Source organism: Gastrolobium bilobum, unplaced genomic scaffold, assembly GCF_033153095.1.
Source record: "Gastrolobium bilobum isolate Gb01-03AN ecotype WA unplaced genomic scaffold, APGP_CSIRO_Gbil_v1 utg17158, whole genome shotgun sequence".
NCBI classification, from domain to species: domain Eukaryota; kingdom Viridiplantae; phylum Streptophyta; class Magnoliopsida; order Fabales; family Fabaceae; genus Gastrolobium; species Gastrolobium bilobum.
This window is the reverse complement of record NW_026896740.1, coordinates 18,512-127,965: the sequence shown is the minus strand read 5'-3', so window position 1 is coordinate 127,965 and position 109,454 is coordinate 18,512. Positions and strand designations below refer to the sequence as shown.

Genomic DNA, 109,454 nt, shown 5'->3' with positions numbered 1-109,454 from the left:
AACGTGCACTAAGCTTAACATAATTTTGAAAGCATTAAGGTCCTGAAATCCGGTCACTTTACGTCAGCGTGTGCTCCAAACAATCATGATACACGAATGTTGTATGCAGCGTGTGTTATTCCATGACCATTTCAGAAAAACCCACAAATTACTCGCAAAATAAAAGAATTCTCTGAGGAAATTTTCTCTAATTATTTTTCTAGATTTAAATCATCCAAATAGCTGACTTAATTATTAATCTAGATTGCAACAATCATAATAATTATCAATTATGAGGATAATTTGAAATCAAAATAATTTCCATAACGATTATTTGTCTTGATGTTAATTATCCAAAATTAATTAATTCAATTATTAATCTAGATTTTTAATAAAAATCATAATAATTATTAATTAATTTCTTAGGATGATTTAAATTCAAAATAATCCCATAATAACTATCATACCAGTTGCTGAAGACATAATAGCTATTATGCTCATGCAATCATACAAGTTATGCAACAATATGGCACCACCTATTCTATATGGCATGTTATCGCAATAAAGCATGTTATCAATCATATAATTTATACCAATCAATAAAAGCATTAAATAATAAATCATAATTACTTTAATCCATGGCCTTCCTATTTTAAAGAAAATAAAATTAAATTAAATTAAATAATACAACTTTGGAATTCGACTTTCGCCTAGCCCATAGTATCTGTCTCAAGCCCCTTTAGGGTTTCATAGGCCCAAAAGCCCAAAGACCCAATCCTTTGGCGAGAAACCCTAGGACGCGAAAGAGGAACCCTAGCCGTCAGGTCTGCCGCGCCGTCACCCAAAGTCAAATCAGGCTGAAACTCCAGGGGAAGGACCGCCACGTAGAGACGAGTACACCGCCGCCGGAACCACCCAAAAAGGTGGCCGGACGCTCTCTCACTCTCCCATTCTTTGCCGGAGAGTGGCGGCCACTCTCAGACTCTTGTAGAGGCGCGTGGTGGAGCGTGTAGTCTCCGATGGCGGTGATCCACCCACCGTTGCGTTCGTCTTTCCATCCTCTTTCCAACCATATATAGGTCGCCCCATTCCGAGATCGGTAAGTCCTCGAAAAGTCTCCGACAGTGCTGACTGCGCATCTTCCTCGCGATTTCTCGATCTTGAACTTTTACAAAATATTAAAAAAATACACAGAAATTCCAAAAATAAACAAAAACAGCAAGGAGGAAACCTAATCATATGGGATTAGCCTCTTTGTTACAAATCGAGAAATACACGAGAGACCCTAACCATGGATTAAAGCATTTTTACCGATTAAAACTTAAACTTTTATGAAAATGAATTATAAAATACACATGCTAGATTCATACCATAATCCTAGAACCCTAGGTGCCACATTTCAAGAAGCAAAACTAATTACATGAATAGTGAAACTAGATTCGCATACCAATGTACAGCCAAGGCTCTGATACCAATTGTAGGAAATCTTAGATTTATGCGGAAGCGGTTTAGGACCTAGTACATTGGTATGCTTACCGAATCATCCTTGTTTCACAATTACCTCTCGGTGCGCAGGTCTCGTGTAGAATCTTCCCTTGTAGGATTCCTCTTCACGAACAGCTCATCTCAGCGCCGCAGCACGAACAACCTCCTTGAAGCTGGACTGTGGCAGATCTTCCAAACTATCTCTCGAGGAGGAAGGGGAAGTGTGTGGGCACTGATTAGATTCAGAGCTTGCCTCTTTCTCACAAAAAGACCTTTTTTTTGGCTGATGACTTAAGAGGTACTATTTATATGGGTTCCAAGAAATCCTAACTCATTGGGCTCTAGGTTCCTTGGGCTCTTCTCATACTAATAACCCATTTGGGCTTTAGTAAAAGAGCAAACCCAACAGTTCCAACGTGTCGAAATATGATATTTTTTAAAATTAATGTGTCGACGTGGCGTGTCGTGTCTTGTGTCCCGTGTCTGTGCATTGTTTGTAACTCACCTTTTAAAAGGGTCGCTCATGTCAACCTTTTCTCCCTCCCAGTTGCAAGTTACAACTTTATGTCAAAGTGACCAAACCCTGAAAAGTAAGTGCACCCATTTCTCCATCGCAGGCCCAAACCAAGCTTTAAGTAAACTTGTTGGCCCGTAATAAATATCTAGCTATCCCAGTCCCTGGGATAATTAAGCGTGAGTGTTTCGGCCAGGGTTTTAAAACTTGGACAAGTTATCATTCGGTTGAGCTATTAGGATATTGGGTGAGTAGTTCAATCGAGTTTAATCAGATTTTAAAATAATAGATAATAAATATTAAATTATTGACATTATGTCCAAAAAAGAAAAGTGGTCTAATGGTAAGTCTTTTTCCCCTCAAACAAAGGGACTAAAGTTTGAATCATATTGCTTGTAAAATGAATATATTTTACACAATTTAACATAAAATCGGTTGAACCCGATCCGAGCTGGGTTTTAGAAATTGGTTCCAGGCATGTGAGTACATGACCAAATATATATATAAGAAAAAAATTTCTCAAACAGCTTGAGATATATTTATCTATGTTCATCCAAAAATTGATTCCCTTTTTCTGTCTATGCTTTTGTTACCATTAATCCATCTTTTGTACGGTTATGATTTAGTAGTCAAAGATAAAGTTATCTCAAACAACTTGAGAAACAATAAGCTCATATATATATATATATGGTTAAAACTAATATTATGTTGTAGGAAAGTTCTTAGGTCATGTCATAGAGACAAGAGATTGTGGGGTCCACTATTTTTAAAAATAAAAGAAAAGTTAAAGAAATGATGGGCCCACTTTTATGTTTGTGTAGGAAGATTGCTTGTGTCATGTAAAAGGAGGAAAACATTACCCTATATATATATTATAAATAAGAACTGAACACATAACCTAATATAAATCACTCAAGCACCTTACTATCAGACGAAATTAGTGGCTTAACCAAATCTATATTTTAAAAAAGGAGAAAGGCTAGCACTACATTTTTAGGTATTTATCATTAAATGAAAACCCAAAATTGCTACATCAAGTAACTTAATGTTATTTTTTATTAGTGGAATCAATGTGAAATCTCACCTACTAATAAAAAATTATTATAAATATTTTTTTTTTAAATATTGCCTGCATTTCTATCTTAAATAAATATACATAAGCATCATATTCATAACTAGGCACGTCTATATCCATAACGTTTATTGAAAAGGTGGAAGGAAACAAGTGGGCTTCTAAAGAATTGCGAGCTATGATTCACATGGACGAATGCTGAGGTAGCCAGCTATCATTTTTAGATTCAGTGAATTTTTTATGGGAAAAACACTTATTTAGGAAAAGTGCTTTCTCATGCGCCTGATTAAAAAAAAAAATTTGTTTTTTTTTTAAAAAAAAAAAAAGTCATGGTCAGTCCCATTATGTTTTTGCGTACGAGGGAGATGGAAAAATCGTCCAGTCACATCAGAGATTCAAAACCTATTTTTTATTTTATTTTTTTATTATCTGTTATTCGAATTGGAATTGAGTAGGATTATATAGTCTGCAAAACTCTTTCTACTAAATTTTAACACAATTATGTTTTTAATGACTCAAACTCGAAATCATTGATTAAATTAAAATAGCCTCTTATCAATTCATTTACATGATTGGTGGTAATTCACTTAATAACATAGCTTGAAGTAATGCGTCTAACCTATGTCTTGACTTGGAGCAAATATATAGTGGTCTCGGCTCATGTGAGCCGTCCATGGAGAAAAGGGAGGAGAGAGGAGAGAAAGAAAGAGAGAGAAAAGGATCAGGGAATTAATTTCCCTTGACTTGACATGAACACAACACCCTACATTACACACACTCTTAACACACACACCCCACACCACTAAGTTAACCCTAGTGGTGCTACTTGACAACTCTAAGGACTTGTTTGGAGCACTTGATAAAGAAGAAAGAATGAGATAACTTATCATATTCTACTTTTATCTCTTGTTTGGTAGGTCAATAGGATATGATTAGCTTATCCTATTGTCTCATTTTATCCTATCCAATACATGATTTCTTATCCGATGGGGGGAGCTGGGTTAAGATTCAACATGATAGGATACCAATATTGAATACTCAATATATCTCCAAACTATCCAATATATCTCCACGCTACTCAATATATTTGTATTTATTGAATACCCTTGACTTCACCAAAAAGAAAGAGAGAGAAAAGGATCAAGGGAATTAATTTCCCTTGACTTGACATCCTCATTTGACTTGACAACTCTAAAAGCAATTAGGAGTGAAAGGAAAAGAAATTAAAAAAAAAAAATGGAAGATAAATGTGCTTTGACATTTTATTCATGTGTTTATGGATCATATCATACTAGGCAAATTGGAAAGCAAAACTTTTCAAAAGAAGGAGAAAAATGAATATGATCATTGTGCTTACCTTTCATCAACAGCGTTCTCTAGGAATCGGTTTATATCGGATCAAATTGGTTGTTCTTTTCACAATTGTGCCATTATTTGAGCATGAAGAATGAATTGAATTGCAGCTCTCACCACTGAATAGGAAAGATGAAAGAAAATTAAATAAAATTTATGCAACGTGATAATGACTTTGCATATTTGATTATTGAGAAAATCACATGCAGAAAAGTTTTTAATTCTTAGAAGAGCAATTGATGGGAGAGAAGATATTTTTTTATTTTTAGTAAACGATCTTTTTAATGGTTGATATATGCTTAATATAATCATTATTATCCAAAATACTTACGACAATATAACTACATCAAGCCATCAACCCTATGGATGTATGGCTCAAAAAGTGAAATCACTCATTATAATTCCAAAAATCAAAAATAAATTACTTTAAAAAATCAATAATCTTAATATATATTATATAATAAAAAAATGTAATTAGTTATAGTTGAATATAGGATAAAATCCTCATAATTAAAGAGCCACATGTATGAAAATCAATCATTTTAATATAGTAGAACATAAATATAATTAATGTGTTACGTGTATGAAAAAAAATACAAAAAAGGGAAATAAAAAATTAGTTAAAAGAAATAATTGATTTTCCCAATGAGAAGAAAAACAACAATCGTAAACATTGCGTTAATCATTTTAAAGTTGGCTTATAGGTGCTTTCTTCTCTTCTACCAAAAATAATTAATATATTATTCTGAAAAATCCTACACTGTGATTTTTTTCCATTCCAAATACAGTTGTTACAATTGAGCATTTGCCACAAAATTGTTATAGCTTTTGCCTCCAAAATCACAAATTGTAACATTGTTTTTCCTTTTCAATATTAACAAAATGATTTGTTTTGTTTTCTACAAGGAATTCATTAACTCAAAAGTTCGTGCTTCTCACGATTGTTGTTCTTTGTTATTTTAATGTTACTTTACAAAAGTTGTTGAATAACACTTAATAGTATCTATAAAAAAAGGCTGAAGGTTTTATCTTAAGACTTATCACATGACCTTCTCTTATAATTAAATTCAAACTAAAAACTTAACTGAATCATGATTCAATTAGTTTAAGTGAACAAAATAGTTGGATTTTTAAAACATTACTAATAATGGAGCTCCGTTGTCAAAAGAAAAATGAAAATAGAAGGCTGCCAAAAGAATAATAAGGATAAAAAATAATAAGGGTGTGCATGACAACTTCCAATTTTTTTTAAAAAAAAACCGATTTATTTTTAAAAAAATCAATTTATTTTCCTTATCTAGAGAATGAACCCACTAAAAAGAATTGGTTTAACTGATACATGTTTTATTCGACTTAAGCAAGGTCTTAAGTTCAAGTCATTGTGAATGCAAAAAATTCTCTTTGGGAGAGCTAGCCCCATCATGAACCTGCCTCAAAACAGAATTGTCTTCCGTAAAGAATACGATTTATAAAAAATAAAATAAACAAACCCGTAACTTAAGAACACAAATTAAAAAAAGTTAAAAATACATATTCTCTTATGTGAGGATTGAAATCTCTCAATGGAAATAAAAATATATTAAAAAAAATGAAATAAAAATAAATATATTATGTTTTTTTTCCCAAAAATTCTTCTATAAAATAAAATAAAATTATTTTTCTCCTTAAAAGAAGCAATATAACATAACGGTGCTAGAGAATATAATAATTGTCATATGCATACACCAAGTCAAAAACTTCATCAAGGATAGTTCAAAGGCATTGTTTAAGTCACAAAAACTTCATCATGGAAATATATACCTTTTTGTAAGCTTCAAGGAAAACTTAGCACATGTGTTTATGTGACGTTACTACGCCAAAACCACATGCCAGTGATGTCACCGCCAGTTGCGGTAGTTTATTATATATAATTTAACAAAGAGAATGAAGGAACATGTCGATTGGATTTCCAGAAAACGTTTTACTTCTTCAACGTAAGAAAATACATGTGTTACAACATTCATATACAACGTTTATTTGTTTTTGCCTTCATGTCTGGTAGTGTTTTTCTCTTTCTTTCTCTCTTGTCAACTAACTATCTCATCATCCACTATCTCTAAAGCAAAGGTACTTACCCTTATGATCACAATCATTTCTGCTACTAACCAACTTGTTTTTCAATTTGATTTCGATATTTCATGGCGATGCTTTTGCTTTTGGTCAATAGTTACACAGAACAAAGACATATATAGCGTTGTGTTTTGCTCTGCTTCTTAATGCAGAAAATGAAGCCACCTGGTCGTGTAAGCTACTCTTTCCTTCATTCATATATTATATGATATACATTTTTATTTGTGTTATTACCATTGATTCAATTCTCGTTTATCTATAATGTTTATGTGAGACACTAGTTGAAGCTGAAGCCTTTATCTAAAAGGGTCTTTTTTTTCTTAAGTAACCATGCTGTTTCTTTTCGTTTTCCTTTTAATTTTTTTCAGGACTATAAATTGTTATGTGGCCATGAAAATGGCAGGGTTGGAGAGATTTGAAATATTGCAATGTTTCCGTATGTTTTACTTCTTCATCTAATCTTACCCTCTTTATCTTGTGTTACCAGGAATTTCTGGCTGCTGATCCAAGGTGCAAAAAATCTTGCCTTTGTGGCATCTTGGCTGTAGCTTCTTTACTTTGTGCTATTTTGCTTTTCACGAGTTCATTCTTTGCAGAACGCTACAACCAGGTATATAAATAAATCCTTACCTCAGGATAAACAAGTGAAATGGTTTTCTCTGCTTGGTGTTGTTTTAAGGTTACTATTCATATGCCAACTGGGGTTGACCCTAATGGTTGATTTTCCGCTCATTAAAAATGCATAACTTGTACAGCTGGTTCGAATTCTTGTCGAGATTGGTGGTTTTACTTTGACTTGGACTTTAAATGTTGGGATTGGCCACTCCTAGTATTGAAATATTAGGATGTCTATTTGTAGATCAAATAATCAATTGGATTTGACTTTGATGAAGTAGGGATAGGATAACGTAAAAGAACCAATTCAATCCAAAAAATTTAAGCTTTTGGATGAGGCTACGTTAATGGTTTTATATATATCAACATGCCCCCTCACATGAGAGCCCATTTGACTTGAAGGGTAGACGATGCACAGGCCCACCTACCTGTGCATAGAAAGAAATTCCACTAGAAAGAATGTGAGAGCGGTGAGGATCGAACCCGGTACACCAGACCATGTAAAAAAATCAATTCAACCCAAAAGTTTAAGCTTTTGGGTGAGGCTACATTAATGGTTTTATATATCTCAAGAGATACATATTCTTCCAAATTCTGATCATGTGGAATAACCCTTTTGGTTTCATGCTACAGAAACTATCAAGATGGAGAGTGAACTTCCAGAATTTGGGAATTGATAAATGCAAGGTTCATTCTCTTGCTGTGTATGCCTTCCTGCACCAGACTAGATGCATGTACATTACATAATATTTTAGATGAGTCATTCATTATCTACTATTTCAGATGTTCAACTTTGACGCTTATATTTGTTTGTCTTGTTTAATAGAATCAGTGCAGGCCTACTGGAAGTCAGGCATTACCGGAAGGTATAGTCTCAAATACTTCCAATTTGGAAATGCGACCTTTGTGGGGTCCTCCCATTACTACGAAAGGTCATTCCACAATAGATGTGAGTTTCATTTAGTCTGTTATGTGACCTATCAAGATCATATTATTAGGGTCATTCATTTTCTCCTCAGTGAAAGGAAATTTTGTTAGTACTTAGTAGTTGGCTTATTAAAATCGATTCAGATACCCCTCTACTTTCACAAGTCGGGGAATCTTGTGCACCAGGATTTGCCCTTTATTTATATTGTGTTGTGTTTAATGCGGGGAAAGATTACATATTTACATGTTCAGATTTAGTGAGCCTTGAAATAACTTTTTACAATTTTCTACTCTCCTTGTAGATTTTTTAGTGTGAAGTTATTGATTTAGGAAAAGTAGTCTCTTTAACAGAGTTCAGCTTCATTTGCATGCTTTTGATGCTATTCTTCTCCTAGTTATTTTTCTTTGCTTCTGAGTACGTATTGACTTGGAGACATTTGAACAGATTAAGGCAAATGCATCAGCCAATTTGTTTGCAATGGCAGTGGGGATAACACAGAAAGATCTTGTGAACAAGATGGTCAAAAAGGTCCTTCAATTGAATTTTGTACAGATTGCTCATTGCTACTATTCTATTTTGAAGTTTATTGACTCTTTCTACACCAAATTGCAGTTTCTAGCAAGTGATTTCGTTGTGATGCTCTTCCACTATGATGGTATTGTTGATGGATGGAAGGATTTTGAATGGAGTAATCATGTCATTCATGTGTCTGCAATCAATCAAAGTAAATGGTATGTGACCATACGCTTCATTACCATCAATAATTTAAAGAATTTCAGTTATCCTTTAAGTGGTTTTTTCTTGGACATGTTTTCAATGACTAGGTGGTTTGCCAAGCGTTTCTTACACCCTGACATAGTTGCAGAATATGACTATATTTTCCTTTGGGATGAGGATCTTGGAGTTGAAAATTTCCACCCTGATAAGTATGTTCAATTTATTCTGTAAACAGTGGACCATAATCTTAAGGATTAGTGGTTGATATTTTCTGGTTCAATGATTTTAGGTATGTTTCTATTATAAAAAGTGAAGGGTTGGAGATATCTCAACCAGCACTTGATCGTGACAAATCGGAGATGCATCATCAGATTACCGTACGTCAGAGGAGATCACAAGTGCACAGGTTGTCAATAATGATTTTGTTTTTATTGTAAGAAACATTTTTATCTTTAATTTTTTGTCTCAGCGCACAGCATCTACAATTAACTATAAAAACCACTAAAAATCACTCCTCGTTAAATCTGACTAGCGAGTGTGGGGTGGAGGAAATCCTCGTACGCAGTCTTATCCTTGCATAATTACAAAAAGATTGTTTACTGGATTCGAACTCATGACTTTTCAGTCATTTACCTTTCAGTCATAGAGTAACAGTTCTACAATTAACTATATAGAACACAAATAGTTTCAACTTTATGAGGGATGGCTGGTTCCTATTATCTCATTGGTTAGACAATGGGTTACCAATTACCATCAACACAACAAACAGAATGCAATATGTATTTGTAGGCTATAGCTTTTTATTTTTGTTCTTGTAGTTAAGGCATTTAGTAGTTTGGTTACTTAATAACCAAATTTCTGAGTTCAAATTTCCCCAACCTGTGGTAATGAACTTTCATTGACAAACCATATGAATAAGCTTAAAAGTGGATACTTACTCGTGTCTATGTATATTGTGTATGTTTTTTGGTCATTGTGGGATCAGAAGGATTTACAAACCCCGTGGTAGTGGTAAAGGCTGTGATGAAAGTAGCACTGCTCCTCCTTGCACAGGGTAAAAGTTTCTTGTGGTAACTGCTAATTTAATGTGTATTCACTTTATATATTACTTTAAAGAAAGTTAACTATTTGTTTTAGATGGGTAGAAATGATGGCTCCTGTTTTCTCGAGAGATTCCTGGCGTTGCGTTTGGTATTTGATCCAGGTGCACCATTCTGTTATGTTAATGCTGGTGCCGCTTCTTCTTTAGCAAAAGGTTACATATTCATTCATCATTTATGGTTTATTTTACAGAATGACTTGATCCATGCATGGGGTCTAGATATGCAGCTTGGCTACTGTGCTCAGGCAAGTTAAGCTTGTTATTTTTTGGTTCAATTTGATGATTCCCTATTCTCTATATGTTGAATATTCCCCCTCTGACATTCTCTTATTTCTTTTACTTTTACCTTTACTTGATGGAAATTAAAATGTAAGTAATGCATGTCATGTTCCTTAAGAATAAATTAAGTGGAACTATATGAAAAAAAAATTCATTGTTATTATTACTTTTCCTGCTTAGTTTATAATAGAAGTCCTTTTTGCTTTTGGGCTTCCATAACAAGTGACCTTGTTTAGGGTGATCGAACAAAAAATGTTGGTGTGGTGGATGCTGAATACATAGTCCACTACGGTCATCCTACTCTTGGAGGCATAGATGAGACTGAGGTAAAAAATATGGGATGACATCTTTATACTTCGCACAAATGATTGTCCTCTTTAGTTTGCAAAGTTATAATTCGTAGTATGATTCATATCTGGACTATGTGCCTCTAATTCTCTCTGCCCTGAAACTGAAATTATCTTTGACTTGCAGGGATCATCTCACGCAAAGGATCATAGAGTTGATGTAAGTTACAGTCTTAGTCTTTCAACCGAAACCATTGGCACACTGTTTAAATTTTATAAGGACTTCAAAAGAGTAATCAGAAAAATATTATTATAATTGTGTATTAATCTGATACAAAGAGGTCTCTATTTATAAAGACTAAAAAACTTAATTCTTGACCTAATGGGCTTGGCCCAATACAACAAATACTAATAATAATAAAAGACCTAATATTTACAACACTCTCCCTCAAACTGAGGAATAAATATTTATCATTCACAGCTTGTTAGTAAGTTCTTGAAATCTGTCTGAAGGAAGTCTCTTTGTCAATAGATCAGCTAATTGACGCCCAGTGAGAATGTATGGAGTGGTAATCAACCCGCTACAAGTTTCTCTTTGATGAAATGATGGTCGACCTCAGTATGTTTAGTCCGATCATGTTGAACCGGATTATAAGCTATACAAATAGCGGACTTACTGTCACATAGCAGCTTCATAGGTCCCTCACATTTGATTTTGAGATCATCAAGTATAATTTTCAGCCACAGTAACTCACAAATGCCTTGAGTCATAGCTCGAAATTCAGCTTCTGCACTTGACCTGACAACCACATCTTGTTTCGTACTTCTCCATGTCACTAAGTTACCGCAAAGAAACATGCAATAACCAGTGGTAGATGATACCAACTTGAAAAGAGTAATCAGAAAAATATTATTATAATTGTGTATTAATCTGATACAAAGAGGTCTCTATTTATAGAGACTAAAAAACCTAATTCTTGATCTAATGGGCTTGGCCCAATACAACAAATACTAATAATAATAAAAGACCTAATATTTACAACATAAGGGAATGGTTATATTTACTATTATTTTAGTTTTACTACTCTTACTACCTGATTAGTTACAATTGAATCAATTTGAAATCAATGGTAATTAATTCTTTCCATTTTTCAACTGATAATTTCAAATTAATCTAACGGTAACTAATCAGTTAGTAAAACTAATAAAACTAAAATAATAGTAAGTATAATCTTTTCCGTAGCACTTTTTTTTTTTCTGTCCAAAATTACTCATCCACTTGGATTCAGAATCCATTTTCTTTGAATAATGCTTATGGAGTAGCTTGTGCTAGGTTGTTTGATAGGAAAGAAAAACATATTTTAATTTAGTTGTTTTGTTCTTTAGCCCCATGCAAATCTCTAGAGAGATGGAAAACGATGGGTTTGGTACATTGAATTGAAATCTTTTATATAGGTACTTGTCACCTTCAATGACAGTCACCTCTTATCTTCTTTTGCAAATTGCTTTTCCATTTAGCTCAGATGATCATTTGTTCACCTCCATAAGTAAATTTCTATTTATCACGTATATATCAGATTTCCTTAATGAGGAAACTTTTATGCCAAACAAATAATATGTAGTCCATATCTAAATGATGCTGTTGTTGTCACTAATATAATATTTTGGATATGGTGCAGGTGAGAAGACGTTCTTACCACGAGTTAGAAGTTTTTAGAAAACGATGGCAAAAAGCAGTTGAGGAGGATGAATGTTGGGTTGATCCATTTCAATAGCCAGTGCAAGAATTCAACTGATAGTTCAAGTTTTGTGTAGTTTTCCTAAAAATACACATCATTTATGTAAAGAGAAGCAAACCCAATTAGCAGCTAGAGCAAGTGTTGATCGTGGGAAGTGATTGAAAAAAGCTTACTACATTTTTTTTTTTGCATCTCAAAGGGCAACATGAGTTCCCGGGGAAAAGTTTTTTCTTAATTAAGCTTTGTGCATCTTGTTTAACCTTTCCTTTTTCACCTTTTCCTAAGGGAATGGTTTATTCTGTCCTTTAGTAAAATGTAAAGTGTTCTCCCATACCTTAATTGAATTTCCTATTACTTTTGTTTCACATTCAACATTAAGTCTATGGACGGATCCTAAACCATGTATGCATTGACATTCAGTGAAAGTTAATTATCCCTCAATTTGTGGTTCCAAGAAATGAATATCTAAATGATCAATATGCGAGGATAGTAAATGTAGACGGTATGGTCGTAGTCCTAACGATAGAATAGTAAATGTAGATAGTATGGTCCTATTTAAACTAGGACTGGGTGAAGGAGGCACACTTGAGTCACATGGTAAGAAGGATATTCGTAAGAATCTCTGTAGCTTTTTGTGCTGTTTTGTCTCTTACCACTTCGTCGACCCTTGAGACATTCATAAGTTTTGGGACACAACGTACAAAACCACAACAGCAAGGTGATATATGCATTTTATGCACTATATAATATATCAATTTAAATGAACCAACCAATAGTGGTAATGGATTTATGTATATGACTACATGGTGATCCAAATAGTTGCAGTTTTTAAAGTTTCCACAAGCTAAAGAAAATATGTCTGCAGCAAAATAGAAATACCAATATGGTGACATATTGACTTACCAATCAGAATACATGGATGGAACAAACAATCTAGCTCATTAAAAATAAATAAATAAATAAAATTAAGGCAGAATAATGAAACAGCCACTACCCTTCACATTTTATCCTTAAAATATGCTTTGAACAGCACATGGGTTGTAGCCAAGATGAGGTCAGAAAGATTCCCAAACAATGTTTTCAAGACACCAGATTCAGATGCAAGTCCAAAGCTTACAGCCGTACTACTCATCCTTACAACTTTAACAATGCTGATAAATATTCATGCTTTATAAGCATAACAGAAGTATTAGTATTAGTATTAGTATTATACAACACTTTAGAAAAGAAAGAATGAACCAACAACTTTGTGTTGACAAATGGGAGTCAATTTTGTAGCAAAGAGCAATGAACCAACAACTTACAAATACAGCAGGTTTGTAGCTAAGGCTTAATTGCCTTACTCCCACCCAACTACCACCCACTTTTAACTTTTATATATATATATATATATATATATATATATATACACGGTTGGGTACACCAATATGCATTAATATCATCACATCTATCTTCTCCATCAACAATTAAAACCCATCAACACAGAAGCTTTTAGCCAAAAATAGCGCTCTTCAGTCCCCTCTATCAAAGGTAAGTAAAAAGCTAACCATCTGCCCCTCTTTTGTTTCCCTCTAAGGGTTGCCCATTTATCAATTCTGGGACCACCCAAATCAATATGCATGACACAGATCCCTTTTCATATAGTGTGGGGGCTAAATGACACCATTTTACTTTGATTACAAGTTTGGTTAAAAACTTCCATTTGTTGCATCAAACTAGAGTAGTAAAGATACAAATTCACAGACCAGTAATATGCGTTTATGATTATCAAGATAATAACTTTTTATTTATCAGGTAACAAGCATTTCTAATCTAAGCCAAAGAAACCATGAATGCTAGTTTATGCCACAAGAGAAAACAGATGCTTGGGGAAAGTGAAGGTAATTGCAGGATGAAGAGTGGATTTAGTGGAAGCAGCAAAATATTAGTACATAGGAGAAATCACCATATAATATTCAATTAAAAAATCCACAAGTAGAACAGCTCATTGTTAAAATAAACAAATTAAATAATTAAAGGAAGAAACCCACAAGTCCTCTTAACAAAATGAGCATAAGTTGTAAAGTTTCATCTTAGTCTTAGCCAAACGACAGCCTCACTGAGCACTAGCATTACTATATTCATTCAAAAAAGTTAAAAATTATCATCAACCCCAATATCTCCACTTAAAGGGACAAACTTTCTTGATTCCTGATGTACTCCATATACTATATCATATATTGATATTCTCACAATCAGACAATGTGCTATCTCCAGGCACCCCTAACAAATCCCAGTAAGAACTGCATAAAGAAAAAAAAAATTCCTGGAAATAACAATCCCTGGATAATAATAATGATGATAATGATAATTAATAAACAAACAAATCTAAGAACAGATATTCTTCACTTCTCATTCACACTTGGAACGGAACTAATTAAAGATAACCCTAAATTTCAATTATTCTTATAAAATTATAATAAGGGAGCAAGGAAGAGGGAATCAAAGATGGCATCCAAAGCAATTACAGGTCTTGGGGGTGAATGAACAGAAACCGAAAGGTCTATTGGGAATGTTGCAATTGATGGCATAGCAACATGGAGAGGGCAAGCAGACCCCTTTTGCTCCACCACAGCAAGTGCACAGAGCACATATCTGGAAGCTTCCAAGCTTCCTTCTGCTCTCATTCATCACCATCATCATCTCCATCTTCCCATCCTCCATCACAGGCACCATTGGAACTGACCCATTTGCCTCCTACCTCATAAAAGAACATTCTTTTTTAAATTCACAGTACTACCCATGAGAAAAATTCACAAGAAACTTTACTAGGGAAAAAAAAAAAAAAAGTAGCTAGATCAATTAATTGAATTCAAAAAGGTAGACTTAGATTTTGTGTGTGTGAGAGAGAGAGAAGAAAGAATACTCACATGGAACAAGCTCGCCTCATTGGCTAAAATGGACAAAAGAATGAGAGAGATGATGAGGCCATGAGCAGGCATCATGGTTAGTTTGGTCACTGACAAAGTACTGTTTACTCTTAGGTTTGTGTTTGGAAAGGGGCTGTTAATCTAGCTTCAAATTGGTGTATCATAAATGTGTTGTTTGGTGCCTATTTATGCAACAATATTTGAGCTTTGGCTTGGTAAGGTTGTAGATGGAGTTATAGTAAACCAAACTAACAGAAGAAGAACTAGATTTGCAGATTGCACAAGTAAAGGAAGGAGTAGAAACTAAGAAGACAAGGCAAAATGAATTATGAGTTGGAAGAGAGTGTTATAACAAAGAAGAACAAGTACAACAAGAACAAGGGTTTCCCTTTATCTCTAGAGGTAAAGAGAAAAAGGAGAAGAGAGAGAAAACTAAGACATTTGATTGAGAAAATCAAACTCTTTCTCTCTCTCTCTTTGTCCATCAAAGTCAAGTATAAAAAGTAATTAGTGCTGTGTTCAACCCAAATGTGTGAATGTCTGTCAACCAAATAAATGCACAAAATTAACAAACAAACAAAAAAATGTAGTAAAAATACAACTATACAAGTACTGTAAGAAAGAAAGAAAATTAGTGTGGACCTCATTATTGTGTGTTCATGTGAACACAAGCACTACATGTAGCAGATGAGTCTTCACATTTTCTCTCATAATAGATGCAAGTTGGCACTCACATACAAGCTTATGTTTTGGAAAAGACACGATTATAAGATATTTATTATTGGACGGGTATAAAACGCGTGAAGCAAGATAGATTTTCTGCTTCTATTCTTTCTTTCTTTTCTTTTTTTTTAAATAAATACTCTTTTTGGTATACGACAAAAAAGAAATTTATTTTAATTTCTTAAAAACAAAAATACTCATATTAGTTCTTTTTAAAAGACTAACATAAATATTATTTGAATTTTAAAAAAATCACAATTTTAAAGCACTGAAATTTTATAAGAACCACAAATCAATTTTTTTTTTCTCAAAAATTAATTTGGACCCCGTATTTTTTCTTGAGTATAAAAAAAAAAAGTATTTACGCTTTTTGTTACTAGGATAAAATAAAGATAGATTATATGCTGGATACTTGGTATACAAATTTCGAAATCGACTTGCATAAGATAATATTATTCGGGGAAAAATCATATTACAAATTTTTTGTTTATAAATTTAATTATGTATTTTAGAGAATATAATTATACAAACACTTAAGTGTGTATTTTTAGAAATAAATATTTGAGTTTGTAAGAGTTTATAAATAAAAAATTTATAAATATAACTCTTCTTATATTATTTATCATTATAATAGAGAATATAGTCTTCGTTTCTTACAAACAAAAAAGATTATGATCTAAATTCTTAAAAAAAAAAAAAAGATCATGCTCTAACAGCATGAATAAATAATTTAGAATCATTTTTAAGTTGAAATTAGCTTTAGAATAATGGATTTTATATTTATGAATATGTATTTATTTTTTTGAAAAAATAGTAATATAAAATTACTTTTAAAATATAAAACAAATCAGAAAATATAAAAATTAATTAATAGTTCTATTCAAATACTAATATTTAAGACTAATTTTGTAGATCAATCTCTTGGTCCTAAGAATGCTTAATTTGTTTCGTTTTGTACTTATTTTTCAAGTTTTTTACTTTGTGTACGATTTTCTTTTATAAATCTCTGGTTAAAATAAATGATCGATCCATATAAATTCTATTCTTCTGTATTTTGAATTTTATAATTTTTTTTTTTTGCAAATTAGTCGTCATTATAGATACAATTATTTACAAAATGATCTGTGTCATAAGTCCCTTTATAGCTCTTAGTATAAGAAGAAAATTAATAAAAAAAAAATGAAAGAGGAACTAATTTAAGAGCATAGGAAAACATTTACCCCAAAAAAAAAAGAGCATAGTAAAACTAAGGACATAAAATAACATCAAAGCGCCCACCCATATCATACAGGGTTGTTTACTTGTTTTTGGTCCGTTGTAGGTTGAGCCAAAATGTTAAGTATAATTTAAGTTGATAAATTCCAACCCGTCTCTATATAAGTAATAAATTATTCGAATTAGTCTGTATATATATATATTTTTTTATACATGTATGTATTTTTTATTTTATTTGTATAAATACAGTTTAAAAATTTTAATTTTAAAAATTTATTTAATTAATATATATATTAAAAAACTTAAATTAATCTATCTAAAAGAATCAAAATTAACTATTATTTAAATAAATTACTTTATTTAACGAAAAAAATAAAATAAATTATTTTATACTAATTTTTATTTTAAAATAACAATTAAATAAATTCTAAAAAACTAATAGTTATGGTCATTAATTCTAAAATTTTCGGCTGGTAAGTTAATCAGCTTAAGCCATACCGACTTAAGCAAAAACAAGAGTAACCAAAAAAAAAATTTGCTTTATTTGTTTCCAATCAGTTCTTTTGGCAATCCAATTAATCCAATTTGAATACTGTCAAATTATATAAAGAGTAGCTCTCTCAAAATTATTTTTTTCATTTTCAAAATTTGAACTCGAATTCTCTAATTATAAGAACCAAACTCTACAGTTAGTTTTTTATGGAGTTATTAAGCTTACTTGTTGAACTCAACTCAATTTATATCTTTTTTGTTATATAAGTTCAACATAAAATTCCATTTAACACTCCCTTCAACAAAAAATTCCATTTAACCCTCCCAAAAAAGTAATATTAAGTCGAAGCTAGGTGATGGTATGAAGTACTTTAGTAACAATAAGAAAGTGTAGGGACTCGAAGGGGAAAAAAAGAAGAACAACAAAACAAAATATAATTTTTTTTAAAAAAAAAAAAACTAAAACAAATCTTCTTTTAAGTTTTCTGATACCCATTAGGCGTGAGAGTAATTCTTATTAAAAAAAACTGCCTCTCCATATTAGTGCTTTTACATTAATTTGAATTCTTACTTAAATTGTCAATAGCTACGTTTGAAAATTAGTTCTTTCATATTTAGTTTACTGTTGTGTGTGCTTTTGCATAATTTTATTGGAAATGATAGATACAAAGACAAAAAAAATCTAAAAGATCCTCACAAAACACTTTAATGTAATGCAATGATTTTTAAAATTTCTCAACTACTCTTTGATGTATTGTAAAATTATTAATTGCGCATTTATTGTTTATCTAATTTTATATCTTCGAGGTTCAGGTAGATATTGATCACTAACTGTGCCATTCGTTTTTTGCTTTTTAAGTCTTTGTAGTTTGTAGTTCTGGGGCAGTTAAGTGTTAATCAATGAAGCACTCCTAACAAGTCCAATAAATTGTTCTTTTCAGATGTTCAGAAAACTAGCACAGTAAAACACAGATTTGGCTGGCAACACAAGAATGCAAAATACATTATTAGCCCAAGATCGTGACAAATCTCATTACACCGTTCTCTGTGAATAACAACATAAATGAAAGAAGAAAGAATCGACAGAATACCTGCATAAGCTTATTGATAGCAAGTACTAGAATCAGTGAGCAACACATAAAATACATGTATCTTCAGCCACAGAAATCCTGAATCTTATAAGGGGCAGGTTATAATTACAAATTTTTTGTTTATAAATTACATTATGTACTACGAATAGTACATACTCAAGTAGTATGTACTACTCTTACAAACTATACTATGTATTACAAGTAGTATATACTAATATACTATCCGTAGTACATAGTATAGTTTATAAACAAAAAGTTAAGTTTATAAATATAACCCTGCTCATCCTATAAAGCCTCCACAAAAGATTTAAATTCCCAACTATGATTTAGTTGCATGTGAACTGTTAACCAAACTCCAAGTCAAAAAGGACCATCCACCCACCTTTAAGTGAAGCATGTAATTGAGTAATTTGTAGCCTGAACCCTACAAGAACAAGTCACTTTTGCTTTGAGGCTTGAAATCTGCATAACAGCATATAATTAACATGTTGTGCTTCTGCTGCCACTAAAATTCACAGTTTAAACTCTTTACCCTTCAACTTCTGCAAAATGAACTCTATCCAGGACAATCAATCTCTACAAAAAGAATAAATATATCATGGGAAAGTAGAACTAGGAATAAAATTCTAGAACAGTAGCTTTTATTTTGACTTGAAAAAAATATACACGCATAAATAACCAAGACTTCCATGGACTGCTGCTAAATTCTGATAAGAATGTGCAAAAATATGAAAAATAAAAGGATATTGAATCCTAGTGATGGCTTGACGTTGAAATAGACAGCATAAACCCAACTGTTTGAGAAAGAAAAGGCTTTGCAATGAATTTCAAACCTGCACCAAACAAAGATTCACACAGGAGCCAAATATTGATCATTATAAATTTCCAGAAAGATATATTTTACATATTGGGAAAACTTTAAATAGAGTGACTGGCTTAAGGACTGAAAAAGAAACGTTCACATTGGATTTTGACCAAATGTGACAAATATTTGTGAAATTTATACAATTTGGCAGCATGAAAATCCAGACCAACTGAATCTGTCAACTGCATTCAATAGCAGGTTGACTCAATCAAATTGACATGAACTCTGTAGTGTCTGCACATCTCCAGCAATGGGAAAATCAATTTACAGATTGCCCTTTTCTCCCTTTAAAAAAAATTGTAAAAAGAAGATGACCCTTTCCAAGAGATATCATTATCCCTCATCATCAATGTTATCATCACCAGAAGGAATCTGTCTAGTCTCTGATAATGAAAGCCTCCTTGGCTTCGCTGAGGATGTCTCAACAAGTCCTTCTGATGATAAATTTAATGCAGCAGTTCCCGATGAAGAACCCAACAGACGCCGTCCTGGGTCATCAGCTGAAGGTGATACAGATATATTATAGGTGAAGATTCCCATTGGGTGATCAAACTTGCAACTTGGGCCAAATTTGCATATGCCATAACGTGAATAAAAGACACACAAAGGCTCTCCCTGTAGGAAACGGGACACTACCTCTATCAGCTTGTACCAAAACAATTGCATGTTACTTTACAGCATTTCACACATATTTGAAAGAAGGAAATAATAACGAAGTTATACTAGGCACATATTTCGGAAATGATATGCTACATCAAAAAGGATAGGAATCAACTTCAATAACATCAGATATCACAATTTGATTTAGACAATGTAACAAGGAAGAGCATACTTCTAACAACTCAGACTGATTAACATTGTTCTCATCATATCTAATGTCTTCAATTTTACAAAATGCTTCAAACCATTAAGTTTGCTCGGTTACTACTACAATTCTTGTGTGTCCCAATTCAAACATCTGTTAACGCTCATGCATAGTTCAATGATAGGTTTTCCCATGTATTGTGATTTAAACCATTTATGGGATGTTATGCATAGAACTAGGACATGTAAATTAAAAATATTAAAAAATAAAAATAATCTAAAATAAGAATGATTTGGGTCCTTTCATGTTATGAAAACGTTTATTGCACACTGATAGAAACCTGATATTTATGGAACAATGGAGACTAGCTCCTTACAACAGAGGACAATGAATTCCTCTCTAATTCCTCAAAATAGAAAAAGTAAAGATAATCAAGACTTTCAAGAGGTCTGGTTCTCTCCTCCCAATTCCTTCACTCACTAACCTCCTGCCTACTCTTTCCCTCCGTTGCCATATATCTCATGCTGCCACGTAGGATATTAGTTACTCCCCTTGCAAGTCATGCTTAATTGGAAGGAGCTGATCCGTTGCTTCTCATGTAACTTCTTCCAAACATACACCTTCTTAAGTGGGTATCTATCACACACCCAAGTAAAAGTGATAATTTTAAATCATTATAAACAACCTCTTTGCAAAATATGCAAGGGTAAGACTACGACCCTCACAAGCCAGGTTTCGTGGGAAATGGCCTTTTCTTTTTTCTTTTTCTTTTTATGCTTGTTAGTAACTTGTCCTTCTCTTGGAGAAAAACTTCAATACACCGAGACCACCGAACTCGGTGCTCCCTTTTACTAAAAAAGGAAAATAATTCCCTTTTTATCCATGTTTTTTTTTATTTTAGTAAAAGGGAGCACCGAGTTCGGTAGTCCCAGTGCATTGAAGTTTTTCTCCTTCTCTTGATAGTAACTTGTTATTCTGTGTTGATAACTTTCGAAATGTGTTAGTAGCCTAACTTTTAAAACAAGTGATAAAATGTTATCAAAGCACAAAATAAGTTATCAACATAGAACACAAAGAAAAGTTATCACCACTGTCTTCAGTAAAGTGGTGTTAAATATACAACACTACTTTGGCTTACAAATTTCATTGTTGCTCATTTTAGCTCCTAGATTGAGTTTATCATTTTAGGAAATAGATAGTTACAAAACCCAAAATCAGAAGACATACAAGATCCTAAGATTCCTACATAGAGTCCCACAATTGTGTTTTGTCTATCTCTCTACTAAATTCATAGCATCCTGTTAGGAGCTAAATTTTGAGGATAGAAATCTAGATAATAGACAAATGTAAAGTCTAAAGAATAATACAGCAACAAATCAAATAATCCGATAAGAAAAATTAAGAAAACTAATTCTTTTTCCAGGCCGTACTAAACTCAAAAGTCAAAACCTATGAGAACTATAAAGAAGTATAAATTCAGAAACAAAATAATCTAAAAGAAAAATAAACTTGGCATATAGAACTCAATAGCAAGAATTCAACTCACATGACGTAAAGGAAGGCCTATGGGACTCAAAACACAGTCAGGAGCAGGAATCAGCCTCTCACGTGGATGATGGAAACGACAGACTGCACCAAACTTACAATCTCCAGTCTTCATGTAGAATTGGCATTCAGGTTGATCAGGTCTCTCAGGAAATATGTTCTCCCTCTGCAATGCATAGAATCCTACAGGAACAGAGTCAGAACGGAATTGAGAATATGCCCCTTGGGATCCTGCATTTGTTGGTTCACCTTGGCGAGAAGTTCCATAGGTTTGACCACTTCCTGCTACTTGCTGTGAACTGTCTGATCCCATTTGACCCTGGAAAAATGAATATTGTATTAGGATGTTGACACATCTCAGCAATGGCTGAGTTCTAGTAAAATAGTTGAGGACATATCTGCATGTTGCGTTATATTAATAGTTAAAAGGATTGTTCACCATAATGTCATAGAGGCTCTGATACCATACTATAAAACAGCTATTCCGAAAACTTAAGACATTAGGTGAAAGCACGTGAACATGAATAGTTTTATATCAAACAAATGTTTAACTTAAGAAGCACTCTCCACACAAAAGTGTGCCTTATAATCAGCCACAAGCATAGAATATCACATCATTTTATTTCTTCCTTATAACCTTCTCTAAGAAAGAATGGATGAGCTTACATCGTATGTACTCCATCCAGGGACTGAAACCACTCCCTGAGGTAGAATTAAAGGTGCATAACTTGAAGGGCCTTGCCAGCGTGGACTAGGAATATAGGAAGAACTAGACCAATTTGTAATTCCTGCCGCATATGACTGCTGACCGGGTGTAGTTGGAGAATGTATGGTAGGATAAACAGGCGAACCCCGCATTGAAAGCACCATGTTACTTGGTTGAGGATGGTGGAATTTGCAAGTGTTACCAAATTTGCATTGTCCAGTTCTTAAATAATAAGCGCATTCAGGCTCATTCTGCATCAACAAGAAACAAAGAAAATATAGAATTAGACTATTAATATCAACAATCCCACAAAACGTTCAGGTGTCAAATATTAAATAGAAGTATGCAAGGCCACAAAATTTTATAAAACATAAACAGGACAGGAAGAAGCATTATCTGAATTAAAGCTTTTCAGTCTAAAAGTGTTGCGGGCAAGTTAATGATGTTAAAATATTCAATACTAACTTGGCGGAGTGGATAGCCTAAAATATTTAAGGCAACTCTTCCAGCAATCCCAGCCTTGTCTCTAGGATGATGAAACCTGCATGTGGCTCCAAATTTGCAAGTTCCAGTCTTCAGATAATACTGGAAAGTACAAAAAAGGGGGTCAATATTTGTAATATGGTGAATATTTAAATACACAAGTACATATATATACTATGTCATGACCAAAACTAGTTCTTAACACTATAAGGTTGATGTAAACGTCGATATTAACTATAAAGATAATCAACTATATACTCAAATACGCAAATCAAACCAAAACAAACACTTTATAGTTTGATATGAGGTCATTTTCCAGCTCTTTTTCTTCAAAAAAAGAAAAGAAATAAAATAAAATTTAATGCACTTCGATTAATAAAATGCTTAACTGGATTTTAGTCAGATGAAAGCCAAACTGAACTAATTTTAGATAACATAAACTAGTTACCTCAAAATTTAGGTGAAGTCGTGCATACAGAAAGCAAATTCAAATTCTATTAACTTTCCACTCAAGGCCAAAATATACCACATAATCTAAATAAACAATTCAAGAGACGAGTACAGAAAATGGATGGTATGCCTCACACAACTTGGTCATGAGGACCCAAAAAAGTATTAAATCCAAATCCAACTACCCTACACAGATTGCTAAGCCACTACAACGCTTAGCAATCATCCACATGTGTAGCCACATGCCACCTTATGCACGTCTATCCTACTAAGGTAGTTTATGTGGATAATATCTTATTACAAGGAACTATTAAGAAGGCATCATAGGCCTAAAAATAGTATTTATCTAAACACTTTCAAACTAAAGACTTGGTAGACTTCAGTACTTTATTGGGATTGAAGTTATGTAGTCAAATATAGGTATAGTCATTTTTCAAAGGACATATGCTCTCGATATTTTGAAAGAAACTAGATTGCTAGATTGTAAACCCATTATTACTCCTATATATCTGATTGTTAAGCTTCAACCAAATCAAGAAAGAGCTTTATTGAAACCCAGGAAGATATCTTAGATTAGTGGGAAAACTGTTTTATCTCACCATGACCAGGTTGGTGTGTGTCAATTCCTTAACTCTCCATGTGATAGCCACTGGGATACAGTAATTCAGATGTTGAGATAGATCAAGAGCTCTCCAAGAAAGGGATTGATTTATGAAAATAGAGGACATGCAGATATTGTTGAGTATGCAGATGTAGATTGCGTAAGTTCTCCTTGTGACAGAAAATCAACTTCTGGGTATTGACTCCTTATTGGGGGCAACCTCATCTCATGGAAAAACAAGTACCATTATTTAGTTGCGAGGCCAAGCACAGAAGCAAAGTATCTCTTTCAACTAGTGAACTTATATGGTTAAAACAATTACTTTAAAACTTAGGTTTTGTAAGACAAGTCCTATAAAACTTATTTGTTATAACTAAGCTATATTGCACATTGCCTCTAATCCAATCTTCCATGAGGGAACCAGACACATGGAGGTTGGTAGCCATCTTATATGTAAGAAGATTCTTTCTAGGGACATCGCTATTGAATTTGTGAACTCCAATGATCAAATAGCATACATCTTCACCAAATCTCTTTGAGCTCCAAGAATAACTTACATATATAACAAGCTTGATGCATATGACATATATCCACCAGCTTGAGGAGTGTTAGTTATTATAAATAATATCCTTATCTCATATCCCCACAATTTAGGAGTTTCATTTTTCTTTTGGTGGGGTAGGAGTTTCATTTTATTAGGGATTTGAATTGTAATCAGATTTAAACATAAATTCATAAGAGCTGAGAGGAATTCTCTTGGGCATTTCCAAGTATTCTAAAGATTTCAAGTGTCACAATTTTGAAAAATTATAAAATTCCACCATAAAAAGATAAAATTCACAGAGGATGCACATAAACAAGCAATATGCACCTTATGCACTCATTGAGAAACAAGTACATGCCTGACATTCTGGCTGCCCTATCCTTTCTGGGAACTCGCCTTTCATTCGTGCAGTGGCAATAGCCTGATAGTATCCAAAGAAAAGCTTATCAGGTATCTGTTATTTAATTAATAATGTGTGACCAAAAATTAAAAGTACCAACAGTACAGCAAGATAGTTTCAACATTATGCAGCGCAGCAACATGATTTATTTATTTTAATGAGTCAAAACAGGTCAAAGAAATTTACTTGTGAAAAATGCATGTATGGTTACAGGGAAAAAGAAAATTCTAAACACAAATGCAAAATTATATCCTCCCAAGTGTGTGTGCTCATCTTGGTTTGTCTGCTAATTTATGACAGGATCCAGTTGAATATATGGAAAATGAAAGCATTTTTTATGTAAATAAACCAAGCAAAAAGCACATGTTGAAAGAAGAATATAAAAGGACAACGGCAAATAATTTTCAACTGTCTATTGCTTCCATCACCTTGGGAGATTCTATGGTGATAATAGGAGTGCTTTGGAATGAATGAATATAAAAACCTAAGAACCATGTATCAACAATATCTAATACATATATAATAAATTTATAATTACAATATGTCCAAATGTATTGCAGTTCATACCAGCTTCCTGTTAGGGGGATGATTAAATCGACATGTTGCTCCAAATCTACAAAGACCAGTTCTGATGTAATATGAACAATCTGGTTCTCCAGGATGCTCGGGATAAGGTCCTGATTCCATTGTTTCACTTGACCTCAAGTTCATTTGCCACATTGCATCTGAAATAACATGATATGAACAAGTCAGTTTCTCAATAGAGGCATCATCTTAATCCAATTTAATCCTATAAAACAGTGAATGAAGTAATATAGCTATAAAAAATCATCAATTTCACCACATTCTAAATTTAATTAAACAAAGTCTGTGATTCTTCTATTTGTCAATTTAATTATCTTACAGTAATACAAACTTGGATTTACTTTCAAGGACATTCCCTTCTTCAGGTTGATATTTCTGTCCAAACCACACTAAAGCCCAAGGCTTTTCAAAAGCTGCCATACTCTATACTGTACGTTCTTTTTTAAAAAAAAAAAAATAGGGAAAAAGGTTCAAACTTTAAAATATTCATGGATAAAAAAGTTGAAAAAGTTTCCATAAATTGCACCTTGATCAATGATTATTAAAGTGTTAAATAAAAACAATTTATCATGAGACTACTAGACAGTATCTAAACCTAAAATTAATTTTAAAAAAAAAAAATACAAAACGAAACAGATTACTAGTTTGAATCAGGAAAGTATATTCAATATTAATTTGAATTTAAGAGAACTATAAGAAGGTTTTTATTAGGGTGATTGTCCAAAAGCAAGCACAAAAAGTAGCTTTGACTGAGATTATTTTATTTCATTTTTTTTTTCCCAGTGAAAAAGCAGTAGAACCAAGTGGCATGGCACGAGCATGAACATTCTCAAGTTTGTATAGTGTGATGGTTGGACTACATAGCAGAGACAGAAACAAGGTGTGAAGTATCTCAGATCTCACAATCACTCGCAGAGGAGCATTTGACAAATCTAGAATTGACCAAAAAATTAAAAATGAAACAGCAGCATCATGAAAACGCACATGATCAGAAAGACATGCTGTGATGAAAAAAGATAATCAAATAGAATTTAGTTATATATATGTGTGTGTGTGTGTGTGTAATATCATCAAGCATAGAAAGAAACGAAGAACAAGAGAAAGGACCTTGAGGAAGGATGGAATCGAATTCCATATAGGCATATCATCACCGTGCTGTCACTCTACACACTCACCACCACCACTCACTTACTTAAGCTATGTCTGTCTCCTCCTATGACTGTGTCTGTGTTCTGTGTTCTGTGTCTGTGTCTCCACACGATCAAACTTCCACACACCCAACAATAAATAACAACAATAATAATGATAACAATTAAATAATAATAATAATAATAATCAAATAAAACAAAAAGACAACTAAAGAGAGTTAGAGAGAGAGAGAGAGTTTGTGGAAGGAAAGAGAGGTGGCTTTGTATTGTCCACTCCACAAGTGAGAGAACAAGGAATAAAAACCAACCAACCAGAACACACCAATCATCCTGTTACTGTAACTAAAATACTATTTGCTTTATTTTTTTTTCACCCGCGTTTTCCACAACATACGTTCATCCCCCAACGTCATCTCTGCTCGAGTGCTCGCCCTCCTTTTTCCTTTTTTCTTTTCTTTTCTTTTGTTTAATCCATAAATTTTGACTTCTCTCTTTTTTTTTTACTTCAACTTGGCAATATTGTCAATTAAAATAAGCTTTTACGCTCACGTGGTCCAGCACCAGCTGCCTCAACACTTTTCTCAGATTTTTCTAATTAGTTTAAAATTATTTTAATTATAAAATAAAATATTTTCAACGGTTGAGATCATATATAGAAATTAAAAAAAAAAATCACTAACAAAACATAATTGGTAGATATATGGATTCCCTGAGCGTACTAATAGGAATTCGATACATGGTCCTATGTATAAAAAAAACTTTCTTGACCAAGGCAAAATCCACTTCGATAATCTTTGGGTATGGATGACAATCTTTATGGAATCAGTTTTTTTTTTCTCAATTTTTGTTCCTAAGAACAGAAACAGACGGAAATAGTGTTTGACAAAATCTGTTTATTTTTGTTCCCGCCATCACTAGGGGTATAAATGGGCCAGGCTGGCCAAGCCCGGCCTACATTGAGCTCGGTCTAGGTCCGATCTTTCAGAAAAGTAGAGTAGACTTAGGCTTATAAAAAAACTTTTTTAACAAATAGGCCATAGGCCAATTTTGTCAAGCCCGGCCTACAGCCTTGTAGGCTGTCCTATTTAATTTATTAAAATAAAATAATAAAATAATATTTATTTTATGTGACAAAGACGCAAAGTACCAAATACCAATATCTTTTACTTTTTGTGCTATTTTATTTTATGAAAGGAAAACTTGTCTAATGTCTCCAAATTTTATATGCTGTTGCAGCTTAAAACCATGGAGCAATGGGTACCTTGCTGGATTATGATGTTACTGATGAAGATCTTTCAATAATACTCTTTTTTTCCTTGTCTTGATGGTGGTTTAAAGATTTTTAGATAAATGATATTCTCTTGTAGACTTTATTTCAGCATCCAGTAATTGTATTTTTCTTATTTTTCTCATTTTTCTCATTTCTTTGACTCTATTCCTCTATGATATATATTCTAAAGCTGGGGTATTATGTTGACTCTTTCTTGTTTTTCATTTTTTCTTCTTATGAGAACTACTAGTGTATGCATGAATGAAACTTTCTTTGCTCTATACAATTACTTTTTTTGCTTAGTATCTACAATGGGAGGCCTACAAAGCCTGTAGGTCATGTCAGGCTTTCTTATTTTTTAAAATGGGTCTGACTTGGCCTACAAATAAAGTCTTTAATAGGCCAGTAGGCCAAATAAGCTGAATTTTTTTGACGTAGGCTTGGGCCAGGAAGGCCAAAGCCCAGCCCAACCCAGCCCATTTACACCCCTAGTCACCACTATCGCCGCAACCACTGCCGTCATTACCACCACCATTATGTCATCATCACCACGCTACCGCAACCACCACCATATCACCGGCCACCGCTACTATTGTCACCATCACCACTATCACTACCACCGTGTCACTAACATCATCTCCACCACTACTATCTCCATCACCGCTACCGTCACCACTATCACTACCACCATGCCATCATCATCACCACTATCATCGTTGTCACCACTACCACCACACCATATGAGAAGGAAAATGATGATCCGGAAAAAAAATTATGTTTAATAACAATGATTTTTTATTCAATTATTTGTTCTGTTATTAAACGCAATTTTTATTCTCGGAATAAAAATAAAACATGTTATCAAATACATTTTTACTCTCTTTGAAATTATTCCAAGTCACAAAAATAAAAAAATAATTTTTCTTTTTTCAGAAACAATGCCAAAGTACAAAATGCTTGTCATGCATATTCTCTATGTCTTGGGGGAATTAGTCTTCAACTATGAGTCGAGAAATACTTTGACCTATACTAAGAAAAATCAATTTATGACCCGTGAGGCGATAATCACTTAATTATAAAAATTACTAATAAAATATTTATTGATTTTTTAAAAAGATTTTATTATTAGATAAAATCTGACTATCCGTTTATTTGAGTTGATATGGATAATCATGGCCGGTATAATTACTTACTTATAAAGGTTAATAATTAAATATGTATTGAATTTAAAAAAAAATATTACTAGATAAAATCTTATGTTAATTCTACTAATTAATATGAACTAATTTTTTATTAGTGCAATCAGTATAAAATTTTGATTTAATCAATGTACTACGTACCCAGGTTTTATATATGTTCTTCTCTATTCCCCTCTACTCCCATTTTTGTTTTTATATTATCATTTTATTTTATTTTATTGGTGTGGGTATGGTTGAAATTGTTTCCTTTTTAATATTGAATTTTTTTAATAAGAAAATAGGGCATTGGTTGATTAGGGTTGATATTGATAATCATGTGGTGATTGGACATTGGCGCACAAAGGAAAAAAAAAAATACAGGACGAATGGATAATCAAATTGGGAAACATTGGGAAGGAAAAACAAAAACAAAAGAAGTTCATGGAAAACGGCCTGGCCTGCTGCTTTTGCGTGTAGTTGATACGCAAGAAAAAACGCCGATATTATTAATACACAAAATAACAAAATAAAAGGAAATAAAAACAATTAAAGCTATGTAAAAAAAAAAAATTGAACAAAAGGGAAAAACTAATCTCATATTGTGGGAGAGTAACTCACTTTTCTATACATTATCGATTTTAATGTAATATATTGATTATTTTTTATAAGTGAGTGGGCCTTAGTTATGATTGTATTTGTATCTATGAGCCTCACTCATGTTACATAAGATAAACAAACTTGGTACACACACAAAATGAAAGTGAGTCACACATTTTTTTTTTTTTCTCCTTTTACATGTAGGTCTCACTTATAATTTTATTTTTACAATATAAAATAATAATTTTCCTACAAAATAAGATAAATATAACCCATTAATAAAAGGAAAAAATGTTTCTACAGTTAATGCAGATAAGTTATCTGCATTTATTCCCAAAACGACGTCGTTTTGATATTGAAATCTTAAAAAAAATAAATATAAATACTATTATAATTCTGAAATGAATTAAAATTACAAAAATACCATGATTTTTGCCCCAAAACGACGTCGTATTAGACTTACTGCAGATAACTTATTTGCAGTAACTACAAAAAAATGACCCTTAATAAAATCCATAAACATATAATTTTTCCTTGTTTGATGAAATCAACTACTTGTAATAACTTTGGCAGAATAGTTTCTCCAACTGCAGGAGATTATTCTCCTGTTTTGCACAGACATCAAAAACTTCTCCTCCCTTTTTTTTCTTTTTTTTTTAAGTGGCCCCCACTCTATTCACCTCCTATAACGGGGAGTTTGGTTCAAGTTATTAAAAAAAAAAATTCTATGCATCTGATTGTGGTCTTTTGGGATCACTATGTTTGGTTCAAGATGTTGTATAATTTTGCCCATCGAATATATTTCCCTAGCTTTTGAAAAATAGGAAGCAAATGAGATAGAGAGCACTATTTAGAAGACCATTTCTAAGATAGTATTTTGTAGTTAGATGGGTAAATGTAAAGATACATTTCATTGAAAAGACAAAAAAGACACTCTTAGAAATTTTTTAATATTATTAACCAATTTTTATAAAGTATGATAAAGGGTTATTTTAGTATTTTTAACTCATTTTTCTATCAATATTTTACCTTCAACCAAATATATACTCAGAAAATTTAACCCAAATTCCCCAATAATATTTTGACGTACCAAACAACTTTTTTTAAACTTTCCTAAAAAAATAATTTTCCCACCATATTTCTATTAATTATATTTTTCTGGTAAAAATTTTTTTCTCTTGAACCAAACGCCCCCTAATAGGAGAATTTGATTTCCGAATAACTTTGAATTGAACCCATTATATTTGAAAATATCAAATTTTGAGATCTAACTGAATCATTATTGAGCAACAATTCTTAAGTATTACCTTTAAGTGTCTATTTGACATCTCTTATTTTAGCTTCTTCTTTTCCTCACGAGGAGAAGCTTAAAGCCTCTTTGACACTTCTTCTTTTAAATTAAAAGTTACTTTTAAGTTAAGGCTAAAAAAACAGGAAATCTGAGTTCGATTCTTATTAAATACATGAGGAGTTTTAATTGTGATTAAGCCCCAACTTAGATTAGTTTCATACCCGGCTCAAAAAATTGAAACTTGTGAGATATTCGAGAGCTAACTCGCCTCAAAAAGGTAATTAGGGTTGATATACAAAAAAAAAGCAAAAAAATGTTTCATGATTACACAAAATTTTAGTTTAAAAGCTCAAATTAAAAAAAAAATTGATACAATTTAAAAAAACTTCCTCTTAGGAATTTTTAACTTTTTCTTTATTATTTAAATTATATATTTTATTATAAGAATTTTGTAAAAACTTATTTGACATAACTTTTGTTTATATGGAGATGAGAAACTAAAAAAAAAAAAAAAAACCACTAAAATAGGCACAAATTATTGAGTGGTGTGTATCTAAGGAGTATGGAGCAGTGATAAAAAAATTCAAACCGAACTGGCCGGTTCGGTTAAGTTTGGCTTGGATTTGGTCTAAATGCTAATGTCTAGTTCAGGATTGGTTTAAGTGTGCAGGTCTAATTAGGGTTGTGCATAGGTCAGGTCGGGTTAGGTTTTGAGTCGACTCGACCCAACTTAGTTTTTGTAGGTCAGGTATTTTGACCTGATCCGCTTTAATTTGATTCTAGTCAGGTCAGACTTGGTTTGGATTTTTTTGAACTAGTTCAGAACCGGGTCGGATCTGACTTGACTTAGTTTCTGAAGTGGGTCTGACTTGGTTTCTGAAGTAGGTCAAATCTGACCTGACTCGTTTTTGACTTGGTTTCGTCACAAAATTTCGTCAAAATTTCTACGTTGCAAACAACAAAAATTTCCTCACAAAATTATTTTTCGTCGGAATACTTTTTGTCGAAAAGCGACGAAATTATTTCTCTTATTAAAATTTTTACAAAAAAAAATTTTCTATCGAAATTTAGTTTCCGTCAAAAGTTTTGACGAAAATGATTTCCTCCATCAAATGTTTTAAACGAAAAAAGTATTCAATCAAAAATTTTGACGAAAAATTTTTCGTTCAAAATTTCGATGGGAATGTGTTCTGACGAAAATTTCGACGAAATTTAGATTCTCTAAAGAATTTTTGACAGAATATTTTTTCCGTCCAAATTTTTTATCGAAATATTTTTTGTCAAAAAATTTTACGAAATTTTTTGACAGATATGTGTTCCGTTGAAAATTTTGAAGGAAATATTTTTTATCAAAAAACGACGAAAATATTTAGTCAAAAATTTTCGATGGAAATATTTTTCGCTAAAAATTTCAACGAAATTTTTTTTTTTTGTCAAAAAAATTAACGAAAATGTTTCCGTCGAAAACTTTCGCCGAAATTTGAATTCGATAAAGAATTTTGATGAAATTTTTTTTGTCAAAAAATCTATGGAAATGTGTTTCGTCGAAATTTTTGATGAATATGTTTTTTTGTGAAATATTTTGACAAAATTTAGATTCGGTAAAAAAATTTGACACACAAATTTTTCTGTCAAATTTTTTTACAAAAATGTTTTTAGTCACAAATTTTGATGAAAATCTTTTTCGTCAAAACGTTTTGCAAAAAATTTTGATGGAAATATTTTTCGTAAAAAAATTTGACGTAATTGTTTTACGTTCAAACTTTTCTTTTAATGTAATTGTGATTTTCTTTTTCTTTTTTTTCACATAATGGGTATGGGTCAAGTTTTGGGTCAATGAGTTATTATTAAAACAAGTCAAGTTTAAAATTGACCCAAATAAAAGTGAGTCAGTATTTAAACCAGTTCAAAAAAATAAGTATTTATGAGTCAGGTCAAGGTCAGATCAAGGACAGGGCAAGTGAATCAGTTTTTTTTCACACCTCTAGGTCTAATCATGATCTTCAAGTTTAGCATGTGCATAGGTCTGTTATAGGTGTGAAGGTCTGTTGCAAGTCTAATATCGATCTAAATCTAGTTTGTGCATAGCTTGCTAGGACCTAAATCTGGTTTTTGCACTCCTACTTGGCTACTTCAATACATTTGTTTCTGGCTTTTACACATTTTTTAGGGAAAAAAATTTAATTTATTGTAATTTAAATAAAAAAATATAAATTTATTGTTATTTTCAAAATATCTACATATGTATTGCAGTGTGTCATATTCTCACTGGGCGTCACAGATCACGCCCTATGGAGGCATCACTTCCATGTGGGTTACGTCTAAATGGAGCGTGATCAGTGATACCCAATTTGAGCATGATACATGCAATATTGATGCCCGCTTGGGGCATGAATGATGCACATATATTTATTTAAATTCTTATCATCTACACACTCTTCACAACTCTTCTCCACCATCAATTCTTACTTTTACATACACAATTATTAGTTTATTCATAGCCTTTTTTTTGTTGTTATTCCATTTAAAAATGAATTCACATTCTGATTCTGTTCGTATTGTGTTATATTACAATGGTAGAAAGGTGAGAGGCCAACGAGGAGTATTTTTTGAAGGTGAAAAAAGGCCAACACATATTAAGCACAACTCAACAATTATGAATTGCATGTGGGGTGATGTCGAAGCATGGGTCTTAGGTGGAGTGTCACTTGTCTCCTTACTGTCAAGGCTATCTGAGTCTAGGCCCAACTCCGAGCATAGTGCGTGAACATGCTCCTACGTCCATTGCGACATGTCCGGACTAAGACACTCCCCTTGCGTATACGACACGTCCCCCTGCCATTGCCATCGAATGAAACACCGGCTCTTGTGACTCCATATACGAATGTTGGGACTCCGACTGGCTAGGCCCACCTGGCTGCTGAGATGGCTCATAAGTCACTACAAAATTCCTAAATCACTATAAAAATTTTACGTCACTTGATATTTCTAGGTCACTAACAGTTTTCTAAGTTACTAATAAATTGGTAAATCACTAACATTTTCCTAATCTATTATTGTAATTTAAACTTTTAGAAAGCAGGTATTAAAAACTTACTTTTCGGACAGAGTTTCGCTTACCAATTTTCCACGGAAGGGAGAGCAATAACCTATTAGGGAGAAGTTAGAGTGAAGTTAGAGAGAGTAAAATGGTAAAAGTGAAAATATTTGAGATATTCATAGATTGAGTGGATCACGCCTGGTTTGGTCATGACCCACCAGGACGCCTCATTTGGGCGTGACACACTGCAATACACACATAAATATTTTGAAAACAGTAATAAATTCATATTTTTTATTTAAATTACAATAAAAAAAATTTTCTTCAATTTTTCGGTCTAACTTGGGTTTACATATGTCATTATGTTCAAAATCGATTATAAACGATAAACCGATTTTGAAATATGAATCAATTTCGAAAATTAATTCAGATTAAATAAAGGAGTTCTATTTTCTTATATTATTGGAAATAAGTATTTTTTATTATAGATACAAAATATAGTGGAACCCATTATCCATTAAAAAATGGTGATACAATTTTTGACGTAAGAAAAGCATGAGATAAATAAAATGAGAGAATGATTTCTCTAAAATAAAACAGTTCAATTTTTAAATTCAATTAGTTTAAGAGAAAAACTATTCTCATACGCTACATGAGATAAGTTTTTTCTCGTATGATAATAGTTTTTCCTCTTACATACCATTTGATAATTGTGTTATCTTTTTTTTATTTTTTCAGGTGATGAAACTTACAAGTTTATCTCTATAATATGAAATAATTTATCTTCTTTCACATGAGATTAATAAAACCCTTAATTTAAACCTAAACAATTCGGTTCAGAAAAAGAAAAAAATAATCAATTTTAGTCGAATCATGTCTAAGCCTACAATTGATGAGGATTGTTTTACCACCACCCACCACCCATCATCAATCAATCTCTTTCTAATTGTGATTTAATCTGACCGACAGATGATATTTTAAAAAACTTAGGAGGCAATTTTTTCTTTTAAAAACTAATATAACCAATCTCTGATTTAATCTGACCGACAGATGATATTTTAGAAAACTTAGGAGGCAATTTTTTCTTTTAAAAACTAATATAACCAATCTCATCTTTTTTTCTTATTGTATAAAAGATAAAATTATATTATATATATATATATATATATATATAAAAGTATACAGGTCTTTATTTTTTTTTTCTCTTTACACGATCTTACATATTTTTATATAGAAAATATATTTCTGTAATTACTGCAGATAAATTATCTATATTTACTTTCAAAATGACTGATTGAAAAATTAAAAATATAAAAACTATAATAACTCAGAAATAAATCAAAATTACAAAAATATCATAATTTTCTTCCCAAAACAAAGTTGTATTAAACTTATTGCAGATAATTTTATATGTAGGAGATAATTTTATTCGGTATAACGTTGAAAAACACCAAACCCTTTAATTATTTACTTTATCAAAATTTCAAAGACTGACCAAACGATGGTAGCTTCAGTTAGTGCTAGCTTCAGTTAGTGCAGAAAAGATATGAGCGTTGAGAGTATATATTTGATCCCAAGGGTTGTTAAAATATAATAATTAAAAACCAGCCTGACCTATAAGCATGGACGCGCATTGAATTTTTAGGTGCATTGTTTGAAGGTGGGGTTCATCAGAACCTGAGACAGAGATAGCGCGATATGAGGCTCTTGTATCGTTAGCTGCAAAAACTCGCAATGCCAGAATCAAAAGAGATAAAATGCGTAACGGAGTGAAAGCAGCGTATCGAGATCTTGCATCACAGGAAGATCTCTTCATCATACGCAATCATAATTCAGATCCCAATCAAAGCGTGTCCAGATCTCCCTAACTGAGATCTTTATTTTCTTCCACTTTCCCGAGAAATTTGTTTTTTTTTTTTTTCATTTTCTCTCCATTACTTCTTCTTCCCTCGCAATTGTAACTGCCGCTGATTCACAATGGCTCTGCGCTTCAACAATCGAAGAACCGTTTTCGCTTTTCGCATATTCCTTCTCCTCTCCTTGTTCTTCAACTTGTCGTCGACCTTTGCTCAGGTTAGTTCCCTCTCCTTCGCTCTCTTTGTTTACATGCATGAATCGCGGCCATAAATTGTTTGATTTATATGTTTAGGATTCTCTGGTTCAGAACTTGAAGGAAGATTCCGATGGATCTGTGGATCTCGGTCGCCGCGGGAAAGTGAGCATCGTTCGCTACTCTTTCTTTCTGTTATAATTCTTTTTCGTTTTGTTTTATTCGGTTGGATTCGATTGGATTGTTGAGAAAACTGAATCAAATGCGAAGGAAGATCTCGTAGAAACTGGAAATGAATGTTTGTGAGTCACTTTCTGTGAACAGATTGCATTGAATGATTTAGAAAATGATTCGTTCCTTTCTCTTGGCTTGGACTCCCCTGGTCTTGGACTCTTTGATGCTCTTTTTGCTAGTCTATCAATGATCATGGTCAGTGAGGTTAGTTTCACAACACTTCCCTGCGCTCACATTCATCGCTAAATTTTAACTATCTATTTATAGCTAGTGTGTTGTCAAGCATTTTCACTTGATCCAAGTAATGAGAGAGGAAACTGAAATTGATTGAATGAGCAAACGTGCTTGATACAAAGCTAATGTGTGGCTTATATAGACTACAGAAAGCAACCAATTAGTAACTAACTGTTAACCCTTGCAAACTAATCCAACTAATACTAACCAAACTAACTATACTGTAAATAGTAGGAGCAATCGAGTTGTTAAGAATGCTTTTGTTGCTTTATTATGTTACCTCTCTTCTATTTTTTGTTATGCCTTTTAACTGGAAATTTTTTTATGCTAGATTGGGGATGAAACATTTATAATAGCAGCTCTTATGGCTATGCGTCACCCTAAGTCAACTGTCTTGTCCGGTGCACTCGCTGCCTTGGTTGTAATGACAGTAAGTGCAACATTATTTGTGCTTTAGCCTTAACGTTCCTGCTTTGTTGTTTTCATTGTGGAATGTTTTTTGCATGGTGTTGTGCTAGACTGGTTTCAGCAACTATAGAGCACAACTTCTTTGTGCTAAAACTCTTATTATCAATGTTATCAGGATTAAAGTTAATGTGCGTTTCAATTAGGTACTTTCTACGGGACTAGGCAGGATTGTGCCAAATTTGATTTCAAGGAAGCATACAAATAGTGCTGCTACAGGTAAATTTTCTGGCTTTGATACTTATCACTTTGCAGATTTGATATTATAATTTGTGAAATTCACAGTAAAAGGAGGGTGTAAAAAATAGTTATTTTTTTGTTTTGAGTTGAAATGATCTGAGTCCACACCCTGCACCTGTTATAGAAGCTACTATAATCAGTATTGTTCAGATGTTTTATGGATGTGACAATGTGCGCTTGGCAGATGCTGTTTAATTCCATTTACTCTTCCATGTTTCCATATTAGTTGATTGTGTCTGTTTCATTCCATTTGTGCCTAGCCTTTGGTGTTCGATCTGATTCTTGATTGTGTCAACTATAAAGAATTATTATTGGTTTAGCTTCATTTGCTGTCTATTTGGGTTAAGTCACCTAGTATGGTTGTGTCTTTGCTTGGATAAAGTTCATGAGAATTCTTGTTAGCAATACAAAGCCAGAAGCTATAAATGTTATTAGCATGCACATTAAAATTTGTTTGTGGTTTTATAGTCAGAATTATGTGCTACTCAACCAATTATGAGCAATTTGTTTTTGGATTGGCATTTATGCCTCAGTGTTTTGCTTGTCACCAAATTTCCATTTATTTACTTGTGTTCATGGATGGGTTTTACACTTTTACTTTCGTTAAGCTCAATTTTGGTGTAAGATGAAGCTAAGCCTATCCCTTTTTTGTCATATACAGTTCTTTATGCTTTCTTTGGATTACGATTGCTGTACATTGCTTGGAGATCAGATTCCAAAACTTCACAGAAGAAAGAAATGGAAGAAGTATGTTTCTATTGACTCTTTATAGCATAATACTTATCACAATTCAATTATGTGCATCTGTAGCTTTGTACTTATACAAGGATGCAGATGTATTGCTTAAAGTGCCTGTATTCTGGATGGCACACTTTATTCATTAGAAATAATCATTGTAATTACTGTATTATTTTATCGTAGTTTGAAATTGAATATACTGATGAGTGATGATGACCTCTATGAATGTTAAAATATGCTAAGAGCTAGAACCTTGACATAGCTGCAAGTTTCTATGCTGCTGCTTTTTTTTTTTTTTTTTTTTTTGTAGTTCCCCTCCCCCATTATTCCACCTGGTCACTTTGCCATGTGGAGGGGAGCTCTTACCTGTAAATATGCTGCAGCTTGCATGGGTCCATTGTTGATGTAGTTCAGTTGAATAAATAAATAAAAACCAATGGGGTCAAATTTGTTGCTAAGAATTTGCTCTTGTTAACTAGGTTGAAGAAAAACTTGAAGGTGGACAAGGGAAAACTTCATATCGGCGCTTCTTTTCAAGATTTTGTACGCCAATATTTTTGGAGGCAAGTACAACTTTTGCATTGTATATGACTGAAAGATAATAACCACATCTGTAATAATATCTTCTTTTTATGCAGTCTTTTATTTTAACATTTCTTGCTGAGTGGGGTGATCGTAGCCAGATTGCGACAATTGCAGTAAGAAACTTGATTCCCCCCTCCCCCAAGATCTGTGTATTTTCTGCTTTCATGATTGATATTATGTCTTCAATGATTGATTTTTGTCGGCAGCATTTTTTTCTGTATTTGTCATATACCTTCGATTTTTCATGGTCTCTAATTTCATTCTGCAGCTGGCGACACACAAGAATGCACTGGGAGTAGCGGTTGGGGCCACTATAGGACACACCATCTGTACTTCACTGGCAGTGGTGGGAGGAAGCATGCTGGCATCTAGGATTTCCCAACGCACAGTAGCCACAGTTGGTGGCTTGCTCTTCCTCGGCTTTTCCTTGTCTTCATACTTCTACCCTCCTCTATGATTAATATAAGCGCGAATCAATCTGATTCGTAATGGCTCGTGGTCTTTCTACCTTTCTTTTTTCACTTGATTGTCCGTCCTTATTATAGAATTTGTTGTACTTACTCCCTAGGAAAGCTCGATACTAACTGAAAAATGAGATTTTGAATCCCATTCTTTTTTGTAAAATATTTTGCGTTTTCCTCTCTTCCTATTTGCACGTAGACACCCTTTGTTATTTATCATTATTTTCGAAAGGCAAAAGTATAATCCTCCTTTTCATGGCTCATTGTCAATTTGCCCATTTGTGTGTTGATAAACTTTAAGCTTGAGTTTTATGCCACCCTCCAAATTTTGTATTTTGTATTTTGATTATCGGGTTCGGCTAATGGTGTATTGCTTGTATTTGTGGTGCTGTCAATGATTGGTAACCCACTAGTATATAGGAAATAAAGTGCTAACGGTATCTCTGGGTACATTTTCAAGTGTAAAAAGTTATCCATATGCTAGCTTGACGCCTTGACCTATTGTCAAGTAGAATAAGTGACGGCATACTTTCAATTTAGATTAAAAGAAAGAGAGAGAGAAAAAAAGAACGCTAGCATGAAATTCACGCAATTGTACATTCAACTTTATTCTTTGTAAAAAGGGTGAAAATTATTTTAAAATTCATCAGCTTGTATATTCAACTGTGTATAAGTTTTATGAAAAGTATTTCATACAATTTTCCGTGTTTTGTGTTTGATCTTTTCCGAAGTTTTACTCAAATTAAAATTTACTCATATAAAATCGACAACTTCATTAAACAAGTCGAGTTTAAACACGGATAAAATTATTTATATGAGGAATGCTCACGCATGTTCGTATAAATCAAATTTTCGTGATATATACTTAAAGTCATCTCATAATATAGCTATTAATAACTTAAAAAATTATTTCATACATTTTTTAAATATTAAATACTTTTATTTTGATTTAATAATTCTTTTTTTTCTTTAATGCATGTAGGGCATGTATCAGCAAAATTCATTAAAAAAATACATTGAACAAATAATGCGCATAAGTATATACTTGAAATTTATTCTTAATTGAATTATTTGTGAGGTAAACAATTATAGTTTTAATAATTAATGCTACATAATCAGAGAAAAAAGTTCAAATTGTGACAAAATACGAGAATAAATTTTGACAAAATGCTAGGGTGCTTGCTGAAAGAACAGAGTGATAGAAGTCGTCAACAAGCATACGACGTCGCTGCGGCATAAAATTCTGATTGCTAAATATTTCAGAGTTTTGAATTCTCAAACTGAAGTCATCATATAAACCAGCCTAATATTATGTGGAAACTTAAATGTATTTATGAATTCGCTTCACAAAACGAAGGTTGGGTGTTCCATTTGGCGCCATTCATGTTCCCTCCTTCACTCCATAGTATCCAATGGGCCACCACCACCACCACCATTGAATGTTCTTCATGCCCACTCCCTCAAGAATGGTTCTCTTCAAACTTTGAATTTGGCTAACTATCTTTTGACTCTGTATGTTAAATCCGGCAACATGGACCATGCCCAGAAGCTATTTGATGAAATTCTCCACAAAAACACTCAGACGTGGACCATTCTTATTTCGGGTTATGCTAGAACTGGCTCTTCAGACGTGGTCTTTAGCCTTTTTAGAGAAATGCAGACAAAGGGTGCTTGTCCAAATCAGTATACTTTGTCTAGTGTCTTCAAGTGTTGTTCAGCTGAAAACAATCTTCAATTGGGTAAGGGTATCCATGCGTGGATGCTGAGAAATGGGATTCATGGAGATGTTGTGCTGGAGAACTCTATTCTTGATCTTTACTTGAAATGCAAGGCTTTTGAATATGCAGAAAGGCTGTTTGAGTTGATGAATGAGGGAGACATTGTGTCATGGAATATAATGATCGGCGCGTATCTGCGTGCTGGAGATGCAGATAAGTCTCTTGACATGTTCCGGAACTTGCCTTACAAGGATGTTGTGAGTTGGAATACAATCATAGACGGGCTGATGCAATGTGGTTGTGATAGATGTGCATTGCAACAACTCTATTGTATGGTGGAATGTGGGACTCTGTTCTCTGCTGTCACGTTCTCCATAGCTCTTATTTTGGCTTCCTCTTTATCACTTATGGAGCTCGGGAGACAGCTTCATGGGCAGGTCTTAAAACTTGGTTTTAATGGTGATGGTTTTATAAGAAGTTCACTCATAGAAATGTATTGCAAGTGTGGGAGAATGGATAAGGCATCTACAATTCTCAAAGATGTACCTCTGGATATTCTGAGAACAGGGAATACTGGAGTTACTTGCAAAGAATCAAAAGCAGGAATAGTTTCATGGAGTTCAATGGTTTCTGGTTATGTTTGGAATGGCAAGTATGAAGATGGTTTGAAATCTTTCAGGTTAATGGTTCGCACACTGGTTGTAGTGGATATTCGAACTGTCGCAACCGTTATATCTGCTTGTGCTAATGCTGGAATTTTGGAATTTGGTAAGCAGATGCATGCCTACATTCAGAAAATTGGGCATAGAATAAATGCTTATGTTGGCTCCTCCTTAATTGATATGTATTCTAAATCTGGTAGCTTGGATGAGGCCTGTCTGATTTTCAGACAAATTAATGAACCAAATGTTGTTTTGTGGAGCTCAATGATATCTGGCTATGCGCTACATGGTCAAGGAAGGCATGCCATTGGTCTTTTTGAAGGAATGTTGAATCAGGGTATTATACCAAATGAGGTTACCTTTTTAGGGGTTTTAAATGCATGCAGCCATGTAGGGCTGCTTGAAGAAGGCAGAAGATATTTTAGGATGATGAAAGATGCTTATTGCATCAATCCCGGAGTTGAACACTACACTTCTATGGTTGATCTTTATGGTCGAGCGGGTCACTTAATTGAGACAAAGAAATTTATCTTGGAAAATGGTATCTCTCCCTTGACTTCTGTATGGAAATCATTTTTATCGTCTTGTCGACTTCATAAAAATATTGAGATGGGAAAGTGGGTTTCTGAAATGCTACTTCAAGTTGCACCATCTGATCCAGGAGCCTATATTCTGCTATCAAATATGTATGCTTCTAATCATAGCTGGAACGAGGCTGCCAGGGTAAGGAGTTTAATGCATCAAAGAGGTGTCAAGAAGCAGCCTGGTCAATCTTGGATTCAGCTAAAGGATCAAATCCACACTTTTGTCATGGGAGATAGGTGTCACCCACAAGACAAGGAAATATATTCATATTTGGACACTTTAATTGGAAGGTTGAAGGAAATTGGATATTCCCTTGATGCGAAACTGGTCATGCAGGATGTAGAAGAAGAACAAGGGGAAGTTCTTATTAGTCATCACAGTGAAAAGCTAGCAGTTGTCTTTGGCATCATAAACACCGCCCATAGGACACCGATTCGAATAATGAAGAACCTCCGCATTTGTATGGATTGCCATAACTTCATCAAGTATGCTTCTCAACTTCTAGAACGTGAAATAATTGTGAGAGATATTCATAGGTTCCATCATTTTAAGCATGGTAGTTGCTCTTGTGGAGATTATTGGTGACAAAAGGTTAAACATATTATTACCAAGTCTAAAATATAGTCATGATGTTCAGAAGCCAATCATCATAACTTCAAAGTGTGGCATGCACATCTCAACTTATCAGTCCAGCTGAGCCTTGTAGCAATGAAGTAAAAATGATAGCAGCTATTCTTCAAGTTATTAGTTCCAGGTTTTTTCAAATCTATGGTTCATATTTTTTACATTTTTTCAAATCTAAGGTTCCAATTCTTATATCCATTATGTTATCAGATGATTCAGATGCTAGATTGACCAATCATTTCAATCTCGGTAACATCTATGATGCATTTCCTTCTGTATGCTATACAAAGTGTCGAGGAAGCAGAGTATTAGATCAGTTGGAAAGTTCTATTCTGAAACTCAATCAGCTAAGTTCTGCTGAAAACTTGGAAAGGTATGCTTTATAAAAAAAAAAAAAACCACTCCCCGTTAAACCCTACTAGCGAGCGTGAGGTGGAGGAAATCCTTGTACGCAGCCTTGCCCTTGCATAATTGCAAAGAGGCTGTTTCCTGGATTCGAACCCACGACCTTTTAGTCATGAAAGAACAATTTTACCACTCCTCCGGTTCGCCCCTTTAAAGGTATGCTTTATAAATACATCATTTTTTATTGTGATAAAAAAATGAGTATTTAGCACTCAAAATGGCATGGCTCACCCTGGGCCAAGGCAAATTAGGACTGGGCTGGGTTGGCCTGTTTTTACAAGGGCCTAGAAATTGGAGTTCATAATTCAGACTTTAGTGTTGAGCTAAAAACAAGTTAGCTTGTTTAGTCCTCCTAAAGTTGAAAAAAAAAAAATAGGTGAGAAAATTGAAAAATTAGAAAGAATGGAAGAATGGGAAAAAGTAATTGGAAAATCGGGGGGGATTTTATAACAAGTTTCAAAAAAGTACAGAGTAAAAGTATTTAATTCACAATACTCGAGAGCATAAAAACTGTTAGAACATGAAAGAATTGTAAATATAAAAAATAAAAGTAAAAATATGTTGAAGCAACTTTTGACGGTTCTGGTCATCTTTGTGAGATGAAATTTTTTTGAACTTCCTCAATGACTCCGATTTGTATATCACAAACTTACAAAAGATAAAGCATTGGTATTGGAATGGCTTCAATGTCCAAAGGTTATCTTGATGTACTTTTACTTCAAATGAATATGATGCTCTTGTATTTTCTACCTTTGTCCAGCTCGATAATCAACTTTGGGTTGACAGGAATTTGATTATAAGTTTTTTTGGTTGAACAAATTTTGGGTGGAGGGTAGGTTGCATGCTACGAGCCTAAGCCAGAAATTACAGCGATACTTAAAAATGACCTATCAATGAAAGTCTACGAACAGGAACCAAACTTAAGACCTTATTGTCTATACACTGTTTGATCCAACCAGTTAAGTAACCCTCATTGCGTACTAGATTGAAAGTTTAAACCTTTGGATTTGCCTATCCTGTCTTATGTTTGTATATTCTTAACAAAACTTGCCTAACTTTTGAATCTTTGTGCTCAAGGTCGTGTACACAAAGGAAGCTCTAGCACAAGTTCTCTGCCATCTGGGCTTTGGTTCACAATGCAGTTTTTGTTAAGATTGATGGAACTTCAGATTGGAATTGCTCTAGTGCTCTATGGCTTAACAATTTCCCATGTATTAGTAATACACTTCCTAGTTTTAACAACGGAAAATCTGAAAGACTCTTGCTCCTAAAAATTGTAATATCAGGCATAACAGACGTAAACAGTTATTCAATTCGGAATGATTGAATTGAAACAATTGAAAGATGTAGTTGTATCCTTACAATTAATAATTTTGAACAGAAGAAAATGCATCAATATTTTTTTCCTCGTGTTTTGGATGGCAATGAAATATATGTTACGTGCAATTCTTAACGTTACAATTTACACACTTGGTTGGTCACAACTAGAAAAGGACAACTTGATCTTGTATTATTAATTAAGTTGTCGTGGTCGTTATGGGCAAGAAAGAGTTTAAAAATTACTTGATACTTGTAGCCTCGTATAGGCTAAGTTAATTCTCATAGTTTTATGAACGCGTCATTAGTTCTTTACTGCTTTGCAATAATGATAATCTTAGTGAGCTTGGTTAAGTAAGATAACAACATTTGCATTATTTTGAGTGCTTAATTTACATTAAAGGAACAGTTTGGTCTTTGCAAATTATATGTGATAGATAATATCATGAATGTGGATTGGTTGGACATGTAGTTTATAAAAAAAGGAAAAAGAGTAAGAACTCATTTAAGCTTTATTAACTTGCTAAGGTTCCGTTAATCAACACACATCACATTTAGTAAGTAATGTACTATAAGGCAGGCAACTCAACCAGCCTTCAACAAACACATTTTCTATTCTTGCAATCAATGATGCATTGCTTCTTTGTATACAAGAAATATCAGATCTGGTCTCCATCGCCAGGAGGTGGATATGAAGTTCGCTTGGGATGCACTACTTCTAGTTCGAGTCCAAAACAAGTAAACAAAAAGGAACATAGATAAGAGCTTTTATGTTACCCAAAAAAAAAAAAAAAAGTGTAATATAAACTAACTGAAACAAAGATTAAGGGAGGAAAAAAAAAACAAAAAGAAATTGATGATGACTTATTGTAGAAGAGAGGCAAGTGAAGGAAATGAGAGTAAAGTAGATATGGGGAGCACTCTAAGGGGAAAATTATGATGTGATCTGATTTCAAGGTTGTGGAGTTTGGTTTTGCTTTATTCACTCACTACTCAACCTACTTTTTCAAGGTGATGTTCGTTAGATACACATAAAGTGAATTGATGGATGGAATTGACAGTGTTATATACATTGCATTATAATTAGTTTAAACAAGTCCAGACATACATACCCTGATCATGCCTATGGTTATGTCCCTTTCATATACCAAACGGATTTATTAACCATATGTAGCTTGACTTTCTATACGTAATAATAATAACATGCTCCACAACAAATTGAATTTTAAGGGAAAGGAAGTGAGTGCCACTTGTGTTGTGTCTCATTATTATATTATAACTACAACAACTACTCGGCTATAGCCTATAGCTATTATATATTGTACTTGTCAAATCTCAACTCAAGGTTGCATTTTTGCTTGCTCAAGCTCCAATACCAATTGATCTTCATTCACCCTTAAGAAAGAATGAGACAAAGAATGGAAAGGCTTGTCATTCTTCCTTTCTCTACTGGTTGTATCTCTGAGGCCAGTGTTGCTGTAGGTCTTCCACAGCCAAGAAGATCAAAATCAGACACCAGCATACCAAGAAGTCTCTCTCTATCTCTCTATCTATCTCAATTTTATATCAACAAAGATATTTATACACTATTTCTATTACATCATTCTTATATTACTTTTTGTAATTAGGTAGAGAAACTGAGAAACACACTTCTTTCTCTCTTTCTTTTTTCCCCAAACGAGTAAATATGTGAAAAAGAAAATGGGGTATAAAAATATTTTCCCATTTTATATCATCTTCTTTCCAATTTCTTTTGAAACACACACACACACACACACACACACACACACTTAATTATGATATATTTAAATATCTTGATTTCCATCTAATCTTTTATTATATGATAAGTTTAGAAGGATCTAAAGGCGTTGATGATCCAGAGAATTTGTCTGGTGAAAGCATGAAGAACTCGTTGAGGTTGCTTGACATTGTTCCAAAGCCTAACCTATCCACTAGCTTCAATAGGCTATTCAAGGGTTTCAAGAACTTCTCTCAATTGTTTTGTGAGTATGCATGTGGTACTTAACATGATGATTTAATTTTATGGTCCCTTTGTTTTGCATGTGGATTTAATTTTGTTTGTTTGTTTGTAGTGGAAAAAGAAGAGGAGTTAGAAGAACTTGAAATTGACATGGAAATAGGGTGCCCAACAAATGTGCAGCATGTGACACACATTGGTTTGGATGGTATTGCAACTTCTGCTGACCCCATGAGAGGATTGGAAAATCTCATACCTCCTGAGCTGCTCTCTTTATCTTCTCAATCTAGACAGCACCATTCTCCAAGTTAATTGAAGTTTTTATTTTATATATGATGTATTAGAAACTAGAAACATGCAAGCACGATTTGAATGTTGAAGTTATATATATATATATACATATATTATGGTGAGCAACGTTTACAATAATGTTAGTCATGATTAAATTTCTATGTAAATGTGTATAATTAAACCAAGATAAGTATCTCTCAGTTTGTAATTATTCCTAGTACATAATATACTTTCTCATTTGTTCAGTGTCAACATGATAAGCTATTTGAAGAAGTTGAATGCCATGTAATTTGGACATATTAATTTGTAATTCACTAATTCTATTAAAAGATGATCCAAACATGAGAGAGGATTTAACATTGTAACAAAGTGAGAGTCATAAAACACAAAATGTACATCAATCTCAATAGCACACATAAGCATAAGCATTCATTGAGAATGAGTAATAGAAAGAAAGAAAGAAAGTTGTTCACTTGAAGTAGTATGGAAGGTCCAACACATAAAGAAGGAAGTAAGCCCAAGTAACACCAGAAATGCCTCCAAAGAAGAACCCACCAGTGAACTTGGCCCAACCTTCAGCTGTTTGAAGCTGATCAGGCTCCTTCTTGCGGCCCGTCAAAGTAAGGGATGGTGCAGTGGATGGTGCCCCTTCATTGAAGGATGAAATCCCATAGATTGTAAGGCACATGCTGAGAATCACCACAAGCCCACCAGCTGCCAGAGAGCCAGCACCTCCAGCATAAGGTGTGTTCCTCAGAGGCCCGGCCTTCACAAATGGGCCCACAAGCAGGAACCCGTGGGCCAAACCCACCTCAATCCCCCTCAATAATGGGCTCACTGCAGTTCTATATGCTGGCAGGTTGGACAGGTACCATGCTATCAAGGGGCTTGATGTAACTGGAGTTTCAAGGCTTCCAATGAATGGGTCACCATTGATTGGCTGAATCACTTGATAGGTTGGCTGCCCCAGCAATTGCAATCACCACAAAACACCAATCATTTGTGAAAAAAAAGCACTTTATTATATTTTTGAAGTAGTTTAAATACTGGACAAAGAAAAAGTTTAAGGGATAAAACAAAATTTTGAATTTTTGTCACCCATTTTCACAAATTTTTATCACATCATGAAAAAAATATAAAAAATTCTCAGCAATCGAACAAGGTTACAAGCATAGTAAATTTTGTTTGACTCTGTAAGGTAATTGTGCATATCAAACACTTAATTGTGTTAGGTAATTGCACAAAAAATTAAAAGTACAACCAACATGTTATGTTTGTATTATCTTTAATTATGTACCAAACACATCCTATATATATAAATGGGGTTTTAGTTTGTCCTTTAACATGACCAGAAAAATTTTTCTACACACACAACATTTTGTGGGACTCACACTTAAAAAAAAAAAAACTATGGCACGCAAAACGAATCTCTATAACATTACACAATCACTTTTCCTACAATATAACTCTTATAAAACCCTATATAAATAGGGGGTTCGCTTTTTCTGCAGTTTACTGCAAATAAGTTATCTGCAGTAAGTCCAATACGACGTCGTTTTGGATGAAAATTAAGGTGTTTTTGTAATTTTAATTTATTTCAGGATTATAATAGTCTTTATATTTATAATTTTTAAGATTTCAATACCAAAACGACGTCGTTTTGAGAATAAATGCAGATAACTTATCTGGATTAACTGCAGAAATATTTTTCCAAAACCATATGTTAAAAGTAAAATATACTGCCATCATCAATCCGAATCTATATCATCATTGCTTCTATAATAAAAGCAATTCATCAATTAAGGCATGTAAGAAAAGATGAGGCAGAAAAAATAAAAGGGTCATTCGTACTTGCTCTCATACATAATACATTGGTTAGATTAGATAGATAAACTATAATAGGTTAGAATTAAGTAAGAAAGAAGTGTAAGACACACATATAGGAAGAAGTAGCTTAGTAGCTTACCTTCTCAGATTGGATGGCCTTAACAGTGAAGCTAAATTGTCTTTTAGAAGGTAAGAGGTGAAGTGGAGAAGAGCCAGAGAGACCCTTAGGTGTGACCAGAGGCCTAGTGAAGGTGGACTTGAGTTGGCTCGCCATTGGAGAAGAAGCTGCCATGGTCTTAATTTGTTAGTTCCACAAGTGAAACAACACTAATAGTTGCTACACATAGTGGCTGAAATGAGGGACCATAGTGGCTAAGTACTTTCATGCTTCTATGCAAGTTTAAGGTTGTGGCTATTGAAGCCCCTCTTATCTCATTGGCTGATACGTATATCAAAACCTTATCCCTTATCCAAAACCCAACCTTTCTATTTTTCATTGATATTTTGGTGTCTTCATGGGCTCTTTTGGGTCGGGTTAAGCCCATGCATCCAGGCCCACTTGATCCTTCCATTCATCAACACTTGACAAGGCAACTAAGTTTACGAAAAAAGCTTGGGGTGTTCAAGTTTATACGTATATCAAAACCTTATCCCTTATCCAAAACCCAACCTTTCCATTTTCATTGATATTTTGGTGTCTTCATGGGCTTTTTTGGGTCAGGCTAAGCCCATGCATGCAGGCCCACTTGATCCTTCCCCACATCAACAATTGACAAGGCAACTACGTTTATGAAAAAAGTTTGGGGGTGTTCAAGTTTATTATTGGAAGAAAGATTCATTTACAATTTTTTTTTACAAATTATACTAAGTATGACCAGTCATTCACTCTTGATAGAAGTATGACCGGTCATACTTAATGTAGTTTGTAAACAAAAAGTTTGTAAATATAACATTCCCTTATTATTGTTTTTTTGTTAAATAAATTTCATATAAATCTATATATACATTTTGATTTTTTAATTCATTTAGGGAACTTAGACTCTTCGTTATTGAGAGCTATTCAAATTATATTATTCTTTTCTTTATTTTAAATTTTTTCAGTCTTTTCCATTAAAAGATAAAAATGTTTTACAGTTTAATTTTTTTTTTGTAAACAAATCAACAAATCTCTTAACAAAAAATGTGTTAGTTGCAATTAATTTTGACTATCTTCCTATCAACTTTGAATCTTTAAAAATGAATTGAAGTTTGAGCATCCCTATTATCAATATTAAGATTTCATTCAAAATATTTATTTCATTTTATAAAATCTCAAAGTTTGTTGTAAGAATTCAACGATTAGTGATGTTTAGAGTTACAAAAAAGGAAAGAAAAATTTAAAAACCCATTGATGTTAAAATAGACTAAAATGTAACATATATTAAATTATGAGAATAACATATGTCATTTTAAAGGATAGAAGTTTATATCATTTTAGATCCTAACCGTTGATTTCTGTCCATAACGGTTATAATTTATTGGATCAAAATTATTAATTAATTAATAATAAATTTGGCCCATTAAGTTTGACCCAATAGATTATAACTGTTGATGGACGGAAATCAACGGTTAGGATCTAAAATGATATAAGGTTATATCCTTTAAAAGGATAAGTGTTTTTCCCATAAATTATTTATAGAAAAAAATGTAACTTTTAAAAATAAAAAGGAGAACGGTATAACTTAAACATCGTTAAAGAAGGAAAATATAATTTACTCGCATGATTATGATTATTTCTACTTTCTAATTTTAAGTTCATCGTAACATAAATTTTCTTTTCCATTCTTTTATATTATTTATCGGTTCATGTATTACTCAATTAATCTTATTCTAACAGGATCACATGAACTGCAATGTTTTTCCTACCAGATTTTATGATTTTCAGAAACTCAACTCCTTTGGTAGTCGCGTCTCACATTTTTAATTCACGCTCTTTTAATGAGAGGTGTAAAAAAATAAAAAATAAAAAAATATTTTGACAAAATTATAAGAAATAGTCGGCATCTAGTGGCTGCTGGGGGGGTCAAAAAAGGAGGAGCAAAGTGGAAAGTGTTGATGACATGGGTCATATAATTCTAATAATCTTTTGATGACATGGGTCATATAATTCTAATACTTGGTCCATATTCCATAGTTTACCCTATACAAAAAAAACTTTTTAAGTTTTGGAATTCTTTTAAATACTTAATAATTTTGTGGTCCATATTCCATAGTTTTTGTTTTTTATGGATCTTTCTTTCCATTTTTCCTTTGGCTGCTTTCTTGGGATAAAGAGGACAAATTTAATGACAACAGAGTGATTGTCACAGTGTCTGGACCTCCAAAATAATTCATTTGACTCTTTAACACTTTATCAGCAATTTGATCATCCAAAAGGACCACAACTGTCCACAATCTTCCGTGCAAGAAACGGCTGCTTATGGAAAATACATGCACTTAGATACGAGGAAGACAAGTTAAATTAATATTCGTTTCAATGTTTCTACAATAAATATTGATAAATTATCTATATTTATTCTCAAAATAACATCATTTTATTAAAAATTAAAAAATTATAATGAGAAAGACAATTATAACTTTAAAATAAATTATAATTATAAAAATATCTTAATATTTGTTCCAAAACGATATCATTTTGAACTCAATATAGATAACTTATTTACATTGACTGCAGAAAAAATAAACCCATTAATATTTACCAAAAAAATTAAATTAGGATACAAACCAAATATATATTTGAAAAAACACAAAGAATTTTAACTGTGATTATGTTTTTATTTTATCTGAGTGACAGAAGTATCTAACTAAAGGTTAGTAGATCGATATAAGATCAAATATTCTCTCTAGATATCTATAAATTAGATAGTTTGAGGTAGCATATCATTGTATATAATTACTAGACTTTTAGGTATATAGGCCTTATATAAGTCCAGAATAGTCCCGACTCAATATTAATTTTATAGCCGACTCCAATAATTGAAACTTGTAGGGATATTGAAAAGCCAACTCGCCTTAAAATAGAAATATAGAAACAAAATATTTGTCACTTTAAAGGACATTTAATGGGTTTTTATCGTTTCTTTCCTCCATAAAATCAGGACGAGAGAAAAAAATTATTTGTGTACAAGATAGGAGGGAAAAACTCACAAAACGCAATAATTTCACTTAAAATAACACACAATTATATTTTTTGAATGACAAATATTTTTTCCTAAAAATATTTAAATAAGAAAAAGTATATCCTGTAATTCAAATCTCATTTTGAAGTTCTTTAAAAAAAATAAAAAATACAAGCATGTTAAAATTTTCATTTCTCTTTTACCACATGAAATTTTTTAAAATGTTATATTTTCTCCAACCTCAAAATGATATTATTTTGTAATAAATAATTTTATTTTCAGGATAAATATTGAATCCTTTAAATAAAGTTTAATTATTAAGATGAAAACATATAGAAATTCAGCAAGCTAAGGATTAAAATGAAAAAAAAAATATTACTCAAAAAATTCCAGTGGAACAGAAGGTCCGAAGCTTCCGAGTTTCAACCTTAAAAGATTGAAGACCGAGGGTACAATGTCACCGACTTTAGAAGACAAGTTCAATTTCCTTTTCTTAAAATATTGAAAGGTGTTAATTCAACGCACTAGAGACTAACCAAAAAAAAAAACTTACATTCTTGGATACCACGTACTTTTTTTTTTAATTGAAATTAACTTTAGTGATTTGATTTTGATGGATCATAAAAATAAAATTACGATGTGATCAATCATGCATCCTTCGTGACTTTAACAACTCGCCTTACGAATTTTATTAAAGGCTAAGTTATTAAATTCATTCAATGATGCGAATATACTTATATACATTAGGGATATTCATCAACCGATCCAAACCGATTTAAATCACGGTGACTGAACCGAAAAATTGATAATCGAATAAACCAAAAACTGAAAAATCAAAAACAAAACAAAAAACCGCAATTTTTAATTGGATTGGATCGGTTTTCGGATTGATTGAAGAAAGCCGATCCAATCTAAACCGATCTAATATATTAATTCTCCTCTACCTACTTTGGGTCTTTCCTTAATCATAGCCCAAAAATTTCTAAACTCAAGATTCATTAACCCATCAACTAAATCCAAGAAAAAACCTAGTTACATCTCATCAACAAAATTTTATCTGTGTAGAGAGTTTCATATCTCATTTTCCCAAAAAAAATTATATTATCTTTTACTGATGTTTTTGTATTTCAATTTTTTTTTTACAAAGCCAATATATACAAAAGATGTTATTTGCACAATAATCATAAAACAAATTTTAGGATTTTCAAAAAACCGAAAATCGATCCAATCCAAACCAAGAGGAATACTAAGAGAACACTTTCTCTTGAATTTTGGGATGCTTGAAAATATAGAGGAATCCTTCTATTTATAGGCTGAAGCTTCACGTGTAAACGTATCACTCCTTCTTCTTTTTCTCCTTCCGTGTTAGCTTATGCAATTTGAATAGATATTGCACTCTTGCTCTTTCGACTATCGTCCAATGAAAAGTTGGATAAATTCAAAAGTACTAAAATGTTGCATCATAGATTTAATCAATCTCCCACTTAATGTCACTTTTGGTGAGCTTTCGAAATCTTTCTTCTCTTGCCAATTCCATGCTGCTTACGTTTCTGACAGACCATAGAACGATCGACACCATATAAACTTGTGAGCATTGTTTGGTCTTATCATAACATATGCTATGTTTTCTTTGGTGTGTATGTTCTGCATATCCATACTCCATTCCTCTACTACTTCTCTACCAAAGTGATACTGAGTTCCTATGTGTTTTGTCCTCGAATGAAAAGTTTGATTCTTTGTAATGTGCAAGACTCTCTACAATACACAGTAATTGATTGTTGTTTGTGCAAGAGCTCTTCCATTAATCTTTGAATCCAAATTGCTTCCTTGCATGCTTGAGTAGCTGCCATATATTCAGCTTATGTAGTAGAGAGAGCTACAACAATATGTAATTTAGATAACCAGCGTACAACTCCTCATGTAAGTGTAAACATATAACCTGTGGTAGATTTTCTTTTGTCATGATCATCTGCAAAGTCTGAATCAACATATCCTCTGACAATAAACTTTAACCCTCCATAACATAATGTAGCATTTGAGGTTTCTTTCATGTATCTCATGATTATCTTAACAACATTCCAATGCTATTTACCAGGATTTGTCATGAATCAGCTGACCATACCAATTACTTGAGCAATATTTGATCTTGTACAAATCATTGCATACATAAGGCTTCCCATCACTGATGCATACGGTACTCGAGACATTTTCATCACCTTTGCTTCATTTCTAGGAGACATAATTGATGATAATTTGTAATTGATATGAAATGAAGTAGAAATTGGCTTACAATCTTGCGTGTTGAAGCGCTGCAAGATTTTCTCCAAGATAATTCTTTTGAAAAAGCCAAATCTTCCTATCTTTTATTTCTCACTGAATTTGTATCCCCAAAATCTTGTTTGCCAGTTCCAAATCTTTCATATCGAACTCCCTAGCCAACTGTGCCTTTAATTCTTTGATCTAATCTTTGTTGGGGCCTACCACCAACATGTCATCCACATATAATAGCATGATAATGTAACCATTAGCATCAACCCTCTTATAATATGTACAATGATTTGAACGGAGTCTATTATATCCAAGATAAACTATAAAGGAATCACACATCTTGTACCAACATCTTGGCACATGATTTAGACCGTATAGAGATTTGGTTGACTAGCAAACCAAGTTTTCTTTTACTTTTTCTTCAAATCCTTCTAGTCAGAGCATGTAGATCTCTTCTTCGAGTTCTCCATGAAAAAAAGCAACTTTTTACATCTAGATGCTCAAGATACAGACTAAATGCAGAACATATAGCGAGAACTACTCTGATAGTGGTAAGTCTAACAAGTGAAAAAAATATCTCATTAAAATTAATATCTTCCTTTTAAGCAAATCCTTTAACCATCAATCTTGGATGATATTGTTCCACCTAATCATTTCCATCTCGTTTGATCTTATTGACCCATTTGTTACCAATGGATTTTTGACCTTCTGGAAGTGCAACAAGTTTCCAAGTTTTATTTTTATGTAAGGCTTCTATTTCTTCTTGCATTGCTTCCATCCATAGAGAAGCATTTGGATTACTCACGGTTTCGTGAAAAGTTGATTGCTCTCCTTCTTCTACAAGAAGATAGTATGCATCATGGCTTGTCATAACATAGTCTGAGTGTCATGATGATGCTTTTATTTGGCGCACTGATTGTCGAACTTCTATATTATCAGCCTCAATTAATTTTTGTTCCTTGTACTTTGGTTCAGTTTCATAGAAATCATCTTCTCCATTATTCTCAACTATCTTAACAGTAGTAATCTCCTTATAAATGCTATCATTTTCTTATTCTTTTTGCAGTTCATTTTTTTGCAAATAGTACATCTCTGCTGACTACACGGGAAGTGAGATCTCTCAACCGATACCCCTTAACACTTTCACCATAACCCAAGAATATACATTTCCTGAATTTTAGATTCAGTTTGGTTCTTTCTTGGGAGTTGTACATCACATATGTAGGATATTCGAACATATATAGCGAAGAATAATTTGGTGGTTTACCATGCCACATTTCTATTGGCGTCTTTAACTCAATTACTATTGATGGGAACCAATTTATCACGTAACAAGTGATCTTGACTATTTCTACCTAGAAAAACTTGGCTAGACCTGCAGTTCTCAACATAGCTCTTTTTTTTTTATGAAAAGTTTTGTTATTCCAATTTGCTGAGGGGTATGAACAATTATGAATTGCCTTTTAATACCTTCTTGCTTACAAAATGAAAGAAATTCACCACCTGTATATTCTCCTCCATTGTCTGTCCTCAAACACGTTATCTTTTTTCCAAATTCAAGTTTTATTTCTACTTTGAAGGTTTGGAATACATCTGACTTTCTTCTTGATTGGGTACACCTATAATCTCCTATAGTAGTCATCAATGAATAATAGAAAATACTATGCTCTTCCTAGGGACATTTTTTGTGACTCCCACACATCAGAATGAATCAAGTCTAATATGTGTTTGCTCCTAGCATTTGACGTAGCAAATTTCAATTTATTTTGCTTGCTTATAACACAGTGCTCACTGAAAGGTAAGTTTATCCACTCGAACTTATGACGAAGATTACATTTAGCAAAAATCTCCAAGCCTCGTTCTTATATGTGGCCTAGTTTGAGATGCCACATTCTTGTTAATTCTTCTTGAGTGTTGAAACTACTAATGTGTCTACTTCTAGCAATGTATCTGTCATCAGGTTTGATGTGATCTTCCCTTCTTTCATCACCACAAGAGCGCTTTTCATAACCTTCAAAATCTCTCCTTCAATATATGTCTTGCATTCGAGGTCATCTAATTATCCAATAGACATTAGATTCTTCTTTAAGCCATTCATACCTTGAATTTTATGAACAGTGCCATCATACATTTTTATCTTAACAGTACCAAGGGTCCGTTTGGATGAGCTTTTTTTCTTCAAAAGCTTCTTTTTTTCAAGAAAAAAAGCACTTCTCATTTTTAGTTCGTTTGGATGTCTGCTTTTTCTTGACAGTAGATTCTCGTTTAAAAAAAAGCAGAAGTCACAAAAAAAGCCAAAAATCTACTTTTTCCAAAAGCTAAAAATTTTAACTTCTAAGAAAAGCAAAACTCAAAAGTAAAATATTTTTTTCAAAAACTAAATATTTTTATAAAAATATAAATAGCTTTAACTTATATAAAAAGTACTTCTAAAATACGGAAGAGATAAAAGTTATTTTTTTGAGAAGCCCAAACAAACGAGCTCCAATTCTAGCAATCTCTAAAGCATGATCATTTTCCATGAACACAGATCCTTCTGAGACAGCTTCGTAAGTGCAAAACCAATCTCGTCATGGAGTCACGTGCCATATTGCTCCTGAATCCACTATCCAAACATATGTGAACTATTTTTCACCTTTAAAATTGATTGTTGCTTTGTTGTATTAGATTTCTCCTTCACCAGAGGTATTAGCTACACATCCTTAAGAAGTACTTGCTTCACGAGGTTTCTCTATATTCTTCTTATTATTCCAATAATCTTTTTTCGCATTAGTAACATTTTACATTTTTTCTTTTTCTTGACTTTGATCTACTTTGATTTTGACTCCCACTTGAGTCACGTTCAATTTATCTTCCTCTCATCTTCGACAAAGCCTCTGCTTGCTTTGAATTTTTCAATCTATCCTCCTCATTCTTCTGTCTGGATTCTTCTTCAAGAATTGTAATAATGGTATCATTGAAAGATAGGTTATTTGATAACCCTTTATTTGTTATGTTGATGATGAGTTGATTATATAAATCAGGCAGACTTTGAAGTAGAAACTCAGCACGTTCACTTTTTGCTATGTTGTAATCCAATTTGTAAGTTGAGAAAACAATGTACTCAGATTGTTGATGTGGTCAGCTATCATTGTGGACTCACTCGTTCGAAAAGTATAGAGCCTCCTCTTAAAGAATATCTTATTGTGAAGAAGAGATTTGACCTCGTATAATTTGGTGAGCATATCTCAAATTTCCTTTGTCGTCTTCTTTTGAACAAAGCTTGACAAGATCGAACCCGTCATTGCTATGTGCAAATTGGCAACAACATTGTTATCCATTTCTTTCCACTTTTCTTCTGTCAATCTAAGCAATTGCATCCAAGCAATTGTCCTTCCTTAGGATTGGCTTCATCTTCATCTTTCATAGGGAGAAACTACTCTCATTGAACTTCTTAATCTCAAATTTTGTCGTCATAGTGTTGATAATACTCTGATTATTAACTGTATCTGGTTACACTATTTTACCGTGAATAGTACCATATACGTGAACAATATCTTACGTACAAATAGTATTGTATAATAGAACAAATCCATTATATGTTAATAATATTGTAAAAGTATACAAGTTACAACCACACGTGTGAATAGTAACCATAAACAACACCGTAATGTGAATAGTAACTAATAACCAATCAGCTCTAATACACTGTTAGGTAACAAAGTATCATGCAACAAAAATAGAGTTGAGAAAAATAAAAAATTTCAAGATACTATTAATCACACCAACTGGTCGGGCAAGTGTAAACCAGTGGAAGTCTCTTCGTGCTATGCAACAATGACTGATTAAATAACCACATTTACAAAAAAAAAAAATAACCACTCATTTTTCCGTATACCAACAATGTAGTAGTTAACTTATCTTAATTTTACCATTAAAAAGATCAATAAATATACCAATTGAAGTGACATGTAAGATTTACGTGAAAAATTTAATTGAAAAAAATCACAAACAAGATTAGAAAAAAATTTCACTAAATAAAAGAAATTATAACATTTCTATAAAATATAAGAAGAAAACAATATTACTCTATGTTATATTAGAAAAATATATCTCATTCTAAATAACACTTAAAAAGACACTCTCTTGAATTTTGGGATCCTTGAAAATATAGTGGGATCTCTCAATATATAGGCCGAAACTTCACGCGTAAACGCGTTTTTATATTTTTTATATTTTTTATCTTCTTCCATGTTAATTTGTGCAATTTGAATAGATACTGCACTATTGTTCTTTTGATCACCGTCCAACAAAAAAGTTGCATAAATCCAAAAGCACCGAAATGTGACATTATCGATTTCATCACTTACTTTAATTATTATATAACAAAAAATGGCTATCACCACCAGAATCAACAACTTATCATGCACCATTTCAAATTTCAACCTAAAGTAAGAAATAGTTATTTGTCTCCAAAGACAACTACAGCTATCTTTTATCGTTTCCGTATGTCATGAATTACCAGCACACCATTCTAGAATCAAAGCCAAAAAAAAAAGCCAGTTCCATGCAGGACCTATTGGTTCCCCTTCCAATAAGTGGATTTTACTTAAAATAATAATAAGAGAAATATTGTTTCCAAAAAATAATAATAAGAGGAATATAACTTTTACGTAACATAAAAGCTCTTACACACTCATGAAAAAATATCCCAATTTTTTTTAAAAAAAATAATGGGCTCATCTTGAACTTGTGTTTATAGAAAATTAAATTTATCTACAATGACATGAGAAAAATTGAGCCCTAATAATAATCTGAGAAATCAGTTCTATAAATTTGATGACATAATTGAAAGAGATGTATCATAAATTATGATTATATAATTGCATTGTCATCTATCAATACCCACGAAGCATTAGTTAATACTTTAACAAATAAGTTAGGTTAGTGTCAAACTTGGATGTGCCCAATAGTTTATATCACACAATTTAAATTTTATAAGATCAATGAAGGAAAAAAATCAGACTTCTTATCGCTTTTAAAAAAATAATACTATTCCACACAAAATAATACTAAAATCCAATTCGTACGACTCCAAATAATAATCTATGAAGCACGACACTTCAAAAATCCTGACGTGTCGTGTCCAACACTTCCCGACACTCCCCTACACTCCAACACGAGTTATAGAAATTTAAAAAAAGTTCAAAGGTTGTGTTGCGTTGAGTTTTTAGTTCCAACTATTAGATTCGTTAGATTACGATTACTATTACTATTTTATTGAGTTTAATATAAATATTTGGGACATCTTATGTTTTTTTTGTAAAGATTATGAATATTATAAGTTTAGATTCATTTTTTGTCAAATTATTGAATATTAAATATAATATACACTCCATAAATTAAAAATATTATTTAACATCAAAACGTGTCCAAACGTGTCAAAATCTAACATTTTTTAGAATTAACGTATCGGAGTGTCGTGTCGTATCGTGTCACGTGTCCCGTGTTGGTATCGGTGCTACATAGATAATAACAATAACAATTTGTACCCAAGTAAAAAGACTTTTACATTATTATACAATAATATACCGACACATTATTTTAACAGTTAAAAAGTTAAGAAATGAATTACCAAAAAAAAAAAAAATTCATGAAATCGTTAAGTAGTTTTTTTTTTTTTTTTTGGTAAATATCGTTAATTGGTTTTACTATATATCTTTAAATAACAGTGTAAAACATTTTTACACATACAATCAATCAAAATTAAATTCATAATATTATAATATCAATATAAACTTTGTTGTTAATACTATCTAATAATATATTACCAGGTCATTTAAAAAAATTACTTTCACAACTATTACGTAAAAATTACAATCACTAAAATAATAATATATAATGTACTGAATCTAAATTCAAAACTTTTTTTTTTTGTAAAAGTAATCAATGGTGTGGCACTAATTTCCTTTAAGTAACAATTAATCTAAACTTCTCTTACAACACATCAATGATAACCAGCATCTCCATGTCGCAATTGTTTCATATTAATCCTATGATGTTGAGAAATATATGACATCATATTTGGTGAAAAAATATTTATTATCTTGATGAGATAAAATGTTATATTTATTTTAAATAATAATTATTTATTAAATATGAAATGTTGATATTTTAATTATAATTTTTTGTGATTTAATCATTTTTTTCATATCGAACGATAAAACTGTAATTGTTTCTGAAATAAAGAAACACATTTGTATTTTACCAAAAAGAAGAAGAAAAAAAGAAACACATTTGTATGGTATTATGAAATGCAATTTTGATTTTAGCAATAAAAATAAATTGTATTTCAAAAATAATTTTTGTCCAGAAACCATTTCTTAACATAGAAATAAAAACAAAAAAAATCTGTCCAAAAAAAATGCCATAGAACACAAGTGTAGGCTTTTATATATATATATATATATATATATATATATATATATATATATATGGGTTTAGTGTTTGTCATTTTTTTTTTAAATGACATAACTTTGTGTCATTTTTAATGAAACTTCGTTGTTTTGGTGTGTTTTGTTATTTTTTCTAATTTATAAAATTAGAAATAAAAAGAAAATGGAGGAGAGAGAATGTTAAAACACACCAAAACGACGTAGTTTCATTAAAAATGACATAACTTTGTGTCATTTAAAATGACAAACAATTTTTCCATATATATATATATATATATATATATATATATATATATATATATATATATATAGGGTTTATATTTTTGTAGCTGCTGTACGTGCATCAATCAAATCCTTGTCATAAATATACTTGAAAGCATTAAATGCGGAAAATCATAATCATACAAAAGATGAAAGCATTAAATGTGGGAAATCATAACCATACAAAAGATGAAAGCATTAAATGTGGGGAATCATAATCATACACCTGTCGTTGTTGTACGTAAAGCGGTTGGAGAATGATTTCACCTATATAAGATATGATCATTTGACATTAGTGTCAAATTTGAAATTTGACACCTCATCTGAGAGCTGTTAGATCAAAAAAGATCAACGGTATTACATGCTTACAAATCAGAATCATTGATTTTTTTTATCTAATGAATCTTAGATGAAGTGTCAAATTTTAAATTTGACACTAGTGTCAAAATATCCTATCTTTATGTATATATATATATATATTCTTATTAAGATAAAAATATGATGTTATAAAAAATGAATTATATTCTTTATATATTTTAGATTTTTTATGAGATAAAATTTATATTTTTTGAATAATTTTTATTGATTAAATATAAAATGTTAATGTTGTGATTATAATGTTTTGGTTATTTTTATACAAATTGAATGACAATTATGTTACTTATAAGTATTTCAAAAATAAAGAAACTGATTAATATGGTGTTATCGGATGTAATTTTATTTTTAAGAAGTTATTAGATGTAATAGTATCTTTAAGAATAAAAATAAATTGTGTCATGAAATAATATAATTTTTTTTATCGAGAAGCTTTTTCTATAAAAATATTTCTCTTAAAAATTAGAGTGTTGGAAAAAGGTTATTAATTATTATCATGCACAATCCGTAAAGAGAAACAAAAATCCCAACGAATTATGAATGAATGGAAGAATGGTAGTGAATAGTAATTTAACATGAGCAAATCAAGCAGGAAAATCTTAATTATTTATTAAGAAATCTAGAAGAATACATTCATGAGACTGTAGCTCAGTTGGCAATTTGTGATTAAACTTTAATTTGGAATTAATTTTATAATTGACTTAAAAGAGTTAAAACTTATATCGATCGATCGACCGACTCGTCTTAAAAAAATAATTAGAATTCATATATTAAAAAATAAAAACAATAATAATAATACGGGATAGGAGAGATAAAAAACAATTGTTAATTTATGTATGGATAATTAAGAATTCGGTTAAATGAAATATCATTTCCATAGAAAATTAGGTCTAAAGAGTTTGGTAAATAAATAAAAAAAGGATGTGGCGAGGTGCGCCATCCCCGGAGAAAGCCAACAGAAATCTAGTTGGAATGAGAGAAACAGTATTCTCAATACAAACGGCCCTATATATCCTATCTTTTTCTTTGTTCATTCTTTCATTCATTCTCTTTCATTATAACACAACAATTTCAAGAAAAAGAAAAAGAAACCCTCTCATTCTCATTCTCATTCTGAATCTCAATTCGAATTCACTCTCCTTTTTTTGTTTTTTTTTGTTCCACTATATATACACACACACATTCGATTCACACCTCTCTCTCTCTCTCTTTCCATAGAGAGAAAGAAAGAAAGAAAGTTGAAAGCGAAGGACCGTTCTAGTTGAATGGGAATCATAGTGGAAGTTGAAAACTTAGACGGAAACGACGACGTTCTGGTTCCGCCACCTAACTTCTCCATGGTGGAGGACTGCATTTTCCGATCAAGCCTCCCTAACCCTTCCAATTTCCCTTTCCTCCAATCCCTAAACCTTCGCTCCGTCATGTCAGTTCCCTTTTCCTTCCTTTCACAATGTGCTCTAATTTTCTTCAACGATTCTTTAAAAACTCCAACTTTTTTTTTTTAATTTAATTAATTTTACACAATAAATTAAAGAATCATGTAATGCACACCCTTTTTTTTTGTTAACTGCAAGGAAGATGTGATTTTTCCAGGGTTTATGTTATATGATGATTTTGTTGTTGTTGTTGTTGTTGTTATGGTTGGTGTGAAACTTAATGTGTAATTGCTGCAGATACTTGTGTCCTGAGCCCTATCCACAAGAAAATCTAGAGTTTCTTCGCTCACAGAATATTCGGCTCTTTCAATTTGGAATTGAGGGGAAGACGGTAATTATTTTAATTTCCCTTTTTTGTTCTGTGATGTTGACTTTCATATTCATCAGTTATGCTGAAACGTGTGTTCTTGTGTTTTAATGTTTAAAATACGTAATCTTTTGAACTGCTTGTTGATGGTTGTAAAAGGTAGTAGTACTTGTTTGAAATCTGGGTTATGAAAATTTTGGTTCTCTTAGTTTTTCAAATTTTGAAGACAAATTTTTATTGAAATGTCAAGACATTCAGTTCGAGGTTTAAATTTGTTATGCAGTTCTTTTGCCACTCATCTATTTGGGAAAAAGGGGAATATTTTCTTGAAAATAAGGTTTGGTGTCAAGTACTTCAATGTATAAAAAAAAAAAAAATTGGTGTCAAGTGAATTTTTTTACACGTGGCTGTGCATTATGGAAGACTGGCTTTACTGTTATGATTGCATTCAACAAGGGAACTAATGATCATGTTCATGAAATTTGATGCATATGGATTAAGGGCTCAAATTTTGGTCTCCCTGTCAGATTTTTCTGATTCCAGAGCTAATGAGTCTTCGTGTTATTCGCAGGAAGTTTCTTTGCCTATTCTCAAGGATTCTATCATGGAGGCTCTGAAAGTTTTAATTGGTACTGAATTGTAACAATCTCCTTCAACTTTGTGATGCAGTTTTTTGTGCTTATCCCGAGCTTCTCTTATTTATTAGATATTTAAAATTCCTTCAATTTTTGTGGTTTCAGATGTGAGAAATCACCCAGTTTTGATCCATTGCAAGCGAGGAAAGGTATAGATTGACTTACAGATTTATCTCCTCATTAGTTTCCTTTAAATAAAAAATAAAATAAAAAAGATTCTAAGTGATCTTCTCTTCTTTTATGCAGCATAGAACAGGTTGCCTTGTTGGTTGCTTTCGAAAATTTCAGAATTGGTGCTTGTCTTCTGTGTTTGAGGAGTACCAACGATTTGCTGGTGTTAAATCCAGGACAACGGATTTAACATTTATAGAAATGTTTGACATCTTAAGCCTGAGGCAGTGTCTTTACAGCATCATCTACCAGTACCAAGGATATGGTTCAAAGAAGCGTCGCTTGTTGTATAAAGATGAGAATTTACAGAAGCCCCGACTGACATCATTTTAACTGCGGCGGGATTTAACTCCTTTTTTTGTGTTTGTTTTTTATTTGGTAGGATTTACACTTCATATTAATGCTCAGAGTCATTGATCATTATATCCTTACAAGTTAGGATTTCCAAAGATTTTGAGGAACACATATATCTCTCTCCCCCCCTCCAAACCACAATGCCAATTCCAATTTAATTGTCATACGCGGCTACAGAAATACAGTGGTACAAACAATTCTTTTCAGTGCCTATGAGATTAATCGTGAGTTAGGCTTCTGAAGCCACATATTTTGAAGCAAATAAAAGCTTTTCTTCGTATATAAGAAATTTTGATCTTTTTTTGAATACAAAGGTGGGAATTAAATACATAATATAATACAAATTACTCAAATCTTTCGTCACTAGACCAATTTTAGTGGCTTAAATTTTGATCTTTTATTTCCAAGGATTGGATCTGTATGCTTTTCTTTATAATGCTGCTTTAGTAAGAAGGAGGAGAAGGAAAGAAGTGTGAGCATTTGGTAACTCAGCAGAATGGAGGAAGAAACGTAAGATTGGTTTAGAGGTGGCGATTTAAATGTTCGAGTTAGAGGTCACCATTGTCAATGAAAGAAAAAGTCAATAGTGGTTCTGGTTCAAGTGTCGATGGGACAAACTTGTATGATGGGTTATAAGAAGCTTGTGAAGAAAATATTAGAAGGGATTTGCATCTATCATGTAACATGACACAAAAATTTTTTCTACACACACAACATTTTGTGGAGCCCGCATTTTTAAAGCAAAAAAAAAAAAAACTAAGGCACGCAAAACGAATTTCTATAACATTACACAATCATTTTTCTTACAACATAACTCTTATAAAATCCATATTAGAAATTGTGTATTTCATTTTCTGAATTGTTGAATTTACAAATTGTCCTATATAATCTAAGTTTACAAGATGATTTGTTACAAAATATAAGAGAAGTGTGCAACATAATAGGATAAAAAGCCATAGCAGCACCATTCAAGATACATCTATCTAATATTAAGATCAAAGCTATCATGTTGAAATTGAATATTTGAATTTGCCAAAACGATCATTTGCTGTGGTCTGATATCGGGTGATAGAAAATGTTTCATTTTTTCCTTAGATTATAGATTAATAAGCTTGACCTTGAAGATGGCAATGAAGAGGACTGAAGCACTTCAAATTAAAGGGTATATTAGCTTTGTAACTCGCTCAATGCTAAGGTTTGTTACATGCCTATAATGTTGGGATTGTTGATTGTTTGACATGAAATAATTAATTATTATTAAAAAAAATTCAGTTTTTTTCTTCTGTCTCTTTTAAGGCCTGATATAAATAAATTATTCATATCTTGAGTTTAGTAGCTACTAGTGTGTGTTTTTTGCAATTACAAGTTTTACGTCTTTGTTGATTTTTAATTAGGATTTCGTTTTCTCTTTTTATTAGGTTTTTTTTTTTTCATCAGTTCCCTTCTAGTTGATTTTGTATTAATCATTAATGGTTTTCCAGGTAGAGGAGAGTTTAGGTTTGTCATCAGACAAAGAGAGCTACAATTTTTTTTTTTAATTTACAATATAGATTTTATTTATTTATTTTTCTATCCAGATATAATGTATCCTTTTCAATTGTAAAATACCAAATGCTACATGTACCCAAAAAAAAATACCAAATGATACAAATATTGAATAAACAAAAGTAAAAAATAAAATCCAAAGATAAATTGAAGAATTATTGAAAAAATAAAATAAAGAAAAGTAAAACCACTTAAGAATGAAGAAAAGTAAAAAAAAAAAATCAAATTTGAAATATTGTTAAAATAATTATTGAAGAATTTATTGTCAAAATGATTAATAATAAATCAAATTTTGACTGTCACTTAAATACTAAGATAAATTGAAATCCTGAAACATGACAATTTTCATTTAGAGCCTGTTTGGATGGTCTTTTGTTTTTTAAAAAAGTTGCTTTCTTTTTTTCAAAAAGTCATTTTGAGAAATTTTAGATGTTTGGATAATAATTTTTTTTTTAAAAAAAAAAGTTAAAATGATGCTCTCTTTTTTTAGCGAACAATTGGTTGCTTTTGCAAAAGCAGAATTTATTAAATAATATTTATTTTTAAAATACAAATTTAACTTTATTCAATCAATCCATTATCTCTCCCTATCTCAGGATTATGTTGTTTTTTGTTAGCTACAACAACTTATTACTTTACAATCAAACATCTCCCTCTTTTTTATTTTCATTCTTACATTTTCTTTCTGAAGGTACCGTTTTCTTTTATCTCACCTTATCCTACAATTGCTATTTTTGATTTTTTTTTTTTTTCAAGCCACAGTCACGGAAGCAAGAAAATAAACACAAAATCAAGCCACACAACAAATAAGAAAGTGAATAAAATATTAATGCTCCTCCCATTAATGTCCTTTTTGTAATTTTGCATATAAAAAGTTGGAAAAAGTGTTTGTCATCTTAAATGACAAAAAGTTATGTCATTTTAAGAGAGATATAGACACAGAAAATTTGAATTTTAAATTAAAAAAAACCAATCACTTTCTCTCTCTCATGATTTTCATTTTTCTGTGTCTATCTCTCTCCTAAAATGACATAACTTATGTCATTTAAAATAACAAACACCAAACCCTAAAAAGTTTTTTTTTATTTTAACATCTAAATGATTTTTTATGTAAAACCAATTTTTAGATCATGCATCCAAACGTAAAATAATTTTATCTTTTTAAAAAAGTTATTTTGAAAAAAGCAATGCATAAAAAAAAAACAAAAAAAATCCTTTTTTCGTAAGCAATTTGAAGCGACCAGAAGATGGGGGTCATTATCTTAGACCAAAGAGATGAAAAAAGTTCGAAGAAGTCAAATTTCAAATAATGTCAAGATAAGTTCAAATCTTAAAACAGAACTATATCATTTAATCTTCAATACCATAACCATACGCTATGGAAGTAACGATAAGTATGGTCATTGAATTTTGGAACGAATTGAATAGAAAATAAACAAAATCATCAAACGTTAAATGATTTTTATTTAACTGTTAAAATAAATTCAAATCTTATCTACTTGGATAAAAAAATTAAAAAAAATTTGTAACGAAACGTCAACAAAATTAAAATTAAAATAAATTATTCACCAAAGCTTATTGAAATTTAGTAAACGTATGAACAAAAAATTATTTCGAAAAGAAATTACTTGTGCAAATTTTATATCTTTTTAAAAATATTTTTCTTACCCACGTTTGCAAAAAGGTAAAAGGAAAGATATTTTTTGAAAAAATAAATCCTTTATTTCATAGGATTCAGGACCAAATAAATTCTTATAACTCTCATGACATTTAAGGGTGACATAATTATACAATCAAAGGAGTAGGTACATTTTCTTTCAAAAAGTTTTTATTTTTAAAAACAAATTCACTTAACAATTAGGAAATGTAAACGAATTTTGTATTTTAATTATCACCAAAAGTAAAAAATGTGTATGCATAAATAAAAAAAATATTTCTAAAATTAACATTTCATGCCATTGACTAATTGAGCGAAGTAAGCATATTGTAACAATAACTAATTCTAAATAACTCAAACAAGATAGTTTAAAATTCTTTTTCATTTTAACATGAAATCATGCCATTGAGTAATAACTAGTAAGCATATTCAAGAAAGAATTAATTCTAAATAACTCAAACAAGTAATTCGAATATCTTTTTCATTTTTTTATTTTCTTAGTGATTTTAATTATTTTAATTAAAGAATGATAACTTTATTTTCTTATTTTTGCCTCATTCTTCCTAACTCTAATGTCTTGACTAAATTTGTTATAGTAATTTTATAAATATTTAATTCAAGTTTTTTATTTAATATTTTAAAAAATTTATTAGTTTCTTATTCATTTAAATTTTGAAGAAAATAAGATTTGCAATATAAATAAGAGATTATTGTTTCTTATGTTGTTGGAGATAATGCACACACATAATATAAAAGTGTGTGGAGTTCATATTACTTTTCACATAGTTTCACATGGATCATATACACTTTTATATGTATAGAAAATAATTTTATCTTCTGTAAAATAATTTTATGTGTATAGAAAGATTAATCCCTATAAATAAATTCAACCAACTAAACCCAACTCAACAAAAAATTCTTTCAACCCAATACAGCTCTGTCTCAAAAGCTTCTTAACCCAAAAAACTGGAAGAGAGAGAGAGAGATCTACTGTTGAGTAGGTGTGACACGAGTTTGAAAAACCCATAAGTCTAATGGGTTGGGCTAAAATATACAGTAGAAGAAATTACAATCCAATTCATTACGACTAACTTCTTCTTCTTCTTTTTTGTAATAACATTACGACCAACTTCACTATCATTATCAGAGACCACGATTATTGATAAATAAACAGCACCTTGATTACTATTTCCTTGCATTTTATCTATTTTGTATGCTATTTCAGGAAAAAAATTATTTGATTTATAATTTTAAAAAATCAATAAATGTTAATTTTTTAAAACTTCACTCTTGATGTTAATAAGTTTAAAAATATCAAAAAAGTAATGATAATATTGTATTTTAATAAATACTTCAATTTAATGTAATTATTTTTCTTAGCAAGAAAAACAATTTAATATTTTTCTTTATTCTTGTGTAACTCTTTATCGACAGAAAATAATAATAATAATAACTACTCCGAACTTCGTGGCACACATATCGATGCTATCATACATGAAAGTAATAGAGTAAATTAAAATATATACAGATAGATAACATCCGGGTTTAATTCCAATTGATGGAAGAATTAGATGGAAATAACTTTTTTTTCCATGTGAAATATTGACGTGATTTTATTATGTGATATAATTATATAATTTTATCAACATCAACATCAACGTCAACATCAGCAACATTTTTATCCCAATTAATTGGAGTCGATGGTAGATGAACTCAAATAAAAGATACAAAAAAATTGAAAAAAATAAAAATAAAAATAAATAAATAGAATAGTAAATATATATATATATAGGTTTTGTTTTTTCTGATGTTACTTTAGATAACTTTATCTAATGTTCATCAAAATGACGTCGATTTGAGACGAAAATCATGGTATTTTTGTAATTTTAATTTATTTCAGGGTTATAATAGTCTTTATCACTCTAATTTTTTAATTTTTCAACCCAAAACGACGTCGTTTCGATGAACATTAGATAAAGTTATCTAAAGTAACATCAGAAACTTTTTCCCCATATATATATATATATAAGTAAAAAAGAAAGGGAAAAGAAGAAGAGGGGGAAATGAAGGGGAAAAGGACCAAAAAGGGACCATCTAGAACATAGGAATAACAACGGGTCTAACCCTCCACCATGTTTATAGCTTTTATCCATTCCGTTTTAAGGCATATCGTCCGCCAATCTATATCTCTCTCCATTAAATCTTGTTTTACTACCTTCTCCCAAATAAGTTTCGGTCTACCTCTACCTTTTTTTTTGTTGAGCTCTTGGTAACCAACTTCTGTTCTTACGGGAGCATCCAGAGGCCTTCTCATTACGTGCCCAAACCACCTCAATCTATGTTCTCTCATCTTCTCAGCCACCGGTAGTACTCCTATCTTTCGTCGAATATCTTCATTTCTTATCTTATCCATCCTCGTATAACCACACATCCACCTTAACATCTTCATCTTTGCTACTCCCATTTTATGCTCATGTTGCCTATGTGTTGCCAACATTCAGCTCCATATAGCATTGTAGGTCTTACTGCTTTTCTAGAGAATTTTCCTTTTAACTTAAGGGGGATTTTGCGGTCACACAAAAATCCAGATGCATTACGCCATTTCATCCACCCTGCTATGATTCTATGATTTACATCCTCATCATTCTCTCCACCTTTTTGCAAAATGGAGCCCAAGTATTTAAAAGCATCTTTCTTGGGTACCTCTTGACCACTTAGATGCACGGGATCTTGGTCTACCTCTCTTACCAAAGAAAAATCACTCTTCAGATACTCAGTCTTGCTCTGACTTAAAGTGAATCATTTAGATTTCAACGTGCTTCTCCACAATTCAAGTTTTCTATTAACACTGTCTTTGCTCTCATCGATAAGCACAATATCGTCTGCAAAAAGCATACACCATGGCACTTCCTCTTGAATATCTTTTGTTAGTTCATCCATAACTAAGACAAAGAGATAAGGACTTAGAGCCGACCCTTGGTGTACACTTACTGTGATAGGAAAATAACTTGATGTTCTGTTACAAGCTTTCACACAGGTAGTAGCCCCATCATACATACCCTTGATTGCCTTTGCATACTTTGATGGTACCTTTTTCTTCTCCAGAACCCACTATAAAACTTTCCTTGGAACCCTATCGTATGTTTTCTCAAGATCTAAGAACATCATATGTAAGTCCTTCTTCTTTTCTCGATATCTTTCCATTAATTGTCGCATCAAGAAAATGGCTTCCATGGTACATCTTCCTTGCATAAATCCAAATGGATTTACAGAAACCTTGATTATGTAATTTTATCATGTGAGAATTTTTTATTTATTTCTCGTTTTATAAATATTAATTAGGTAGGAGGTCCTGTACACAAAATTTTCACACATAAACTTAACAGATGCAAATTTAGCATGAAAATATTTATTCCCAGCTTTTGAAGCATTTTCTAAGTACAAGATCTTATTCTCTAAGCTTTTCCAAATGCATTTTACGCCCAAGTTTACCTGCAATTACAGGTTACCATGCCGGAAGTACAACATCATAACATACATATATAAAGGAGTTTATAAAAATTAGAGAAAAACATGTACAGGAAATAACTGCATATTTTGTTTGAGAAAAATGCTGTTAAAAAGCATAATTTTATAAGATGGAAACATAGGAAGACAGACCGAAAGGAGTGAGGGAGAGAATTCCAGCAGAAGAAGACTTAACGCAGCAAAATATTAAGAAACCCAAATGAGATGTTGTGGAATATTCTAACATGGATGACGAGATGCATGAGAAAGGTGAGATGGAGGAGGACCCAGCCCTAAAATTACCCCTGCAACCAGAAGAGAAAACAATAGAGCCTGCTAGTGGTGCTCATAGGAAAGTGGTGTCTTATAAAGATAAGCTTTTGCGATTAAACGAGGAAGATAGTAACTTCGACAGTGAGGAGGAAGACTGGTTGACCAGGCAGAGGAAGAGGAGGAGGTGCTTGAGGATATACCTCAGGACCCCTTGGAAGACCCCTTTTTCCCGTCATACTAGTTCTCCAAAAGTCAACATAAAGAGGATTGCAGGCAATAGCATAAAACCCTGATTATCAAAATGCTAGGAAAGCGTATTGGCACAAGATTCCTAGTGGCACGATTGTAGAGAAGGTGGAATCTGGTTGGTACTTTTGAACTCATCGACCTAGACAATGGGTGCTTCCTTATAATATTCCAAGATGATAGTGACTACCGGGATGTTCTGGAAGAAGGGCCATGGATTGTAGCTGAACACTATGTGGTGGTCCAAAGATGGAGACCATTCTTTGACCCATACGATGAAGAATTCAAGAAGCTAGCTGTGTGGATTAAGGTTCCTGGTCAGCCTATAGAGTTCTACACGACACACCACCTTTGGATAATTAGGTTCATTTTTTGAAGAACTCTCAAGGTTTATAGGAACTTCCTGCGATCTCAGAAAGATCTTCCTATCAAAATTCAAGATAGGTGAAAAGGTTTTTCATGTGGGGTACGAAGATCTCCACCTAATATGCTTCATGTGTAGTCTATATGGCCATAGGAAAAGACCAATGTGCAGAAGGACAAACCCAGAGTATCTAGAATGAGGTGGAAGGAAAATCCTAAATGGATGCAAGCAACAACATTTGTGAGCAAGCTAAAATAGAGAAAAAAACAGGAAGAGGGATTTGGGAACTGGATGGTTGTCCAGAGGCAACCGAGAGGACTAAAGCTGAAGGCAACTCCAGCAAAGATCATGAACGGAGGAAACAGAGGTGAAATCCAAGTGGAGAAGATGGGCACAAATATCGAAGAAGTGACTGAAAAGCCTGGCATCAAAAATATTGTGTCTTAGATGGAGATAGAGCATATCCTCATTGCTAATCCTAAGTCAACGCCTATGAATACCCTCAAGCTAAGAAGGTTGATAAGACTCAAACCCCTATTGTTGAAGAATGAGCTACTAGTGGTTTGAGTGCTTAGAAAAAGACAAAGCTGGCATAAGCAAAATCAGGAAAAATCCAGCCAAGGAAGAAAAAGGAAGAGGGAAGGCTGCTACCATGCTTGTGCAGCGGAAAACTGGAAATAAAAACAAGTCTCCAAATACTATTCTGGATGGTTCGTATAAAGCAACTAACAAAAACAAAGAGAAGGGAAAACCAAGCTCAGAGACAAAAGACAAATCTGATGGGCAGACTAATCAAGTGGATAAAAAGGAAAAAGGTGAAGATACACTTGATTTACTAAGGACAATAACTCAGACTCTGAATGAGCAGTCTTTTGACAAAGCCCTTTCACAATTTTAAATATGTAAATCCAGTCTTCACGACCTGGGTCAAAAGCTACTGTTCGTTTACCACCCGTAGTCGAAAGATATTTAATATTTGTCCCCTTCAAAATCTACATAAATTTTTTAGTTATGAATATCATTTATATTTTTTTATCATATAAGTATTAATAATTTCAAATAAAAATTTCACATTATAATTTATTCCCTTAAAAAAAATTCATGGCTATGTTATTGTTCCGGTAGTGAATCTTTATTATATAGAGGCTAGAGAAGATGATTGATTGGTTTACCTGCATAGACTTCAATATAGTCCATGTATATAATTAAAATTGCAATATATGACTGAGAGAGATGTATATGTGAGAGTTTAAACTATATATTTATAAAGGGAAAAACTATTATCATGCTATATGAGATAAGTTTTTTCTCATATACACTATGAGTTCGCTTTTTCTGCAGTTACTGCAGATAAATTATCTGCAGTAAGTCAATACGACGTCGTTTTGGGACGGAAATCATGATATTTTTGTAATTTTAATTTATTTCAGGGTTATAATAGTCTTTATATTTATAATTTTTTAAGATTTCAATACCAAAATGACGTTGTTTTGGGAATAACTGCAGATAACTTATCTGCATTAACTGCAGAAACATTTTTCCCATACACTATTCGATAACTATGTCACATTTTTCTTTTCATTTCTTTTTATTTTTTCAGGTGGTGGAGCCCACAAGTTTGTCTCTATGAGATGAGATAACTTATCTCCTTTAATATGAGATTAATAAAACCCATTTATAAAAAAAACAAATGGATCCATGTTTATAAGAAGTACACAACATTGTTGTTAAAATCTTGATTTATCACTACGATTTTACGATTTTTTTAATCAAAACGATTTTACTAATATTCCAAACGCTTTTACGTTTTTACGATTTTTTACGATTTTTTTACATAACGATTTTATGTTTTACGATTTTTTAATTCCCTTCCGATTTACTTAAGATCTCAATTTTAACAACACTGGTACACAGTTTAATTGGGATGGTGAGATATATTCTTATATTTTGAGGGTGATCTAAGTGTGAGGTGATGGGAGATAATCCAAAAATATATTTGTTATGCCCATCTTAAAGCTCATATTTATTTACAAAAAAAAAAAGAAAAAAAAAAGCTCATATTCTAAAAAGTTCAAGAATGGCAACAATAAAGAGAAAATTAAGAAAAATAAAAAAAAGAATCATTGATTAATGCTAATCATAGTGGGACAACAATGAATAAAATGTTGGGCCCCATAAAGTCACTAAAAGTCCAAAATTCCAGTATGTATAGGTAAATTCTACAAATAAAAAGTAAAATCTATATGATATTTATTCTCTCATTACTTGTTGTTATTGTACAAACACCTTATCCATTTGACAATGCTGGTATTTTTTGTGCATTTATCTTAGAGATATTTTTTTCATAAATATATGATAGAGTCCTAAATCCAAAATCAATACATAGTATGTGACTATCATCTCTATCATTAAGATAGAACAACATTGTGGGTAGCAAATATTCTCATCTGACATAAAATCTAATGAAATGTTGTTAACCATTGAGAAATATTAAATAACCATCGTTGATTTGTATTTCAATAATTAAAATCTTCTCACAACACATGACATGATATCACGTAAATCTATTCCACGTATCGTCTTAGAGAGTGCGCCACGTTATTAGTTAATTAGCTTAGTAAACTTCTTAATCAATGAACTTCGCTTAAATTTTTTTGTTTTAGAGATGTCTTAACTAATGCACCCAATAAATAAAAATTGAGGTAATAAAAGAATGTTGGAATCTAATACACTGCGTTAAGTCCAAGTCGATTGGAATGACATGTCCAAACATCATTGGTTGAAAGAAAAAGCACAACTAGTGACCAATGAAAAGGTAACATTTGTCCCAGGTTCAGACATGATTAAAGTACTGAAACAATTGGGTTACAGATAAGTCTCTATCTCTATGCCTATTAATAAACAAATTTGATGGTACCCCAAATACGCAAGCCCAATCCTTTCGTCGAAGCGATTAGGGTTTTCTCAACCCTAGGGTTTTCCTTCCCTTTTCCCCAATTCAATTCGAAATCAAAACTTTTTTTTTCCAATTTCTCTCTGATCCCATCATCAATTTAACGATAATCGTTGCAAAGAGGGGAAAATAATAAGAAGAAGCATCGATTCGCAAAAAAAATGACGGGGAAAGCGAAGCCCAAGAAGCACACCGCGAAGGAGATCGCGGCGAAGGTGGACGCCGCCACCACCAACAGAGGCGGCGGAAAAGCCGGCCTGGCCGATCGGTCCGGCGTGGAGAAGGGTGGGCATGCGAAGTACGAGTGCCCCCACTGCAAAACGACGGCACCGGACCTGAAATCGATGCAGATTCACCACGATGCTCGTCACCCAAAGATCCCTTATGAGGAGGAGAAGCTCGTGAACCGCCACGCCACCACCACCACCACCACCACCACCACCCCCACCGCCGTTCCCGAATCATCGTCGAAGCCTCGCCCCGGCGTTCGCGGTAGCCTCAAGAAGTGATGAATGATCGTCATCACTTTATGGACCCTTGATGATTCATGGATTTCACTCTCTGTTTTTCTTCGTTTTGTTTCTCTCCAAGTTGTCGTTTTAGCGGGTTATCAAGTAATTTGGAACCTGGGTATGTTTTTTTTTTTTTGGGTTATGCTTCGTATTAGATAATGAATGTGATGCTGTGTATGAAGTGTCAGAGAAGGGTCTTTAATGGGAATGGGATTGAATCAGTGGAATGTATATTGTTCCCGTAATGGCAGTTAATGTGATTCTGTTGAGCTACTACCTTGTTGTGTGCTAATAAAATCTGCTGAATAATTAGTTCCTCTCTTTTTTTCTTTCTATCATTTTCATTTTTATAATGAATCCGTGGAAATGAGGTTTGCTAAAATTTCTGCGATGCCATATGTTGTATTTAGGTTTGGGGTTGGTTTCAAGTGATTGGGTGATGTGACTTTTGTCCTGCATTTGGTTAGACTTGTATTAGTTCATTAGAATGACTAATTTTGGGTCACTTGAACATATGTAAGATTAGAAGCTACTGAGCAATAATCCTTCAATGAACACATTCTGCTTGAATCTTGAAACATGGAGCTGTTAATAAGACTATCTTTTACCTGCTGGAAACTGCTAATGTGAGCTCTAATAAGACTTTCTCTTGTGCAAACATTTTAAGTGATTCCCAGTTCCTTTCTCTCGTTATTATGCATGGGTATACTGGCAGACCGATTTCATATCAGTAGAAGTAAAGGATTGTTGCTTTTTAAAATAGTATTGGTCCAATGGAAATGAAAATACCCGTTTTATGATAATTGGAAAAAGCTATATTTACATTAGATATGTTGGATCTGGCATTTTTATTTTTTTTGGTTCAGAAATTATAATTCTTTGCTTTTTGAGTAATGCTAGACTGTTTGGATGATAGAACTTAGGTTAGGCTGTTGAATAAGTTATCTGTAGCAATATTCATCGTATTATGTTAATCTTTTGTCTTTGGTGGTATTGATATTGGGAACTGTATGTGTAGATTTATATGACACCTACCTATCTTGATCAATCTGTTTGCTGCTGCCAATGGATTGAAATTATGATAAGTGCTATTGTTTGGTTGGAATTGGATTAATGTTTTATATATTTGTCTAGATCATATAACCTCTCTTTCTATCAATATTTGTTTGGGCAAAAATAGATTGGAGTTTTGCTTTGGTGATTGCTTTTGTTTTGTTTGGTCTTTTCTTATAGGTTCAGTATCTCACCTGGTTTCAAATGACATGAAAAGACACCTTTTTTTTTTTAGTAATTCAAAGGGGCAAATGCCCAGAAAGAAAACAATTACACGATAGGGATATCTGAGTCCAGAAGGGGACCCAGCATGGTTGTTAAATCGGGATACGAATCGTGAATCGTTTTGGTGATTTTTTGAATCGTGAATCGAATCGAATCGTAGGATACAGGAATATAAGAAAAATAACATAAAATATATAATATTATAGAAATCCAAAACATATAATATAGAAATCTAAAATATAATGTATTAAAAAAGAAAAGAAATCTAAAATATAAAAATAACAAAACTGAAAACAAGTTACTCAACTTATTTTTCCAAGTCTTAACCCTACTAATTAATCATCAATAGGACTAATATTATCACTATCACTATCACTATCAGCATCTAACATAACTACTGCTTCATTTTCTTCATTAACATCTTCATCAGAGTCATCTCCCATATCTTGCTCAACAATCGACATGTCTTTTCCTTTATCCTTATTATTGATTGTGCTTGTATCCTTTTGCGAGTCAATCCTACTAGCATTCTCATGTATGACGATGCCTTTGCTTTTATCATTCCTGTCGGCTTGAAGATTTCGAGGACCTAAGTTTTTTTATATAAGATAATAGTTAGTTAACGTATACGTAAATAAACATATTGAAAAATATTTATTAATGTACCTCTCTTTCTCTTTTTGTTTTGGTCGCCTTCTTCAATGTTGAAGGAGTCTTGGATATCCATCCAAGAGTCCCCATCCATTAGACAAGGTTCCTCTTGTTCTGCAATCCACTCATCGTCGGATTCTAAATCTGACAAACAAATAGGATCATATGTGTCTCCTTTTTTCTCCCTTTCCTTTTGTCTCATTTCAAGTTGAAGGTTGTATTTAACAAATACAAGATCATTCAACCTTTGTTGCTCTAGTCGGTTTCTTCTCTTAGAGTGAACTTGATCAAACACACTCCAATTTCTCTCACACCCTGTAGCACTGCAAGTGAGGCTTAAGATACGAATAGCTAAGGTTTGTAGTTCTTTGTATTCGGCTCCAAAACTATTCCACCATAAAGCTAGCAAAAAAAAAATCATTACAAATATTTGGTTAATTATGAAAATAATGTAATTGATAAATTATTTGAAATATAAAATCAAATTAATTTTTAATTACCAGGTTGCTTTTTATCTCTTGTTGCAATTGCTAAAGTATTTCCAAAGAGCCCTTCAGCCTTGGAAAATTTCTCAAGTTGGGCATCAATTTTGATCCTTGTTATAATATCAGGACACATATTCTCCAATGTAGTGTACCAACCAACTTGAACTTCGGTATCTGGGTTAAAGTTTGATTCATAATGGAATCTGTATAATTAATATAAATTTAGAAATAGATTTAATAATAATCAAAATATAAAAACATTTAATTAGAGCTAATTAATAATTTCATAAACAAATACTTACTTAGGATTAAGATAATATCCTGCTGCATGAAGAGGCCTATGAAGTTGTAAATCCCAACGCTTATCAATAATTTCCCATATATCCTTATATCTACTCTCCACACGATTGAATTTCTTTGCAATTTGTTCCTTTGCTCGATCCATAGCCTCATAAATGTATCCCATTGCCGGCTTTGAATCACCATCCACAAGCCTCAGAATATTCACAAGAGGAGTCACACATTTCAAGCAATACTTTATGGACTTCCAAAACCTTGAATCAGTCAAAAGAATATCTCTTACAACTTTGGCTTCCGGCCTAGTGGCATAGGGACTTTTTTCCCATTTTTCAGATGCAAACATAGACCGAAGTGGAATCTTTTGTTCGAAAATAGATTTCAAGGTCAAATAAGATGTTGCAAACCTTGTTATTGCTGGCCTCGCTAACTCTCTATTCTTTGAAAAGCTTCTAAACAAATTCAATACCCATGTGTGCCTGTAAATGAAAGTTGTAATTCTCTTTGCTTTTCCAATAGTATTATGAAATACTATAATGCCACCGATGTCTTCTAGCATTAAATCAAGACAATGAGCTGCACAAGGTGACCAAAAGAGTTTCTTTCTTTTATCCATTAGCTTTTGACCAGCTGATACGAGGGCTGATGCACTGTCTGTCACCACTTGAACAACATTTTCTTCCCCAATTTCCATCACCATTTCATCAAGTAATTCAAACATTTTTTCAGCATCTTTAATTAAATTGCTCGTATCAACAGACTTTATAAATACAGTCCCTTTAGGACTATTAACCAGAAAGTTAGTAAGAGATCTATCCTTTCCATCAGTCCATCCATCTGACATCAATGTACAACCAAATCTCTCCCATTCTAATTTATATTTCTCCAAATTAGCATTGACAAGATCAATTTATTTTTTCAAAAAAGAGACTTTCACTTCATGATAAGATGGTGGTTTTAAACCTCTACCATATTCACCAACAGATTTCAACATCTTTATAAATAGTGGACTCTTAACTAGATTAAATGGCAAAGCAGTTCCATATATACATCTACAAATATCTTGAATCACCAAATCTCTATCCTTCACCATGGAATTTATTGTTGGTTGTTTCATGGTAGTTGAGCTACTTCCTCCTCTTCCCTTTCCTAGAAGATTTTCTATTATTCCCTTATTTGAATCTTTATCATTCGAGCACTCAAGATCATTATCATTCAACAATTTTATAAACATCTCTCTGACCTCATCTGACACTTTTGTACACGCAGCAACTTGATTGTGTGTTCCAGCAAGATGATTCTTCATTCTAGTTGCTCCTCCCCACATTATTTTAGAATAATAATTACATTGAACATTTAATCTCGATTCCAAAGCCCTACAATGCTTCCAAGCTATATCAACTTCCTTAGTTACTTTTTTGTTTGGAGCCATCACTAAGTAAATTAGTGCCTGCCCAATTTAATTACAATAATACAATTTAGGTACAAGTACAATAACAGTAAATAATCACTAGACTATTCAATACTTTACTGTTCTTAAAGCAGAACAGAGAACAATACGTAAAGCAGATTTTTATATCAATTAAATATGCATTCACTATTCATTATTTTTATTTACAATAATAGTGAAACTGAAAAGCAGAACAGTGAACAATACGTGTTAGTAACTTTGTAACAGCCAGCGAAGTGAAGTCTAATAAAAATCGTGAACAGTACTATCTACTTTACCAATTAGATACTTTGTTACTTTATCTACAATACGACAAAAATCGTGAACAGTACTATCTACTTTACCAATTAGATACTTTGTTTTTGTTACTTTATCTACAATACGTGTTACAATGTCTATTACAATAATAATAAAAATCCGATTCGAAACCTTTCCACCACAGATAACGCAAAAATAACGTACGAATGAATCTAATAAGAAAAAGGAAGCAAGCGTACGTTATAGAAGAAGAACGAAGACTGCACGATGAAGCTCCAGGAGACGAGCTGCCAGATCAGAGCGAAGTTTCTATGCGTTTCTTTCTTCTCATCTTCATTCTTCTACTTTTATAATTTTTAAGTTTTGGTTCTGCTGAGTCGCTGACAGTTGAAATTTCCTGACTTTCTGCCTTCCTATTTCCTGACGGTTGAAGTTTCCTTTTTTTTTTGGAATCGCATGTATCGAGCGATTCACGATTCGCTCCCTGTATCGCACGATTCGTACGATACATGAAGCGATTCAGGGACAAAACGATTCGATCATGGGATTCAAATCGTTTTGGGTGAAAAATGTATCGTATCGTACGATACGAATCGTGTATCGTACGATACTAACAACACTGGGACCCAGCACATCTGGTGCATCAACCAGTAAAACAAAATCCTCCCTAGAGGAGAAGGCCAACTTGGCTAAACTATCAGCATTCCCATTTCTCCCAATATGCTGAAAAACAACTTGCCAATTGTTGCTACTTAAAGATCTGAATCTATGAATAATTTGGGGAAGAGGCCCCTCATCTGAATTACTGGAGATGGCCTGGATGGCCAACAAACAATCACTTTCGACTATCAAGTGACTAGCTTCCCTTTCCTAAGCCACACACAACCCTATATAGATTGCCCACAATTCTGCTATGAAGGGAGAGCACCTGCCAATTTTGTATGTAAACCCAGTAATCCAGCTCCCCTTGTCGTGAAAAGACACTTTTGTGAAGACATTTGTTGCTGGGGTCTCATTTTATGCAATTTATCACTGGGTGAAGCATTGGAATTACCAAATATCAAGCTTAGAAATGTATTATGTAGTGATTAGGCATTCCTTCCATATTAGATTTTGGGAGACTTATATTTATGACTCAGAAAACTCTGAAAAGCATTATTATGATTTTTTTCCACATACAAGAGGTGTGCTTTCTATAGAGAGAAATTCTATGATAAAATACAAAGATTCTACAGTAATTTTGTGAATTTACAATTATTGGGATTCTAAACGAAAGAGAAATACAAAGAATATGAACAAGCTCTGCAGCTTCTCTATTTCAAGATTTAAAGATTTTCAATGAGGAGATAAATATTTGGGATTAGTACACGTCTGAACTTGTGTAGGACGTTCATTGGGATCCAACGGTTGATAAACTAGTAAGGGAATAGAGGTGGATGTTGAAGTTGTTTCCCTCTCTTGCATACCTTTGGAACTCCTCCCCATATTTAATAGAGGGGCGTAGAGAGTTTATTTTAAATTCTCGGAAACTTATATTATTATTTTAAATTTTCAAAAAATTGATATTTTGAATCTTATTTACTTATATTTGATATAAGGTTTATGAATTTTTTTGATTTTTTCAGGATTTTAATTTGTGAACAATTTATAAAACAAAATGCCATCCAAAAATATCACCTTGGATTCCCGGGAGGTGGGAAAGTTTTTCATATTTTTTGGGACAAAAACATCCATGCGATGTTAGTTTTGTAAAATTATCTCACATTTTCAAATAATATTTGACAATCAACTAAACATAGAATCAGAAAATTTAAACCAACATTCTTAGTAATATTTTGGCTTACCAAATAATTTTTTTGTCATATTCTTGGAAAATTCACTTTCTCATTATATTTCTGGTAATCGTGATTTTCAGGCACACAAAAAATCTCCTCTACCAAACGTCCAACTCACCTAGAGGTGGTAATTTTCAACATGACTCGCTGACATGACACGAACACGATACACAAAATTCATGTCGCGTTGACTCGTTTTTCAAATTCGTGTCGTGTTTGGATTGGTAAAAAATGACCTGAAAAAATTTGTGTCGTGTCACGTGTTAACGTGCGAACCCAAAATTGACCCCGCATTAATTTTTCTATAGGTTATTCGTGTCGTGTCATAAATAGGTTATTCGTGTCTTATTGTGTCGTGTCAACCCACATAATAAGTAACAATTTGTGGTTGACATATTATTCGTGTCATGTCAACAGCATAATAATTGATACACTATGAGTTTACAGGTTATTTATGTCATGTTCATATTAAGGGTATTCATATTCGTGTCGACCCGAATTATCACATTTACTCACCAAACTCTTGTCAACATGAAACTATCGCGAATTTAAAAACGGATGAACTTGAATACATAGTAAGTCATGTTGAAAATTGTCACAAGTAAATTTCATCTCAAATTAATCACTTTATTTACTGAAATGTGCTAGACCTTTTTCGGTTGAAGTATTATGGATATGACTCATTGTGAAGCTAAGTGTATGCAACTACAATTATAGTCAATTACAAGGTTGATTGACTGGTTTGGGTTGAATTTTTTTTTTATCAATATAATATATTTATAAACATATTCACTTTGTTGGACTAGAATGACATGTGATGCACCCAAGGAGAGACACTATGTTTGATAACTCCTCTCCCTTAAAGAAAACACATACATACACATACACACATGAATGCCACATGACAACACCGGGACAGAGATTTTACGTTGCTTAACGCCTTACAAGATGCTAGGTGGCCCAAATCCTCTCCTTAATGCTTCCACATGGCAGCACCATTCCACCTGCTTCCTAATTGACTCGTTGTCACATGTTAGGGATCATCTTGTTTTGCAAACAATGGAACAAACAACCAAAACTTCAAATTGTGAAAATTACGTAAACATTAGTATATTAAATGATGAATTAATTGTGACTTTGGAATCAATTAATTGTGAGAGTCATAAGAAAGTAATTACATTACAGGAAATGAAGTAAGAGATACAAGAAGATAAATTGATAACAACTTCTCTTGGTCAATTGTCCTTAATTAACTAACATTTTCAGCTTCTCTTCTCATTTTTTTGATGATTAATTTCCCATTAATTAAAATTTTTTGTTTACAATTTGAAATGGTTGTTGTTTGTTCCATTATCTGTTGAACAATATGGTCACTAACACATGGATAAATGCTACCTAGACGCAATGCATCAATTAGAAAAGGGGTGGGATGATGATGCCATGTGTTGCATTAGAGAGATGTTACCAAATGATGGTAGCCCATTTGCGTATGCGAACTGAGTAGGTGAGGGTAAGAACATATGTTTGATTTTCTCCAATACTATTTTTAGGAGGGATTTAAAATTTTAATCATAGATTCGTCCCGAACAAAATTATCTCCTGTGCAGAATACCTATAATTTATCAACAACAACAAACAAGAGAAGAGATGTTAGGTCGCTAATGTTTTGGAAAGCGCAAGGTAGGCTAACGCCTCTCTTTTCAAAAAAAGAAAAGAAAAGAAAAAAATACACAAATTATAAATCAACATTGAAAATGCTAGTGCACCTACAAATCTTTAGTTATTTTTCAATCAATTAATGGGAATAATTGTAAGAAAATGAATCAATTATAAGTAATAAGTCAAAAGTTACAAGAAGGTGAATTAATTATAATTTCTTCCCCTCAATTGTTATTAATGCACTTATAATTTCAACATCTCTTCTCCTTCCAGAGGAGTGAATATTCAGTGGTCCTGGCACATATGGGCCGGAAAAAGAGAGAAATAGAGAAGAGAGAAGAGAGAGAGAGAGAGGGAGAAATAGGGAAGGACCATGGAATATTTTTCCCTTCTAGAGATGATAAATTTTTATAAAATATTTTTTATAATGTAATTCAATTGTTGTCCATTTCATTGTCTACCAAGCAAAAGGTTGGTAACACACACATTAATGTTGAGTTGGGCATAATGCCTCAATTGTGAAGGGGTTGGATTGTGATGTCACGCGCATCACTAAGGAGGCGTTTGGTACGCATCATTTTTCAAGATTTCCGGGAAACTGAATTTTTTTAAATTTTAAATTTTTGAATATTATCGTAAATTGAATGTAAAAATCATGTTTTTGAAAATCGAGATTCCCGGACAAAAATTTCTCCTCTACCAAAGAAGATATGCTAGATCACCTAGCGTTTTAGAAGGCGCTAGGTTCCTTAAGCCTATCTCTTCAAAAGTGTTAGAAATATATATAAAATTATTAATATAGTCTCACTCAATAGCTTAAGTGTTTTGGTTCTTTACATGATATCAAAGTCTCGTGTCTTGCGTTCGATTCTAGTCGTCCCCCATTGTGTTTTTGAAATTTCTTAGTACAGTGTATTCTCTTGTGAAGGAGTGTGTTAGAGATATATAAAAATCTCACCCAACAACTTAAACTTTTGGGTTGAATTGGTTCTTTAAAAAAAAAACACAAAATGCATGTAGCAACTCCAAGGCAAAAATGTTTTAATTGTTAAAAAAATGCTTTAATTTATTATAGAATAAATATCTTTTTTGGTCCTCAGAAAATTTCACGATGTCCATTTTAGTCCCTAATGAATAAAAAGGCTATTCGTGGTCCCTAAGAAATTCAAAATGGACCAATTTAGTTGAAATCGTTGTCCCTCATAAATTCAAAAAAGACCCACATTAGTCCCTCAAAAACACTAAAATGGATCCACTTTGAATTTCTTAGGGACCACAAATAGTCTTTTTATTTGCTAGGGACTAAAGCGCATATCATAAAATTTGATAAGAATCGAAAAGGTATTTACTCTTTATTATAACCTTTGGTAACGTTGGAAACAAATTGTAAACCAATGTTGGAAACCTTAATGCATTAATGACAAATCAATAGTGACTTTGAATCAATTCATGGTCAAATTAAGTTACAAGAACATAAATTATTTAAAAGGATTGGGGTGAGAGTTACAAGAAGGTGAATTAATAACTTCTCCCAGTCAATCTTCATGAATGCACTAACGTTTCTGACTTCTCCCTTCCTTATCTAGATTATTATGTTCCATTGAATATAAAAAAAGATAGTCAGCAACAAACATACAAATATTTCCCTTGACGCAACATGTCAACTGGGAAGGTGTAGGATGTAGTTGCCCCATGGCATCACCAGAGAAAAACACTAGGTTATCTAGCATCTTGTGAGGCGTTAGGTGACCTAGTGATTTTGTATTAGTGTTGCCATGTGGAGAGCATTTTTGGTGGGACGGTCACACACTATCTTTGGTGTGATAGTAGTATTATAATTATATACTCTTGTGGAGTATATAATTATAATATTAAAATTTTTTTTTCTCTCCGGTACACACCAACCAATGTGTCATCATTCAATTGGTGGGACATTATTTTTAATATGTTACATTGATAGTTATTTTAATCCAAATTGGTGAATCAACCTAAGTATAATAAACAAAAAATAAATAAAAATGCTATGTAAATCTTAAAGTGACATTGTCTAACCAAATATTACAGCCTTCAATCAGTTGTATTCATACAAGAACACCCACAAAAAGTGGCACCGGCATCATCTTCCAGTTCCGTATGAATGTGGATGAGCACATGAAATTTGCCCCATCAATAATTAGACTTGAAGTTTATACCGAAGATTATATCATTAATTCTCCATTTGATTATAATTTAATTATCATAAAGGGAATAGGGCACTAGTTCACATGTTACCATATAAGGTGTCATATAGACTAGTGCCTCTCTAGTGTGTTACCACTTATCTTGGTTTAACTTTCTTAATAGGGGATAAATCTTTGGTGCATAAGATGTATCTAATTCAGTACTTTTTTTTTCACATTTAAAAAAAAAAAATCATCACTTTTGAAAAAAAAATTCCATCACATTGAAAAAGTTTCTTATTTTGAAAAAAAGATATATCCAGTTGAGTACATCTAATGCACCAAAAATTTATTCCTTAATAAGGAAATAACACTGGTCTCGATGCTACGGATGACATGCCACATAGTGTTCGCATGCAAAACAGTCCCAATATGATAAATAAGTTTTTTTAAAATTATTATTATAGTAATTTTTTTTTAAACCCTCGAGTTGATAGTCGTCGCTTAGGGGCCGTTTGGTTCAGGTTTTCTTATGATAATCCCAGCTATACAAATTGGAATTTTATGAAGCCAACGGTTGGTCCAACATTTTTAAAAACTTCCCCAGCAAAGTGAGTTGGCCAGCTTTCACAATTCTTTGTAAAAAGTAACGAGAAACATATAGCAATATTTCCACTTTCAATATAGTACTGTATGATAATTAGGCAAATGAGATACATAGAACTCCATATCTGACTGAACTATCCTTCTGATAAAACAGAGTAAGAATGTTGAAGGTTGCATAAAGTGATTTTATAATTATTAAGGGGTTAGTTTTGTAATTTTATATTATTTATTCATTAATATTTTATTCTCAATCAAACATAGACTTCAATAACTTTAATCAATTTACCTGCTAATAATTTGTCTAACTAAACAATTTTTTTTTAACTTTTCTATCTAACTCAATTTCCTTACTGATCCCTAGTAATTCCTTTTTTCTGGTAAAAAAAATTTTCACCCGAACTAAACACCCAAGTGAGTACTAATCAAAACCGAGATAATGCTAGACACCAAGTGTAAAAAAGTGAGTCAACAAAAAAAAGAATAGTGTCATGTAGTGGTGGGCATGGTTTGAAAAATCAAAGCAAATCTAGTCGAACCAGTACTATGATTTGATTTTTTTGAACTAAATCGATTTATTTTTTGCGGAATTGATTTGGTTTTGGATGGACCGGTTCAGACCATTTGTGGATGTTCTGAGAATAACGAGAAGGAAGGAAAGGGGGGGAGTTCATACTAGTAAGCATATTATATTCTCATAAAAGGGTAAATGTTTGAACCCTAGAGAAGAAGCATGAATCTCCCACATAGCTAAAAACTATATATTTTCTTATTGATAAAATTACTTACGAAGAACTAGTTACAAATATTGAAATGCAAAGAATACCATGGTTTCTTTCAGTCAAAATATATATGAAAAGTTTAAACATCAACAATGATATGGGTGTGCATAAACCCTTTTTGAAAAAACAATGTGAACCAAATCAAACTAAACCAAATAAATTAAAAATCAAAAAATCAAACCTTGAAAAGTAATTTATTTATTTTTAGATAAACCACAGGTATCCTTTCATATGAGACAATCCTATTATTATAGTGGAGCTAGCTTTTTCATAAAGAACGACTTATCTTAAACGTGTATCACTTGAACCAACCCCGTGAAATGCAATTTAATAATTGAACTAGTTATTTTTAAGGGGAATTGTTTTCTTATGTTACATAAGATAAAAACATTTTGCTATACTTACATATAAAAAAATGAGACCTATTTATACATTTTCTCTCTCACATATTCTCTCTCATCTCTTCTTTATATGTGTTTAGGAATTTTTTGTTATCTTATGTAACATAAGAAAACAATTTTCCTATTTTTAAAACGTTTCATCCACATCCGTTGCTAAATTTAATTCGGTTGACCGGTTATATCAAATATTAAAGTTTAAACAAACAAAATCAACATCCACTACTTTTTCACAATTTATGATCCTATCTCCAACTCACCTCTAGCCCTCTAAGAACCCTAATTCCCAAATATTTCCTAAATTACAATATCATCTTTTCATTTCTAGACACATTGTCTCTTCGTAATCTTATTCGGATTAATCAGTTATACCAAGTATTAAAGTTCAAACGAATAAAATTAACATTCACTACTTCTTCACAATTTACGAACTCGTCTTAATCTCATCTTCGACCCTCTAAGAAATATAATCCCTAAATCTTTCTTAAATCATAGCATCATCTCTTCTCAAGCAATTACTTATTTGATTTTCCTTTTCATTTGAGTTCCTTTTTCCTTATTCAATTTTAGCAATCACCTATTCAAGTTTCTCCTGATCGAGATTCCTCGGCCGAAAAAATCTTTTTTGTTTTTCATTTTTTATGTGAGTTTGACTTTTTTTGTTGAGAGGTTATACTTGTAATCTATGAAGCACTGATACTCCTTAATTTTTTTTGTCAACGTACCGGATACGCGCATCGGACACGTATCCTTTGATAATTGACATCCTGTATCATCGAAAACGTGTCGAAAACGCGTATCGGTGCTTCATAGCTTGTAATCTCTTATCACCATTTTCATTATCGTTGGATTAAAATCAAATCAACGATTATCAGGATATTATTTTATAAACGTTGATTTGATTTTGATTTATGTACATTTTTTTTCTATTATCACAATTTTTGTTATCATGGTTCCTTATTAGCGCTTTTTTTTTTTTTTTTAAGGACGACGCGCATTGATAGGCTACATAAGTACCATTGAAGCTAATTTTGCAAGTAACACTTTTTTTGGCTTTTAATTTTGCTTGCTTGAGTATTTATGGATGAATACTGATATTTTTTATGGGTTTTTTTTTTTCAGAAAATCTGAAGTGTGGTGCCAGAAGGGAAAACCATCAAGCTACAAAATGTGCGTTTGAACTATCCATTCATTAAAAGGAATTTCTTTTACTGACTTCACTTTTGCGTTATAATCCTAGTTTCTGTGGTTACAAGTAAAATCATCTTATGCTTTATTATGATTTCTATCCTAGTTTCTGTGGTTATAAGTAACATGCTGAATCTTATGCTTTATTGTGATTTTGTGTATAGGAAATATTTTATTGATTAGAACATTATCTAGGATAGATATAGACTATATGAGGTAAGAGTTGTTTTCATGCAATGATAACATATAAGTTGTCGTTAGGATTGAACCCGAATGGATTAGAAAACCTTTGATAGAGAGAAAAAAAAATTCCACAGAACCCAGAACTATATATTTTCTGAATAGTAAAATTACCTACCAATAACTAGTTACAAATATTGGTATGCAAGGAATACCATAGTTTGTTTTGATAAATATATAAAGAAAAGTGAAACAACAACAATGATAGGACAAAAGAAATTTACCTATTAAGAACTAGTTACAAATATTGGTATGCAATTTGTATAAGGACACCATAGTTTGTTCTGATAAACATTTAGGAAAAATGAAATAGTAATGATAGAAGAAAAGACCTTCGAATACTAAATAAAAGCCATCAGAATCTGCTGTAGCTAACATCTGTGAAAATGAGACATTATGAAGGGAAATTTTGCATGACACGTTGATAAATGGATGGTGTTGCTGAGGATGAAGTGAGTGAAGCATTTGCATGATCAAGAGAGGGTATGCATGAGCCATACATAGTGTCATCCTTCTGCTCCTGTTTAGGCCTCAGGAACCCTGCATCAATATCCTTCACCTGCTGCCCTGAAAGGAAAGACTGGACAGGACCCATTGGTTTCACACAGTTAAAGTTAATTCCAGCAAGAGAAAAATTTCCAGATGAGGGAAGATTCAATGGTAGTGGCATTGGAAAATCAGGGAACATAGCAATAGATCCAGCTTGAGGGGCAGCACAACGGTCAGGATTCAGTCCATAGGAACCATAAGGCATGGTGTTATTCAAGGAAGGATACTTCATTTGGCATATGGAGGAAGGACCAAACTTCATATCATTACTGAAACTTCCAACCAAACTAGGCCTGAGAAACTCGTTGCTGAATTCATGTTTTCTATCAAAATGGGGTGCAAGAGTTTGATGAGTTCCATGCTTTGGGATACTGGCACTCCCTTGTAATGTAAGAGCCACTTGCCCATTAGCACCAGTGGGAGGTAAGCCACCATCACTTGAGCTTATCTGGTTGTTGGTTCTAGCAGTAGGCACTTCATGATTATGTTTTCCCTCATAAGTAGTGACCACAAATTTTAGATTGTGTGAAGCCCTTTCGACGTGCTTCCTTACAGAACATCCAGCACTTGTGCATTTGTAGTAGCTCCTAGAAGAGATACATGAGAAAATTTGATAAAATATAGAAAGTGAATTAACATAATCTTAGAATAAATCATTGAGCTACTTAGAACATGAACCAGTTCAGATAAAGAAAGTCAAGATCACTACCTAGGATTTGGATTTCCTTTGACAACCTTCTGTCCATACTTACGCCAGCGATAACCATCATCAAGTATGTCCACTTCACTCTCAATTTGGACTACCACTCTTGGCTCACGGACAGCCCTGGAAGGCAAATTTGATTCAACTGGGTAGCTCTCTTTCTTCCTGCAACAGAAAAATAAAGCAGAAACATAAAGGTTGTCTTTATATTTGTTACTGACATCATGAAGACACAATCAGATAAAGAGTATAAAAACCTTCTTTTCGACTCTGATTCATCATCTTCACCATCATCTTCAGGTGATATGAGTGCTTCAGTGGCTCCATCTTCATCACCATCATGACTGGCAAGTGTAGAAGAAAGCTCTGGAGTGTCCTCCGATTCAAACATACATAGAGATTTAGCTTTCTTAGTTGATGTAGGGTCTGAAAGATCAGTCACAACAGAAGTTGGGGGTGTCCTTTCCTGACCATCAGCTTTCCAATCCAAACTGTGTTTTGCATCTTTAAATCCTGACTGAATATTTCTCCAAACTGACCCACCTTCAACTCTAGCAAAGGTTTCACTGGCTTCAACCATGTCTGACATCTCATCAGTAGAAAGTGCTGATGCTCGACGACTAAGATGTGGTTTTGAATGGTTATGAGCACCCTTGTAAATAATTTCTGTTATTTGGCCATCATGGGATCGTTCCACCTTTTTCTTGACCTGACAATTAGGCTGAGTACATTTATAGTAGCTCCTGGGATACTCACTACCTTTCACCTGTTTCTGTCCATATTTCCTCCAATTATAACCATCCTCAGAGGTCCTTACTGCTCCTGATGCATGGGTTGCCTCTTTCTGCTCTCCATCTAAAACAGGTTGCTGTTCAACATCCTCACCATGGAGAGCATTTTTAGGCAGCGCGTTTTCGTCGCTAGCTTCCTCAGAATGAGACATTGGCATCTCAACATTATTAGCATTAACAATCACATCATCTACCATTTTCACATCAATGTATGCATGGACTTCGCTATATTTTGCAGAATGTCCTTTTGGAAAATCAGCTGGGAGTGAAAAATCTAATGGTGATTGAACTGGAACAAGTTGTTGGCCGTCTCTATTTCCTCCTTTTACCATGTTACTAGAAACCTATTCAATTCAAGGTTACCAAATTATACATGTATTGTTAGAAAAATATAACTCAGTTACAAATCATTTCACATATCAGGTACTATCTGAGAAAAAGATAGCTCAAAGGCTGAGTTAAAAAAATAGAGGTTAAGACAGAATGCCCAATTAGATATTTGTTATGACCATCGTGTTTAAATGATTCAAGTTGATTGTAAGCTATGATGCTTAAATGAGACAAACTTCTGCTCTCTATTCTCCACATCAACCATATCCAACCGAGAAAAGAGTGGTTTTCATTCTTCAAATCAACTATCGAAAAGGGGAGGAATAGAAGTAATGTATTAGCAGCAAGCATCAACAATTAAGTAAAAACCAAAGTTATCAAATGCGGATTGCGGCATATTGCGCCCAACCTCAAAAAATGCTATAGCGGGTTGCAGTTGCGGAAATAGCGAAATAGATATATGACAGAACTAATGACAAAAAGAAACATTTTTTAAAGACAGAGATAGCAGAAGTGATAGAGAAAGACACATATAGACTAAAAAACCATTAAATTTTGGCTATTTGACCATTTTGCCCCTCATTAATTAATTAATAACCATTTTGCCCCTGATTCAAAACTATCCACCAATCTGCCCCTCTTTAATTGATTAACTTGCATTTTTAATCGATTAAATGGTTGTTGGGAGATTTAATCGACTAAATCTTCCTACTTAATCGATTAAAAAATCATACTGACTTGTTTCCCTTTGTTGCCTGTTGGGAGATTTAATCGATTAAATAGGGAGATTTAGTCGATTAAATCTCCCAACAGCCATTTTTGCCTGTTTTGACCATTTAATCGATTAAAAATGCAAGGTAGTCGATTAAAGAGGGGCAGATTGGTAGATAGTTTCGAATTAGGGGCAAAATGATTATTAATTAATTAATGAGGGGCAAAAGGGTGAAAAAGCCTTAAATTTTTCTGTTACACATTTAAATTTAGGACAAAATTAACATTTTGCCTTATGGCAGCAATATGGCTGCCATTTGGCTGCAAATGCGATAGCAATGGCCGCTATTGCGTTCCGGTGCGGCACGACGCGATTTCTTGCAGCAAGGCACCGCTACGCCCATACGGCGCGGCTCGCGGCGCTATTGCGGCGCAATTAACTACTATGGTAAAAACTATTGACAGTCCCATGAAAGAAACACAACCAAACCCCCATTGCATATTTGTTTTGGTTAATAATAATAACAAGGGAGTGATTATACTTACATCCTCTTTTGCGTTCCTTTTGCCTTATAACCTCTTACAATTATTTTTGTTATTTTTCCGTTACATAAAACTATTGATTTTTTTTTTGGAAATTTAAAACTATTGATTTGATTTTAATCCAATAATAACAAAAATAATTGCAAGAGGTTACAAGGCAAAAGCTGTCGTAAATATAACCTTTCTCTAATAATAATAATAATAATGATGATAATGATGATGATGATAGCCAAGGGTACCTGGTCCAGAGGAGCAGAGTAGGCAGGTAAAGGAGGCTTGAATTTGAAGGAGGCAGGAGCATCAGTGGCAGAGGGCACATCCATGTTCTCTTGAGCATCAGTGAGCATTGATCCTTCATGAGTGAGAGGAGGGAGCATGAGGAAACTCCCAGTGGTGGGAGATGGCATGGCCTAAAACACATGGGAAAAAAAAAATTAATTTTTTTTTTTTTAAATAAAAATCAAATTTTTATCTGAAATTGAAAAAGAAGAATGAAATGGGTGGATGATAACAATACCTGAGAATTAGGAAGCATGATGGGAGAGTCAAGCAATGCAGTGGGGCTAATGCCAGGAGGTATGGTAAGACGCGGTGATGGAGAAGGTAAAGGGGTTGTTGCATTTCCAGTTGCAGTTACAGTGCGAAAACGCGCTGTGTTGATCCTTGCTGCATTGGAATTGAAACCCCTTCTCTCAGCTATGCTTCTTTTTGCTGGAAAGTCTCCTCCTTTTGAATCAGAGACAAACATTTCATCACAACCATTGTAGCTTTTGTTGTTGTCTTCTTCCATTTTTTTGTCTGGTGGCTATTCAGACACGACAAGGCTGAATTGGATGATGTTGCGTGCGGTGGTGGCTAGAGTGAGACTCAATTGAGAGAGAGAGAGGGAGAGAGAAAGAGGAAGATAAGAAGGAATCAGAATTGCAAATGGAAATGAAAATGGATGTTGTAATCTCAATCCAAATGGTGGGGTTCGGTTCAGCTCCAAGAGAGTGGAGCTGAAACCAATGAAGGTGAGGATTTGAAGCTTCTTCTGCAATTCAATCTTTGTTTCCCCCAACACAACACACAATTGAAAAAATGGAACCTATTGCAATGCCACACATTCATATGTAATACATATATAAGTATACCAACCAGAAAGTGCACTTATGCTTGTGCTTGTGTGTAAAAGAAAAATAATATAATAATAATAATAATAAAAGATAAATTCAGACAATAAATGAATGTTTAATATATAAAAAATATTAATTTCATATTCTAGAAGACCAGATAGACTCAAAGTATGTGTGCTCACACATTTGTTTATTTATTTTAAAAAAATAGATCTCACATCATTTATGTCTATAACATGAGATTAGACTAATACTCCCCTTGATCTATTCTTAAAATGATAGAGTTTAGGGCCAAATAAGAAAATCTAAACTTGAGAGAGAGCGAGAGAGAGAAGTGTTAGTAGTAGTTTCTACACGTCAAAGGTTATATAACATAATATAAACACTTGTTTCGGAAGAGATGACATGTGAAAAATCCCAATCCACACACAACCACACGTTACTGTTAAATCAAAACAGCAATTCTGCTTTTCGGGATTTAGTTGCATTTCATCAAATCTATTAGCATCCAATTTCGGATCTTAACTCTCAGATTAGATCTCAATCAGTTCTTAACTCTCTCAACTAATTTTATTTTTTCTCTTATTATAAGGTTATTACTTATTAGTGAATTATGAAATGTGAGTGTTTATTTCTTATCTACAGAGTCACGAGTCACGAGTCACATTATCTTATCTCGGGTCTCATCTCTCTTTTAATGTTATTTTGTTTCTTGCAAGGAATTACCAAAACAGAAATGGAAGGCTCTTATTTCATTCTTTTTGACTTTGACCATCTTAGGAATATGTGCCAGCCGAAACTAATTTAAATTAAACCAATAGAAACGTTTTTCTTAATATGTAGGAAAAGAAAGAACCAAAGCAATTTAAGCAATGGCAAATTGGCAATGAATGCTCGTACCTTGTAAATCCTTACCAAATACTAATACGTCAATATATACATATAGAGTAGTATCTTTTGATACTCGTGTCAAATTTAAAATTTGACATCTCATCTGAGAGCAGTTAGATAAAAAAAGATCAACGGTGTCACATGCTTACAAATCAGAGTCGTTGATTTTTTTTGATCTAACGGCTCTCAGATGAGGTGTCAAATTTCAAATTTTAAATTTGACACCGGTGTGAAAGGATCCTGCCTCATATATATATGGGGTTTATATTTCTACAGCTGTTGTACGTGCAGGAATCAAATACTTGCCATATATATACTTGAAAACATTATATACGAGAAATTATAACCATACAAAGGATGAAAGCATTAAATATAGAGAATCATAATCATACATCTCTTGTTGATGTACGTAAAGCGACTGCAGAAATAATTTTACACATATATATATATATATATATATATATATATATATATATATAAGGTTTATCGTTTCTCAAGTTAAAAAAAGGAGATTGGGAATTAATAATTAATAACATTGAGAATTATTAATTATACGGTTATAATTTATTAGAAATTAATAATTAACTAATAAGTTTGATTGACGGAAATCATAACCGGTGATTTGCGAAAATCAACGGTTAAGATTTGGTGTCAAATTTTAAAGTTTGATACCGGTGTCAAATGATCTTACCCCTATATATATATATATATATATATATATATATATATATATATTCTCTTTATTATTAATAATATTGTTAATTATTAATTATTGTTTTGACAAAAATCACATAAAAAGTATTTAATAACATATTTTTAATTTGATTTTACTGAAATGATAATTAATAATTAAATTAACAATATCATTAATACTAAAGAAATTATATATGTATGAAATTATAAATTGATATATTGGTAAGGATTTACAAGGCATCAGCATTCATTGGCATTGTTTATATTGCCTTCCTTCTTTCTTTTCCTACATTTTCAAGAGAAAGGTTTTTACTGTTTTCATTTAAGTTTATTTTGGCTAGTACAATTTTCTAAGATGGTCAAAGTCAAAGCATGAAATTGGAAGCCTTCCATTTCTGTTTGTAATTACTTGAAAAAAAAAACAATATAAATGAGTTTAGACCTAAATAATATATACATGGAAAAGTATAAATTTACATCGGTGTATGAACATTTAGTGTAACATTTTATATTAGTCGTTGGTTCTATTCGCATTTGATAGCTCATATGATTAAAAAAAATTATAGGTAAGTGAAATCAACGATTAATAATACGTATAAATTACAATATTATAAATTGACCATTCCCACATAAATGACTTTGACTTACATCACGAAATAATGCCATAAGTGTATCTATAATTATTTTGAAACAATATTAAAAAATTATAGAAAAAATAATTAAAATAATTAAAAGTAAAGTGAAAATTAATAAAATTATAAAATAAAAAACATATAACAAAAAGAACTATCGTAACATGGTAAAATGATTAGAAATAGCCCAACTGTAAATTTTTAGTTGTGGGAATTTTGAGTCTAAATATCATGGGTTATGAATAAGAAGTTTGATTTAAAAAAATGTGTTTTATTTACCCCAAAAAAAGTGTGTTTTTTCGTCGTCAAATGGATATGCCTTTTTGTGTTGAATAGATGTGTCTTTTTATGTCGAATCGATATGTCTTTTCGTGTCGAACAGATGTGTCTTTTCATGTCTAACCGATGTGTCTTTTCGTCCCGAACGGTTGTATCTTTTCATGTCGAACCGGTGTGTCTTTTCGTGTCAAACAGATGTGTCTTTTCGTGTCGAACGGATGTGTTGTTTCGTCGACAAAAAAATACCTTTTGAATCGTGATCTTATGTTTTCTATAAATATATAGAGTCAGAATTTTATGTAAGTTTTTTCTATGCATTTGCATCCATATCATCGTATTAGATAGTGTGATTTCTTAGACATTCAGTTATTTTCATTGGGGATTTTGATTGATAGTGTCATCATTCTTGATATGCAATCCGTTCTATCATGTGAGGCAATTGTTCATCAACCTTTGGTATCAATAGAGGGAATAAATTATCTTAAGAGATAACTTTTGTTGGGTTCAGATTTATCAATATATTGCTATCTTTTTCATATATCTTGTGAGATTGTTCCTTATTTTTTATTGCACTTTAATTGTATATTTAATGATAGCATTTTCACTCCACAGACACAAATCTCTTGGTGATTATTCACCCACTTTCTTCGACAACAAATATAACATTACAAATGATGTAATCAGCACAAAAGTAGTTTGTTTTCACTTTTAATAAAAATAAAAATCTCGTAAACATGTTTCATTATATTTTAATGAAAAATTACTTTAGAAAATATTTATTCAAAAAAATTGAATTGACTAACATTAATAGAAATTTTAATAATTGACGATAATACTAATTATGAATCATTATGTAAACAAATTAATTAAAAAACATTTAATGACATTACATAGTATTAAAAATAACTTGTAAACATGTTTCATTATATTTTCATGAAAATGTATTTTAGAAAATGTTTATTCACAAAAATTGACTTGACTAACATTAATAGCAATTTTAATAATTGATGCTAATACCAATTATTAATCATTAATTAAGAAAATTGATTCCAAAATATTTAACGACATTACATATTTATTTAAAATAGCTTGTAAACATGTTTCATTATATTTTAAAGAAAATATATTTTAGAAAATGTCTATTCACAAAAATTGACTCGACTAACATTAATAGAAATTTTAATAATTGATGATAATACTAATTATGAATCATTATTTAAGCAAATTAATTCAAAAAATATTTAATGACATTGCATATTTATTAAGTAATTATCATATATACATACAATACAAGGGAAGGATATACTTATCACCAAAAAAGTTTACTACCTTTACAACTAATCTAATTACCGTTGATTTTCGTTAATCTAACAATTATAATGTATTGAAAATTATTAGATATTATTTATTAATTAATTATTAATTTCCAATAAATTATAATCATTAGATTGACAGAAATCAACGGTGATTAAATTGGTTGTAAATGCGATAAAAAAAATTTGTGGTAAGTATATCTTTCCCCATATATATATATGATAAACTACTCTTATGCTACATGTGACAAATTTTTCTCCTACACACCCTTCGATAACTATGCCACCTTTTTATTTTCTTTTCTTTTTATTTTTCAGGTGGTGGAGCCCACAAATTTATCTCTATAACATGAGATAACTTATCTCCTATAACATGAGATTAATAAAACCTTATATATATATGGGAAAAATGTTACTGCAAATAAGTTATCTGCATTTATTCCCAAAACGACATCGTTTTGGTATTGAAATCTTAAAAATTTATAAATATAAAGACTATTATAACTCTGAAATAAATTAAAATTACAAAAACACCATGATTTTTGTCCCAAAGTGACGTCGTATTGGGCTTACTGCAGAAAAAGCGAACTATATATATATATATATATATATATATATATATATATATATATATATATATAGGGGAAAACATTTCTCAAGCAGCTTGAGATAAGTCTATCTCCTGCTACTTCAAAACTACGTCATTTTATTTATTTATTTTCTTATATTAATTGATTCACCTTTGAATGGTTATGATTCCCTTTTTCTCTCTCTTCCTCTATCACCATTGATCCATCTTTGTACGGTACGGTTATGATTTAGTAGCCGGTGATAAGATTATCTCAAGCAGCTTGAGAAACGATAAGCCCATGTATATATGAGATTTATTAATCTCATGCAACAGGAGAGAAGCTCTCTCTTGTTATAGAGACAATCATGTGTAGATCCCACCCATTTATAGAAAAAGAAAAAGAAATAAAAAAGTAATACGGAAATCGATGTATGTGTAGGAGAGAAAAACGCTCTCCTATATATAATAGGGATAGGTTATTTTACATACTCCTATTTTGCCTACCCTTGCCTACCTCTTTCAATACTGTTAGATTACAATCTCATTCGACGATAGACATTTGCGAAATAAAATAAACTTTTTTTCTCATTCTTTCTCCTCACCTCCACTCGCACCCTTTCTCTCTTCTCCTGGCGACGAAGATCGAAAATTCCAGTAACGCAAAAATCAATTCCTTCAAAAAATCGAAAATTCAGGTAACACAAAAAACAATTCCTTCAAAAAGAAAAACACATATTCAATAGAAAAAAGAACGAAAAACAGAAGTGAATTGGTCCGAACATGTGAAAGGATGAAGAGAGCGACAATGTCTCGACAATGTCTGATGTTGAATCATGCAGGGATTTGAATTGGTCCGAACACTTGGAGCTTTGGCCCTATCTTCTGCATTTCGAAGACTTTCAGATCACTTAATTACTAATTCTCATCATTTCTTTCCTAGTTGTTTTTGTTTTCTTTTTTCCTTAATTTCCTATTTGTTATCCAAAAATAAAATAAAAAATATACAGGCAAAGGTATAAGCATCCTAGCACTCCATCGTCTTACCGGAAGCGACGACTTTCTATGAACCCTAAGGAATAAGCACGTTTGATGGTCGTCGATGGTGTTCTATTTTTCGTTCTTTTTTTTATTGAATATGTGTTTTTCTTTTTGGAGGAATTGGTTTTTGCGTTATCGAAATTTTCGATCTTCATCGCCAGGAAGAGAGAAAGGGTTCTGTAGGAGTTGAGGAAAAAGAATGAGAAAAAATGGATTATTTTATTTCGCAAATGTTTATCGTCGGATGAGATTGTAATCTAACGGTACTGAAAGGGTAGACAATTGTAGGCAAAACAGGAGTAGGTAAAATAACCTATCCCATATATATATATATATATATATATATATATATATATATATATGGGGCAGGTTCATCTTACACCGGTGTAAGACTAATAAATGGGGCAGGATATTCTTACACCGGTGTAAGAGTTAGAAGTCTTACACTCAATCTTAATCATTGATCCACTTGTATCCAATGGCTCATGTTACTAAAAAATTAGAGCCCTTAGATATAAGTGAGATCAACGAACGAGATTAAGAGTGTAACTTACACTGGTGTAAAATGATCCTGACCCATATATAATACATTAACCAAAGTTTTATGATATTAGTACAAAATGATTTAATTAGTTTTATTTAAAATTTAACAAAGATTATCAAAATATAATTAAGAATTAAAACTATTAAAACAGTGTCAATGGATGATCATTACCTAGGTTCATGTCCACATCTATATCTATGAACAAGAACTCACACGCTAGCATCCGATGATGTTTGACTCTCCAGAACTACCCATTTCTCAGCGACCCAGAAAAAATCAATCCCAACCCGCCATTGCAGAGAACTACCGAAGAAGACCGAGGAAAACGAAAGGAAAACGGAGAGAGAGAGAGAGATGAGGGTATTTTAGACCTGAAAAATTGATAAATTTTTCCACCACTTCAGGAATTCAGTCTTGCATGGCATTTTGGCATATAAATTGTACACAAAACAAAATTATGAAAAAATTTAGATTTTCAAAAAAAAAAATTAAAAATTTAATATCAAATATGAATAAATAGAATTACCATCTTTAATTTTTCGGGAAAAAAAAAAACCCCTTACCAAGTGTGACAGATTAATGGATTCGTTATGCGCACAAAGCAAAAATCACCATATTTTTTCATACATGATCATTTTTTTCTTGTTTTGCTTAGACTGCATCACTTTCACTCAAACTAACTACCCTTGAATTAAAATTATAAAACAAAAATTATATACTTTTTACAAAACACTACCATCATATGATACAATAACGACATATACCCAAACATAAATTTTCAAGTGTAAATATAACGTTACTAATAGGGATATAAATGGGCTGAGTGGCTTCTAATGAGCTAAGGTTTGGCTTGTTTTAATCTTGGCTTGCTCTGACTTGTTTAATAAATAGAATGAGTTTAAGCTTAAAAAAAACAAGCTTTTTTAGCAAACAATCTCAAGCCTAATTTAATGAGGCTTGACTTGAAAACTCGTGAGCTGGCATGATATATTATTATAAACAAGCTCCCACGGTCACAGTTTCACAAATAAGCTCTCTGACTATTGGTCTCTCCTTTCCTTCCTCGATTACTCACATTTTCACAGCTTTATTCCAATTTTCTACTTAGCGCAACTCTGGTAACCTTCTACAAGCAACTAACCAACCCAAATACTTTTTCTCAATTCCTCTTTCTTAGATATCAGATTATCAATAGATGCCCAACAAACTACTTGCATTCATTGCCTTACAGAATTTTATGCATTTGTAGTCTCAACATTTGTATATATGTGAGTTTGAAAAAAATACATTTTACAATTATAAATGAGCCAAGCCAAGTCTTTAATTTTTCATAAACAAGCAAGTCAAGCCTAGAATTTACCTCATACCAGGCTAACGACCAAGCTAAGCTCAAAATATTTTTCATAGACTTGACTCTTTTAAGCTAAAGCTTGGCTCGACCTAGCTCGTTTACACCTTTTACCTACTAACAACGTAATCAGCACAAGGAAAAGTAATTTATATCTTCTTCTTTTTTGTGTGTGGATAAATCACATGTATCCTCTGCAGGAGATAATACTGTTCAGGACGGGTCAAGAATTAAGACTTTAAATCTCTCCTAAAGATGGTACTGGAAAGAATTGAACGCATGCTCTCACTTTCACCGCTCAGCACTCATGCGCCAACTGAACTACCATCATTTGATAAGTAATTTCTGTCTTAATTTTCAATAAAAATAGAAAAGCTTGAAAATCTGTTCAATTAGATTATAATAAAATAAAATTCTTAGCAAACATTTACAAAAAGTAAATTTAATTTGACTAGCATTAATGACAGTACAAATTATTGATTATTATATTAAAAACTATGTATTATTAAATATATAGTTTATCAAATTATTGTACACTATATATTATTAAATATTGATTATCAAATATAAAATTATGTATAATAAAAATTGAAAAATTCATTCATTTTAGTTTATCATCAGAATTTTATGATATCATTATAAAATATTTCATGCATGACCAGTATTTGTAATTTTAAAACAACTTTATTTGAAACTTAAACGAAAATGTTAAAATGTAATTAAAATTAAATTAAAATGAAAGAAACAATAATATAAAAAAAGATAAAGAATAAAAGTTATATATGTTTATATAACATAACATGATAAAATAACCAAATACAACTAAGTATAAATTTTCAACCGCACAATTAAAAGTCATTTCTATTAACAAAAATCGAAAAAGCTTGAAAACTTGTTTAATTATATTTTAATAAAAAATTATAAAATTTTATTAAATACATATTACGAATTGATGTTTTCATTTCATCATTTTCTTCTCGATTTTTTATTTATAAAAAAGATGAAAATATGATTACATCTATGATCTAACTTTCCTTTGTAATTATGAGAAGAACTATATCAAGTTATCAGCTAAATGTTTTATAAAATTTACAAAACTGAAAATAAAACTTAATATCATTAAATAAAAATATAAAACAAACCAACCTAATGTTCTCCCTCTCTCTAACAATTTCTAGACACATCAACAATTTAATCTTCAAGATTAATTAGGAATAGATAATTCAAAACCAAAATAATACATTACTGAGTGTTAATGTTACCCCATTGACCCCACCCAAATCTTATGACACAAGACAACAGATTATAGATATGTATACAATGCAATGTTCCTAGGTACATTAATAACATTAACAGAAGAATGTTATTCAGGAGACATGAAAATGCAAGATGTTACACTGTTACTTCTTCATAGTTCATACCATAATAAAATGCTGTGGCAGCTTAAAAAAAGTTCACAAACTTGTTATTAACCACACATACATGCATATACTCCTAGACAAATTCATCAACCTTTCCAAATAGTGTAACTAAAAATAAAATTAACCCTCTAACCCATGCACACGGATTCAGAGTCCTCAACATCATATTCCATAGACATACTGGTTACATCTTCTCTATTAATCAAGCTAATGCTTGAAGCTGATGAACCAAAGGTTTCTGGCACACCAATACGTGAGAGGATATTTTTTCTCCTGTTTCTGATTCTTCTCCATCTCCTCAACAACTCAGAAGGCTCACTTACATTTCCTAATTCCCTGATTTGTAATGCAATAGGTTCTTCTTCCCTTGTGAGTTCAGTTACCCTATGATCACTTGAATTATACTCTGGTGTCATCAAAAAGATGAGTGGCTTATAACAACATAAGAGAAACATAAGTAGCATAATGTAGACATACAAAGACATCCAAACATAAAAGGTCCATTTCCACTTGCGAATTAACTCTTTAGCCCAAGGTAGATGGGAATTTATCACAATTTCAGCTTCATAAATCTGTGGCAAAGATGTAGTTCCTGCTCTAGGATGCAGGGTTATTATAAGAGCATTGGTTCTTCGATTGTGTTCCTTGTGCCTCATTATTGGTACATTAATTTTCTGAGTCTCACTTGAGATTCCAAGTACCAGAGGCACACCCATCATAACTGTTCGGGCTAGTCGAACTGGGGAGCTTCTAAACCGCAATATGCATGGTTGGCTAGACCTTGCTATCACATTTCCATGAAGTGATTGGAGTTCTGCACTCAACTGCAAATTGACTCAAATTAACTCTTAAATAAACAGATCTTGGAGCAAGTAAACATGTTCATTGTAATCACTATTCTCCTTGATGACACAATTTGAAACAAAATTCAAAGTACTTATTCATATATCTCCCATACCATGGAATGCAACCAATTCAACCTTACAAGTGTTTTTTCTAAAAGTTAAAAGTAAAAACACAAATCAAAAACCAACATGTTCTCTAAATTTGATTCTAAAAATTAAAAAGAAGTTATAATTTTTAGAACAATTTTTATGAAAGAGGCCTTATCAAACAAGTTTTTTTTTTTTTCCTTCTGAAAATCAAAAAATTGTTTTTGAAAACAAAATTCAAACAGCCCTAAGTTTCTAATTCAGTAAATTTTTCAAAGATAAAAGCATACCTGAAACATGCCAAGTTCCCTATTGAAGTCAGATTCAGGCATCACCAGTACCAAAGAAACGCAAAATGTGTGGCCAACTGGAACACTTCTATGATTTTGCTTGGTGTAGCCGTAAACACCACTAACTCCACCATTAAAGAAAAATACAGCTGTTGGGTGAGCTTCAGTGTAATCAAAATGAATACTTTCCTTAACAAACACAGGTTCCTCCACCCACAACTGAACCAAATTAACACCCACCACAGCAGCCAGAATAAGTAGTGAAATCAGAATCATGCACACATACGCAGCACTTAGAAAGAAAAGTCCAAGTTTCTTTAGCAAGAGTATGCTAACACTTATAATATGGGAAGGAACACTTTGTACTGCAGATTCAACGTTGTCATGGGTCTCCTCAGCAACTTGGTAGGACTCAAACACCATAGAAAAAAGAGATTGGATAGGGGAAAACACAGAAACCAAGCTGTTGTAGATCAAATTTGCTTGGAGGGATATTAGTTTTGATACAGAATTGGATGGTGTTGGCAAAATAAAGTAATCTTGTTGGTCTTCCTCCATGGAGATAAAGTTGAATGCAGTTTCATAGATAGATAAGGTAAGGACCTGGGAAGGTAAAAAGGAACAGAGAAGAGACACAAGACATATGCAGAGTACTGTTGCAGTGTGTGGCAGCACACGTGTCTTCTGCATGAGAACAAGTTGATGTCGTGGCAATCTGCATGAAAAAGAGAGACATGTTACATGCTAGTATGCTATTGCTAACCTGAAATTTTATTTTATTTTATAAAATATCTATTTTATAAATATCCTTCACGGAAGGCAATTCGGGCAGATTCAGAGGTACTGGAGTGAGATTGAATACATGCTCTCATCTCATTACTCCGTTCTTATGTATCAACTGAGCTATTATCATTTGGTCATAAAATTTTATTTTAAGTAATTATTCCGGGTCACGTTGAGTTGGCATTTCTTCTGGGCTCAAGCTCAATTGTTTGATTCAGATTTTTTATTTTGGACTTTCATGGTAAAAGTCTTTATCAAAACATGAAATTGAAGCCCATGATCAAGAGGAGGGATAAGATTATTTGCATCATGAATATAATCGTAGAATACATATGCCTGTGATTCCAAATCAAGGAATGAGTTTATAGATTCTTTATGTAGCTAGATTGCCCAGAACATGTTTATGAAAAATAACATTAAGAACCTTGCAATGTATTGCTGGTCCAAATCAGCTTTTATTGTCAAACTGGACATTAATTTGGAAATAGGGTCGAAGAGGCCTAGTAAAAAGTCAGGCTACTTGAAGGAATAAAGGGTCAATTGATACTGCTGGCCCAAGTATGCCGTAAGTCACTTTAGGATGAATTTTTACTTTTCTTTAGCTATTTTGAATTACGGAAGTTGTTAATTGTGTTGCAGTTGTATTCTCTGTGTAGAATAAAGTGTGATTCTGTTAATGAAATCATAAGAAGAAATTTTCCATAACGCTCTTCTCTCTCTGCTTTCATTCCTCGCTCTTATTCCTCCTTCCACCTTCTAGGGTAACTAATTAGGTTGCTACAGGAGTATAGCATAAGAATCAGGCACATGAACCGTTTAGGAGTGTCACAACTGCACAAACCACAATGTATGGCAACCCTGTAAAAGTGAGTATTGAGAGAGAAAAAATGGTTCAATTGACTCACTTTCATCCCTGTCACCACTATTACCTCTCCTTTTCTATGTCCAACTAGTTAGAGACAGAATCATGCTGCTGCTATTTGGAAGCAAGAGACAAGGAGAGTAATGTCATAACAAATTTAGCACACGATACTGATCTTTCCGGATTCCCGTTCTAGACCGCAACATCTTTTTACGGCAAATAAAAAATAAATGACAACATCGTTTATCAAAATATGGATACGTATATATTTTGCACTTGGATCTCTCCAAACATAGTAACAGACAGCCATTAACTCAATTTTGGGGGAAAAAAGGCAAGTTTTCGAGACAGCAATTCAAACCAGAGATAAAGTTGGCATAAAAGGAAAAACACTCCAACCTACTTTCATTATCATGGGGATAAATAACCTTACAATTTTTTGGAAGCTAGGAAACCGGGGTCAAGAACACAAGTATAGAGAGCACTAGAAGGAATTGATTCTCTCATGTTAAATCTCCCTATGACCTTGTCATGTGAACATTTTGTGCCTATCTATCTCTTTATAAGGTTTTACAAATTTTGATTGAGTCCCACCTATTTAATGTTTATGAAAAGAGAAATAGACACAAAATTTCACATGAAAAGGTCATATGAAAAACTCACTATGAGAGGATCCATTTCTCTACACTAGGACATGGTGCGAAATACAGTCCTTACATGAAGTATTCATAAATTGGAATCAAACAGACAGCTCTGTTCGAGAGATCAGAATGCCATCTGTGTCTGCATAAAGCCATTCCCCATCACAGATCCTTGTCCCAGCAATATTTATGGGAACATGCTTTTCTCCCATACCTTTCTTATTGGCTTTCATTGGATGAGAAGCTAGAGCTCTGACCCCAATATCACAACCATTGATCTCGTCCACATCTCTTATACATCCATTCACAACAATACCTGCCCATCCATTGTTTTGTGCTTGTACTACAGGGTTGCCACCCAATATTGCACAGCGTAAGCTCGCACCTCCATCAACAACAAGCACCCTTCCATTGCCTTTCTCTTCAAGGAACTCGCGAACCAAAACATTGTCCTCAAATACCTTCAAGGTAACTATAGGTCCAGAAAAAACCTGTCGACGACCATAAATTTGAAAAATTGGCTGAAGGGCTCGAAGCTCCCCACCCAAAATTAACTGTGGGTTTGCATCACATACTTCAGCAGTGGTGACCAAGGCCATTTACTTCAAGAACCTAGATAAAACAAAAAAAAAAAGACATATTTAGACTAATGCCTAACAAACCAAAAACAATCCTGGTTTAAGACAATATTTTCAGTGCTACCTATGTACACCCACTCACCTAATTGCATTTATACTTCTTCTTTTTTGTCAACTTCTTCATAAATGTAGTTAGGTGAGTGGGTGTGTTTCTATTTTAAGTGGTTACAATATGTGCTAGAGGAGCTAAGATATTTGGGAAATCTTTGCAGATGTGCAACGAGATTCAATGTATCTGCCATTTATTTATTTTGTGACACCGAGATAAAAAAAAACATCATATCATCTAACAAAAAGGAAAATTAAATAACAGCTGACCAGATGATGTGATTTTTTTTGTCTACGTGTCACAAAATAAATGACAGATACACTGAATTTCTGATACACCAGTTGCACTAAAGATTTATTCGTGGGTTGGATGCCTGTCTTAAGTGAGAAAGCATAGTTACATACATATCTAATAGCTAGCTTGCATTTGCATATGTGAACCTGCAAAAGTCTGTGGTATCTTTTAATTGATGCCCCCTTGAGAGCTCATGCCATAAAAAGTTTTTTATTTTTATTTTTTTGGTATGACAAAATATCAAAACTAAAGTTGAAAATTCATAAAAGATATTAACCGATAGCATGAGCTCTACAATAAACTGTGTCCTGTACAAGACACGTAAAATCAAGCAGTAAATAATACTAGTTAATTAGTTATAATCCTAAATCAAACAAACACAAATCCACACACATAGCAATACAGATTAGCACTGGAATCAATGCGGCAAAGTGATCAAGATCAACCAGTTGATAAAAAAAAAACACAGGGCGGCGAATCTAATTACAAGCACAACCACAGTGAATCTAAAAACAGAAAAAAGAAAATGGATCAAGTAATCAATTATTTGCATATCCATAAAAAAAAAAAGGAATCGAGAAACACGCAACCAAATCGGCGATTGAAATCGGAATCGGAAAATGAAGAGAGAGAGAGAGAGAGAGAGAGAGATACCGATGAAGAAACAGATCTGCAATATGAAAGAGGGAAAATGAGATTTAAGAATGGAAAAGGGAAAGGAGTGAGTGAGAATGGAGGGCGTTGGGCCAACAATAGACAGATATAATAGAATTGATAGTTGACAGTGGTGAGAACGCGAATAACATTATCAACACAAATCTCTCTCTCTCTCTCTCACACTTCACCGTGTACTCATCATCTTTATCATATATTTATAACTAAACTCTACTAGTATTATATTATGTATTATTATATTGTATGATTTTCATTTTTCACTTTATGCCTTACTTGTTCCTTTTGCTTTTCTTTTTCTTTTTTCTTTATACCATACCATTTTTTTTTCAATAAATTAAAGAAAACATTAAACAATTATTTTTTTTAAAAAGAAAATAAAAATATGGATGATCGCATCTCTTTTTATTTTATGTATTTCTTATTGAAACATTCTTTCTATTAACAAATTTTACTTCATATTATTAAACGAAATATTATAACCAAGTAATGAACGAGGAATTTGAAGTTTAAAGTTCAATCATTATATATGTTACAATGACAATATAAAAATTCAAACTTGTAACTAATATTTTAACATATTTTCATGTATTATTCTTGTTTTAATTAAAGAAAATAATAATAATAATAAATGATGATATATTAAAATATCACTACATATTGTTTATCAAAAATAAAATAAAATATCACTACATATTAATGCAACTATCGTATATAGCAAAATAATTAGTTAATTCTTAGAATTTTTTCTGAACATAAAAAAATTGACTCCCGCTTGAAAGGGGGTAATCTCACCCTTTTTTCGATGACAGTGGTTCAATGTATAATCTATTTCAATGAGAAGCTAGTGTTAGGACCATATTTTGAAAAAATAAGTTGTGTAGGGATATATTCACGTTATCTACCAAAAATAATAATAAATAATTACTAAATGATTATTTTTTTTAAAAAGCTTGAACATAACTAGTTCATACAATAAATACATAAGCTCAGATGCTGACGCATCGTCAATTTGTCATCTGACACAAGTCACAACGGAATATCGGAGATGCCTTACATAGGAAGCATAGAGTTTTATAGACTATAGCGAGTTAGGCATTAGTTTAGGATAAATCTAATGAAAACCTACAGGCGCGTACAAGTCAAAAAAAAAAAAAAATGTCATCAACGCAAAACAATTGATATTTTTGAAAAAGAGAATAGTAAGAAGAAATACACTCTTTTATAATGACTAGGTGCTTGACTTGGACATGAACAATAAATCGTAAAGGGAAAGAAGCTGGCTGACTAATTTTATTATTTATTTAATATGTATTTGTTTGCTACGCGGTTGATCAATTAATTATTTAATGGCACGGACGTCAACTATGGAAAGACCACTTCCACAAGTGCTTTTCTTCTATTAGGCAGAGTAGGGTTGGTGGAACTACTCACTACTCACTACTGACTACTCACTGGTCCGCTCCCTATAACTCATGCTTCGGTGTGGACGTGTGGCAAAGAGGATTTCAATCTGGATCTATAGTTCTGTACCTCTACACGTGATCATGGGATTTTACTGATCCACAATTCCGGAAATAAAGATCCCTTATCATTGTCTCTTCAAAAAATAGTAAATCCACTGTTCCAGTCACGAGAGTAATTAAGAGAGTTCCATCATTGAGCACTCGCACGCATCCCAAAATGCTAAATTTGACAATAAAATTTCTGCTGGTTATATGATACACCCGGACATTAATGTTTTGGCTATTATCAAAATAACAGACAAGATTAACATTCAACACTGCTCAATCAGGTCCAATTTTATTTGCTTAAAATATAGCTACCCCTCATTACGATGCTGCAAGCTCTCTTGATTTTATGTCAACTTGTGAATGGTTTTCATGTCAGCGACCTCCCCGAGAGTTCCTCGCTCAACATGTTCCCACCACTTGAATAAGAAATTGTCCACAACTAGTCTGAACCAAGGGGACAGCTTCAAACCTTCCTCACCCGCATCAGCTTTCCTCAACAGCTCCTTCAACTGATCACGGTTCACATATTTGACATCAGCCACTTCATCAGGATTTGGATGAAAGTTAACATCCCGGACAATAAACAACAGATAATCCACTACAATCAAGGAAAGGAAAAAGAAAAGTTGTCAATACTATCTCAAGAAAACATCCTGTTAGAATTAAGCAGCAACCATGCCAGCAGATTACGCACCTATGCGGCTAAAATAAAAATAATCCAATCCAAATAATGGCGCATATCCTGATTTAGGTTTGAATTATCTAAAGTATCGTGAATTAATCCTAGTTGGATACATACAGAACAAAATCAGCTTGATGTAATACTTGAAACCAATTAAATTGTCTTACGTTCATGCTCTCCCCATTTGCCATCAGAAGGTGCCTTGTAAAGCATGCGACCCAATGGGGTGAACTGATCTACGGGTATATCTTCAGCAGGAATACCAAGCTCATCCAAAAGCTTCCTCTGAGCTGCATTTCTTACTCCTGGTAATACAAGGAGGAAGAAAAATTAATAAAAAGCAGCAATGACAAAG

General features: G+C 32.5%; 14 protein-coding genes across 16 annotated transcripts in view; 6 read left to right on the top strand and 8 right to left on the bottom strand.

Annotated features, from left to right (window-relative positions):
* Positions 1 to 6,667: 6,667 nt before the first annotated feature.
* Positions 6,668 to 12,215, top strand: LOC133301721 (uncharacterized). Its single transcript, XM_061501399.1, has 14 exons — positions 6,668 to 6,685; positions 7,000 to 7,122; positions 7,761 to 7,814; positions 7,954 to 8,038; positions 8,471 to 8,583; positions 8,668 to 8,786; positions 8,880 to 8,981; positions 9,062 to 9,178; positions 9,758 to 9,826; positions 9,910 to 9,976; positions 10,066 to 10,119; positions 10,390 to 10,479; positions 10,628 to 10,660; positions 12,120 to 12,215. Exons 1-14 carry the CDS (start codon positions 6,668 to 6,670, stop codon positions 12,213 to 12,215), a joined length of 1,140 nt encoding a protein of 379 aa, XP_061357383.1.
* Positions 12,216 to 14,085: 1,870 nt separating this feature from the next.
* Positions 14,086 to 15,820, bottom strand: LOC133301744 (uncharacterized). Its single transcript, XM_061501440.1, has 3 exons — positions 15,731 to 15,820; positions 15,089 to 15,628; positions 14,086 to 14,915 (listed from the first exon to the last, which is right to left on the bottom strand). Exons 2-3 carry the CDS (start codon positions 15,161 to 15,163, stop codon positions 14,661 to 14,663), a joined length of 330 nt encoding a protein of 109 aa, XP_061357424.1. The 5' UTR covers positions 15,164 to 15,628; positions 15,731 to 15,820; the 3' UTR covers positions 14,086 to 14,660.
* A 2,808-nt stretch (positions 15,821 to 18,628) lies between these two features.
* LOC133301731 (zinc finger CCCH domain-containing protein ZFN-like) lies at positions 18,629 to 27,183 on the bottom strand. 3 transcript variants are annotated; one of them, XM_061501423.1, is made up of 7 exons: positions 25,576 to 25,664; positions 24,936 to 25,029; positions 24,063 to 24,284; positions 22,996 to 23,115; positions 22,491 to 22,781; positions 21,826 to 22,143; positions 18,629 to 20,089 (listed from the first exon to the last, which is right to left on the bottom strand). In XM_061501423.1, the coding sequence occupies exons 3-7, from the start codon at positions 24,189 to 24,191 to the stop codon at positions 19,808 to 19,810; spliced, it is 1,140 nt and encodes a 379-aa protein (XP_061357407.1). In that variant the 5' UTR covers positions 24,192 to 24,284; positions 24,936 to 25,029; positions 25,576 to 25,664; the 3' UTR covers positions 18,629 to 19,807. The 3 variants fall into 3 exon arrangements, with proteins under 3 accessions (XP_061357407.1, XP_061357408.1, XP_061357406.1); XM_061501422.1 differs by lacking the exon at positions 24,063 to 24,284 and adding an exon at positions 26,701 to 27,183 and having other exon boundaries at positions 18,632 to 20,089; positions 24,967 to 25,029; positions 25,576 to 25,733; XM_061501424.1 differs by lacking the exons at positions 24,936 to 25,029; positions 25,576 to 25,664 and having other exon boundaries at positions 24,063 to 24,922.
* Positions 27,184 to 35,787: 8,604 nt separating this feature from the next.
* On the top strand, positions 35,788 to 39,352 carry LOC133301743 (GDT1-like protein 4). The gene is made up of 9 exons (XM_061501438.1): positions 35,788 to 36,190; positions 36,267 to 36,332; positions 36,492 to 36,605; positions 36,967 to 37,065; positions 37,247 to 37,319; positions 38,002 to 38,087; positions 38,558 to 38,641; positions 38,717 to 38,776; positions 38,932 to 39,352. The coding sequence occupies exons 1-9, from the start codon at positions 36,095 to 36,097 to the stop codon at positions 39,118 to 39,120; spliced, it is 867 nt and encodes a 288-aa protein (XP_061357422.1). The 5' UTR covers positions 35,788 to 36,094; the 3' UTR covers positions 39,121 to 39,352.
* Positions 39,353 to 40,457: 1,105 nt separating this feature from the next.
* Positions 40,458 to 42,674, top strand: LOC133301720 (pentatricopeptide repeat-containing protein At5g04780, mitochondrial-like). Its single transcript, XM_061501398.1, has one exon. The coding sequence runs from the start codon at positions 40,458 to 40,460 to the stop codon at positions 42,672 to 42,674; it is 2,217 nt and encodes a 738-aa protein (XP_061357382.1).
* A 2,494-nt stretch (positions 42,675 to 45,168) lies between these two features.
* Positions 45,169 to 46,880, top strand: LOC133301728 (CRIB domain-containing protein RIC4). Its single transcript, XM_061501408.1, has 3 exons — positions 45,169 to 45,965; positions 46,289 to 46,438; positions 46,529 to 46,880. Exons 1-3 carry the CDS (start codon positions 45,842 to 45,844, stop codon positions 46,723 to 46,725), a joined length of 471 nt encoding a protein of 156 aa, XP_061357392.1. The 5' UTR covers positions 45,169 to 45,841; the 3' UTR covers positions 46,726 to 46,880.
* Positions 46,881 to 47,001: 121 nt separating this feature from the next.
* On the bottom strand, positions 47,002 to 48,907 carry LOC133301727 (photosystem I reaction center subunit XI, chloroplastic). The gene is made up of 2 exons (XM_061501407.1): positions 48,671 to 48,907; positions 47,002 to 47,665 (listed from the first exon to the last, which is right to left on the bottom strand). The coding sequence occupies exons 1-2, from the start codon at positions 48,821 to 48,823 to the stop codon at positions 47,174 to 47,176; spliced, it is 645 nt and encodes a 214-aa protein (XP_061357391.1). The 5' UTR covers positions 48,824 to 48,907; the 3' UTR covers positions 47,002 to 47,173.
* Positions 48,908 to 62,292: 13,385 nt separating this feature from the next.
* On the top strand, positions 62,293 to 63,909 carry LOC133301742 (tyrosine-protein phosphatase DSP3-like). Its single transcript, XM_061501437.1, has 5 exons — positions 62,293 to 62,450; positions 62,701 to 62,794; positions 63,342 to 63,399; positions 63,511 to 63,554; positions 63,652 to 63,909. The coding sequence occupies exons 1-5, from the start codon at positions 62,293 to 62,295 to the stop codon at positions 63,907 to 63,909; spliced, it is 612 nt and encodes a 203-aa protein (XP_061357421.1).
* A 10,515-nt stretch (positions 63,910 to 74,424) lies between these two features.
* Positions 74,425 to 75,260, top strand: LOC133301739 (protein METHYLENE BLUE SENSITIVITY 1-like). The gene has a single exon (XM_061501434.1). The coding sequence runs from the start codon at positions 74,637 to 74,639 to the stop codon at positions 74,982 to 74,984; it is 348 nt and encodes a 115-aa protein (XP_061357418.1). The 5' UTR covers positions 74,425 to 74,636; the 3' UTR covers positions 74,985 to 75,260.
* Positions 75,261 to 76,600: 1,340 nt separating this feature from the next.
* Positions 76,601 to 79,004, bottom strand: LOC133301719 (uncharacterized). Its single transcript, XM_061501397.1, has 5 exons — positions 78,662 to 79,004; positions 77,704 to 78,568; positions 77,417 to 77,604; positions 76,932 to 77,318; positions 76,601 to 76,854 (listed from the first exon to the last, which is right to left on the bottom strand). The coding sequence occupies exons 1-5, from the start codon at positions 79,002 to 79,004 to the stop codon at positions 76,601 to 76,603; spliced, it is 2,037 nt and encodes a 678-aa protein (XP_061357381.1).
* Positions 79,005 to 88,664: 9,660 nt separating this feature from the next.
* LOC133301745 (probable WRKY transcription factor 2) lies at positions 88,665 to 90,513 on the bottom strand. The gene is made up of 3 exons (XM_061501441.1): positions 89,780 to 90,513; positions 89,529 to 89,687; positions 88,665 to 89,406 (listed from the first exon to the last, which is right to left on the bottom strand). The coding sequence occupies exons 1-3, from the start codon at positions 90,508 to 90,510 to the stop codon at positions 88,665 to 88,667; spliced, it is 1,632 nt and encodes a 543-aa protein (XP_061357425.1). The 5' UTR covers positions 90,511 to 90,513.
* Positions 90,514 to 101,721: 11,208 nt separating this feature from the next.
* LOC133301746 (seipin-1) lies at positions 101,722 to 103,660 on the bottom strand. The gene is made up of 2 exons (XM_061501442.1): positions 102,965 to 103,660; positions 101,722 to 102,566 (listed from the first exon to the last, which is right to left on the bottom strand). The coding sequence occupies exons 1-2, from the start codon at positions 103,652 to 103,654 to the stop codon at positions 101,871 to 101,873; spliced, it is 1,386 nt and encodes a 461-aa protein (XP_061357426.1). The 5' UTR covers positions 103,655 to 103,660; the 3' UTR covers positions 101,722 to 101,870.
* A 1,230-nt stretch (positions 103,661 to 104,890) lies between these two features.
* LOC133301733 (putative 4-hydroxy-4-methyl-2-oxoglutarate aldolase 2) lies at positions 104,891 to 107,082 on the bottom strand. The gene is made up of 2 exons (XM_061501425.1): positions 106,886 to 107,082; positions 104,891 to 105,862 (listed from the first exon to the last, which is right to left on the bottom strand). Exon 2 carries the CDS (start codon positions 105,847 to 105,849, stop codon positions 105,349 to 105,351), a length of 501 nt encoding a protein of 166 aa, XP_061357409.1. The 5' UTR covers positions 105,850 to 105,862; positions 106,886 to 107,082; the 3' UTR covers positions 104,891 to 105,348.
* A 1,463-nt stretch (positions 107,083 to 108,545) lies between these two features.
* LOC133301729 (isopentenyl-diphosphate Delta-isomerase I) overlaps positions 108,546 to 109,454 on the bottom strand; it is a 7,326-nt gene continuing 6,417 nt past the window's right edge. The window contains exons 5-6 of the mRNA XM_061501409.1: positions 109,267 to 109,404; positions 108,546 to 109,015 (exon numbers count right to left, since the gene is read on the bottom strand). Coding sequence (XP_061357393.1) covers positions 108,762 to 109,015; positions 109,267 to 109,404 — 392 coding nt within the window. The 3' untranslated portion in view covers positions 108,546 to 108,761. The remainder of the gene's footprint in view (positions 109,016 to 109,266; positions 109,405 to 109,454) is intronic.

Excerpts from the sequence above, each read along its gene's own strand:
- LOC133301739 (XM_061501434.1), top strand. The coding sequence starts at position 74,637 with ATGACGGGGAAAGCGAAGCCCAAGAAGCACACCGCGAAGGAGATCGCG.
- LOC133301746 (XM_061501442.1), bottom strand. The coding sequence starts at position 103,654 with ATGCAGAAGACACGTGTGCTGCCACACACTGCAACAGTACTCTGCATA. Across the intron at positions 102,567-102,964 it reads GGGAACTTGGCATGTTTCAG|TTGAGTGCAGAACTCCAATC; the intron begins GTATGCTTTTAT and ends GTCAATTTGCAG.
- LOC133301719 (XM_061501397.1), bottom strand. The coding sequence starts at position 79,004 with ATGAAGAATCATCTTGCTGGAACACACAATCAAGTTGCTGCGTGTACA. Across the intron at positions 77,605-77,703 it reads GGATATTATCTTAATCCTAA|ATTCCATTATGAATCAAACT; the intron begins GTAAGTATTTGT and ends TTAATTATACAG. Across the intron at positions 76,855-76,931 it reads AAACAAAAAGAGAAAGAGAG|GTCCTCGAAATCTTCAAGCC; the intron begins GTACATTAATAA and ends AAAAAAACTTAG.
- LOC133301731 (XM_061501422.1), bottom strand. The coding sequence starts at position 26,728 with ATGGAATTCGATTCCATCCTTCCTCAAG. Across the intron at positions 22,782-22,995 it reads TAGGCTATCCACTCCGCCAA|AATGAGCCTGAATGCGCTTA; the intron begins GTTAGTATTGAA and ends TTGTTGATGCAG. Across the intron at positions 20,090-21,825 it reads TAGGCCTTCCTTTACGTCAT|GGAGAGCCTTTGTGTGTCTT; the intron begins GTGAGTTGAATT and ends CGTTTCCTACAG.
- LOC133301720 (XM_061501398.1), top strand. The coding sequence starts at position 40,458 with ATGAATTCGCTTCACAAAACGAAGGTTGGGTGTTCCATTTGGCGCCAT.
- LOC133301728 (XM_061501408.1), top strand. The coding sequence starts at position 45,842 with ATGAGACAAAGAATGGAAAGGCTTGTCATTCTTCCTTTCTCTACTGGT. Across the intron at positions 45,966-46,288 it reads AGACACCAGCATACCAAGAA|AAGGATCTAAAGGCGTTGAT; the intron begins GTCTCTCTCTAT and ends TGATAAGTTTAG. Across the intron at positions 46,439-46,528 it reads GAACTTCTCTCAATTGTTTT|TGGAAAAAGAAGAGGAGTTA; the intron begins GTGAGTATGCAT and ends GTTTGTTTGTAG.
- LOC133301733 (XM_061501425.1), bottom strand. The coding sequence starts at position 105,849 with ATGGCCTTGGTCACCACTGCTGAAGTATGTGATGCAAACCCACAGTTA.
- LOC133301742 (XM_061501437.1), top strand. The coding sequence starts at position 62,293 with ATGGGAATCATAGTGGAAGTTGAAAACTTAGACGGAAACGACGACGTT. Across the intron at positions 62,451-62,700 it reads CTAAACCTTCGCTCCGTCAT|ATACTTGTGTCCTGAGCCCT; the intron begins GTCAGTTCCCTT and ends TAATTGCTGCAG. Across the intron at positions 62,795-63,341 it reads TTGGAATTGAGGGGAAGACG|GAAGTTTCTTTGCCTATTCT; the intron begins GTAATTATTTTA and ends TGTTATTCGCAG.
- LOC133301727 (XM_061501407.1), bottom strand. The coding sequence starts at position 48,823 with ATGGCAGCTTCTTCTCCAATGGCGAGCCAACTCAAGTCCACCTTCACT. Across the intron at positions 47,666-48,670 it reads AGGCCATCCAATCTGAGAAG|CCAACCTATCAAGTGATTCA; the intron begins GTAAGCTACTAA and ends TTGCTGGGGCAG.
- LOC133301743 (XM_061501438.1), top strand. The coding sequence starts at position 36,095 with ATGGCTCTGCGCTTCAACAATCGAAGAACCGTTTTCGCTTTTCGCATA. Across the intron at positions 37,066-37,246 it reads CTGCCTTGGTTGTAATGACA|GTACTTTCTACGGGACTAGG; the intron begins GTAAGTGCAACA and ends CGTTTCAATTAG. Across the intron at positions 38,642-38,716 it reads GTACGCCAATATTTTTGGAG|TCTTTTATTTTAACATTTCT; the intron begins GCAAGTACAACT and ends CTTTTTATGCAG.
- LOC133301745 (XM_061501441.1), bottom strand. The coding sequence starts at position 90,510 with ATGGTAGATGATGTGATTGTTAATGCTAATAATGTTGAGATGCCAATG. Across the intron at positions 89,688-89,779 it reads GAATCAGAGTCGAAAAGAAG|GAAGAAAGAGAGCTACCCAG; the intron begins GTTTTTATACTC and ends TTTCTGTTGCAG. Across the intron at positions 89,407-89,528 it reads AAAGGAAATCCAAATCCTAG|GAGCTACTACAAATGCACAA; the intron begins GTAGTGATCTTG and ends TATCTCTTCTAG.
- LOC133301744 (XM_061501440.1), bottom strand. The coding sequence starts at position 15,163 with ATGATGCCTGCTCATGGCCTCATCATCTCTCTCATTCTTTTGTCCATT. Across the intron at positions 14,916-15,088 it reads ATGAGGCGAGCTTGTTCCAT|GAGGCAAATGGGTCAGTTCC; the intron begins GTGAGTATTCTT and ends TTTATGAGGTAG.
- LOC133301721 (XM_061501399.1), top strand. Across the intron at positions 8,787-8,879 it reads GCAATCAATCAAAGTAAATG|GTGGTTTGCCAAGCGTTTCT; the intron begins GTATGTGACCAT and ends TTCAATGACTAG. Across the intron at positions 9,827-9,909 it reads ACTGCTCCTCCTTGCACAGG|ATGGGTAGAAATGATGGCTC; the intron begins GTAAAAGTTTCT and ends TATTTGTTTTAG.